The following is a 144,179-nucleotide window of genomic DNA, read 5'->3' on the forward strand; positions in this document are numbered from 1 at the left end:
TATCTGTGGCGAAGGAAGGAAGAAACAGCTCTCCTGGTACCTTCATAGGCCTCACCGGCAACCTGTGAATCTAGAACAAGTGACTGAGATTGTGGTTTTGTCAGCACCTGAGCCAACCTCATGGCTCCGTCTTTCCTTCTGTCCTTCCTCCTGCTCCCCACGGCGTGATGGCTCTCCCTCCTTTCCTCCTGGCTCCAGACTCTTTGGTTCTTCCTGCAAGACATTTCCAAAGTATCCACTTGTTTCTGGTGGATTAGTGAGCTAAACTGGCTCAGAAGAGTGTTGCTACAGTTGGTATCAGCATCAGGAACACCACTGAGAGCAGAAGTGGGGATTGGCAAAGGGGAGTGATGCACCATGCCTGCTCTGCAGCAGTGAGCTGTTACATTGACTCAGTTGCTGTGTGAAACCCCACCAAGGATCAACATCTAATCTCAGTAGTATGAACGCGACCCTGTGTGTTTTCCTTAGCACCTAGGACATGACTAGCCGAGTGCTAGATCAGCCATAAACCCTAAAAAACAAAATTAAAAAATCCTAACAGATGGTGATGCCTGTTATTGTGTCCCTCTGACACAACCTGTTTTTAAGCAAGATGGAGAGCAGTTTCTGTTTGGAAAAACCCAAATTAACCTTCATGATGTAAGACATTCATCTTGCCAAGAGATCAAGCTTTTCTTCTCCATTTGCTCCTCAGCACAACCCTTCATCAACACTCAAACATAAATTGCAACTCTACTGAACTGAGTAGCAAAATGACTGCATAGGCAATGTACTGCATAGTGAGCCAGATCGCCTCTTTTTGTGTTAATTTTGTTAATTGCAGCAGTTCGTTTATCCTCTTGTGTGAGGAGTATGTGAAACAGGTTGACTTTTGCAGAACTCTGCAGCACAGTGAAGCATTTTTTTATATGAAAGCTGAAATGATCGGCTAGTTAACACCCTCTGTATTTGGTCGGCAGCTTGATGTTTGGTTACTTTAATTAGGCTAAGTAAGACATCGCCTAAAATATGCCTATGCTTTGTCCCAAAGTTTACATCTATATTGCTCCAAGAACTAATGGAAATGTTGCATTTGTTCTATCACTGTGACACTGCAGAGCATCATTTGCTGTATGAATAATTTGAAAAAAATATACTATGCTTGCAAATGTCCCAGGGAAATAAGGAACTGGGATCATTCCCATACTGCAGCTGCATAAGCTGCATTTCAGAGAGGATGCGTGACTTGTGCGGTCACAGTAATATCAACATTGCTACAGGGAGCAGATTTCATCCTCAACCCATGCTGTAAATCTTCAAATACCTGCACACACCGTTACCAGTATCAGGATGTATCATTGTAGGATAGGATTGCGGGAGAAATGAGGTTGTAAGGGCTGTTGGGAGGTCTTTAGTTGAACCTCTTGCTCAGAGCAGGGTCAGCCATGAGCACAGACCAAGTTGCTCAGGGCTTTGTCCAAGCAGGTATTGAAAACCTGCAAAGACGGAGACTGCACAGCCTCACTGAGCAGCTTGTTCTCATGCTGGACTGTCCTCATAATGAAAATATTTTTTTTTTTTATATCCAGGACATATAGGAAGCAGTATCTCTGAACCCTGGAGGGAACTAAACTCCCAGGCTTTTTCTGGTGCCTATCCACTCCATGAGTTTCTAATATCTTGGCCAAATTCCCATTGATTTAATTGGGATATTTGTACACTGGGGAGAGTAGTCTGGAGTGGCAAGTCTGGAGAGGGTCTGTGCATGTGTAGAAGAAGCAGAAATTGTATTAGCGCAGCAAATACCTGAACGGCATGGAACCCTGTGAAAGGATCCATAATAACATCCCAGCACATCAGGCTATTGTGTTTCTGGAGCTGTTTTATTAGCCAAAATGCTGACTGAGTCATAAGCTGGTTCCACCTGACTGCAGCAGCAGCAGCAGAGAGAACCCACACATGGCAGGAGGAGGAAAAATTATCTCTGAAAAGGAGCAGGATGAGCCAAAACCACAGAGTTTTGCAAGGCTTCACTAAGCAGCTAACTACACTTGTAGACTTCAGTACTTTGGGAAACCTTATCTAAATAAGAGTCATGAATATAATTAAGTGTTTAAACAGCCTCACCCTACTGTGGCGGATATCTCGGTGGGTTAATCATAAACACAAGCAGAATTCCTATGGCAGCCAAGGGGAGAAGAGTGGTGTGTCTTGCGGGTGCTGGATGAGTTGCTGAAGGCCATTTTGATATTGGACAACAAGAAAGCATAGAGATGGAGGGAAAAAAGCCAAGGTAGTGTCTCTTATATTTTTCCATTATTTTTGGTGGTGAAAATGTAAGACATCATGCAGCAAGAAAAATGAGGCTTTGAAATACTTAAAGACATAGAATTTTAACATTAAGGTGCTTGTTTGAGGGTTTCATGTATGTCAGCAAGTTTTGTATTGGGACAGGTTTATCCTTTAAAAGTCTTAAGGAAAGAGCATGAATTCCTTTGAACTGCAAATGGGTGATATGAATGCTGTGTCTTCAGGGTTTTCTCTTCCTGTTCACCATGTTTTGGAAGTGTAGTGTCTTCAGGATTACCCTGGTTTGCACTTGGTGTGCATCAACTCAGCAGTGCAAGTAGAACAGAAATCACCCGGAGTGCCCTGGTCTGGGGCTTTGGGGCTCGAATGTACGAGAGTAGTTTCTGAAGCCACATCAATTGGTCTAACATGACTGGTATCTCTCTCTGTAGTTTTGTGATTCTGCCTTGAAGAAGTATGTAGAAAGAACATGCCGTGTTTCTTAGGTGGATGCAAGTATGCTAGACTCTACCCAGTGAGAACTTCTTATGATTTTAATATGATGCATCTAAGGGCAAAATTTGACATTTCAGTCTTTCAGTGTTTAGGTGCAGCAGCTGGAAATAATCTTATTTTCTTGAAATCAATCCAATTCATGATCTGAGGATTAGCTCTAATTTGTGAAGTGCTTGTTTTTCATATGGAAAGGATATTGGCTTTTTGCTGTAAGAGAACAGAGAAATGTGTGGGTGTTTGTGCCTAGGAGTGTATATGTATGCATATAATCATGTTTATTTGTATATTTCTGTATTTCTGTTTACAGTAAGATTATTTAATTAGGATGATGTCCTGCTTATAGTGAATTTTTTGTTATTATTATTTTTTATTATTATTATTTCTATCTTCTTTTGCAGTAGAGTGGAATGTGGTAGTAACAAAAAAATTTTGCCCTGCCTAAAGTAGACCAAACCCAGAACTTTTCCACAGATTATGCAGTCTTTACTGATCCAGAGGTCTGGAACTGAGATCAAGGCTTGGCCAAAGTGCTTAGAGGATTTGCCTGAGAACTTACCATAAATTAATTTATATAAATAGTAAATGAATGGTAGCAGTTAAGTAACTTTAACACAGTGATAGATTTTAATTTGTGCCTGCCTTAAATTCTACATCAACTGCACAAGGTTTTGTGTGTGAAGAGAAAGCCGTGTTTTATTTCACTTGTTTGCTTTCTTCATTGAAACAGTCTAAGAAAATTTACCTGACACTAATCTAGCATTACCTCTGATAAGATTTAGATCAACTTTTCTATTCCTTCTGCTGAAATGGAATTGTTCTACTGGGAGAGCTGCATACTTTTGGAGCCCAAGTCATTTGCTGTTCTGTGGGTCTGATCCTGCAGAAATCTTCGCTGTCAGATTAGTTGCTGCACCAGAGAGTTCTCAGGCTTGGGACTTTTAAAGTTGGTTCTAAATGGTTTATTATCTTTGGAAAGTGGTAATGGTTTGTTTTTCATGGATTAGATACATCTCATTTCAGTTGATGTAGTTTATTTTTAAGAAACCATAGTTGTAACAATGCAGAGTGTTGTAAACCAGCACTGCTAAAGCACTTGGAAATTTGAATAGTTCACAGGAAAATGTAAAATAGCACAGTGATACAAATCCAATCTAAAAAATATTAATACCAATTTTTTTTGTGGTCCTTTGCTTTGATTGCTCTTTCTACCATCAATAGATTTTTAGTCTGAGGATGCTGAAGTATTTGGTATTTCATTCAGTTCATGGTCTCATTTTCTTATGTACTGACACTGCAACTGCAGAAGTGAATTTGGTTTCTATGGATAGTACGGAAATATGCATATTATCGGAGCTGACATTCTACTTAGTGATTCAGATTTTATCTCAGATACAGTTCTGGAACAGCTTCAGAGAAATAAGTAATTGCCTCAGAGTTTATATCAGCATACCTGACGGAAGGATTTGATCCACAAAAATATATGATGCGACTTCAGTTATATAGTAAGGTGTAAATGACTGATTTAAAAAAAATGCAGTTATTATAATGAGATCAAAAATCATTTTACAATGTTTTGAAAACAAAGCACAGTTGTTCCCACTTGTGTATCTCTCTTTGCCACTCCACAGTCTGCGTACTTTGAGACTGCTGACATGCGGCTGTGTTGTGTGCAGCACTGGAAGGAAACCCCATCACAAAGCAGCTTTGGGCTGGAGTAGGTATGGGGAGCTTGTCAGAAAAGCCACACAACATGCAGCAAGGAAGGAGCTGGGCCACCCCTTGGCAAGTTCTGGGTGGCTGCAAGAAGTGTCTGACTATGCTTGCACTGCTTTGGGGGAGGATCATCTGTACCACTGCTGAGGGAGACAGGGGGACAATCCCCTCACAGGCTCCCTGGGGAGCATTTTGCTCTCGTCAGCTCTGTGTGTCATGGCACAATAAAGGCCTTGTGCGTGAGCATGAAATGAACATCTACTGGGGCACCGGGGTGCTGGCTTCTTTAGCTGGATCATGATGGTGTTTGGCATCTTGGGGCTCCATTGCTCAGTGTTGCAGGTTGACCTCTCCTGACTTGGTTGGCTGTGTCCAAGCATGGGATTTGCATGTGCTCACTGCCTGCAGTTTGGCCCAAGCCAGCATGTCCCCATCTCCCATGTGTAAAAGTCTCTGGCACAAGAAAAACTTGTTCATATTTAGAGCTCTGAGTATTGGGCCATTGCTCAAGATGCCCTTGATTCATAGCAAGCCGTGAGCTATGGATACAAGTTTTGCTTGCAGGGAAAGGCAGAATCCAGTTTGAGGGTTGTATGACCTGTCTGTGTGAAGTAGCTCCTGGTGTTAAGCCTGTAAACACAGGAGGAAATTTCCTACTGCCAGTTTTGCACTTAGCTAAAATGTGGTGGCTTAGGAGGCTCAGAAAGCACTCTCCACCAAGAAACAACCAAAAAAAAAAATCAATGGTACTTTTAATTATTTTGAGCAAGTACCTCCAGAACACTTTTGGCCACAAAGATGAGTAAAACGCAGCCGTCTTCCTCTTTCCTCGTTACATGCCTTGATTCCTTTTTCCTGGCATTTTCGTGGGTCAGGGTGATGTAGAGGCACTGGAGAGCAGGCCCGTGCCTCCAACAGGTGACCTGGGAAGTCCAGGGCAGCAAGGTCCTGGTTTCACCCTCTGCAGATGGAGAAAGCTGCCCTGGGAGAAGGGATCTCCTCCAGTCCCCTGTCCCCTGGGGAATGCAGGAAATCATCTGGGATCTGCTGTGACAACCAGCAACTTGCTGCACAGGCAGTGGCAGTGAAGCACTGGGACATCCCCTGCCAGCACTGAAACCACTGCTCTTTGAATAAAGTCATTCCTCTTCTTCCTGACTCCTTGTTACTTCTTTATTGCTATTTTTTTTTTCATTTTATTGCCATTTTTTTTTCATTTTATTGCCTTTTTATTTTTTATTACGGAGCTACTGTAAAAGGTCTGGAAGGCTGGCATACAAAAGTCTTGCTCCTAAAGCTGCTAACAGTACGACTGCATAACTTCACCTGGCTAAAATGCACTGCATGGATGTAAAAGGTGGCTGATGGTGAGGTCTTTGGATGGGACTTGGAAAACACGCGTTGACTCCTGTGTGTAACACCAGCCTTGGGTCCTGCCTGCAATGCACATGTGCTGCACACACCTCAGGGAAGTTTTGCTGAATTGATTCTGATGCAGCTTTTCCCCATTGTCTCTTTCTGTTATATTTTATGTTGCTTGTACCAATGTTTACTTCTGCCTTAAAAATCTTTATTACAAGCCCATCAAATAAATACGTTCAATGGGGACCAGACTTGCAGGCATCTTAATTCCTGCAGAAAGCTTGCTACTCACAGGACACAACTCAGCCCTTTTTGTCCTCAAAGGATGCCCATAATGACCCAACAGGGCTCCGAAGAGGCACCACCAGGTGTCATTTGAGGACCAAAGCGCGGGTGGCACAGGCAGGCTTTGCAATGTCACTTACTCCTCCATCAGACAAGGTGATGGATAGTCTCACTTCAGAGCAGGGAGATTTGCTGACTCTGACCATGAGCGGGCAAGAACTGATGCCGTTGTCTCCCCTTCACCAACCCAGAGAAATGCTGACATCAAGTTACTTGTGTAGAGCCCTGAAGTAGAGCTAAACAGATCATGTTCATAGAAAGATGAACTGTGCTCATGTGGAGGTCAGTGCAAGGGCAAGGAAACACTTACATTTGGGCTTCTCAAGGGAGATCTCCCAGATTTTATAAAAATGTCTTTCTTTTTGCCTCAACACACTCTACACCATCTCTCTGTGTTTGAAATCTCTCTCTGTCACATTAAGAAAGTTTGATATGTGTTTTTGTTTTTGTTTTTATACCCTCTTGCTCAAGATTGCCACAAGGGGGTGGGATTAATCTGGACAAATGTAGATGCCTCAGGTGTCTAGACTCCCTTCTCAGTTTATGGGGAGAAATAACACTTTTGGTGCCTGATTCATTGGGATGCGTTTCTGCTGCCTACTTGATACGGATAACTTGGGATGACTGGCTGGGTTGTAGCAGCCTACCGTTAGATGTCTGAAGTTAGGCAAGATAAATCTGTCACTAAAGTCTAGATGCGTGGCCACAGATTACATTCAGATAAACCTTATTTTGTGACTTTAATGGAGTATTTATGTCTTTTTTTCCTCTTGTGTTTTCTGGTGGAAGTGCTGGCCAGGTAGCCGAGCTGGATCCAGCTGGTGTAAATGGGAAAACTGTCAGAGGGACAGCCAACTGAGAATCTGGCCCAAATTTATTTTTCAATGTTGATCCATATTTCCTATTTTATTTATGTGTAAATCACTCTGGAAATCTTGTTTCCTGGTATTGTTTTCTTTTTTTAAGCTGTACCTTTGCAAATGTCAAAATTGAAGTGAAGTGTATTTTTTTCTGCTAGCTCTTTACTCTCACTGCCTTCTGAGGAGATGAGGTGGATTTTCAGGGCATTTTGTAAAATTTATGAAATACACAATCTTTTCAATGACAATGGATATCTTACAATTTTTTTTTTTTGTTTCTGGCTGTGCAGGCTGGAGCCATGCAAAAAGCCTGCACATGCAGATTGAGGCTAACATGCACGCTTTTCCTGATTGGCAGTAACTCTGGGCTTCTATACTCTTAGAAAATAAGAGATAATTTTTTAGCCTGCAACAACAGGCATTTATATTAAGTGAAATTCCTTGGCATTTCCTGCAGTTAATGGTCTGTACTGACACAAGGCAACCTGGTTGTGTCTGAATCTGAACCCTGTTCTCATCAGCTGTGTCTCTTTCAAGCTGTAGCTCAGCGCTTTGTCTAACTCTAAACCCATGGTTTTAGCCAGCACCAGAAGTGCTGCCCTGATATAAGTGGTTGAAAAAGGTACGTCCCTTACAACGGACTCTACAGATTGAAAACTACTAGGCTTTGGTGTGTCCCTGCTGAAGACAAGGGGATCCAAAAGTCTGCTCCGCACTGTGGCTTCCTCTAAGACAGAGATGTGGTAGGATGGTCTCTCCACCAAGAGCAAATGGCTGTATTGCCTCTCCCAGAGTGTCTCGCATTGCTCCAGCTAACGTTTGTTCCTACTAGGGATTTGTCGGTGGTAGGGAATTACAGAAGATAAAACAGAGACTTGCTATAATGCACTTCTTGCGACAAAAATAAGTAATCCTTTGTAAAGCCAAAATCAGCTTTCACTTATCACCTTTTTCACATGCTTTAAATAAGTCCCAAATAATCTTGCCTTTTGGGCAAGCAGGTAGGAACTATGAACTATGACATACAGCGTAGCTTCTGTAGGACTGTTAACTTCCCTTTCCCTTGATTTTGCCATCTTTAAAAATGAGTCTATGCTTGCCCTTGCAAAACTCTCTGAAATCCTCAGAAGAAAACATTTCTAGTTATTATCAGATAGATATTTCTACTGCGTTACTGAGGAATGCATTTAAAATAAACAAAAGGAAAAGTCTTCTGAAAAGGGCTTATCACAGTAGAAAAGGAATAGGAGGTTGGGTAGGATTATCCTGATTAATATTAGGTATTATATAGGATCCAGGCTGCTTGTTGTCACCGAGGGAAGTATTCCTCCTGAAAACAATTGACATAATACCAGATAAGCTGTTAAATGCTGTCTGGGAGAGCCTATCTGTCTCCACCGATCTGCTAGGTGGGGATCCTGCAAGCTAATATGCAGTGGGACCCTCCCTTCTTCAACCCCAGCAATGGTGAACTTAGTGGGTGACCGTTGAAAGAAGTGGGCTACATTGAAAGAAGTGTGGCCAGCAGGTTGAGGGAGGTGATTCTGCCCCTCTACTCCACTCTGGTGAGACCCCACCTGGATCTCCTGCCACCACTGCATCTAGTATTGGGGTCCCCAGCACAAGAGAGACATGGACCTGTTGGAGTATGTCCAGAGTAAGATCACAAGTATGATCAGAGGGCTGGAGCACCTCTCCTACAAAGAAAAGCTGAGAGACTTGAGGTTGTTCAGCCTGGAGAAGAAAAGGCTCCAGGGAGACCTTATTGCAGCCTTTCAGTATATAAAGGGCACTTATAAGAAAGATGAAGAAAGACTTTTTACCAGGGCCTGTAGTGACAGGACAAGGGGCAACAGTTTTAAACTGAAAGAGATTGGATGTAAGGAAGAATTTTTTTTTTTTTTTTTTAAGGATGAGGGTGGTGAGGCACTGGAACAGGTTTCCCAGAGAAGTTGTGGATGCCTTATCATTTGAAGTGTTCACAATCAGGTTCGATTGGGCTTTGAGCAACCTAATGTAGGGAAAGATGCCCCTGCCCATGGCAGAGGGGTTGGGCTAGAAGATTTTCCCTTCCAACTCAAACCAGTTTATGATTCTGTGATTCTATGAATAAAGATTAATTATTTCTCTGTATATTTATACGGAAGGGGGTACATTAGTCATTCCTCCAACAATCTTTCGTCATATAATAATCTGTATCTTATTTCATGTTTGTTTGCTTTTCTTCTTTATTAAATAGTCCCAGGAAAATGTGAATGAAATTGGAAGAACCATGCTTGCAGACCTGATCCTTCACAAGGAGATTCATTCCAAATTTTTATTTGGAGACAGGATTCTTGCCAGACTACGCAGACAGCTATTTTTGATCAGCCATTTCTATCTCTGATACTAACAATGCTTGTGGCAATTGCTGGAGTTAGGCTGCTTCCAAACACCTTGAGAAATACTGCCATAACCGAAAGTGCTTAGTTCAACCAAATGTGCTTATTGTTGACAAAGTGTGAGTCATACCCCGGAAGAGAAACCTCCTGTGAGTTGCACCCTGTGAAGGCAGGATGCTCTCAGGGACATTGATGAGAAGCAAATATTGAGACATAAAGATGTTTATCTTAGACACTAATAGCGCAATAACCTAATGCTCTGCAAATAATTGTTTAAGGTGATGCTATTTTTTGCTCTCTGTCATGACTAGTTCAGCAATGCAGAAGGAAGGAGTTTATTTGGCCTGGCAGGGCACAGGCTATCCAGAGTGAAAATCAAATCACTCTGCAATGATTGCTGTCTGAACTTGGACACAATAATTGTACCAGCTATTTTATAAAATGTTCAGTTTAAACTTGATACCCATAGAAAGACTGAAGGCAGCATCTGCTCTTCTGGCTTTCAAAAGATACGTCTGTTGTGAAGATAATCCTCTAAAATCAGACTGAAGATTGATTTGAAAGTTTTGCAGAACAGGAGGTTATTCCAGAATATACGGCTGTTAAGCTCTAGCATTTCACAGCCCCACTGAGCCAGAAATAAAGGAATTCTTAGCACTTTAAGAGAAGTGGGATATTCATCCTGTTTCAAGAAATTTCAGAAACACCTGCTACTAGCCTCTTCATCTGGGAGCATCTTTTACATTGGTCAATGACTGTCTTGTTACTTATTTGAACTGGGACTGAGGTAGGCACAATAAGAACAGATTTGTGATGGAAGGATAGATTTAAAAAGGAAGGAGATCCAATGTTGTTAATGTAGGGTCACAGGGAATTAGGAAGTGAAAAAGTGTCGTTAGCACATGGGCAATGCAAAAATGATTATTTTAATTGCACACATAGGCAGCTGTAAATAAAGAATTATAACATATGCTCAAGAATTTGCACTAGCTTTTGGTAAACATCTGGGAGGGCAACCTGCATCCCCTATCCTCCACATCTGCTCCTCAGGGTCCTTGCACGTGCCCAAAGGTCTCTTGCTACTGGACCTCTGTATTTGTCTTGGTAAGGTGAGCCACAACCCTGGAATAATAAAAAAAAGGCTCTCTGCCAGGTGGAGTGACTTCTGAGATGCTTGGTGCTCAGACACCTTTTTTTGTTTATGGAAACCAACCTATTTGGCCTCCTGAACAATGTTTAAAATTCATGTCTACTTGGCAGAGAATCTCACCATATATGTGACGAGCTCAGATGCTGAGCACTTCGCACAGCAAACAGTCTGGTTTTGTTCCTATGCCAGAAAGGATTCATTTGGGATTAATACTTCCCTGCTGAACAATCGACAGTTAGGTTCCAGTGCAAACAATGTGCTGATAAAACAGAAGCACCTTTGCAAATGGCAGAGCTTAATTGGCATTCACAGAATATTTTATGTCGTCACTGGAGAGTGTTGAGTCAGCCAGCAGTTTGGTGGTTGTATTGGTGGGCTGGAGGTTTGGAATGTGAGTCCTGTTAGCTGTACTGAGCTGAAGGCAGAGCCTTGTTTCTCCACCAGAGCATGGGAGAGCTCGCAGCTCTGCCTTTGGGATCGACAGGGTTTGGTACCAAATAGGGCAGCCCTAAGGATGTTTCATATCTACGGCCCAGGCAACCTGCGATGACTGAGAACACATGTATGGGGAAGGGAGGGAGAAGAGTTAAATCACTGTGGCTTAATTCGTACCTTGACTTGGGACTGATCCTACAACCATGTACAACCTACAACCATGTGCGCTAAGTCCACCCAGATGGGACTTATTATTCCTCTCCTTTTTTAGCTCCACAGTAATTTACTGACAAATTTTGCCAAGAGTCTTTGGAAAGTCAAAGATTAAGTATGCTGGGAGTACTGTAAAATAACGAGTCCCTCGGGGAGAAGTGTGATGCAGAGCTGAGCTGCCAAACATGGACTTGAATGCTGAGGCCCAGCACTGCCTGTGAAGTGTTGAACCACTGCCTGTGAGAAATGGCTCTCTCAGGGATACTTGTCTGCTTGACTTCACGGGAACAAAGCTTGGTCAGGACCAGTTCCTGTCCAGGACCGAGACTCAGGCTTGTTTTCACATGCACGGGGCACTAAGTGAGGTATCAGCACTGATTATAGGCTGATTACAGACCTTTCCTGGCTGATCTGGCAGTGAGGCTTTTCTCTGCCATGCTGGCCAAGAGGTTTTCTTTCGCAGCCCAGCACAGACCCAAGCCTGTCGCTGATGCTTCATTACTCCTATAGATATAGCTGGTTCTTATGACATTGCAAAAGTAGAACCAAAGGTGTTAGGGGGGGTCAGAGCCACTTTACACTGCCTGAGCCACCTGAGCTACCTAAGCCACCATCTATCAAACCTCTTTACTTATTTTCATCTAGATCATTAGATAGATTCCTCTGCATAGTTTTTAACACATGGATTATTCCCGTAAAAATTAGAGTGATCCCATTTCTAGGGCCATCCAGTCAGTGAGAGAACATACCAATTTATACCTGCTGAGGAGACAACCTATTTAAGCTTCTCAGTTTTTCTAGCCAAGTATAACTTTCTCTCAAATAAGGTTGTCCCAGTGCTTTGAGGACTCCTCAGCAGCAGACCATTCATAGTTCATGTTCTCTGACATACCACAGCAAGAGTTAACTCCTGCTTATAGCTGCTTGCATTTGTCAGCAACATGCCCAATTTAGGACAATTTAGAATCCTAGAATCATATAATGGTTTGGGTTGCAAGGGACCTTCAAAGATCATCTAGTCCAACCCCTCTGCAAGGAGTAGGGATATCCCCAACTCGATCAGGTTGCTCAAGAGCTCCATCCAACCCGGCCTTGAATGTTTCCAGGGACGGGGCATCCACCACCTCTCTGGGCAACCTGTTCCAGTGTTCCACCACCCTCATTGTAAAAAAAAATTTCCTTAAGACTTAAGGAAAATCTTTAAGACTTTCTTTTTATCCCTTCCTCTGGAGACCTGGCTTAGCCCAGGATTGGTCCATTTTGTTATGAGAGAAGAGGGACTGAGTCACTTTTTTAACGTATTGACTATTGAAAACCTCCCCTTATGTAAGCTTTCTATTCCTTTACACTCTTAAGTATCCTATGACTTGGTGCTGGGCACAGCCCCCACTTCAGTTTATCAAGCAGCTCAGAGAAACACCCCATTTGTAAATACAAGGGAGTTTTCTGTTTGGCCTCAGATTCATAAAATGAAAACCCCAGCACTTTCTGTTCAGCTCTTCCTGTGGCACAGAGCAATTCCTCGGGCAGAGGGGTTACTGCCCTGTGCAGCCTTGCACAGCAGGCACGAAGGCATCGGAGCTTTGGCCGGTGGGTGATGCTCACAGCCGGTGCAGGGGCTGTTTCTGCTGGACTGCAATGGGAGATGAAAAGCACAGCCGGCCTCTGAGCATGGTGGGAAAAAAATGAGTTCAACAAATATAACTGGGGATGGTTTTACTAGGTGAGGAGAGAAAAGAGGCAAGGCCCAGGGAAATGTAGCTCCCCAGGCAGCGATTTGTGATGTGAGTGTTTTGTGATCTATGATGGATGGTTGGTGAAGGCAGGGTGCCCTTGGGGCTGCTTGCTGCCACTTTCCTCTGTTCACACCACAGCTACAACCAGCCTGCTTTATTCTACACCAATTTCAATAAAATGCTGTTAACTGCCCGCAGAAGACTACTCCAGTTTAGCTACCACCCCTCTGAAGGCTGTTATCCCAACCCTGGATGGACACTGCACCTCTCAGAGGACGTTTACTGTGTGCCACAGCGATAGCCAGAATTATTCTGGTGACATTTTTCACTGTCGTTGATATGATGGCAGATAGAGGCCAGGACCCCACTGTGTTTGGGCCAGGATACGTGCACAGACAGTCTCTGTCCTGAAGAGCTTTTAGTTTCTCTACCCAAGACAGGTGAAGGGTGGAAGTAAAGGAGTTAATGGGTACAATGGTCATACAAACAGGAAACACCACATACAGTGATTTCAGTAGCTCAGCACGTATCTTCTATATAGCAGCCATGGCTTTTTTAGTGATTAGTAATAAATGGAAAGTGTAGTACCTGGGACAAGACTCTCCATTGCACCAGGTGCTCTGCAAACATGGATTGGTTTCCGTGCATGTATAGGCACATACATGGAGCCTGCTTCTGCCCTGCTTGTTGCACGGCAGCTCTGGAAATGTAAACATTGGGAAACGTGAGCAGAAGTCGCAGCTGGAACGTAGTCCTTCCCAGCGATAAGAGCAAGCAACACTACCCTCGCAGTATTCCCTTGCTGTTACAACACTTAGTTATAAAACAGTCAGTGGGACTTTTTCCTCCGTGCCACGTCTTGCCAGTCTGGAGGCACATGTGCTGAGGAGCGCTGTACATGTTTACATCCATGTCCTTCAGCGTTAAACCTCCTCTTAAAAAAAACCTGTAGGCAGCTCAAGGCAAGCATCCCATGTGGTCTGAGGGCTAATTTACACCTCTTTGCACACTGAACCTTGACTGTTAAAGTCCGTAAGTCTGAAAACATTTCCTGTACAAAATGAAGCAGTCAAGACACACATACTCTGTACTTTCTCCTTCTTCCCAAAAAAGTGTCTCCTCTTTAGACCTTTCAATCAAGACCTGGTTTTGTTACTGTCTCAAAAACAAAACAAAACAAAAAAAAAAGAAAATGAAAAAGAAGAAACAAAAGAAAAAAGTCCTGATTAGATCAGAGCAGCTGCTCAAAGGCTGCCTCAACTTTTGCTACTCATTACTAATTGAGTGTAGAGCCACTGTTTCCAGCTGAGGAAAGGGGATTCTTGCTGGCTTGTTTCAGGTCTTACGGGAAGTTTTGGGCACTTAGGAAAGAAACTGTTTGGGACCAGGATGGTGTAGGTGGCTTGCAGACTGGCAGGCAGGCTCTCAGCCTTTACAAAGACAGTTTGGTTGCCTGCCAAGCTGCTGGTGAGCAAAACCGATCTGCCACTGGTGGGTGCTCAGGGTGCCCAGGAACGTCTTTCCCCGACAGCCTTTTTCCTGCAGAGCTGCCTGTTCAGCTTATGCAGTTGCAAATTTTAGGGCAAGGGAGTGAAACCATTCTGTATGGGTAACAAATCATTTCTGAATTCAGCTCTGCAAGAGTGACGTGGTTGTCATGAAATGAAAAGTTTGGTGTTTTCTTTTTTTTTTCTTTTCTTTTTTTCTTTTTTTTTTTTTTTTTTAAGTTACCAGACTGTGAGCAACCCTCACAGGGCTGAGAGGGCTCACTGGCTGATCATGGTGTTTAGGATTTCATCTAGAAATAGAGTGTGTTAGAATCTGGCTTTGTTTTGAAGTGGCAGTGTTGCGTGGCATATCTTGGGGGACCACGCTGTTCTGCTGTCAGCCAAGTATGCCTGGACCAGATGTGCCATTTTACACTATTATACATGCTGCTATACCCTTCCTTAGTGTAGCTCATGCTTTTCACTGAAAAAGTTATTAAGCCCTGTAGAGAATTAGAAAGCTAAACAAATAGTAACCGCCTGGGGCATAGGCACATCATCACCCAAACCTAAGGCATGTGCTGCTGCTGATTTCTGTTATTATTTTTTATGGTAGCTTGTTTGTGGCAGAAACAGAAGGAAAACGAGAGAAAGTAAAAAAGAAATTTAAGAAAAGCCGCCCTATAAAAAGCCAGAATAAGAGTTTGGGGTTAACTGCAAACTTCAGAGGGGTGAATGAAAAAAACGCAATTTATTTTCTGCTCCACTGGAGAAAAGGGGATTTTGCACATGCTTTTTAAAGATATAGGATTGTACCTCTAAAGATAGAGGTACCTGATTCAATTACCATTTTTCCTCCTAGCAGAGCTTTGCCCAGCTGCTCAAGTGAAACAAGAGTATGATTGGGGCTGACGAAGGACAGGTGTCATAGTTTAGCCCTGATCTGGACCAGACTATGCAGTCTCTCTCTCCCCCCGCCCCCCACCCTCCGAGAGAATAGGGAGAGATAATATAAGAAAAAGGCTCGAGGTTTGAGATAAGGACAGGGAGAAATCCTTAAAGTTACTGTTACAGGCAAAACAGACTCGACTTGGGGAAAACTATTCATTTATTATTAAAACCAGCAGGATAATGAGACAGAGAACAAGATAACCTCCCCCCCCTCCCCTTCCTCTTCCTGGGCTTAACAGCATCTCTACTACCTCCCCACCCCGAGTGGCACAGGGGGGAAGAGGGAATGGGGGTTATGATCAGTCCATCACACATTGTTTTATGCTGCTGCTTCCTCCTCGGGGAAAGAACTCATCACGAACTGCTCCAGCGTGGGGTCCCTCCCACAGGCTACAGTCCTTCGTGAAACTGCTCTGGCGTGGGTCATCTCTTCCACAGGGTGCAGTCCCTCCAGAATGGCTGCCCCAGTGCGGGCCCTCCATGGGCCACAGCCTCCTTCAGACATCCACCTGCCCCGGCATGGGGTCCTCCGTGGACCTCCATGGGCTGCAGGTGGACAGCCCGCTCCACCATGGGCTGCAGGGGAATTCTGGCCAGGAGCCACATTACTCCTCCCCCTCCTTCTTCACTGACCTTGGCATCACTGACCTTTCCCGCATGACATCCTTCTCTCTAAACTAAAGAGACATGGGTTTGATGGATGGACCACTCGGTGGATAAGGAGTTGGCTGGATGGCCGCACTCAGAGAGTGGTGGTTAACAGCTCAATGTCCATGTGGAGACTGGTCACGAGCCGCATCCCTAAGGGTCCGTGTTGGGCCTGGCCCTGTTCAACATCTTTGTCGGCGACATGGACAGTGGGATAGAGTGCACCCTCAGCAAGTTCACTGACGACACCAAGTTGTGTGGTGCCGTCGACACGCTGGAAGGGAGGGATGCCATCCAGAGGGACCTTGACAGGCTGGAGAGGTGGGCCCGTGCCAACCTCATGAAGTTCAACCAGGCCAAGTGCAAGGTCCTGCACGTGGGTCGTGGCAATCCCAGGCACAAATACAGGCTGGGCGGGGAATGGATTGAGAGCAGCCCTGAGGAGAAGGACTTGGGAGAGCTGGTGGACGAGAAGCTCAACATGAGCAGGCAATGCGCCGTTGCGGCCCAGAAGGCCAACCGCATCCTGGGCTGCATCAAGAGGAGCGTGGCCAGCAGGTCGAGGGAGGTGATTCTCACCCTCTACTCTGCCCTGGTGAGACCCCACCTGGAGTACTGCGTCCAGTTCTGGAGCCCCCAACACAAGAAGGACATGGACCAGCTGGAGAAGGTCTGGAGAAGGGCCACAAAGATAAAAGATAAAAGGGCTGGAGCACCTCTCCTATGAGGACAGGCTGAGAGAGTTGGGGCTGTTCAGCCTGGAGAAGAGGAGGCTCCGGGGAGACCTGATAGCGGTCTTCCAGTACCTCAAGGGGGCCTACCAGAAAGATGGGGAGAGGCTGTTCAGTAGGGCCTGCTGTGATAGGACAAGGGGTAATGGTTTTAAAATAGAGGGGGTTAGATTTAGATTAGATATTAGGAAAAAATTTTTTACAATGAGGGTTGTAGAACACTGGAACACGTTTCCCAGAGAGGTGGTGGAAGCCCCATCCCTGGAAACGTTCAAGGCCAGGTTGGATGAGGCTCTGAGCAACCTGATCTAGTCGGGGATGTCCCTGCTCCTTGCAGGGGGGTTGGACTAGATGACCTTTGAAGGTCCCTTCCAACCCTAACCATTCTATGATTCTATGATCTGCAGCCATTCCTCTCACAATAAATTCCTAACAACCGGCTCAGGCAGACACCTCTCAGGTTCTCTTCACATCTCATCTCCTCTCCACTTCTTGCAGCCAGGCCGGGCCGAGTTGGGCCCAGTCAGTCGCCCAGCAGGAGGCCAGAGGGTGAGGCCTGCAAGGCCCACAAGGCTCGTGCCTCCCCCTCTCTGCCCATGCTTCAGCTTCTTCACATCTTCACTTCTTTTTTTTTTTCCTGTTTTTCCCCTTCTTAAATATGTTATCGCAGAGGCGTTATCAGGAAACATTCTGCTACCAATTGGCTCGGCCTTGGCCAGCAGTGGGTCCGCCCTAGGCCTGGCCAAGTCCACTGGACAAAGGGGGACAACTTCTAGCGTTTCTTACAGAAGCTACCACCGTAGCCCGCCCTCACTAAATAAAACCAGAACAACAGGGCAGCCTCTGGACAGCCAGGCTGGAAGCTTGTAGTTTGTTGAACTGAGGCAGGGTAAATAACCCTGATTTGCAGGGATAGCCATTTCCCAGAAGTCACTCAAAAGAAATGAAAGAACGCAGAATTTTTAATCTGACTGATCACTTGGGTTAAGCTGCCTAATGCCATTTCATTTATTGTCTGCGCTTCTCACTCCAGTAAAACTACTGATGCCTCACATGCTATGGGTATTTCATCACAGCAGGGTACCTAATTTTGTGTCTTGGGATGAATGAATCCCCCCACTCTGCTGGGATTCAAATACATCATTCCAGAGGTGTCATTAAAGAGACGTTCAGCCTCACGGTAACAGACTATCCTCTCTGTAGGTCAGTTCCCATCAGATAAGGTTAAGAACAGTGTGAAAATGGCCTTTTGGGAAGTGCAGAACAGAAGAGGTCTCGTGTCTCTGTAATCTGTTCTGAGCAAGGATTGGAGTATGTCCAAGAGGAAATGTTGAGGAAGTAGCTGTACATACAAGACTGGAGGCAAGAGCTGTGAATAATGTGAAAGTCTACTAACTAAAAATAACACATATTAAGCCTTTTAACTGGGGAGATGGGAGGAGTAGAAGGGGAACCACAATCCAGAGTCCTGCATGTTGGGCTGCAATAAAGAGAAGTCAGGCAAGTTATGGGTGAAAAATGTCACAAAATAGAGAAAAAGTAATGATGTTATTATTAAATAATAACTGGACATAAATATATGAATACTTAAAATAGGCTTAATTTTCCAGGCAGTGGTTGGTCAGTCTGTTTGAAATCTAAACCTTTTCAAGGTGTCTTGGTGGGTGTGAAAATCTTGGTGTCATTTTAGCTGGGAGCTGTTGTTTGAGGGCAGCGTGTGGCTCGCTGGCTTGCTCCCAAAGGTCTCTGCAGAGCAAGAGGAGTTAATGTTTGCACAGGGATTAGGCTCTGTTCGTGTTCAGTGTTTACCAACTTGACTAACCAGGCATCATATTTGCTACCAGCAAGTAGCAAACTTAAATGCAGTCTTAAATGCAAATATGAGCTTGGAGAGCCTGGTTGAAATAGAAAAGGTAACGACTCGAAGAAAAGCAGCGGGATGGAGCCCTCAGCAGTGGCACCTCAGGCACACAGGTATGTTTAATACCCTCAGGGAATGCTTCCAAGGTTTGAGTTAAATTCAACTAATTATATTCAAAGACTTCTTCTTGAAGGAAAAGAAAATAAAAAGTCCTTTAATGCTTGTTTAACTGCTCCTGACAGACATGATTATTGTAGCTGGTATTTATGTATTCCATACTGTCTTGTGTTTTATTTAATCATTTCTACCTGTGCAAAGTCCAGGGAAGACTTTCTGAGATGAGCAGGTGATGGCTCAGGCTCCCTGTGGAGGGAGGAAAGGACTCTAAGAGGTGCAGGAACAGGAGAAAAGAACCCCCTGTGTGTAATAACTGCATTCTTGATTTTGTACCCATATGTTAGTATTTAGTGGATCTGTTACCCACTTCTTGTGCATTGACATAAGAAAAGTCATTGAATATGACCACTAATTTGCACCTGTTCAGGATGTGGCTTCTTTGCTGTCATGACTCATGGTGTATAAGTATGTCAAATGTGTCAATAAAAAGTCATTGCTTTTCTGCAAAAGGGACAGGATTTGAAAGAGGCAAGGCTGTATGTGCTTGGGTAAATGGCCAGTGTTTTCAGAGATCCTGTGCTGTGGCACTGCCATCTCTGAAGCCTTCTGAGAGCTTTGGAGTTTAAGATCTTTTGTGGCAGAACTGTGCACAATTCAAAACTTAAAATTATAGTTATTCAGGGTGTGTTTGAATATATCTGGTATATCTGCTTCCAGATCATCTTTTACTCATTCTGCACATAACAGCATCTAGGGAAATAATATTTTTTTTTTAATTAGAATGCTGAAAACATGGAAGCAACAGAGTCAAACGATAAGGTCTCCTTCACCTCAGTTTCTGCCTCCCAAGAGGGACCAAGGGTGGATACTTGGGAAAAGAGTCTGGGAAACAGGTGTGAGCAAGTGATCCTGTCCTTAGCAGTTTCATGCAGTTAGGATGTTATGAGCTGGATGGATATCAGACCCTGTGGCCACAAACTCAATGAATTTACCTGAAGTATCTTTGAATTCTTTGGTCTCGACAACCTTCTTTGCAACCCGTCTTATGATTTACATGTCTCATTGAAGAACACTTCTGCTCATTTGTTTTAAACTTATTGCTTAATATTGTCATTGAGTGCTCCTGTTTTGGGGTCTAGGGACTGAAACTGAGAAACTTCTCAATGTATCTCTCCATGTCACTTCTTATTTTATAGCTCATTTCCAACACCATTTCAGCTGCAGTTAGACGATACAGTAAATCCAGGTACCTCTCAAGAACGTGGTAGTCGTATGAGGCCATGCTTACTGGGGATAAACTCGTCTTCCTGTTCAAGTGTGTTCCAAGAAGGGACTAGGTTTTTCACTATCAGGCTTTATGCTGAGTTAGGTATAATTCTGGCAAAAGCTTGTGTTTTTTCCATTCTGACAGAAATGTGATAATGATCCCATACCTGATTCAAATCCAGCATGACTGCCAGGTGACTCAGCCATGCACAGATCTGGTATTTATGACCAGAGAACCACCAGAACATGAGAAATACCCTATGACATCAGATCCAGTGTCCATCTGGCACAGTGCTCTGTCTCCAGAAGTGACAAAAGGATGTGATATTCAGGGAGACCATATGAGCCTGGCTACTTTCTGTGCTCCATTCCCCCTAGCATCCAGAACATTTTTATCATGAATCTTAATGGATACATCCCTGTCTGGTTCTTTCAGTATTTTAGTATTTTTAGACCTGTTTCATCAAGTGCACCCTCATTCTAGTGTTGTGGGTTTTGCTGTGTAACAAGCAGCTCTGCTTTCACCTTATTCACAAGCTTAAATTTATAAACTTTGATCCTGTTCCCACTTAGTCATCTCTTCTCCAAATGAAGAGTCTAAGCTGTTTCAGTATCTCATCAGGTGGCTTCTCCCACCCTTTTCTGTGCCTCCTCTAACCCCATTATCTTTCTTGAGCTGTGGAGACCAGAACTGCACAGAGTATTTGAGATGTCAACTTGAATTACTTTGTGATCCTGTCTCTATGTGGGTTCACCAATGCTTTAGAGGCAAAATGACACCCTCTGGCTTCTTCCCAGTATCCGTTCTAGTGATACCTAGCACCGTCTTGACTTTTTTGACTGAAGCTGCACTGAGCTGCTGACTTCAGAGACCACCAGTGGTGACTCCAGGACCATCTCCTTGAGTTTGATTGGCAGTTCTGTGCTCAGCACTTCTCAGGCATGCTTGATTATTTTTACCTCAGTGCACCACCTTAAAAGCACAGTCTATCATCTCTTTTCCAGGCTGAATGGACTCTGCCAGGAGCCATTATCCTCCTCTGATCACACTTACCAGTGTTTTTTGCACATTGCTGAGTTTTGTGCTCTTTTCAAGAAGAGCCAATTGGAGCAGCAAGTAGTAGCCAAAATGCGGTAATTTAGTGGCATATGTTGTTCCCTGTCATAATTTTATCTCATTTCTTACACTTCCTAATGGTTGATTTCAGTTTTTGACTGCTGCTGAGCAGTAAACTGAAGTTTTATAGAGAATTATCCACAAAGACAGCAGAGTTTCTTTCTGGAGTTGTAATAACTAATTTAGAGTCTATTATTGAACACACAGGCTGAGCGTGTAATGAATGTTGACACTATATTGTCACCTTGCAAATTTGTTTTCCTATTGCTGATGAGACATTAACCATTGAGACAAGACATGGAAGGTGTCACACCGATGTGAGAAACCCCAAGCTTCAGAGCCGATACCTGTGTGTGTGCCACGGCTGGCTCATAAATAGCAGCTTGTCGTATGGGACTGTGTGTTCACCTTCCTGAGAAGCTGAAGCTTCTCCATTGCAAATCTTTGGACCTGTCAGAACAGCAGCACCAGTGGGAAATCAGGAAAAATGAGAACTCCAGGCTGTGAAAGAACCGCAGTGGAAATAATGGATTTTAGGACAAAGGGTGTCTCATTACTGAATCAGGATGAAATATCTGACAATATACTGTAAGAAGCAGCTCTGCAGTGGCAAGAGAGATAACAAATTAATAAACAGGCAAAATCTTCTCTTAACTTCTGTAATCCTGAGAAGAAGGCATGAAATGAGTACATCATTAACCATTCATTAAGATGTTTTTTGTTTTCTATATGTCCAAATACATGGAAGCCATTTTATTCAGCCCTCTTTGACAATTAAATATAATGCAGTAGACTTCATTTATTATCACAGATGACACACTATCTTAATAAAAATTTTTCTGCATTAACCAAACTAACCATTAGTTTTAAATTGATTAGGCTTTTTATTTTGAAGCTCCATCTTTGTATTGTAATTATGTTTTATTCTTTGAGATGAGTGGTTTAAATTCTGAGGTAATTTATTTTTCATTCCAATTTCCTTGACTAGCAAGTGTTGTGGAAGTCACAAAATGAACCAAGAGTCTTTCTTATATTTTTGCATTTAAAAAGGAAAGAGAAAACATTTTTTTTTATCACCTAGAGAATTAGGCTTTTTTTTTCCCTTGTGTTTATTTTATGAAAATTAGAACTAATTGTGTGGAGATAATTATTCACCTGGTGCAACAGTAGTTGATCTATTGCAAAACTCTTTGGAAAATTAACTTTTGTTGAAATAGGAAGAATTTCAATGAGCTGCAAAAAATACAAACCACCTTACAAAATACACATAACAAAAGGCAAAGATACAGACCCACCTGACAGATTTTACATTCATGTGCGAGAAGGCTGAAGGCTGTTTTTCCTCTTTCTTCACTTTCTAACACTTTCTTGGTAAAGGCAGTCACTGTACCCATAGGTTTACAATCCTTAGGCACTGGAGCTGGCTCAGATCTGCATGGCACAAATCTTTATCACCCCTGAACTAAATCATTTTGATGATGCCAAAATTTTGCTGAGACTGCTGCCTCCAGAGAGGAAGAGACTTGAGGGGAAAAGTAGGGCAACTGCTCCAATAAGGGTTTTCTGCTGCCAGGAGCACACTGGCAACTCGTTCATCCTGTCCCCATGAGGACTTCGGGATGATCTCAGGAGATGTACCAGATAAAACAGGGTTTGTTTCTGTGTCTGCCCTCCTTGTTTCCAAGAATCCTAAACTCCCACCTCCCTGGTTTTGTTTCTCTGTTTCCGCCAGGAGCGGTTCACGCATCAGCACGAGATAAAGGATCCCAAGGCCCATGGCTATGGAAGTAGACCTTGACAAACAGCCTGGTCTAATGCAGGTTAAGACCAAGACTGGGTTTTGTTTGAACAGGAGGTAGAAAGCTGCAAAGAGAGGGGGCCTTGTGGAAGTAGGCAGAAGGTCCCTCCTTGAGCTACACATCCCTGCATTTAGGTGGCTCAGATTGTTCTTAGGACTTTCTAACCAATGGAGAAGTGAGTGATTTCTGCCATTCTACAGTAAATGTCTAGAGTGAGTCAGGTAACCTGCACCCTAGAAGTGTCCATTTGTCTCTGGATGGTGTGTGACCATTCCTGCAGCAAGAAGCTATTCTCTTCATATGTATATATATATATATATATATATTCTCCTCATATGCCAATTCACTGAACACATGAACTTTTGGAAGGATTTTGCTGGAATAAAAAACTAAGTTTAAACAATGGAAAAACTCCAACATTTAACATTTAGCAAGGTCACTTGTTCTCTGACAACTCCGAAGTACTTTTTTTTTTTACCAACTTTCCTTTAAATTAGACCGCAGATTGCAATTATCAGATATCTGAGAGAGCATTATGCAGTGCAAGAAGTGATCATGAAGCCTCTGTGATGACAGGACAGCTTAAATGAAAAAGAAAGGGCATGAAAGGATTTTTTTTGAAAGCTAACAAGCTGGAAAGCTGGAAGCTGCCATGGATGAATCTTGAAGAGAGTAGAATAAAGTTTGTGAGTCTTTTTCAAATAGCATGAAAATTAATTCAGAGACCCAGTGGACCTGCAGCACTGATAATGGGAAATGAACCCTTGTATTTACAGATTTCTGGTGCAAATCTGACACAGTCTGGGTATAGTCAAATGTTGTGGTATGGTTGGTGTCCCATTCTTATTTAGTGTTTATATTGGGGAAAACTCAATGAAACTAGGAGCAACATTGTCACCGTATGCATACAGAAGAGTAAAAATTTTTTTTTAGAACCTCCATGTGGAAGGAGCTGTGAGACTCAGTCCTCTTTGAACTAAGCAACGTTCTTGATTAGCTGAGATGACTGATTTTTAATTGCTTCTAATCAAGGCCCTTACAACAAGAAACCTGTTGGTAGTATGTAGGAGCTCTTTCCTCCACCTTCTCTTTGGATATGAATTCATTTTATTACATCTTAAATTAGCTTGTTGGTCCGGAAGGAACAAAATCCTTATGTGCATTTGTGTATCACATAGCATATGGAGGCTAAATCTTCACTGAAGTTTGTCAGTACTACCACAGTACTAACAACTTCCAACCTCACCACGGATCAAAGAAAGATGAAAGACTTTTTCTGTACCCTAAGTGTCTCATGATTTCCCAGATTATTGCAGTGCCATGTTTATGCCTTGCCTCCACAGGTCCTGTGGAGAATATGGGAGACATTTCCTCACAACACCTTTGGGATCTATCTAGAGGTGGCACACACAGTTTTATGCTTGGCTTGGGGATAACAAATGGGGATAACAATGGGGATAACTTTGGGGACATAGTAAAATCTGGTGAAACTGTATGGAAGCCTGAAACATTCGCTTCTTGGCAACATTTACCTGTGAGCATTTTTGCAAAGGGAAAGGAGTAATTTTCAGCAGCTGATTGAATTTATGTCTTGAAGCTGCCGTGAAAAGAAGCATTCTTTGTGGAACTTTGAAGAAAGCTTACTTTGATTTTTTCTTTGCAAGAGAACAGTCCTTTTGTTACAAAAAGAGTACCCACAGAACGTTTTTAAGAAGACTAAATGATTTTATTAATCATTATAGATATTACCCATGTGCATGGTATTTGAAGCACATAGACTGTCACTAGATGATAAGCAGTTCCTCTGTTGTGAGGAACTGATACCTTCAGTTTCCTGAAAACTTCATTTACTTAGCTTAGATCTTCACAGAGAAGATTGTCTCTGGCAAATCCCATATGTAACGAATGCTGCCCTACCATCTTGGCAAGCAACCCTGTGCTCTTCTCCTTTCCCGTAGCTGAGCCTTCAAGTTGCTTGTGCTTTCTGCCTCTCTGCTGCTGTTGATGGAAACTTCTCTGTGTGGCCACAGCTGCCTTTTTTTGATGTAACCAGTGGGGCCAAGAGTGCAAGAGAGCTCAGATGCACCCTGATGTCCCTCTCTGCCTGAACCTCTGGCAGACTAAAAAGCTAAGATTGAAATCTGGTTTACTTCAAAGACAGGTTTTGCTGTTGGCATCTGTGGAATTATCTTAAGCTTGGCTCTTTCTGTCACTACATGGCACGTTCTGCAGTTCTGTCTTTAAGCAATTTTGGTGTTACGTAAACATAAAAATCATGGAAGACGTCCCAGTTTCTACATCAGGCTTTATTACTGGCCATTTCCTCCAGTTGCCTCCTGACTCCTGCTTTGCTTGAGCCATTTCTTGATTTGGTACTACATTTCTACTCGTACTGGTCAGGTTTTGGTGTTCTTTGGCACGTGGAATTGTGCAGTTTCTGGGATCGTGCCCAGCATTGCTGACGTTCCATTTGGGCCTGGCCAGTAAAGTTAATTTCCTTGCTCTGAGTACAGCTTTTAAACATTATCAGCTCCCTTTCCTAGATTGCAGTAACTTTTCCTCCATAGCTGAACCCACCTCGAGTTTGCAGGTGATTTCAGATGTTTGAGCATTGATTGCTATTGCTACTGCAAACAAGTCCTCTGATGACAGGGGAAAGAAGGTGCCGATTGTTTTTCACTGTGTGCTTATGGCCAGCAGAAAACCTGAAAAATGTTGCCCCTGTGCTAAATCCTTTGTGCTTCCACTTTCACCACCTGGTTAGTTTGTCAGTAGAGTTACTAGCACAAAATTCTCGAGCAGCATACATTGTTTCTCCCTCTGAAATACATGGCATATTTGTTTCTGCGGGAACACTGCAGTATGAAATCATGCCTGCAGAGAGCTCCTCTTGAATCAATGTGACCAGTAATTGGGAAAATAGTACAGAACAATATAATAATAATAGTGAAATTCCAGGTGGGTTGAAATCCACTGCTGCTTACAAATCTGTGTGGGATTTAGTGAATGTTTCAACTCTCAAAATGAGGTGTAAAGATGTATATTTTCAAGATACAAAAGCATATAATTTCAACATTTCAAAATGAAGTGTTTCAGATATGCTGAAATGTTTTTCTTGACGTTTCAAATGGAAAAGGACTAAATTCTGCAAACAAAACCATTTATTTCAGTACTATATAATATGAAATTGGAACTCTGTTGATTTCAGCAAGCAGGTAAGAGCTGCAACAATGAGATTTACGTTTTCACCATCAAATAAAGCTAAGTTAATAATTTGCAGCCATGCAACTTAAAAGCACACACTTTGTAAAAGGAAGAAAACATGAGAAAACCATGAAGATAAACAAAACCAACCAGTTGTTTCCCAAAGCACAGGGCAATTGCAGGACAGATACCTGCTTCCCTCTGCTTCTCCGAAATCTTGGCTTGAAAGGGGCTCTCTGGTCACAACTTTATCACAGAAAATGGTGTTTCTTTTCCATGTTGCTGAGAATGGATGCTGTGCTGAGCCCTGCTTAGGGGCAAGGGGCAGAAGTCTCATCTCCTTCCCACGGCTTTCTTTCTCTGCAGTATCAGCTCCTGCCTCAGCTCTAGGGTGTGAAGTTGGAGCAGTAGGTCAGCTGTGAATTTGAGACTGTTGAAGTTATTAGCCTTGTAGTCATATACTGTTCTGTACTTGCAAAATACCAGAACAGCATCAGTGTCCTGTTCCAGGATTGATCCTCCTGGAGGATCAATCTGCCCAACATAGGGCAGATGAAGAGTTTGGTGGGATGAGGTTGACTGGTGACCAAGAAAGAGAGACTGGTGTCTGTGGGAGAAAAAAGGAGACCCTTTGTTGAGGGGAAAATACTGTATGACATTTGTAGATATATCTCCTTTCGCCCCCCTCTTTAAAACCAACTCTACAAAACAAAACTGCTCCTTCCCTCTAGTCTCTCTACTCACTGAAGAGCTGAAGAACCAATGGAAGAGTAAAATAGGAAAAGGACAATCAACACAGACCTCTGAACAGCCAAGCTGGGCCTGTGTTTTCGCTGGGAGAGGTGCTTTGTCTTAGCTCTGCAGCTGTACTGGCTGCTGCCTCAGGGCCATGGGGACTTCTGTCATCAGTTTCCCAGGAAGCAGGACTGCATGGTGGGGCCTTGCTAAATGTCTTGACATGTTTTATCTGTAATGGCAACCAGAACGGGGTCATGCTTCCCTGCCTGCGTCTCACCCCACAAATGCACCTTGCTCCTACATGACTATTGTAGGGTCCTGACAAGGAGTTGTGGCTAAAACTGAGTTGAACACAAGGAATAACGAAGCCCTAATGAGGCTATAGAGCCACTTTAGCCAGGCATGATCTGAAAAAAAGCCTCACCAAGATTTAACTGGGTTGATAAGCTCTAAGCTGTATCAATTCTCTAGTCCAGTATAGGGAGAAGTGGGAGGCAGAAAAGTCCCCTGCAGTGGTAGCTTGGGTGAATGCTGGGCTGAAGCATCTCTGTAATACAGCTTGAGGATAAATCCTTGTCTAGTCCTGTTCATGGCTTTGCTGCTGGAAGGAAGTGAGAACTAACTAAACAAATGGCAAAAGCTGTTGTGTTGCACTGATACAGTACAGAAATGCTTACATGTTTATCTTAGTTCACTAGAAAACTGCTTTTGATCTGGAACCTGTAATTTGTGGTATCTTATCTCAGGTATAAGAATTACATGTATAGGAAGTCAGTAGATCAGAAAATTTTCTTGGATTTCCTTTCTTTGCCTCTTGATGTCTTGGTTCAAAAATAAGTTTTGGCTCTTCTCTCAGTATGCTTGCCTGTACATGGCCAAATTTTTTAAATAAACAAACTTAGATGAAGCGTAAAACCAGAGCTTTCTCTTATTTGCTTTCATTAAAAGCAAAATCAGAACATAATTATCTCACTTGGAAATCAAAACTCCCTCTTAACAGCTCCTTGAGTTAAATTAGAGTCCAGCACAGAAAAGGGCTTGGACATATTGCACTGATGGATTTTCTTTATTTTTTCAGAAAGGGGCTGTTTGCTGGCATGAAGCTGAAGAAGAAGAAAAAAGGCGAGAAAGGGTTGACTATTGCAAACAAAGATGCACTGGGTAAGGCCTCATAAATCAATATTGCAACTGGGAAGAGCAGGTGGAGGATTATATTAAATCTAATTTCATGTGAACTCATTTGAATTGTTTAGTATTAATAAAACCGGCAGTAAACTCCTTATCACTCCCAAGTAAACAGTGAGCTTATTATTTTTGTACTGACTGTTTCATTAAGTCCACCTTCAGATTCTGTGAGTTCATACTGATGTATCTTGTAGAGTAAACAAAAATTTCAGCCTGACTCTTGCCATAGAGAGACGACACCGTTTTGAAAGTTTTTTCTCTACTGTAGAGACAAATAATTCATTGCAGGCATGTTATTCCTCAAGAAGATCTGCTGCTGCTAGAAAAATATAAGAACACAACCTGAGTAGGCTCTGATGGCTGGATGAACTGGCCCGATAAAGCTGGGAGCTTTACTGGTTAACAATTATCCTGTTAAACATATGACAGTTACTTTATTTTATTTTTATTTTTAACAGATGTGGGTACATCCACAAGACATGTATAGTCTCCTATTTCTTTCCCCTAAGACACCATTGATTTCCAAGCTAAGGACACGTTCTCCTCCACATCCTACCACTCTCATTTTTCTCCTATCACCACAGTCCTCCCATTCACCAAAACCTGTAGTTCATCCACAGCAAAGTCTTCACCTTCTGTAGTTTTATTTTGCAGTCTCATACCTCAGATTTCATGGAATTTTTAAAACATGCACTACTGTGTATTTAGTGCAGCTGTCAAATTACTGTGTTGTAATAAACCAGCCATGTGTATCTTGACTCACTGTTGGGCAGAAACAGAAACATGTATTTTGTGTCGTAAAGATTATTTAGCTAAAGGGCACTACTTTTTAAATGATTCTCCTCTGGTCCTTACAGTAAGGGCTTTAGACTTTTGGAGCCAAGAAAACTAAAGACCATTAATCATCTTACTAATTACAGATATGTTGGAGTTTATTTATCTTACACTCCATGAAATCTGCCATGCTCTACAAGATACACTATACTGTAGTTTGCTTCAGTCTTCCATGTGAGCATTCAAATCGCTGTTTATTTCAAATGATTGTATTTGAATCATTGGACAAATTTGGGTCCTTATACTACATCTTCATCTGTTTTGTTAGTGTTTTTGCTGCTGCAGAGTCTGAACTAGCAAAGATACAGCAATCACCAGTTCTCTCTTGTCTTGATCAGGACTTGGGCTTAGGAGATCTGTTGGGGAAGTGTGTAGTGGGGGAACACTGTCACTCACTGAACCATCTGCATCTTCTGTCCCTGGATCCATACAGCAGAGTAATTCCTGCTGGTTGGTTATGTAGATGGTTATTTGGGGGGAAAAATGATAGTGATTCAGATATTAAAATGTCCAGAAATTGGAGCTGTAAAGGGAAAGAAGCATTACAAAGAGTTCCCATGTCAACAAAACCAGCATGGAACTCACAAAAAGTGGCCTAGGCAGGGCATCATGCTGACACGCACCTCTCCCTCAGCTGGGGAGAAGTTTTATCTGTCTTATCCTCAGAGCAAACAATACAGAGTACTACAAGCCCATAATCAAGCAGCATGCTCTAGAGTAAATAGGATACGGAGGGTAGTCATGGGAACTTGGTGCTACAGGTGCAAAACTATGGGCAGATGCCTTTGCCTGAAGGGCTGGAAATCAGGCTATGCTTACATGGATACAGAGAGAAGTTCTGTGTTCCAGGGAGGTTGGACAAGGCCAGAGGGGCAGTCAGGGAGCACATATATTACATGAGATTGCTAGTGGAGGAACCTTCATGGATCTGGCTCGTGGCTAGCTGCCTTGCCACACAAGCAAAATTTGTGTCTGTCTGTACCTGTCTAGTGGTTTGCCTCAGAGTAGCGGCTGGTGGAAGCCAGCCAAAAAAGGAACATTCAGACCTTATGAGAGCTATCCAAGTGAATTTTACTATACAATGGGTGGTCCTTTGCTACCATCACCAGTTCCTGCCACCACCAGTGACCGTACCTTTACAAAGAGACAAGGAAGCACTATTACAACCATCTGTCTGGTTTTGTAGTGGGAGCACAGTGCTGTAGAGCACTTGCAGAAAATGCACTTGGATATGTTTCCTTTCTTATGCAAGGTCATCCATAAGGTCACCTAAGCCCCTTGGTACTGCTGGACAAGTCATCTTTACCGTTGCAGGTACCACTTGACAGCTTCCAGACCAGAAGTAACACTCATTCAGAGTCACTGAACATTTCTTGCTTATAAATGTCATTATTGGAATGAACTGCAAGCACCCAAATTTTAAACTTTCACCTAAAACACATGGCTCCCTTCCCAAGGCAGGTGTTGAACACAGGCATGCTCAGCAAGGGGTAGAGATGTTGGTGGGACTTTTGTTAGACCAGGAGGACAAAGCAGAGCAGTGTGGGAAGAGCTTCTCTGGCCAAATTTAGATGTGTACATCTGAGTTGCTGAGATTCTCTTTATGGTCAGGAAGAAAAATAAGCACTTCTGGAAGCAATATATCTCATCTGAGTATAACTCTCTACAAGAGATCCTATGAATCATGCTCTTCAACTCCCTTTTTCTGTCCTTGATGTTCCAGTTCATCATCTCTGCAAAGAGGAAAGGTGAGAAATTATTTCTAAACTAGGCTCCACTTTGGTCGCTTGGAAGGGACCGAAGTGTGTCAGACTGTTACAACAAAGCCTGGATGGCAGATTCACTGCTGCAAAGTAATATGTGCAAAACCCAGTAATAATCTGTTCCACTGCCTTTCTAGCAGATGAGATATGGGGCAGTCAGATGTGACGAGTGTGCATGTGCTTGCTGTGGGTGCATATGGGGCGAAGAGAGTGGCTACAGCCATCATTTATGTAGTATATGATTTTGCACAGGAGAGGAGCTGCTGCTGTAATGAATGCTGCTCAATACTGTACTACTACTGTATCTCTAATTGTGATACCCCAATAAATAAGATATTCAGTTCATGCTGATGAATTCACTACACTGCTCCAAGTTAGCTTTTTGCTAGTAGAAATCAGAGGTGAGTTTTACTTTCTTGATTGTTTTCTTTATCAGGTGATCATGATGAAAGTGCAAAACTTCACCACGACGCTCTCGGAAGAAAAGAAGAGGTAGAGGAAGACGTGATGGACAGCGATGCACTGTCCAATATTTTTGGATCCTTAAGCCCAAAGAGGAAAAGGTGCTCCTTGGCATACCTTACCTAACATCCTCCAAAACACCTTTTCCATCCTTCTCAGGGATGGTGTTGCCCTAGGACAATATATCTGCTGACAGAAAAATAAATTTGCTGGTAGCAGTGATCCCTTCATTCCGACTCTCCCACACGCCAGAGTGGCATGTACTTGTCAGCAAAATATTATCAGCTCAGGACAGATTGTCACCAGATGCGATCCTGTGCAGGGAGATATTGAAATGGATGCTGAGAGTGCCTCGACTGTGCTGCTCATAAAAATGAGCCAAAGTGGACAGCAATCTCTATACCCAAGAGCTTGTGTAGGAGGTTTTTTTTCATATGGGGAAGGAATGGAGTCAGGTTTGATTGGATCAACAAGTGAAATCATTCCCATGCGTGGCAGGTAGCTGCACTGGTCTGTGCAGATGCAAAACATTTCCTTATTGCTAAGTATATGAGAAAGACAGAGATGATCTCTGCTAATGAAATCAACCCTAACAGTTCACAAAAAAGCTACCTGCCATAAACGATGCTTGCTTAGTGAAGAGAAGTCTTTCGAACATGTGTCCAAGTACCAGCTCTTGCCTAGAGATGCCTAATGACCTGGTTTGTCATTTACACAGGGCAAAGCTGGTGACCAGAATTCATGAAGAGGAGATGAAATCCCAGAACTATCAGGTGAGCAGGGGGTGACAGCCCTTATGAGCCTGTGAAATCCCCAGATAGACTGGAACTAAGTCCAGGAGTCTGCGTGGTGTCCTTGTGCCCCACAGATTGCCATCACCATCATTGAGGCCAGGCAGCTGGTGGGTGAGAACATTGACCCCGTGGTGATCATTGAGATAGGTGACGAGAAGAAGCAAACAACAGTAAAGGAAGGCACAAATGCCCCTTTCTACAATGAGGTAGGTGCTTTCTCTTGAAGAAGACACTTTCTTCAATAGTTCTGGGTGGCCTCTGCCATTTGGTAGCTCAAAAGTTTGTAGCACCTGCATGTCTGATCAGGGAGGTCTGTCCAGGAGCTGTTTGAGTTTCAATCTTGGCCAATCACCACCAATAGCTCCCTTGGGTTTAGCTCTGTTTGCTCTTTCTGTTCTTAAGCTCTGTCCATCCCGTTCCCCATCCCCTCCACTGCATCTTGCCCTACGACCACTGCTTCTGCTTTTTTTTCAAATGATCCATTGGGAACTTTGTCTAAACTGCCCCCCAACCTCCCTTCTCTACCATTTCATTGTTTCAGCCTTTCCTTGACATGTGTTTGTCCCAGCTGATGAAAAATGAGACCAAAACAACTCCCCAAACCAACCTATCCTTTGGGTTTCCTTGTGCCTCCTGTCCTTTTTGACAATACCCTCTGATCCAGACTGACGGCTACTGGCATTTGCGATGGGCAGCACTGTGCGGCCATGCAAGAAGGAGAGTACAACACAAGCCAGGGAGCAAGGAAAGGGTTTTGCTGTGTCCACCGCTGCCTCCCCAGCACCCTCAGTGTCTCACCAGGTTTCTGTACGATAAGCCAAGAAACTAAACCATACTGCTGACAACACTGGCTACTAGTGCAAGGATGATTCTGATCTGCTGTCCCCTTTTCCCACAGTACTTTGTGTTTGATTTCATTGGACCACAGGTGTTCCTGTTCGACAAAATAATCAACATTTCTGTAAGTACCTAGGAACACTTAGCACAATAAGTAAAACTCATTGTTGTTTGTGTCACTTCGGCTCTAGGTGATTCTTCTTAATGTAGTTAAAAAGGGAAATAATTTTAGTTTCCACTTGTTTCAAATGACTGAGTTGAACCTCTGGCCTATCTCAGTTCCTCAGATACAACTGTTTTTAGTTGAATTATCCAGGTACCTTACCCTCAGCGGCAGCTCTTGGGCTGTCTGGGAGCATCTGTGGCTGGTTGCTATTAGCATGGGAGTAGGGTCCAGGCATTCAGTGCTGCTCCCACTGCTTGCTGCAAGTAAAGTCCCAGCGAAGCTACGTGACATCCCAGGACAGCCCTGATGGTTGACACACACGATCTTGGACTTGGGGCCTTAGATAATGATTTGCAGTTTGGAAGGCCAAGTCTATGGAGCTGTGCTAATTATCTTACCTGGGGCTCCTGAGGTTCATCACCACATTTAGCAAAGTTGTTAACAAATTAAGGAAGATTTCATGAGACTCTGGACAGAGCTGTATTTGTATTACTTAGAAATATCACAAGTTGTACCCTTCATGAGCTGTTTTTTGCATTTCTACTGCCAAAAGTCCCACCACTTGGCCAGATAAATGAGTAGTGAGTTGTTGCCCTGGGAAAGGTTATTTTTCTCTGAAGTGCTTTGTCCATTTCAAAAAGTATACCAGGTCTGTGCTGATTGTGCTTGACAGAGACAGGTAGTGATCAGGAGCTGTAGGAAACATCTTTGCAAAACCTCTTAGAGATGTTCACTGTGCACTTGCATTGTTGAGCTGCTAATAGAGTGACTTTCCCCAGCCTCAGAAATAAAAAGTGTTCATTTACACATGGCTAACTGGAGCTTGACAGTCTGAATCCTAAGCTTCAGTTCAAATCCACTATATCACATGCACAGCTCAAATGTATGAAATTCATACCTACATAGGATCTCTGCAGATCTGACCTTCACTTTTCCCTGAGGACAGAGTTTACTACAGGCTGACAATGGCTCATCTTTCACATGACAGTAGATATTGTCTCACTGTTATGACATATCACAGTGTATGGCCCATATATGTGTTTCTGACATGGTTAGTATCAGCACAGTACCGAGGCATCAACTCTTGTGAGCTACTAATGCTTTGGGATGTGTAGTTATTTTTCTCTAAGATATGGCCAGTCTTTCCAATCTCACATTCTTTTGATAAGGATTCCCTACATCCAGTGGTGGAGGGGAGGGTGCCAGCTTTCTGAGTGTGCTGGGAGTCTGGGGAAATGTGTCAGCATTACCTGCTGTAGGTCTGCGTAATATCATCAGGCTCAGCAAAATTATTTGATTTGTAGCTGATGAAGGTGCAACACTCAGAAAGTAAGGATCTTCTAGATAAAAATGACTTGTTTTTTTTTTTTTAAAGACCCAACAAACTAACCCAGTGCAATGCTCATGTATGCTACCGAAGGCAGAGAATCATTATCTTGCAACATAGTTTTGAAGAATGCAATATATCAGAGGAATAGAAATAAAAAGAGGTAATATGTGTGCTGGGAGTGAAGGAAACCCTGTGGGATGGAAAGTTTCACAGCACCTGCTTAGCATGAATCTCACTTAAGTAGAAAAAAAGATTGGCAGCCTCCATTACCAAAAATCAATCATCCATGCACTGAATTTGCTTAATCTGTGAAAACAAACTCATCTGCACAGGGGAGCTCAGGGAAAACTAAAAAGTTTAGTGCTGTTGCCCATCAGTTCAGCAGTTAGTCTAGCTGTATGCAAACTCTGCATTTTAGGGGAAAATGAGATTTTCCATTTCTCAGCACCTGCTAATGAATAGATTTTTTTTCTTCATTAATATCTTCCAGTGCGTTCCAGCAACCTTGTCATAATGCCGTAGTAAAACTGAGATGCCCCTTTCACGCTAAACCTGTATCTCTGGTACTGAAATACTCCCCAGCTTAACACTGTTTATGCTTGTCCTCATTCAGAACATCTGAAGAATATTGTTCAGTCATCTATAGAGTAAATCAAGTGTGGAAAGACATAAACCTTTAATTAAGTACAATGTGATGCTCCCTCTCAGAGAAGACAAGAGGCATTTGTTGTAAGCTTCATGCTCACCTGCTTTGTTACATTAGAAAAAGTACATTTGAAAAAAAAAGTACCAGGAAAGATGCAGAGCATTTAAGAGAAGCAGTGGGTTACTTCCTCAGCAGTTAAGAGCACTATGTGTACTACAGGGAGTAGAAACCCCCATCATTTCAGTGGGAACAGGAGACGTTTACCCAAGGGTAACACATTTCAGGCAGCAAATCTCAAGGACGGAGAAGTGAGGGTTATGCATCGAACACTCTCTGAATATGCTGTCATGCTGTGGAGGGAAAATGCAAAGAGCAATGAGACAACACTCACCCCATATCCTCCTCTTGTTTCTGGATCTTAAGCAAACTCTTGTTTTTTGGCTACAGAAAGTCTACAGCCTTCTTCCCCCTTTAATCCATCCCATGATGGATCAATTGATTTGGGCAAGCTCCTATTTCCATGTAGTTCCTCCAAAGCCCAATTTTGCTTGGCTTCAGGGTGAAACACACCAGTTCTCATGGCTTCTTCCCCACCCTGACATGCCCTAGTCCAACATCATAGGAATGAGAGTCCAGTGCTATGATGGGACCTGGCAGCATCAGGGATTGAGGAAAAGCAGCACCAGTGCACGAAGCATTGGCTTCACACTGACTCCCACATGAAGGTTGTTTATTTTTTAAGCTTTAATTGTAGAGTAAAAGAAAACTGCTCCTTTGTCTGCTCTTGATTTTTCAGCTCTAGAAACTCCTTCTATGTTGAAGTACAACTGAGTGTGTTCCCTAAATCACAGCAGCACAGTGGCCTCAAGTCTTTAACAAGGAATGATATTATGTGGCAACTAGAAACCTCCTGAATTTTCTGTTAGATCTTGATGAAGGTGTCCATGGTCTTTACTTTGGAACATATGTCTCCTGATTTTGAAGAAAAATGCACGAAATGAAATCACATGACAAATCCAGTGCAAAATCACAGAAGTCTTGTATCTCTATCTAGCATATGTAGGTCCAAAGCCAGAGTATGATGGACTGCAGATTCCTAAAATGCTCAGAGGCGTGACTGTTTAGCTCCAACATTTAGATTTAACTTCTGTGGACTTGAATCCCATGGTCTTTGTTTCTATTTGCTGTTTGGCTGAAGTGTTCCAGACAATTCAGCCTGTATTCAGAAGCTTTTCCATAACCAAGGAATATGTTTCAACCTTTTAAGCTATTCTGAAACCAGGTGAGATACATTTTTTGAGAAATACAGTTCTAGAGCCAGTCTTCCCTTAGAAGATGTTGCTAGCCACTGCCCTTTCTATAAAGTGAAGCGCATGGATGTATATGAAAACCAGACACAGAAGTACATAGATCCAGGAATCATGGGAAAGCAAAATTATTAATTAATTTGAATGAAATTAAATGAAATACATTACTTGGCAGGAAGGATAAGGAGATAGACTCGCTGGGGCCTGCTTGCCATCTCATTTACATCGATATCACTTCCGTGATTTCAGTAATGTTGTGGGGGGTAAATCAGAATTGATTCTCTTCTTGGTTTATGTGCACACTGAAATGTTGCAAAGGAACACTTTAATTCTTTCTCCTCTGGGTGTACTCAGTTTTCATGGCAATTCAGCTATTGTGCAGAAAGTGTTGTGATATGTGCAGCCTAATGTGAATGTCATTATGCCCCAGATGTTTATATTCATTATGATTTATTTAAAACTGCCAGGATAAGTAATACAACTGCATTTGCTCTGAAGACACATCCATCTGATTCCCATTCTATATAATCCTGCAACCTGGAATGAACCTCTGTGATTCCACTTGGATGCAACTGTATTGGTTTCTACATTGGCACAATGCTGAGTGAAGAACAGATTTCAAATGCTTGCTGTGGCAATGTACACCCAGTTTTGGGTGGCGCTGGGTGCCGCTGCTTATTACCTCTGAACCAAATGTGATCTTTGGGTTGGTCTTTCTTATGCTGACTGGGAAGAGAGAGAGTGACATTATTTAACCTACCTTTTTCTAACAGGTTATGCACAATAAACTGATCGGGAGTGTGCTGATAGGTTCCTTTAAAGTAGATCTGGGGACTGTGTACAGTCAGCCAGGTAAGTGATGCATTTTCTGCCTTTTTTGTCTGTTGAATGAGATGGGATGCAGGGGATGAGAGGAGAGGGAGGGATACTGCTTTTCCACTTAGATGCTTGTTTATGTTAGGGGATTAACTTAATGAGATTTTTGAAAGTATTGTTTTCCTCTCTGGATACCGGAGGACCAGCCAAATTTTTGGAAAAATGTTCAACACTTAAAACACCTTGAGACTCTACCCATCGGTGGGAAGCACTTACAAAGGCTGGCTTTTCTTTTGGGGGACACAGTGAGCAGCTGAATGCTTACAAATGCTTACAAAACCTCTCATTCATTACAGAGCACCCAAAGCTCTACTGCGTGTGTTGGGATAGATGGGGTGCAGGGAGGGAGGGTGGGATGGACAGATTGTAAAGGGAGAGAGGAGAAAGAGGTGACAAAAAGGCAACCATGGATCCATTTGATCTGCCAGCTTAAGAGCTGCCCAGTGCTTTCTGAAATCTGAAGCCAAGAAAAGATCACCTACCTCTTTTTTTTGGCCTGTTTTTACAATTACCCACAAAACATGTGTCTTTCTCTCTTCCATAATTACCTAAGGACCTGGTCTCTTCTCAGTCTTTAGGAAAGGACATATTTAGGCCACTTGCTATAGGTGGCCCAGTTACTGCAAAAGGGCAGGCTCATTCAGGCCACCCTCTAATCAGGACTCCTGTAACAGTCAGTAGAGAGAAATGGCGTGACGGAAGTGAGCAGTCTACGTCTGTACTCTGTGCCCTGTATCTCCTGCTCACACTTTTACAGAAGGGCAGTGTCTGAAAGTTGATCTTGAGCTCATATCCCTGGTACACTCTGGTCTCTCCCTTTACATGCCCAAGGTGATAGCCAAGGACTTAACATAAGGTTTAAGGACCTTGCTTGAGGAGGGTTGCTCAAACAGGGCTGCAGCAAGGGCTGTCATGGTTGAATTGTCTTGTGCGTTTTCCCACTGGAAAGATGGAGCTGAACTTACTTCTGGCTGCTTCTCCTTCCTCTGATGGCTGTCCACCCTCCCTCCTCCCCTTCTCAGCTGGCTGCCAGTGTTACACCTGGCCACAGCTCCCAGCGAGGATTTTGCTGCAGGATACGACTGAGATATTGAAAAAGCTCTCATCAAAAAAGGTGGCCTTTCCTCATAAAGTTGCAGCCTTAAGTCATCTGCTGAATCTCAACTGACCTTCCACTGGTTTTTAGTCATTGGTCTCAGTAACCACTGATGCAAAAGAGCTTGTTCCTGACGAGCTCTAGATCAATCCTCATTTGCCTTTTGGGTCACACCACATTTTGGGCTCTCCAGATGTGTGTGGTAAATAAATGTACTTCAGCACAATCATCCAGAAAGTCGAAATGTTATTTGCAGTGCCCTTTCTGGGAATGGAGAGGAGAAATATTTACTTTTTTTTTGGCATCCACTATTTGGATGTTTGTTCTGGTTTTGTTTAGTGAGGGGGGGCCTAAGGTGGTAGCTTCTGTAGGAAACTGCTAGAAGTTGTTCCCCTTTGTTCAGTGGACTTGGCTGGGTCTAGGGCAGACCCGCTGCTGGCCAAGGCCGAGCCAATTGGTAGCAGAATGTTCCGTGATAAGGCCTCTGCAATAACGTATTTAAGAATACTCCCTGGTGAGACCCCACCTGGAGTACTGTGTCCAGTTCTGGAGTCCCCAATATGAGAAGGACATGGACCAGCTGGAGAAGGTCCAGAGGAGGGCCATGAAGATGATGAAAGGGCTGGAGCACATCTCCTATGAGGACAGGCTGAGAGAGTTGGGGCTGTTCAGCCTGGAGAAGAGGAGGCTCCGGGGAGACCTGATAGCGGTCTTCCAGTACCTCAAGGGGGCCTACAAGAAATATGGGGAGAGGCTGTTCAGTAGGGCCTGTTGTGATAGGACAAGGGGTAATGATTTTAAAATAGACGGAAGTAGATTTAGATTGGATATTAGGAAAAAATTTTGTACAATGCGAGTTGTAGAACACTGGAACAGGTTGCCCAGAGAGGTGATGGATGCCCCATCCCTGGAATTGTTCAAGGCCAGGCTGGATGAGGCTCTGAGCAACCTGATCGAGTTGGGGATGTCCCTGCTCCTTGCAGGGGGGTTGGACTAGATGACCTTTGAAGGTCCCTTCCAACCCTAACCATTCTATGATTCTATGATTCTATGAAACAGAAAAAAAGGGGAGATGTGAAGCAGCTGAGCGCGGGCAGAGAGGGGGAGGCGTGAGCCTTGCGGGCCTTGCAGGCCTCACCCTCTGGCCTCCTGCTGGGCAGCCAACTGGGATCAACTTGGCTTCGCCTGGTTCCAGGAAGTGGAGAGGAGATGAGATGTGAATGAGATGTAAAAAGATCCTGAGAGGCGTCTGCCAGCCTGTTGTGAAGAATTTTTCTTGTGAGAGGAACGGCTGCAGACGCCAAGGTCAGTGAAGAAGGAGGGGGAGGAGTAATGCGGCTCCTGGACAGAATTCCCCTGCAGCCCCTGGTGCAGCCCATGGTGGAGCAGGTTGTCCCCCTGCAGCCCATGGAGGTCCATGGAGGGGCAGAAATCCACCTGCAGCCCGTGGAGGTCCCCACACCGGAGCAGGTGAAGGCCTGAAGGAGGCTGTGGCCCATGGAGGGCCTGCTGGGGCAGCTGTTCTGGAGAGACTGCACCCCGTGGAAGAGATGACCCACGCCGGAGCAGTTTCACGAAGGACTGTGGCCTGTGGGAGGAACCCCACGAAGGAGAAATGCGAGAAGTTCTTCCCCTGAGGACAAAGCAGTGGCATGAAACAACTTGTGATGAACTGACCGCGACCCCAATTCCCTCTTCCCCCCTGTGCCGCTCGGGGGGGGGAGGTAGTAGAGATAATGTTAAGCCCGGGAAGAGGGAGGGGTGTGGGGGGAAGGTTATCTTGTTCTCTGTCTCATTCTTCTGCTAGTTTTAGAAATAAGTGAATACTTTTCCCCAAGTCGAGTCTGTTTTGCCCATAACGGTAACTTTAAGGATTTCTCCCTGTCCTTATCTCAAACCTCAAGCTGTTTTTCTTATATCATCTCCCCCTATTCTCTTGGAGGGTTGGGGGACTGAGAGGGAGACTGCGTAGTCTGGTCCCGATCGGGGCTGAACTACGACAATGTTAAAGCCTGTCCGTCTTACAGGTCATCAGTTTTGTGACAAGTGGGCACTTCTCACAGACCCTGCTGACATTAGAACGGGAGCCAAGGGATACCTGAAGTGTGATATCAGTGTGACTGGGAAAGGTGATGCAGTGCAAGCTACACAGAAAACAGCTGATACTGAGGAGCAGATTGAAAAGTACTGCAATAATTTCTTTTTTACTGCTTCCTTTTTTAACAAGTACCTCAAAAGTTCTCTGCTTTCCTTTCCATTTTTTCCTTGCTAACTCAGGGTTAATAGGAGGATAGTATCGTACATCTGTCTGTTCTGAAGTTCTCAAAGAGAGTTTTTACAATCCTCTTAAATAAATTGAAGGGCATGTTATGGTCACTTCTCTGCAGTTGATAGAGTTGACCATGCCCTGTGGCTAAGTACCAGATTATCCCTGACAGAAGGTTCATTCATCTGAACCCAGTTAAATATTTCTGAAAAGCAGTGAAGACAAAAAAAAATATGAGGAAAAATTATTCCTTCTCCTTTGTCAGATGTGTGTGCATGCATATTTTTCATATCCTTAAATAAACTCAAGTGCCTTAGCATCCTCCTTGTAAAATACAGGAGTTCAGGGTGGTAAAGAATGCTGCCAGCATGCTTTAAATTTTACAGGAGCAGCGTTTCTGGTCAGTACTGACTTACTGGACTGAGTCCATGGACAGCCACCAAGATGATGGAGGGCTGGAACACATGTTATGCAGAGAAAGGCAGGTGTGTGTGTGTGAGGGTGGTTGCTTGAGCCTTAAGAATAGCAGATTAAGGGGGACCTTACATGAAGAGAGCAGAGCCAGACTCTTTTCAGAGGATTACAGAAGAATGAGAGGTTTGGGATGCAGGTTAGAACAAGGGAATTTCAGAACAGATACAAGAGAATTTTTATCATGAAGATGATAAAATGTAGCAGGGGCCCAGAGAGAGTGGGGAATCCTTGGAGATATTCAGAGTTTGCTGGACAAGGTCCTGAGCAACCTGATTTAACTGGAACTGCTTTAAGCAGGGGGTTAGAGCACATGACCTTCAGAGGTCATCTTTATCCTACACGTTCTGTGCTTTTCTGGTTCTATATCACATGGAAATGTTTGCTGAGTAATGCTGTGTCATTTTCTCACGGTAATCAAAAAAAGTTTTGGTTTAGATGCAGAAGCAAATTCATATGCCCTTTTTTGTTTTTTCAGGACACAAGCTAACTTGAGATAACAATTTTATTGGAAAAAAAATATTACTTCATTTTCTGAGTTTTCATTTTTTAAGGAAATGGCCTCTTTTTTCTTTCAGGAACCTCTTGATTCCCAAAGGCTTTCCATCTGAAAGACCATGGGCCAGATTTTATGTGAGAATTTACAAAGCAGAAGGACTTCCAAAGATGAACTCTAGCATCATGGCCAATGTCACCAAAGCATTCATAGGCGACAGTAAGGACCTTGTGGATCCCTATGTGGTGGTCATGTTTGCAGGTCAAATGGTAATTGGGATCCTCTTGATCACGAATGTAGACTTTCTTTCCTATTTCCTACAGGCAGGTGGTTATGCTGATGTCCTTTAACTTATAGTTACATAAATTAAGCAAAACATGTATTTCTTTCATCAGAAAGAAAATTTTCAGTTGTTAAATTATGCAGGGACAAAGTGATGGAAACACTTAATGCCAGCAGATCTAACACCAGCCTCGCAGCAGTAGGTCAGGCAGCAGGAGGGGAAAGAGAAGTCTGTAGATTTGTTACTAAAACATCAAGTTACAAGACAATGAATTACCCAGTGTGGTATTAGGTAAGTGCTATGTTCTTGTCTCCCTAGAGCAAAAAAAGGAAGCAGGACTGCAATCAGTAAAGATGCTTAAATCTGTATTTTAGGGCTGTGTATTGACTTCTGAATTACTCTGTTGTAATTCAAGACCCTTGCAGCTTTTCTGTGGGTAGCAGAAGAGGAAGCATTTGAGTAGACTCTGTCTCAGTGTTACCTGACTTTGTTGCTCCCAGAGCTCTTGCACCATCAAATATGCTGCTACAGAGAACTGCTGAGAGAGACCTTCTGACTTTGGTGTAAGAGGAGTGCAGAGGAGGTCCAGGGGCCTGGTTCCTCTGGGGTACACCCATAAAGCACCATGTCAGGGAGCTTGTCTTGATTATTGGTGTAAATAAGGAAAGAATCAAACTGGAAACAATTTTAAGCCAGCAATGCTTTCTGTGTGCAAGGAAGCCTTAGGGAGAACTCCAGTTATAGATGTTTCAGGCATGAGAATGAGGCCTTGGTGCTGGTTTCATGTTTTGTTGTGAATCCGAATTGCAAAGTATTACATCTGAAAGTAGTATGGGTTAAAATGGTCAAATGTGTGCAGCTACTTCAGGTTTAATAGAAGGCTGAATAAGATACAAGAATGGGTCACTGACGTGAGTTTGCATGCCAGCATGTAAAATATAGGTGTAGAGGTATTGGTGGTGGGTTTCCTGACTCGATCCTCCCCAACAAATGTGAAAGTAGAGGGCCTGCCACAGCGTGTGGCTGCACGGACTGTGATACAGTCCTGCCATCTCCTTCAGACTAGGAGGAAGAGCTCTGGTCTCTACGTCCCTAGCACATAGGCACATGACCAGAACCCGAGCCACAGTAATAATATTTTATGCTAGATAAATTGCCTCATTTAAGGTAATTCCATTGGTACATGCAGCCTGGCAGCTATAATGAATTTCATCTTTTATGAAACAAATTGCACGGCATTATGACTACCCAGGTATTTCAAGAGCCATTTGAAGATGTGCAGTTTGCAGCAGAAATGCCAAAGTCTGACTTCACAGATGTGTTTTGTGCATAAGGGGCCTGAAAAATTAGATCTTATTCCAGGCTCTGCTGTGTGCAGGTGAGAATTCTTTAGCCATAATGTGGTCTTTTATTAGATATGCAGAGGAAAATAAGCAGGGTAATAGAAAAGCCAAAGTACTTTCAAGATAGGATATTAGTGCTTTAAAAATGACCAAAGGGATGTTGCTAAGTGCAATTTCTGCTATACTCGTTGCCATTCTCCAGAGTCTGTCCCCTCTCCTGTTAAATTTGCTGGACTTTAATTTCAGGGTCGGACAACAGTGCAAAAGAACTGTGCAGATCCAGTATGGCATGAACAGATTATCTTCAAGGAAATGTTCCCTCCACTCTGCCGAAGAGTCAAAATCCAGGTCTGGGATGAAGGCAGCATGAACGATGTCGCCTTAGCCACCCACTTCATTGACTTGAAGAAAATATCAAATGAACAAGATGGTGACAAAGGTAAAGGGGAAAGTGTTTATTCCAGAATATGCCCTTAAAGTAAAATCTACTTGCTTGGGATCTTGGGCACTGGCTAATCCCATTTTAGGCATGCCCAAAGCTCAAGTGAGCATCCATACTTTTTGTTGGTTCTGATAGTTCTTCTTTTATTTAATTTGAAGTTATATTACATCATGCTTGGTGCATGGTGGTCTGACATAGCCTTTCTTGTTAGAGGGCTGCTACATAATTTGGTACCTTCTTTCTGACTGTGGCAATAGTCTGCTCTAGTCTGCTAGGGATGACTGATGTAAATTTATAGTTTGTGCTAGTTTCTGTCTGGTAATGAAAGCACAAAGTGCAAATTGGGGGTAGAGCAGGTTTGTGATTTTTATCTACTCAGTAAGAGCAGATTTCCTAGGTAGGGCTCAGCTGGGTGCTATGACAGCTCAAGGAGGTACCATCAACTAATGTGTTTGTCCTCATGTATGTAAAGTTGAGTTCACTATCTGGAGTCTTTTCTCTGATGTTTGAGCCTACGTGTACAGCCTTATTTATGCTGTGTGATTCAAATATGAAACACATTTAGTTATCACAGCTGAGCAAAGGCACTGTAACTCCTTAAACTTTGCAATTCAGATGTGGATCTGAGTCATTACTCAAAAAATAAAAGATAAATTGTATTAGGTGAGTAGTGGCATGGGCTTGGGAACAGTTTGGGCAAGATGACAAGGCCTCCATTTCTCTCCCACCATGTCCCAGCTCTCAATCTGTGGCAGCAGGCTCTTTCTAAGAGGTGCAACAGGCCTCACGCCCTAGCACGTGTGGTATGAATACCTTCTGAAAAAGAGCTTCATAACAACAGAGTCCCTAGTTGGGTATTGGCAGAGGCTCCTTGGCACCTAAGAGTTGCCCTGCAAAATAGTGCTTTATATGAAGTGATCCCTAACTGCATAGAAATGGGTCCAGGCTTGGCTTTTGGTGTGCAAAAGGGAAGATTTATTGGAGCAGAGAGTGAGGAGAGCATGCTAATGCCTAGTGGAAATGCCGTAAAATGCACTTTATCTCCAGGGTTTTTGCCTACCTTTGGGCCTGCCTGGATCAATCTCTATGGCTCACCCAGGAACAGCAGCCTCATAGATGACTACCAGGAGCTTAATGAAGGTTTTGGAGAAGGAGTCTCCTTCAGGGGACGTCTCTTCATTGAAATTGCTGTGGAGATACTTTCAGGAGGAGCCCGTGAGTCGAAGTTTTCAAGTTTTATCAAGGATATCAAATTGTCATCTAAAGATAAAGACTTCAAAGCACTCAAAGGAAAAGACAAAACTGAGAAAGCAGGAGAGGATCGAAAGTCATTTTCTCCTTCAGATAAGATGAACTCAACCGAAGTGGAAGTCGAGCCATTCGATGTGCCTTCAGAGGTTGGTATGATCATAGAATCATAGAATGGTTAGAGTTGGAAGGGACCTCCAAAGGCCATCTAGTCCAACCCCCGTGCAAGGAGCAGGGACATCCCCGACTAGATCAGGTTGCTCAGAGCCTCATCTAGCCTGGCCTTGAACAATTCCAGGGATGGAGCATCCATCACCTCTCTGGGCAACCTGTTCCAGTGTTCTACAACTCGCATTGTACAAAATTTTTTCCTAATATCCAATCTAAATCTACCTCACTCTATTTTAAAACCATTACCCCTCGTCCTATCACAACAAGCCCTAGTGAACTGTCTCTCCCCATCTTTCTTGTAGGCCCCCTTGAGGTACTGGAAGACCGCTATCAGGTCTCCCCGGAGCCTCCTCTTCTCCAGGCTGAACAGCCCCAACTCTCTCAGCCTGACCTCATAGGAGACGTGCTCCAGCCCTCTGATCATCTTCGTGGCCCTCCTCTGGACCCTCTCCAACTGGTCGATGTCCTTCTTATGTTGGGGGCTCCAGATCTGGACACAGTACTCCAGGTGGGGTCTCATGAGGGCAGAGTAGAGGGGGAGAATCACCTCTCTCAACCTGCTGGCCACGCTCCTCTTGATGCAGCCCAGGATGCGGTTGGCCTTCTGGGCTGCAAGGGCGCATTGCCGGCTCATGTTAAGCTTCTCATCCACCAGCACTCCCAAGTCCCTCTCCTCAGGGCTGCTCTCGATCCATTCTCTGCCCAGCCTGTATTTGTGCCTGGGATTGCCACGACCCAGGTGCATGATATTAAGAGATTGATTGATATGTGAAATTGATTGACATGTGTCCCTAAACCTCCAGCAATGGCACCAATGTGTGTATTTGGAATGTGTATCAGGCCACGTAATACTGCTTTTATGTGCTCCCTACAGCTTCTCCATGCCTTCACAGTCTTGGGACCTTCCCATAATAATGCAGCACAAATGGAGCGTAACTGTGTACCTGTAACTCATAAAAAATCACAAATAGGACTCTATTTCCATAAAACTTAGTCTTCTGTCCTATTATACCTTCTGGCTAGATGCATCCATATGTTCCTATTAGAAACGTATATGTTGTAATATCTGCTAATTTATACACAGCTGATGGGGGTCGATGGTAATTATAAAGTCTGATATCCTGCACTAATTTGAGAAAATTGGTAGTTGTCAATTGAAGTTAGGAGGGAATCACTGATGCAGAATTTGTGCAAGTGCAGAGGGATACAGCCTAGCCTGTTTTACTCTCCTCCTTTAACTCTGCATTATAAATCTCATTTTAGTTTGCTGATCTCTTTAGGAGTGGGGCTGCGAATCATTCTCAGACTCAGTTGGTGTTAACTGATGTTACTGTCCTAACTCCGCCTATTGTACTGAGTTACATCATGGGAAGATCTGTGCGACAATGCTTTGAGAAGGCTGTGCAGTTGTGGCAGGGCATGTGGGCTCAGGTGCTGAGCCAATACTTGAGTTTTAATTCTCTGCTCCATCACATCACCGTCTGGGAGCAATAGCACATTGGTGCATATGCAAGCTCTACTTTTTTTACCCAATAAATAGGAAGAAAAAGAGTTTCATAACCAATTTTCTTCCCACTTCGGTATGACACTGACCAAAATTTTGTCTATTGTAGTAGGAGTCTAACCTCAGTGCTTAAGCTACTCATGTCCTTTATTAGATCTGATTCTTGGTCTTTTGACTCCATCTTTACAAGTAAACAGGAGAGGAGAAATTGTTCTTTGGTCTTGAGACCTAGCCTTGACAAATGCTCTTCCTTGGTCTGTAGCCTGGCATTGCTGGCATGAGTGCTGGAGCAGGACTAAGAGTGTGTTAGCAGAGAAATGGCATGGGTAATTGCAAGCCAGTTGTGCAAACCTGTGGCCTGGTCTTGCTTTATGTATTCATATAGTTGTAAATTGCCTCTGTCCCTCAGTTATTCTCTGAAGATTGTAGTAGAAGTGACATGAGAAGTTTATTTCCATATAGATTTTCCTTTATATGGAAGAAATCCATTATTGTGAGCAGCTCAAACACTATGGTCTTAGGGGCTAGCTAAATACTCCAGGTAAAGAAACAAACCCTGCTGTAACACCAATAAATATTAATAGTAGTAATCTGTTGGAGCAAGTCCAGAGGAGGCCACAAAGATGATTCAAGGGCTGGAGCACCTCTTCTATGAGGACAGGCTGAGACAGCTGGGACTGTTCAGCCTGGAGAAAAGAAGGCTCTGGGGAGACCTTATAGCGGTCTTCCAGTACCTAAAGGGGGCCTGCAGAAAAACTGAGGAGGGACTTTTGACAAGGGTATGTAGTGATAGGACAAGGGATAAAGGCTTTAATTGGGAAAAGGGTAGGTTTAGAGTAGATATAAGGAAGAAATTCTTCATTGTGAGTGTGATGAGGCACTGGAACAGGCTGCCCGGAGAAGTTGTGGATGTCCCATCCCTGGAGGTGTTCAAGACCAGGTTGGATGGGGCTTTGAGCAACTTGGTCTAATGGAAGGTGTCCCTGCCCAGGGCAGGGAGATTGGAACTAGATGATCTTTAAGGTCCTTTCCAAACCAAACCATTCTTTGATGTATTTCTGGCTACTGTGCCTCAGTTTCGAATACAGAATGAGTAAAAGGCAACAATATAACACAGTGATGCTTTGTATTCTTTTGGTTTTGATATTCAGTAATATTTCATGCTACAGTAGACACAGTAGTTGTATTACAACTCTTTGAAAAGAAAAGCAGGAACTGGAGACATTACAAATAAAGTGAAAAATGTCTCATGGAGCCTCTGCAACAGGAGAGGCAAATTACCAAGCCCCACAGCACAACTTTATTCTAGCAGCAAGAAGACATTAAACATTTGCAATTTGCTTTCTTTATAATAGGAGATAGATGTGTGTGTCATAACCTCTGAGCCTCAGCTTGATTAGGCACCCTGTGTTCTGGATTCATGCTGAAAATAGTGAAGGTGCAGGGAAGCTAAAGCTACTCTGGAGCTGCAATCTATTTATGGTTTTAGCTTTGATACGTGATGCTGCTAATCCTTTCACTGAATACCTATGCCCTTTTACTGCATGCAGCAGAGGTTTTTCAAAATGAAGAGAATCATGAGCTCTGTCAAAAGTTATTTCCACTTGGCAAAAGTCAGGGAAACAAATATTCATACACAGCTGAGGTTTTATTCATTCCCTCACTCTGTTGCAAAAGAAACCAGTACTGATCTTGCCTAATGGGCTTCATTCAGTACACTAGTGTCTGTGCTGTGAAATTAGTAGCATTTGCGTTTGGTAGTCAGAGTCTAAATCTGGGGAGAACTCAAACCACAAAATTTATCTCCTTTGGGCTTAGTCTTGGTTTGGGGCTAATAGCTTGTTTTGTTAATGACCCAAGAGCGCTAGCAGTGTTAGCTAGCCTTCCTTGAGCGAGAGCATGTGCCAAGGACAAGCAGATGCTGGGGATCCAATAGGTTTAAACAGAGCCAAGCAGTGCCTTAAAATTCCACAAAAGATTGTTACACTTTTCAGGGTGTGCTGTTGCACCAAGACTCTTTGGCTTCTGTGCTTCCAAAATCTGTGAAAAGCTGAAAACAGGGTTACTGGTTTCTGTGCTGTGACACCAGGGAAGGGAAAGAGCTGAGGCCTGGACCCTGCCCCCTCCTGCACTGAGACCCACCTTTGGGCCTGTAGTTTAAAGCCCAGTAGGACAAAAAAAAGTTAAGTACTGCTTGGTTTCAATAGTCTCTTGCACATGGCTGCCGTCAAATAAAATGTGGATGTCAGAAATTTTAAGCCTTACTGGCAGCGCCAAGAGCTGAGTGTCACTGAGTAAGGTCAAAGCCTTGACAGTACAAACACATGGGCAGTAGGTTAAAGTCATCCCCAGGGAAAGCAGAGCTGGACAAGCGCTCCCCTGCCTGGATGTGTTAGGATGGCAGCATTTACTATTGCAATGCAAAGGAAGACTACTGCTGTATTTACTGCTAAATGACTTCTATCAGGATGGTCATATTTTGTTGCTGTTGTACTATAAGGGCCCTTGAACGTCCATAGATAATTTGAATGATGGTGTAAGAGTATGTGAAGATACTGAAACCATTTAACAGCAACTACTGATGAGGCAGAGTATGAAGTGAGGGGTAATGACTTCTATGTAATCAGTTATGATATAACTGGATGATAATATTGACAAGACCACAGTCACACAGGTTTTATCTCTTTTTCCAATTCTATCAGTTTCTTAGAGAATTGATGTTACTTCTTCCTACAAATTGTGTCTCACTGGTCACCTCAGATTGATAGATGTACAACAGTAAGAGAGCTACCAGAGATTTTTGAAGGCTATTCTGTGCTGTAAAAAAAAAAAGAGTAGAAGGTAAAAAAAAAGTAATTTTCTTCTAAAAAAATATCTTCTCCAATAGATCTACGAAGAGAAATTTGAGGAATTCCTCCTCTTTGGGACATTTTTTGAAGCCACAATGATTGATAGGAAGGTTGGGGACAAGCCAATAACCTTTGAGGTTTCCATTGGTAAGTATGTTAAGCTCTTCTCCAAACCAGAGAGGGAGTCTCCGGAGCAAGGGCATGCTGCGTTTTATTAACAGCTGTGTCTCAGGGCTCAGCAGTCAGCTTCAGAGCAGAGCCTACATATTTGAATTAAATCCTGATCATCATTTCTTTGGGTAGCAGTCATTGTGATGCCTAGCTGTCTCTACTCCCAGATACCCTGTATTAATACAAATCCTCTCACCCAATCTATATAGTGACTCACCCAGTATTTAGCCTTGTCATCTCCTGGGTCACCCAACTCAAATTATTTACCTCAGGGCAGTCCATTCTGTGGTGCCCATTGCAATTAGTCCCTGGCTGTGAGTGAGCCTCTTTCCAAGGAGGATGCATGTGGACCCTCGTGGCCAGCTCCATTGAGCTACATGTGGATCTGTGAGTCTGGCATGGGGGTGATGTACAGCCAAACCTCAAAATGCATGCACCAGCTTGTCCTCTAAGATCCTACTGATAAGTCCTATCATCTTTCTGAATAAAGTGGGACTCTGTTGTGTGAGGGGCCTCCTCGTGGTGGAGATGAATTGTCCCTGGGAGTAGACTAAAGAGACAATTTCATTAACATTGAGCAGATATTCTCAAAGGAGAAGAAATTTCCCTTCAGAGAGAAGTTTGAATTGGTCTCATTTCCCTTGTGAGGGTTTGCTTATCTCTGTATTAGTCCCACTTAGAGTCCAAGTGCACAGTAGCACCCTGGCACTTCCCATATTTTTGCTTGTGTACCTGGGTTTGCTCAACTGTAAGGCTATGTGTGCAGGGAGGCATGTCTGTGACAAACAGGGCAATCAAAGAGTGGTGTTGACTCCTGCTGAAACTTCACAGGAAGCAGAACTGAGAATGACAAGAAACTAATTTGTATAGTTGGGCAAGAAATGATACTGATTCTTGTCAGAATTTATGCTGAAGATGAATCTGACTCTGAATTATGGACCTGAACATCTACCAGCTACCTGCGCAGTTGAAATTTGGATCCAAATTTGACAAATGGCCACTATTTACATGTAAGGCTGAAGCAAAAGTCCAGATCAGGATGTTATATGGGGTGATTCAGCACTTCCTTCTCCTGCAGGGAATGTTTTCTGCCTGTCTCTAATAAAATCTGTAATTACCAGTCTTATGGATGCACCTCTTTCCCAGTGCTGATAATTGCCCTTTAAGGCAAAATCCTATTGTTAGCAGAGTTATCTGACATTAGGCTTGAAGCTGGGGCCTCAAAGCATTGTTATTACTAAGTCTGCAACCCTGCTATGCAAAAATTGCTTGTCTGAAAGCGAGCTTTAGCAGTTTTGACATCAGACTTAGAAATGATATGTTTTAAAGAAGACATACATTTGCTACATAAACCAAATACATACTGGAGCTCCTGGGTCTAGAAATATCAACAGCAGTATTGTTTTTCTTCTGAATTTCTTTAGCAAAAAGCAGAAGGTCCTGGGGGACAGGGACCAGAGGATCACATCACTTAGTGATAGGGGTAGTGTATTAGGTATATATCACATAGGGCAGGTAAGGAAGCACTGTCCTGGAGTCTGAAAAGTCATTGGGACCTACATACCCTGTCAGGACCTTTATAAACTGTGGTATGGCCGTAACAGCTAATGAGCAGAAGGGACCAATGATTTTTCCACTGGTATGACTGGTCTTTCTCTTCTTCTAAACCATATTGAGGTTTGCGATCTCTAAGCTAGTCATCTCTTCACTTGTAACCCTATGTCTCTAGGTAACTTTGGAAATATTACTGATGGGGTGTCAGCAGGAGCTGCAGGGAAAAAGAAGTCACGTGATGGAGAAGCAGAAGATAATCTGCTGCATGAGGGGGAGGATGAAATTTCTCATGACCTTGGAGTATCCCTGATATCCACTACACCCCCTGAGAAGCCACTGATCACAGGTGGGAACAGGTGAGGATCTGTGTTTCAAAACCTCATCATGCAGGACTCTGGTTCCTATGTTATAATCCTGCGGGACTCATTAATGAACCCTGGCAGCATTAAAAGGTTGTGCGGAACTGAGGTGTTCAAATCCTCAATTACAGCTTTCACAAAAATAAAATTTCCAGGCTCCACTGAAGTGAATGGGCTCTGAACCATTTTACACTCTTCTTCTGATCTTGGCCTCGTGGGCTCTTGAACTTCTGGTGCTTCGAAAAGGGCTGCATTATACAAACTATACATTGGAAAGCTATAGGAAAGTGCAACTCCTTCAGTGTTATCCCATACTCTGATCACAAGTAACATCCACTCAGTGACCAGCTCCAGAAGCAGAATAACATATCAAAAATATTGAAATCTGTTCAAGACAAAGTCAGCTTCCTAGAACACTTTTCAGAGCTAATAATTATAGATGTAGACTTGAATGACAAGTAGTAACAGAAGTAGGAGGAAATAGTCCTTGAGAAAAAGGATGCAGAACAATTCTTCTAAATGGCCATATTTATAAACAGAAGTGAGAAGGTTTAATTAATTTTAAAGATTATAATAAAAATAAATATTTTCTTTGTTGCTTTGGTAGGTAGAATGATCCCCGATATTGCTGAATGCCATGACTTGATGGTGCCTCCTTCTTTAGAGTGTCAGGCACTGTGAAGCACTTTTCAGATATAAGGACCAGGTGGGAAATACCAACCTGGATCTGTTTGGTTTTTGAACCTCCCTAAAGTTAAAAAGTACTTTCATCCTTTCTTGCAAAATCTGACTCCATCAGATTAAATAAGGGCTAGTGGAAGAAAACAAGAATGAAAATACCATGGCAGAAATTCTTGTTTCTCCAGCAAATAAATAAAGAGAAGAGGGAAAAAAATCAATGTCTGACAGAAAGATAATTGCCTCTCCTCATTAACAGGACTGTAGATCTGAGTAGATGCTGTGTTATTATCCTCCCCGAGAGACTGTAGGATTTTTAGTTTTTCCCTTAACAAGAATTTAGATTAAAAGAACCTTTGTAAAAGAATGAATCATTCTTCAAATCTGCTATTTGCTTCTTGACTCACTCCGATCCTGAAGTTTTCTCTCATTAAGATAACTTTTCCTCAAATTTATGTAAAATGCTGCATCTTTTTTTCCCTCTTGTGCTGTCTAAAACAGTTTGGCCAACTACAGATACCAGCTAATGACTTTATGACTGTCATCTCATATTGACATCTTACTGGTCTCATTAGTGGATATTTTTAGTATTAATCAGCACTTAATGAGATATCTAATAGTTTAGATAAACTCTGCATTTTAGAATCATAAATGAATAATAGAAAACAATAACAAGAGTCCATTTTGGAGATTAAAGCCACCAATAAATTAAAGGAGCAGGCAGAGCAATAAGACTTCTAAAGCAAACATGATGAAATTGCCAGGAATTTTCCACATTTATGTCAAAACATATAGGAAGGGTAAGCCAACACTGAAAAAATTGTTCCCCTAAATTCTCATAGAGGGAATAATAGACATGAAAGTTCAGTCTTCCATGTGAGTTACTTCATGGCTATATAATTTTCTTAGTAAATCCCATTGAAAGACTCATAACCTCTTTGAATTTCAGGTTAAGATCCACTGGGAGACAGTTGAATTGTTTTTCCCTCTTATAAAACCACCAAAATTAATGATTGCCGAAGACCTGTGTAGCTTTGCTATGCACCGAGCTTAAATGGGTAATGGTCACCTTAGAATCATAGAATTATTAGGGTTGGAAGGGACCTTTAAAGGTCATCCAGTCCAACCTCCCTGCAAGGAGCAGGGACATCTTCAGCTCAATCAGGTTGCTCAGAGCCTCATCCAACCTGGCCTTGAATGTTTCCAGGGATGGGGCATCCACCACCTCTCTGGGCAACCTGTTCCTGTGGTTCACCACCCTTGTTGTAAACATTTTTTTCCTTATGTCCAGTCTGTTTCTACCTCCTTCTATTTTAAAACCATTACCCCTTGTCCTATCACAACAGGCCCTGCTAAAGAGTTTCTCCCCATCTTTCTTACAAGCCCCCTTTAGGTACTGGAAGGCCCATAAGGTCTCCTTGGAGCCTTCTCTTCTCCAGACTGAACAGCCCCAACTCTCTCAGCCTGTCCTCATAGCAGACGCGCTCCAGTCCCCTTACCATCTTCGTGGTCCTCCTCTGGACTTGCTCCAACAGGTCTTCATGTCCTTATTTTGGTGACTCCAGAGCTGGACGCAGTACTCCAGGTGGGTTCTCACGAGAGCGGAGCAGAGGGACAGAATCACCTCCCTAGACCTGCTGGCTGCGCTTCTTTTGATGCAGCCCAGGATGCGGCTGGCTTTCTGGGCTGCGAGCACACATTGCCAGCTCGTGTTGAGCTTCTTATCCACCAGCACTCCCAGGTCCTCCTCCTCAGGGCTGCTCCCTATCCATTCTCTGCCCAGCCTGTATTTGTGCTTGGAATTGCCCTGACTTATACGCAGGACCTTGCACTTGGCCATGTTAAACTTTATGAGGTTTGCATGGGCCCACCTCTCCAGCCTGTCAAGGTCCCTCTGGATGGCATCCCTTCCCTCCAGTGTGTTGACCGCACCACACAGCTTGGTGTCGTCAGCAAACTTGCTGGACTCTATTCCACTGTCCATGTCACCGACAAAGATGTTAAACAGGGTCAATCCCAATACTAACCCGTGAGGAACGCCACTCATCACCGGTCTCCAATTGGACGTTGAGCCGTTGACCACAACTTTTTGAGTGCATCCATCCAGTCAATTCCTTATCCACTAAGTGGTGCATCCATGAAATCCATGTCTCTCCAGTGTAGAGAGAAGAATGTTGTACAGGACAGTGTCAAATGCTTTGCGCTAGTCCGGGTAGATATCCATTAAAAAGCTCTCCACTGTCCCACCATTAGTAAGGAAAAATATGAGACCTCTAGTGTTAAATCCAGTATGGCTGAGCATGATGTTCCATAGTGCTATAGTGTTTATATATAGGTGTGTTGGTTTTATTTGAGGGGGCTATGAGAGGGGGCTACGGTGGTAGCTTCTGCAAGAAGCTGCTAGAAGTTGTTCCCCTTTGTTCAGTGGACTCAGACGGGTCTAGGGCAGACCTGCTGCTGGCCAGGGCTGAACCAACTGGTAGCAGAATGTTCCTTAATAACAGCTCTACAATAATGTATTTAAGAAGAGGAAAAACAGAAAGAAAAAAGAAAAACGAAGACCTGAACAAGATGGAAGAAGCTGGAGCAGCGGAAGAGAGGCGGAGGCATGAGCCTTGTGGGCCTTGTGGCCCTCACCCTCTGGCCTCCCTTTGGCAACCGACTGGGTCCAACTCGGCCCAGCCCGGCTGCAAGAAGTGGAGAGCAGATGAGATGTGAAGAGAACCTGAGAGGCGTCTGCCTGAGCCGGTTGTGAAGAATTTATTGTGAGAGGAACAGCTGCAGAAGCCGAGGTCAGTGAAGGAGGGGGAGGAGTAATGCGGCTCCTGGCTGAGATTCCCCTGCAGCCTGTGGTGACGACCATGGTGGAGCAGGCTGTCCCCCTGCAGCCCATGGAGGCCCACGGAGGGGCAGAGATCCACCTGCAGCCTGTGGAAGACCCCACGCTGGAGCAGGTGGATGCCTGAAGGAGGCTGTGGCCCGTGGAGGGCCCGCTGGGGCAGCTGTTCCAGAGAGACTGCACCCCGTGGAAAAACAACCCACACTGGAGCAGTTTCATGAAGGTCTGTGGCCTGTGGGAGGGACCCCACGCTGGAGCAGGGGAGGAATGTGAGGAGTTCTTCCCCCAGTGAGGAAGGAATGGTGTAGTGACGTGTGATGTGCGACCCCCATTCCCTCTTCCCCTGTGCCGCTTGGCGGAGGGGAAGGGTGGTAGAGATAACGTTAAGCCCAGGAAGAGGGAGGGGTGGGGGGAAGTTACTTTGTTCTCTTTCTCATTATCCTGCTTTGGTTTTAGTAATAAATTAATAATTTTCCCCAAGTCGAGTCTGTTTTATTATCTTTCCCTATTCTCTCGGAGGGTGGGGGGAGTGAGAGAGAGACTGCGTGGTGTGGTCCCGAGCAGGGCTGAACTATGACAATAGGAAAGACAACGTGCTTATCAGGTGCATGGTTTTGACATACTGCCTCCCACAACTCTAATCAAAACATCGGGCTTTGTGACAGGTGTGCGTTAAAGTCTGCAGAGCCTTTGGTTATGCTGGTGTCTTGCTCATTTTTTTTTCAGTACGAAACTCTCATAAAACACTCAAAGAAAGCAGCATGACAGAAAGAGTCAATATGACAACTCAGACCTAAGATAAAAACTGAGAAAAGAGAGAGCATCAGATGCATTTTATCTTATGTCTTATGAGTTCGGTATCACTTTTACTAAGCAAGGTCCTGCAGATCAGCTTCTGCCAAGGAATGTCAATCGCCACTATCTATTGCTTCTGGAAAAAAGTATCTTGTAAAAGATGTGTCAGTGAGACTCTGCCATGCCTCTCCCATTGTGCAGGGTGTGAAACCATTACACTTGAAAAGGTGATCAGATTTTAATCTTTGCTCCTTTTTCCTTTGTTGCTTCCAACCATTTAACAGTATTTCAGAGCTTCTCTGCATACCTCTTCTATCTTTTCTCTGACCCTGGAAAGCACTGAAATTAGATCCATTGACTTCAAGCTTTTTCTCTTCAGGGATCACACAGGTAGCATAAGTGATGCTTGTGTTTGTTCTTCCCAGTATTGAACTGTTTAGCACACGTGAACACATCCTGTCCTGTGTTTGGTTTCTGTGCTGTGAGAGAACACAAGCAGTTTTTCTTTCCCATGCCTCCCCCTGAACTCTTCTCTCACTTTAATGGTCTGTTCTATATTTTCACAGGAACTACCAGTACCTGCCTTATGACGAGAGGAAGCCCTGTATCTGTGTCAAGAGCTACTGGGGCGACCAGACCTTTCGTCTGTACTCTTCCAATACTCTTGAAAAAATGGCAGATCACCTGGTAAGTGGCAACTGTCCTCATAGACTCATGTATTCAGCAGAGTACAGCAGTGAGAGGTCATATTCCCCAAAACAGGCCTTCAAAATTTCCCCCAACTGCATTCCTTGCTGTTCATTTTTTGAGAATATCTAGTGTCAGCCTTTCTCTTTTTTTTCCCCCTAATTTACTTTGATCTGTAAGAGCTTGTCAAGCATTCCTGTACATGATTTTTTTTTTTTTTTTGGCCATAGGGCTATCTTCTTTCCTCAGAAGTGTTTTATTCTTTGTAAGAACAGTTAAACAATTAAAATACGGAGTCTTCTCACTGCACACTTCAAGCATAGTAGCAGGTCCTGTTCAGTCGGGTTACAAAGTCGCCTCCCTCGTTCTTGCTATTCATATAGTGAATACTGCTGTTATAATATTGGCAGAACAACAAAGTGCCCTCCTTTACATAACAGCTTTTTAATGTGGTTTTTTTCATAGGAGGAATCATTAGAACAAGTAAAGGATTTGATCAAAGTTTCAGAGATTGCATCTGAGGAGAAAATGAGGACAACCCTAAATGATTTTATAAATCAAAGCAGGTAACTACATTTACTAGAGGCATACAGAAAATCAACTTTATATATTTGCTACAAATTTGAGGCCTGACAAGGAAACTGATGATAATATTTAAAAGTACAGTAAGCCTACTGAAATATATATTTTATTTATTCTGCTATAAAAGCAAAAACCTTCCCAAACTGGAGTTTCTATTTACACAAAGAAAATATTTTATTGTTATTTTCAACATTCAGTATTGACAGTAGACTACTGCTAGTCATTGTCATATTATTTTGTCTTTCTGGACTCTAAGAACAGAACGTATATAGGGTAAGTAGGGTTTAATAAAGTGTGTGACAGACATATTGTAAAAAAGGACAAGGTTAAGATAAAAACAAAGGATTCCACATGCTGGGAGAAATCACCTGGTGGGCTCTGTGTCAGATTACATGATTGGGCTCAAAATAGATATAAACCCTAATTTCTGTGTATTAACCCTGCTTCTGTGAAATGTGGTGCAGAGTTTTTGGACTCTGTCCTTTGAATTTTTTAAGTGTTCAGTATTTATTTTAGAGAATGTCAGCTGGTTCATGTACTGCAGCAGACAGAGAACATTGCATTCCTAAGTGTTTTAGCAGCTTACATTAAAAAAATAACAAATTTAAAGAACCTTTTATTCCTGTGTCTTAGGGCCTTCATTACCATCACTGAAAAGAAGCCCAAAGGGTTGAACTATACTGCTTTGGACAAAAAGAGACTCATGCTGTTCAGGCAAGAGCTGGTATGTGTGTTTTTGCTTTAAGCATTGATGCAATAATGTTAACTGAAAGCATGCTGGTTGTGTACATATTAATTTCTATTTAACTTCAACATATAATATGAATATAGTACCCAAGAGCATTTTTTTTAATAAACCCTGCTGTACTTAATAAAGAGTTTTAAGATACCCTAAAATAATTCAGAACATGTTGGGTTTAGATACAAATAAGACATTATAATAATGAGCTGATGTTTCTTTTCAATGCATCTTAAAATGGCATGATGCTGAGTTCAGTGGAAAAACACCAAATTTAACACTGCTATTAGTGATTTAATTACTGTGATGGGCTTGAACTTCAAGAGAGTCTGGCATTTGGTATTCCTGGACCTAGTCACTTCCTCCAGGGAACCAGTGAGAAGAAACTAAACTGAGTGGAGATTGTCTCAAGGTTTATTAGCTTTATTTACTATTTGTAGTGCAGAATTTGGTTGTGATTTCTGTCAAAACCAAGGCTGAATAGTTCTAGGTGGTAATCATGTGTCTCCTAGGACTTCCATACATGCAGTATACATGTAGACAAAGAGAAAATGGAGGACATTCACATTTTGTGTATTCACCTCCAAAGAGTTTATAACTTTCTGTTATGACAAAGAGGGTAATTGTTGCTTTGAACCAAGTGTCCCCATCTTCTCTTTTCGACTTGAATCAAAGACTGTTTTCTCCTTTAGTGTCTAGTTCAAGCTACTTGATAATGCATTAAAAGAACATATTGTCTTTCCTGAGTGCAGGAAGCAATGTCCAGTGATGCCAAGGGAATTGTTCAGCAGCAGAAAAAGAAGATGCCGCTGGATGAAATGATACGTGAGACTCAGAGCTTTGTAGATAAAATCCGATTCTTGGTGGATGAGGTAATCCATGCAGAAATTCAGATAAGTTTAAAATCCAGGGCTTGAGTTTGATTTTCATAATCTCATGTGAATAGTAGGTTCTGGCCTGGTGATCCAAAGAGCTTTCCTTTGGATATCTAGACCAAATCCTGTTTTGCATTAAATGGAGCTGTTATCAGATTGGGGTAGGAAACACTGGGCTGTGTGATACAGAGAGAATGCAATACAGAGAGATTTTTATTTTTATTTTGTTTTCCTTTAAGTAAGGTCATCCTATATGTGCCCTGGTGATTTGCAGGCAGCCTACTTTCTGATCTGAATTCATGTCTCCACTTGTTTGTACTAGTGTGAGCTCAGGAGTCTCTGTACTGTACTTCGCTGTGGAGACACAGCTTAGACATTCTAAGTCTGAGAATAACAGAAGAATGGACATATTTAGTTAGGCTAAAATCCACCCAGTTGAGTGCTGTCTCTCAGAGAGCTGTCTATGCTAGCAAACTGGAAAGGGCCATGGCTATTCCCTGGCTCAGAGAGCAAGTGGCAAAGCCTGGAGTGGTTTACATCCTATGCCCAAATTCTCTTCCTTCCCAAAACAGAGTGACCTTGCTCGCAGTGCCTCCTGGGAACAGTCCCTGGGATGGTCTTTGCTTTGAACCACATTCAGACTTTGCTTGGAGAAATGCTATTTCAGGCAGGGCAAGGCCATGCTATGGAACATCCTCACAAGCAGAACAGTGCTTGAGTTTGGCCCTGGTCCTTTTTGTTTCGCTGATATAAAGTTGATGGTGTTTCCATCGTAGGTGATTTCAGCTTATGCAGTATGTGGGTAAGTTATTTCCTAAGACAGAGTCCTACTCAGATTTTTAGTTTTAGTTTCTCCTGAATTGATTTACAGAGTGGGTGCTGCTTAATCACTCTACAATGTTCTTTATCTTCAACTGTGCTTAGGAATGGAGGTTTGAACTGCAAAGCATGAAGTGACAGCCTCTTTTATTCTGGGTGCACATCTGCCACTCCACAGGAGCCGTGAGGGAATTGGCTCTTGGCAGAGAGTATTTTAACAAAAAATAATAGTCGTGGCTCATAGAAAGAATTCAGCTTTTTTTTTTTCAGTATCCCTTTTCGTTTAACAGCCGCAAAATACAGTGCCTGATGTGTTCATCTGGATGCTCAGCAGCAACAAGAGAGTTGCATATGCGAGAGTCCCAGCAAAAAACATACTCTATTCACCAGCGACAGAGCAGAGAGGAAAGGACTGTGGGAAGATTAAAACCCATTTCCTGAAAGTAAGTCCGGGGTGCTCTGCAAACACAAGTAATGCCTGAGGAGCATTTGATATTCAAATTTATTCCAGGGATTGTATTTTACAGGACACCTTTGTAATATATTTAAAATGTGTATGCTTTTATATCTGTGATCTATTAATTTTTACTTCTTATGTTTATGCTTACCCTTCTTTAAGCACTAAATCATTGCCAGGCTTTTGGTGTCTGAATAATTAATTCTCTCACTACTTGTTATAGCAAGTTTATAGCTTTGTTTATCTATAGCTATACACATAAACTGATAGAACAGGTACAGCCTTTTTGCTGGCAAAGACATCAGAATGCAGCACATGAAAGACTGGAAGATTGGTAAGAGATCAGCATGCATGCAACTCGGGTAGCAATTATTTATGCTTGCTCTTTAAAATGTGCCTATGTTTATGTCCAAAATATTGTTTTAGAATTACTCATTTTGACAGAAAGCCTTAGTGGATATACACCTACAAAGGCAGCATGACTGCTAGTACCCAGCAATGGAATATTACACAATGTAATTGTTACTATGGCCAGCAGGAAAAGCCCAAACACATGAGACAATAGTGACTTCATATAATGCCTTTTTAGTGTTTTTTCACCTGGAGCTGCTGAGAGCACTTCCATAAAGCACAACTAAAGAGCAGATAGAAATATCTAAGGTCCTGATAGTTGCCATAGGTACTTGTTAAGCACAATTTGCCTGTATGAACAAAAAAATACCGTAATTAACTCTCCAGCCCCTTCAATATCAAGAATTACCTTAGAAATAGATAATACTAAACACTGAGCTTAGAAGAACTAGATGAAGTGAGAAGGGAGAAGAAGGAAATAATAATATTTTTTTGTCAAGACTAGTAACATTTTATACTGGAATATGTTTTCAGACCTGCCCAATGGAGTAATATTTTTAGTAATACGTGGCACTAACTGTTGGAGACCAGCAAAACTGCATGAAATGGAAAGTGGGCTGAAGTCTGGGAAATGTAGGGTATCAGCTAGCACTGGTACAGAATCATAGAATCATAGCAGGGTTTGGGTTGGAAGGGACCTTTAAAGGTCATCTAGTCCAACCTCACTGCAAAAAGCAGGGACATTTTCAACTCCATCAGGTTGCTCAGAGCCTCGTCCAACCTGGCCTTGAATGTTTCCAGGGATGGGGCATCCACCACCTCTCTGGGCAACCTGTTCCCATGGTTCATCACCCTCATTGTAAATTTTTTTTTTCCTTATGTCCAGTCTGTTTCTACCTCCTTCTATTTTTAAACCATTACCCCTTGTCCTATCACAACAGGCTCTGCTGAAGAGTTTCTCCCCATCTTTCAAAAGCCCCCTTTAGGTACTGGAAGGCCACTAAAAGGTCTCCTTGGAGCCTTCTCTTCTCCAGACTGAACAGCCCCAACTCTCTCAGCCTGTCCTCATAGGAGAGGTGCTCCAGCCCTCTGATCATCTTTGTGCTTGTAGCTACCAGGCAGCCTGCACAAACCTCTGCTTATTAGGTACTATGCCATTTACATAAACTTTCAACCAAGCAAACTACTCATTTCTTCCCTAAGAATCACAGAAGTTCCTTGTGCTAAATGCGCCTCAGGGCATATATCAGTATTTATTAAATGCAATTTATCAGTTTATCAACCAGTGAATGCTCCTTTATTTCACTCCAGCTTGATAGGACTCAGCATCCAGCCATCTCTCTTTCTTGACCTTATTGGTGATGGGTGGATTTTTTTTCTTCAGTTACCAGGCAAGCGCCCCCTGGGCTGGACTGTGCAGGCAAAGGTGGATGTGTACTTATGGCTTGGACCTGCCAGCTATGCCCACAACATCATGGAGAATTTGCCTGTAGGATATGAGACTGAAGTACCATCTAACACCAGCTCAGGGCACAGTGTGGTGCCCTCATCTGCCTGCCTGCTGTATAAAAGTAAGGCACTACTTCTTATCCATATTAGCAGTTAAGAGACATGCCCCCAAAAGCTCTAATTTGAAGGGCAGCACAACCTCTGTTTAAGATACCTGTTGTAAGATGACCACGGCTTAGCATCTTTGAATCAGGAAAGGCTGGTTTCATTGACAAGATATCAGTCCTGCACTGACACTTTGCAGATGTCAGGGAAAGAAAGGACCTGTTCGCTTGCAGTTTCTCTTCCCTGTCCCATGGGTCTGTCTCCTCGTAATGAGGAAGTATCCTTCAGTTCTGGTGAAGCTACTGTGTTGAACTCCTAGTAGACAATCAGTGATGGGAGATTAAAACTGGCAGTTAACTAGCACTAGAGACACATATCAGACATTGATTGTAAGTTAACACAGAAGTCTTACACAACATCTGAGTGTCTCAGGTGTTTCATTAGTGAGACAGTGCTAGCAACAGTTCCCCTTGTCAGATCCTGGTTGGATGGTGGATGGTGACTCTTCCCTTCCTACCTGTGTGCTGCATCATTTCCTTGAAGCTGACATGAATGTTTTCTTTGCAATGACATAGCCCTGCACCTCTTCCAGCTGAGAGCCCACATGTACCAGGCGAGGGGGCTCATTGCTGCTGACAGCACTGGACTTTCTGATCCTTTTGCAAAAGTTACTTTCACATCACACTGCCAGACCACGAAGGTAAGTTCCAAAGTCTCTTTCAGTAAATGAAGGCACATTTTTTTTCCAATTAAATAATTAAAATTAAAAATCTTGGTTTTGCAAGGAGGTACCTGGCAGGAAAAGTTACATGCCTGCTGTTAAAGGGGAACTCCTGACCGTCCACTGCAAGTAAGGCAAAAGTTTAGGTGTAATGCGCTGCTTTAACATGAGGTGCAATAGTACTAGTTTATTTTAGCTCAAATGTCAGATTCTCTGGGGCTACTGGGACTTTGTAGCAAGCAAATTACTTTTTCTATATGCTTTAAGTTTGGGCTGCTGTCATTCCTTGGTATGAGGATGAACCCCCCACAGTTCTCTTTTCCTAGTTTATGTGTGCAATGATTGAGCAGAGTGAAGAGCTTTATATGGCTTCAGTAGCCGTGCGAGTCAGCATGGCTCTTTGCAATGGAATTTGGCAAAGCACACTGGTGGATTTAGAGTGGCAAAGTTGAAAAGAGCTGAAAACAGAGAGATGTGAGACTTTCTGCATCACCGAAATACTGCAAAAATGTACCTACAGGGAGTGGTCTCACGTCTCCCTCAGGCATCTCCAGGGGCCAATGGGCTCCTGTGGACATTCGATGGAGCCTCTAGAGAGAAGGAAGAACTTCTAGAGAGCTGCAGCAAAAAGGGAGCTGGCAAATGAGCAGGAGAGTGGTCCCTTACAGAATATGAAGACTGACTTTCAGAGGTCCTGAGCCCTCCACAACTACCCTGGAGTTAGAATGGGAGTTTTGAAACCTGTGCCACAAGCAGAATTTGCTGGGCCAAACATGGTCTTGCCTCAGAAAAAGTATTTAAACCCCCTATCCAGCCTCTTTCCCCAAAATCTCCACAGAAGACAGTTTTAATTTAATTAATTCTGAAATTCCTCTGACATCTTATTCTCTTACAACTGTTCTAAGTTGTAGGTGTCTGTTTGTGCTGCTTTTACCTCAAGGATATGAATTGATTTTTTCTTATAATGTGATTTTAACTTCTAAGGGAAGTTAGTGAATTAGTTAGCATCTCGGCCAGGATTTTACAGGCACAGAAGTGTTAAGTTTATTCACTGCCTGAATAAAATATTGCAGCTGATAACTTGCATGCTTTTGGAAGACTGTCAACCAAGTGCCAATAAACTGTAGTCAAAAGCCTTATTTCCATTCAAAAGAATGATAGCAAGTTATGAGTCATTTTGCAGTTGGCATATTTTTCGTCTTTAAATGTTATCTTTGGTAAATATATTTCCTGCCAAGACAGTTAAGACATTGTCTATGATGAAATGCCATAAGCATCCACATAAGCCAAATCACAACAAATTAAAAACTATTGATTTATTACGAGTGATTCATTAAAATATCTCTTTTTTTTTCCCCTAAGTGTTACATGTCATTACGTTGAAGCAAAAACAAGATTGAAAAAATGTAGCCTGGAGAAGTAAAAACTGGCCTCAGTTTAGGGCAGAGGCTTTCTTTTAATAGCATTGGGCATGAGCCTGCTTTCCTAAATCAACAGCTTTGCTCTAAATTGAATACTTAGTTTTGCTTGCACAGGCTGGTGGTCATATATTGATGTCTGTGAGGGCTCTGTGAGGCAAATACAGAAATGGAGAAACTGGAGATATTGGCCTCAAGGCGAAAGAATCATATTCTTCTGTTTGGAACAGCTGCTGAAAAAAAACCAGTGTCTCAGACAAGGAATTGTGCAGGTTGTGGGAAAGGATGTCACTAGCAGATGAGCAGGTCCTGCTGAAGGACTCCCAGCCAAGCAGTTCATAGCTCATTGAACATTTCCTCTCTTCCATTAGATCATTTCTCAGACGTTATCCCCCACCTGGAACCAGATGCTGCTTTTTAACAGCATTGTGCTTCATGGCGACAGAGAGGAGATCGCTCAGTTCCCACCAGAGATTGTTATTGAGCTGTACGATGACGATGCAGTGGTAAACTCGAAATCTTTCTTAGTAAAAAAACTGGGCTCTTACATCTAACTGCCAGTGTGAAAACAAAGCTATGTCACTGAATAGGCATTAAATGGATTACCTTGCTGAATAGAGCTCATTGTTAATGGTTTGCGGTTTAACATGTGAAAACAGCCCTGAGACTCACTTTATGTCCTTGCAAAGCTGTGGTCTTGTTTTTTCCTAAGTGAGTATTGCTCCCAAAGACTGGCTTAGAGAAATCAGAAGCATCTTGCCGCTACCTCCCTTGCACACAACTGTAAATATTGAACCTAGGTCTGGGGAGACATGAATTTATCTGACACAATCTCACTGGTTGAGTATAGAGCTCCGAAACTTTGGATCCTCTGAAGAGGTAATGAGTACTCAGCTCCTCCATTTCATAGCTGCCTTGCATTTTGCCTTGGTTTTTGCTTCAGGAGAGGGGTTTTCTTCACAAATGTTTGGCTCCTGTGACAGCTGTGAAATTCTAAAGCATTTGACACCTATATTCTCCTTTATTTAGGGTAAAGCAGAATATATTGGCTCTACAGTGGCTGCCCCTGTGGTGAGACTTGCTGATCAAACCTATGAACCACCTAAACTTGCTTACCACCCAGTGTATTGTGGAAATCTTTCTGGAGGAGACCTTCTAGCTACATTTGAGCTTCTGGAGGTAAATTAGACTTTCTGGACCATTAAACTTCTGCACCCTTGGCTCACAAAAGCAGCCGTGGTATTGAGGACTGCTGCTCTCTTGGATTAGTGGGAATTGCAACTGGAGCAGGATGATTCTGCTGTTGGATCTCATAGTCCCCCTGCAATATATCACTCCCTCCACCCTGCCAGGGGCCACCATCCATGCACACACCACCGCCAGCCCCTCACATGCTCTGAGCTTCATTTGCCCCTCACTTGCCTTGCCCTAAATTGGACTCTGGCCTGAGAAACAACTGTGCAAATCTGTCCTCCGTTGCATTGACCTGCTCTTTGGAGTAGTGCATGGCACTGACTTCAGCAACCACAAAGCTCTCAATACTACTTTCCCTCTTAGGAAAAGGAGATGTTGAATAATAAAGATTGGATTAAGGAGACTGAGTTTTCACATACCTCTAGCATAATAAGAGAAATGTTACCCTAGTTTCCAGCTGCGAGACAAAAGGCAAACTCAGCATACCTCTGGGGCTAGCTCGGCAGATGCATCAGTGTATCACGTCTGGGATTTCAGGGAATTTCAGTGGCATTTGCAGACCCACCATTTAGAGGAAACTCCTCTCTGCTGAAAATCTACAGCAGTTTATTCTGAAATCTGAAATGGGAAAACGTGGAACTCCATGACACATTTTGGAGATATTCCCAAGATAAAACAGACTTTTAAGCATGATGGGCTAATTATGTTCTTGGTGAAAGCCTGAAATATAACACCGTGTGGAACATTTCCTTATTATGGCGGGTAACTAAGGATAGAGCTAGCTCCTTAGCCATACTTTTCCCACTTTTTTTTTCTTGAAATCCACTTTTTGGTGAATAAAGAGAGCGTTGTATTTTGTTTCATCATCTTTTGGGACACAGGAAACAGCATGGCTTCTGGGATAGATCTAAATATACCCCTAAGACTTCTTTAGAGAGCTGACAAGAACTCTAAGTAAAGACCCTGCAGTCCTTATTTTCATGCTCTGTGTGATTGTTCTCATTGACAACGCTCTAGAGCATCTCACATGGCAGATAATAGCAATATGGACATTAAAGAATTTTTCAGGAAGAAAAAGGAAGAGATATATAAATATCTGCCAGTCTTAAAAGCACTCACTCCCAGAGCTGATGCCTTCCAACATCTGGGGCTTCCTGATGATGCTCTGTGTGAAGACAGAAAAAAAAAAATCTCTCATCACTAGTTTATTCTCATTCTGAGCCCATAACCTTTCCCATGACATACCGTACTTGATAACTCTGATCTGCAGGTGCCATTTGGTTCAGCTGAAGAAGTGCTGTGTAAGAACTGAATGCTTCTTTCTCAAAACAGATGCTATTTTGCTGGATCTTTCTGAAAGGATAAAATTATTCTTAAAACAAAGCACCCTGGCATTTAGAAAACATTAGACTGAAAAAACACAGACTGATGAATACTAGGAGTCTTGATTTTGCTGAAAGTGGGCTCAGGATTTACTTTTTGTTTTTTTTTTTTTAATTAAAAGAGCAAAATCCCCTTGTAAACACACCTTGTAGGTATTTTCCTCTACTGTCTTTCAAGTGCTAGATCATTCTTCACCTCTTGTTCTCTGCAGTTTCACTGTGGCCATGAAGCAAAGTCCGTTCTGAGTTATACCAAGGTAGTTTCACTGAAGTTAACAGAGTTTCACTGTGTAATACAGAAACATTCTCAACTGCACTAGTGGTTGTTAGATCTTGGAAAACTGGGGACCTTGCAATATATTGGGGAATTGTTCAGTTAACTGCAATACTTAACAAGAACAAAAGTGAAGATCCAGGAGTCTTAGGTTTTGCAGTCCTGGGTTTAATAAAACTCTTTATGGGGCAGTTTTGTCCTCAAATTTGAGATATCGCCAGCCTTCCTGTCCTAAGCCATGTCCGTTGGAACTAATTCCTTCTCACAGCTATAAGAAGAGACAAAAATAGCTATGTATGTTGTAGTTTAGAAAAAAAAAGGTGCAATTTAGAAATTACATATGTGTAAGTCACTGTATCATGCTGATTGATATATTTTTCTTTACCACCTGTCACCATACCCAAGTCAGATAATGTAAAGAAAGTGGGTACCCTGGGATGTGAATTGTATGCAGGGACATGACACCTGGTATCTGATCTTGTTCAGGTAGTCTTTGCTGCTTGTTTTATTTAAAGTACTAGTTAATCTATTATGGGGTAAATTTGGGGAACGTTTCACGTCAGTTAATATAAAGTTGGAAGCTCTGAGTATAATTAAAGCTAAACAGATGGATTTCTAGATAGGCAGGTATTGTTCACAAAATTGTGTGGTTTTGTTTGACTTTTTAAACTGCATCATAGAAGTGGCTGATAGAAACCGTTGGGGAACAACAAAACTAGACCTGGATATCTGGCCTCAAGTTCCACGAAATCTATTAAATGAATTGCTTTGGATTTTTACTGATCAGAGGTGGTAAATATGTGCATGTGAATTATTGCTATTACTTATATGAATACTCACATATGCTGCAGGTGCTATGCTAGAAATATGTTTTCCATCCCTCTCCTTCACCTACAAGGTACTAGGGAACACATCCTTTCTCCCTTATGCTAATTAAACTCCCACACAACTGACATAGCTGCAGACAACAGACAGATGGCCTAGTTAAAAGAAGCAGAAGACTTCAACTTTACAGGTCCTTTGAGAGCTGTATCTCAGCTGCTTCACCTTTCAACCTGTTAACATAGGGACGATGAAGCACTCCGGAAGTTGTGTTTCTTTTTCCCACAAGCCATACGTACGGTACGCTTTAGCTACCATACTTTGCAAGAAAGCCAAGGAGAGCTCTGCCTGTAGGGTGTTGGCTCACCTGTGAAACCTGTGTTCATACTCTTCTCTGCTATCACAGCCTGACCTTCTTGTAGAAGTCATCATCAAGTCCTGGCTTCAACTGTTTTATGTAGAAATTTGCTAAATCAGGCCAGGCTTCAGATCTGCCCCGCATAGACTCAGAAGGCTGTAAATACACTGTTGAAAATTAGGAAGGGATTGGGAAATGAAGCCAGGGAGCTTTTCTACAGAAGGCAAACCAAACAGGCAGCAGAGCCTGGAGCATGGCAAAAGACAAAGAGATGGTCAAGCCTCAGAGCTGCAGTGGAGTGTGCTCTCTTCCCACCCAGCTGGCACAGGGCAGTGGTGCACACACAGGCTTATGTGCAATCATACACAAAGAACAGAAGTGCCATCTGCCACAAGATTTTAGTAGTTGCACAGGGAAGACGCAACCCTAATGCTGGAGATGCGATTTGCAAGTTCTCAAATGCTGACAGCATGCAATAATGCGGGACTGCTATTCTATGGTGGTTGAAGAGCATTATGTCTGTCTGGGATGTGTACTGTCTGTTCACCAGCCTTTTATAAACTAAAATTGGATCTAGAATTTTCCTGTGAAAATCTTCTAAACAGTTTTACACAGGATTTTTGTTAAATAGAATTACCATGCTTTCCGTTTTTAATAAATAGAATTACCATGCTTCAGTACATGCATGTCTTTAGGTCAGATTCTGTCCTGCTGGGACAGAGGAGACTTTTTTTTTCCAGAAAGATACATAAACCCAGCCTATTGAATACTCTTCCTGCCAAGTGTTTTAGCATCACAGCATGACAGATAGCAATCCAGGTCACATTCCTCTCACAGCACAACCTGTCTGCTCTACAGTGTGTCATGTAAAACTGCATTAAATTGATGTGTTCTATGTGCCATTCACAGATACTGCTGATACTGTATATATTTATTATTTTAAAAAATCAGTCTAAGTTACAACTGTTTAATTTTTCAGATTCCTGAGTCAGATCCAGATAGACTTCCCCCGCTGGATCCACCAGACATTGGCCAGGTTTACCCAGTCCCAGCTAACATCCGACCTGTTTTAAGCAAGTACAGAGTGGAGGTGTGTTACTTAGAATATTTCCATTTCCAAATTTAATGATTATTTTAAAATTCTGATCAATATGAATCATGTAAAAATAGCATATGGATACCAAAATATATGTGGTAAGCTTAGAATCATAGAACCTTCAGGTTGGAAAAGACCTCTAAGATCACCAAGTCTAACCAACAACCCAACACCACCATGCCTACTAAACCATATCCTGAAGTGCCACATCTACACGTTTTTTGAAGACCTCTAGGAACGACTCTACTACTTTCCTGGGCAGCCTGTTCCAATGCCTGACCACTCTTTCAGTAGAGAAATTTTTCCTAATATTGAACCTAAACCTCGGCTGCCACAACTTGAGGCCATTTCCTCTCATCCTATCATCTGTTACTTGGGAGAAGAGACCAACACCCACCTCCATACAACCCCCTTTCAGGTAGTTCTACAGAGCAATAAGATCTCCCTTCTTCTCCAAACTAAACAATCCCAGTTCCCTCAGCTGCTCCTCATAGGACTTGCTCTCCAGACCCTTCACAAGCTTGGTTGCCCTTCTCTGGACGCACTCCAACAACTCAACATCCTTCTTGTAGTGAGGGGCCCAAAACTGAACACAGTATTCGAGGTACAGCCTCACCAGTGCCAAGTACAGGGGCACAATCACTTCCCTGCTCCTGCTGGCCACACTATTCCTGATACAAGCCAGGATGCTGTTGGCCTTCTTGTCTACCTGGGCACACTGCTGGCTCATGTTCAGCTGGCTGCCAACCAGCACCTCCAGGACCTTTTCCACTGGGCAGCTTCCCTGCCACTCTTCCCCAAGCTTCTAGTGTTGCATGGGGTTATTGTGACCAAAATGCAGGGCCCAGCACTTGGTCTTGTTAAACCTCATACAACTGACCTCGGCCCATCGGTCCAGCCTGTCCAGATCCCTCTGCACAGCCTTCCTGCTCTGGAGCAGATTGACACTCCCGCCCAAATTTAGGTCAAATTGATTCTCCAAGGCTGAGCATGCAAGGCAGTGCTTCCATCTGAGGCCAGCAAGGGCTACATCTCAGTCCTGACCTGCTGGAAAGGGACTGCTCCTGTGGCAGAGCGTGGCTGATGGACTTGTGCTCTGTGTAGCCCAGGGAAGTGTCTGCAGAAGATGAAGATGCATATAGTGAAATATGAACTCTGGAGGGTATCCAGCAAGGAAGTCACACAGCATGAATATAACACAACTATTTTTGTTAAGATGTTTTAAACTGTATCTCATACTGGTGGAAAAGGCCATGGAGCCATTGTAATTACAGAAGTGTGCCTCAATTTTAGCCTGTAACCTCCAGCAAAAGAGGATGACCTCACCGATCCTTGTGCCCTTCCAGTGCCCCTGACTCACACAAATCCTCAGTCCTGCCAACAGTCAATCTGTCCACAAAGCCCTCCATGGTCCCTTTTTGTTCCAGTTTCATTTTGAGTTCATGAGACTTACAGCTTCTCTCACCAACCATAGCATAACCATCTCTTGCTGCCCCAGCCCCCTCCTTCGGGGTCCCCCAGTGCGTGCTACATAAAGTCCCTTTTTTTTCCTGCAGATCCGTATTTTACAGACCCAGTTTCCTTCTTGTCCTCCAGATGGGAGCACAGTCCTTTGAGAGAAAGCTGCTTGGAGACCTTCTGCCATCCATTGCAGACCTGAGGGCTGTCTCAGCTGGCAAACCTCTGTTAATCACTTTTGCTTGTGTGGGATTTGTTTGCTCCTTCAACAGCTCTGACACTTCAAACAAACCGAACCACCACTGTTCAGACGAGTAGTCCCCTTGCCCTGCTTAAAAGACGACTTTTGCAAATGTGATTATTATGGCTCACTTGGCAATAACTCCTTGACAACAGTTTGATGTTATTAATTACTTAATTACTTTAACTTCTACCATGATCCTGATGGTTATTGGATATCAGATTTAAGTTGTTTGGTTTTTTTCTGGTAGTCCTGCATTCCCAAAGGGATACGAGGTGATGGGATCTCAGCAGTGGCTTTCCCCAGCCTGAGGGTCTCTGCAGGCTACCAATGTTTCTCTCTGCCCACCACAGGTCCTGTTCTGGGGTGTTCGAGAATTGAAGAAAGTCCAGCTCCTCTCTGTAGATCGCCCCCAGGTTCTCATCGAATGTGCAGGGAAAGGAGTGAAATCCTCTGTCATCCAGAGCTACAAGAAAAATCCCAATTTCAGTGGTCTTGCAGACTGGTTTGAAGTGGTGCGTACAGCATGCTGCTCCTTGCCTGTCTGTTCTCTGGTTCAGAAAGGTGTTAATTGCTAATTTCCTTCCTTTCTCATAAAAAAAAAATTCCTCTGTGTCTTGATTAAATACTGAGGGACATCAATTCTTATGCAAAAGCCACTGGTTTGAAGATGCTTTTAAAGACTTCAGCTACAAATGTGTGATAAAAGAAGACGATATTCCTCGTATTATGTCCCGAGTAGGCAAGGAAATATGTTGCAATCCGATTTTTACTGATAGGTTGGAACTTGTTGGCGGATAGCAGGGATATTTTTAGTACTTTTTCCTCCTTTCCCATTTTGTACAGTAGTGCTCAGTTTCCTTTGTTTTCATTTCTTTTAATTTTCCTTCTTGTTTTACTGAGCTATTACAGGAATTGATAATTTCTGACCCATGAGCTCTGGACCTTTTCATATTGTAACACTTGCTGTTATGGACTGGGAATTTAATTATCGCCTGTTGGCTGGGTTATAGGAGCTGGTACTTTCAGTCGACAAAAGCCAGCATCAGAAAAAAAAAAAAAATCTGTTTGATTTGATGTAGTTGCTAGCATCAAAGGAGAAAAAAAAAATATATAAGACAAAAGGATATCAAAACACTAACCTGGATACTGAAGTACAATTGCTACAGTATATTTAGCTTCCATGGTATGTCACACGTCCAAAGAGCTGTTTTCTCTTTTGTAATTCATCCTATAAAGCATGTAACTACCTAGTGTGGACAAACTGAGGCAAATAGGGTTAACAGAAAAGCAGCAGTGGCATTAAGATTCACAGCTTCCAACACAGCGTTCATTCCTTCTGAACATTCCTGATTCTCCCAGTTCACTCTAACAGGAGATGCTTGTATATGACAACATGGAACTCAGCTCAGTTGCACAGTCCATACAGTCCACTCTGTATTCTCAAGGACAAGGCTTTCTCCAGGCTTTTCAGAAAACTGTGGACAGAACTATACTGCCTATGCTGTATGCATTTCGTGTTTTGAGTACGGGGAGAAGGGAGGGAAGAGTAACAGTTTTATTGCTGTGCACGTCAAATATTCTATATGCATTCTATTGTTCTGTGTTCTCTAGTAATTCTCAGGCTACTGTCTGTCCTTCTCCACTAGGAGCTGCCTGAAAATGAACTCTTGCATCCACCACTAAGCATTTGTGTGGTCGACTGGAGAGCATTTGGGAGGAGTACTCTTGTTGGAACACACACCATCAATTGCCTTAAGCAATTCCTATGTAAGACCCACTTGGGTCCTCAAGCTACAACAAACAGACTAGACGTTGTAGAAATTGAGAAAGGTAAATGTCCAATCCTGACCCCGAATAAAAAGACAAAGGGTCTACTCAGAGGCTTAGCATGAGGCACGTACTTTGAAGATATGCTTTACTGTGTTGAGTTTAGGGTCAAACTCTTAATGAGTTTGATGGTCACCAAATGTGATGATAGCATTTCTGGCAAAATCTTACCCAACTTCCTGAATTTCAATTTCAGCTTCATCTGAGTCATCCCAGCCTGCTGAGTTATCCCGAGAAGAACCATTTTTAGCTGATCACGTCTATGCTGAGGTGGAGCAGGGTAAATGTACAGTGGCAGAGCCAGATCCATCTCTTGCAACACTTCGTGCCACTGAACCAGAGCACTCTGCCTCTGAAACACGGAAAGAGAGGAAACAGAAGGTGGGTATAGCTGAAGCTGCTAGCTAACTTCCTGTTGCAGTCTTGTAGACTTTAACCCTTCCTTATAAAATGATAATCTCTTATTTAACTCATTATTAGAGATTCTGGGTACTGATGTTAAAACCCACTATCTTGCTGGCCCTTGAGAGAACTAGTTAGCAATGGCGCTTTGACCCCATGTAATTTCATTACTTCCATTGATAGATACTGCCTTTCTTTCCTTTTGCCCTAGTTGTTCATCCCATGGGCAAGCATTACTGGAGTAGTAGGGTTTTTGTTTTTTTCTGGCCTTGCATGATCTACTTGATTGCAAAACTCTCACTGCAAATGGTTGTTTCTGTGTGCATGGTGTTTAGGGATAAAAGTCCTCGTGTGTTAAATGCTGTACAAACATGGAGTAGAAAGTCTGTCTCCAAAAGACCTAACAGTCGAAGTACAAAACTGGTATCAGTCTGTGGGTAGATGCAGATAGGAAAGTACAGGAAAACAAGGCAATTCTGGTCTGGTAGATTGTGCACATTATTTTTTTCATGCTCCTCTTTTCTCTATGGTTTCTCCCATCACAATCATCCTTTTATTAACAACAATAATAGCAGAGATGTAGGACTGAATTTCATTTTAGAAGCTGTTTCTGGAGCTACATAAAGCATGTTTCAGTGGTCAGATGTTTCCAGCATCCTTCATAATTATATGAATCCTTCATAACCTGGTCAGCCTCACCTCTGTGCCTCGCAAGGTCATGGAGCAGATTCTCCTGGAAACAATGCTGAGGCACATGGAGAGCAAGGAGGTGGTTGATGACAGCCAACATGGGCAGATCGTGCCTGACCAATTTGGTGGCCTTCTATGATGGGGTGACAGCATCAGTGGACAAGGGACGAGCAACTGACATCATCTACCTGGACTTGTGCAAAGCTTTTGACACTGTCCCGCATGACATTCTTCTCTCTAAACTAGAGAGACATGGCTTTGATGGACGGACCACTCAGTGGATAAGGAGTTGGCTGGATGGCTGCACTCAGAGAGTGGTGGTCAACGGCTCAATGTCCCTGTGGAGACCGGTCACGAGTGGCATCCCTCAAGGGTCTGTGTTGGACCCGGCCCTGTTCAACATCTTTGTCAGCAACATGGACAGTGGGACAGAGTGCACCCTCAGCAAGTTCGCTGATGACACTAAGCTGTGTGGTGCCGTCGACACGCTGGAAGGGAGGGATGCCATCCAGGGTGGGCCTGTGCCAACCTCATGAAGTTTAACCAGGCCAAGTGCAAGGTCCTGCACCTGGGTCGTGGCAATCCCAGGCACAAATACAGGCTGGGCAGAGAATGGATTGAGAGCAGCCCTGAGGAGAAGGACTTGGGAGTGCTGGTGGATGAGAAGCTTAACATGAGCTGGCAATGCACCCTTGCGGCCCAGAAGGCCAACCGCATCCTGGGCTGCATCAAGAGGAGCATGGCCAGCAGGTCGAGGGAGGTGATTGTCCCCCTCTACTCTGCCCTGGTGAGACCCCACCTGGAGTACTGTGTCCAGTTCTGGAGCCCCTAACACAAGAAGGACATGGACCAGCTGGAGAAGGTCCAGAGGAGGGCCACAAAGCTGATCAGAGGGCTGGAGCACCTCTCCTATGAGGACAGGCTGAGAGAGTTGGGGCTGTTCAGCCTGGAGAAGAGTAGGCTCTGGGGAGACCTGATAGCAGTCTTCCAGTACCTGTAGGGGGCCTACAGGAAAGGTGGGGAGAGGCTGTTCAGTAGGGCTTGTTGTGATAGGGCGACGGGTAATGGTTTTAAAATAGAGGGAGGTAGATTTAGATTGGATATTAGGAAAACATTTTTTACAATGCGAGTTCCAGTGTAGAACACTGGAACAGGTTTCCCAGAGAGGTGATCGATGCCCCATCCCTGGAATTCTTCAAGGCCAGGTTGGATGAGGCTCTGAGCAACCTGATCTAGTCAGGGATGTCCCTGCTTCTTGCACGGGGGTTGGACTAGATGGCCTTTGAAGGTCCCTTCCAACCCTAACCATTCTATGATTCTATAATTAGGAGATCAAAGGAATTGCGGGGATGTCTTGCTCCCTAGATGTACACAGCAGTCTGGATCTTTCTTCTGGTACAGAGAGGTCTGGTACAACAGCAAAGTATAGTAAGAAAAAAGTCCTAGAGGGAACCCCATAATTTAACCATCTGTGTTTTATTAATTATTACTCCCACTTCCCTGTCATTCCCAGTTATCTATCTTTGTTCTGGCCTCCCCAGCCAAGCTGACAACTTTCTCTAAGGGTGTAGGGTGAAACACTACAACTAACAAGGGCCAATCTTTAGGCAAGAATGAAGTTAGTAAGATTTGCCACATGAGCAGGTGGTCTTCAGGATCTGATGTTAGGTTGTTTTTTTTTTGTAGGAAGAAAACAGCTGAAGTGCAGTAAAAACTTAAAAAAACCCCAAACTTAAAACCTCATTATCTATTTCTCTATGTAGACTATTTCTCTGTGTAGCCTGTTGCCTGAGTAGCTCCTATGGCAATGTCTCAAATGTTCAAAGTTTTGGCATCATCAGTAGCAAATATAGAGTTAGATGATCTAGAGTTAGATCATCCTATGATGATCATGAAGAAGTGTCTTGGAAAGACAGAGATGTTAACTCATATTGCATTTTATTTAGCTCTTGGAAGTTGACATTTTCTTCATATATGACTGTTTGTGCTTGATGTCATGAGTTAGGTGATTAGTTTTAATCAGTTCTAGAGTTCAACACTGTTTTCCCCATGCTTCGGTAGGATATGAAAAAGTCCATCCGGTCAACAAAGAGGAGAAAAAGAACAATTGCAGATGAATCAGCTGAAAATTTTATTGACTGGTGGTCAAAATACTATGCTTCTCTGCTCAAAATGCAGAAGGTAGGTCACCCAGCATGCCCAAAAAAAGTGTTGTAAAAGTAGATTTACTGATGAATGATTGCTTTTTAGTATTACATTCATAATGAGGAATTTGTCCATTGTCTTTTTCTTTTGAAAGGCAAAAGGAATTTTTTCTAGTGATGGAAAACCTGAAGACAGTAAGTAAATTATTTGCATTTTTTTTTATTACTTTGTACTACTAATACGTTGCTTCTCTACTATTTTATCATCAACAATTAATGTCTGGTAACAAACTACTGCCAGTATAAGGGATTCTTTCCTCTACAGATGATCAGATGGTGGGTAGGTTAAAACTTCACAGGCAGTGTTGGGTTAACATGAGTTTCCTGTTATTCAAATCTCACACACAAAGGTTTGTAAAGTCAAAGTCCTAAATGATAGAAGGTGGAGATTATCTCTATCTTATTTGTAACAGGTTCAGAAAAAGAAGCTTCTGTCAATCTGCTAGGAGACTCCATAGTCATGTGTGCTACTTTAATAGCTGAAAAGCTTTGTGTCTAGCTCAGGTTCTAGTAGAATTTTTTTTTTTGCACAAGAATCTGAAAGAATTGTCCAGAGATAGGCTCTGTCTACGTGTATGTATATATGTCTCCACATAGGTGTGCTTCGTGGCTTAACAGGTGCCCCCACAGACAAACAGAGCTCTAGAAAAATATATATATATATATATGTTTGGGTTTTTTTTACAAATGTGACTGCTTGAGCAGACTGGGAAAGAAAACAAATGTTTACTGTTTACACAGAGCTGCTGTTCAGAAGTAAACTATAGCATCTTCCCATGCCAGAGCTGACTGCACTTCACCAGTGACTCAGGTGATTTCTGTTTTAAAGGAGACATTGAGATTGCTCTGGGTGGAAACACAACCTAAATGTCAGATGGTATCATTCTGGAAATAGCAGCTGACAGTGTTTCAGTGATCGTCAGGGTTGCTGAGAGATGAGGCGGAGATCAGTTTCTGAGTGAAAGTCACTTGTCCACATGGAGGAAATATTTAGATAGAAAATGTTCTACAAAGGTGTGATGTTCACTTACAATTAGAAATTTACTTGACATTGTGACATCCACCCACATGCTGTTCAGGCAGTTGTGGCATATTGGTTTTGACTGGTGACTTCAGATCTTGTAAATTCTCCTCTGGTCATTTTTGTTACATACTTTAATCTATCATGATAAGAATTATACATGCAGGACAGCGCTGATATATTTCTAAATCTTTAATGATATCAAACACACATGAACTACTTGAAAAATGAAAGTAAAGTGAACTCAAAATCCAGATTTCAACCAAAGAACTGAACCATCTCAGTGCCATTTTTGAGGGCTCATCCTCTTTTTGTTGGTAAGTCCCTTTTCACTGTTTGGAGTCTGGCTTGAGGCTGGTCAGATACCTCCTCCCATTTCTCATAGTTTTAGGCTTTCACAGGGTGAGATGCACTCTATTTTGTGATACCTTGGACCAGAGAAGGACTTCGATCACCTGAGATGACCCTATGCTTGGCAGTAGAAGAATGAATGGAGAAAGAGTGAGGGACACTCTTTAAAATATATTTTACATCCTTATCTGAAGCATTTAATTTACTCTGCTCACTAAAACCTACATGATATCATGAAATTTCCACAGATAAGCAGACTTCTGACCACATTGCATTGATCATAGAAGAGGAGCCAGACAAAAAGAAAAAGGATAAGGCATTGAAAAGGAAACAGAACGAAACTCCAAACCTAGCAACGCTGCAGGTAAGAGAAAAGTAAGGCTGAGAGGTTAGACTGCTATTCACTCTCTCCCCAAAGCTTGGCATCAGCAGCTGAATTTAGAAAACCCTCCTTACACTTATTTCAGACATTTTAACATTAATAAAATGCAAAAAAATGATAGTGATAATGCAGATCAGCACATGGGACCCAGAGGAAACCAAGGTCTCGTAGGGTAGATGGACCCTACCTTGGCCTTAGACCTTCAATTTACCAGTATGGACACACTCAGAGCAACTGAAGTGAAAATTGAGTTGTCCTTTTTGAATTTGGAAATTCCAAATTTCAAGTTGGAAATATTACAGCCTATTAAGAATGACTTAAAAATGATGGGGAGGTAATATTCAGCTTGCATTAGGTTTGAGCAGGTAATGATAGAAGGAATTCAAAGAAAACTTTATGGGTCATGCAGAGTGACTGGAGAGATGAGGAGGTTTGAAAAGATTGAGACTGCTTGGATTAGATTGTAGCTGAACAAAAGGGAATTGGAAACTGCTATTTCCATTTTTAAGAGATGGCACTAGTCTAAGCCCTTCTATTTCACACTGAATAACACTTCATGAATTACAGGGGGAGATTGTTGAAAAAACCCTTGTCCTTTTAAAAACGTCTTTTTACCTATCCTAAAGCTGTGTCCCCACAGCACTTTATTATTGTCTACTTTGCTCTCATATTCTGACACATTAACATAACAGAATGGGTCAGTACATCAAAGGCACATTGCAGACAGGAAGCAAAGAGCAGCACATCCACCCTGTTTTTCATCCACATCAGTGCTTACAAATGTTCGTTGTGGCCATTCTAGAGTCACTTCTGCCTGCTACATTAACATGCTATTCCAGTAGTTGGGAAGTTTAGTTAAGGACAAAACTGCTCCTCTTTTAAGTGGGGAATTAACTTTTTTCCTCAAGGACTTTTGCAAAACCTCGGTTTTATTAAGATCCGTATTTTGAGTCAAAGTGGATTTCTAGTCATCCTGTAATAAAAAAGTTGCTATAAATATATTCACTGCACCACAAAAAAATAAGCATTCTCATATTTTCAAAGATTTATGAAGGAGATTTGGAAAGTGAATTTAATAACTTTGAGGACTGGGTGAAAACTTTCCAGCTCTTAAGAGGAAAATCTAATGACGAAGTTCATGCTGACTCTGAAGACAGAATAATAGGAAAATTTAAGGTGAGCTTTAATGTTGATTAAATGGGTAATAATTTAGAGACTTTATGTTTTCATGCATATTTCAGGTATACCAAAGGTGAAAGAAAAAGGCATTGACAGTCTGTTGTAAATAGAATTATCTCTTTTATTGGATCTAGAGTCATATTTTTCCTTTCCCATTTTCTGATAGCTGAAAGCAACATCCAGCACCAAGTGTTCACTGTTGTTTTGAAATAAGGAGTTAGAAAAAAACTTTTAAATCACGGAAGTGGAAGAAGAAATATAGTATGTAGTCCAGATTCTGCTGATGCAACTTTATTACTGCACTATCTGTTACAGCACCTTATATGTAATTTAAATTGAGGCCCTTACAGCTACTCCAGTTGGAAACAATTGCACAGCCTGAGCCAGGGCACCGTTAGGCAATCTGAAAACGTACTTCAAAGCATGAATAATGTTAGTAGAATTTTAAGCACTTCGTAGTTTAGAGGAACTGATTAAAATCATTGATACCTCAATTAGTTTGCAATGCAAATTTGTGTTTAAATGACTTGCTAGTTGCTTCAGGCAGTGCAAGCTACTCAGCAGCGTGAGTCAATATTGATTTATATGAATTGTATGGTGTCTGCAAAAATACAGTTGGATTCCAGTCACACTGTTGTAAAACTAACCCAGTGGCATTATCAATTTGCAAATACACAGTTAAGGGAATTATTTTTAGAATATTAATACTAAGAAAACTAGATTTAGAACACCTGCAGGTGTTTATTAAATAATAAAATAGAGAGCTAAGAGCATGCAATTACTTCTTGCAATCATCTAGATGTGATGATAGTACCATGCTACAGAGGAGAGACATTTTAAAAGATGATGTTTAGTGCACTGAAGCCTATGTTCCCTTTGAGAGGTATCACAAAATGTATTGTGTGTATACATGTACTGCAGCACAGGCTGCATAAATGATGTTTTGTTTGCATTCAAAGGGTTGGGTTTGTATTGCACTTGATCTATTTTTGAGGAGGATAAAAGACTCTGTGTTACCAGGGCTCCTTCTGCATATACCCAAGTTCTGAGGACAGCAGCTTGCTGGAAGGAGGGCAGCCCCACATCTTGCAAGGGATACCACCAAACCACTCAGTTGAAGTCCTCATCAGGGTTTATGTTGTGGCAGTAAGTAGACAAATGTTCTTTTAACTTTGAAATAACTTGGATGTTTCTTTTCAACTCAGTTTACCTCCAATGTCTTTGCAGTGAAGCTTCTGAAAATCCTTATCCATGTGGCAGAATTTTTTTTGTCATATTTCAGACAATGTTTTATGTTGTAGGAATGGGCATTCTTAGTAGAAAATGTTACATGTTCCTCATGATAAATCACAAGACTACAGAATCATTGTACTTGTTCAAACTGGAAGGGCTAGAGACATAACTCACATAGTATGGGCAACCTGTTCCAGCCACATTATGCAAATGCAGTCAATTTTAATCAGTAGAGTTGTTTCAAAATGATGAACATTTAAACAACACCTCAGGAAGGGGGAAATGGGAGCATATTTTTTGAGGGCTCTGGATTGTGTATAATCATAGTGGTAGATGTTGTGAATAAGTTATGGGGTGGAGAGAGGTAGAAATATAGAGGACACGATGAGAGAGCATGACGTGAGAAGTGAAAGGGTAGAAGGAGCTGATATTTCAGAGAAACGAGAGAGTTGCAATTGATTAAGAGGGGAAGAATGGCACACAAAGAGACAATGGCCAACAAAACAGAAAAGCAGAATAGGAAGAGATTGCTTTATTTCCTGAATATAAAGACTTCCAAGCCATCTCGTAAGTACAGTCTGAAGAGTTGTTTTGCACTGTTCAAAGATCTGGACCAATGTATTTGGGAAACCTTTCCTAAATGCTACATGCACTTGTGCAGCCAGCTTCTTCCTCAGCATTCCCTCTCCTGGTTATCTCTCTTTTGCATCCTAGTGTCAGGACAGTACTACATCTGCTCCACCTTCACAAACTCACTTCTCCTCCAGATCATCTTTCCCCAGTAGCCTGCAAAGCTAAATGCTGAATTTTATATTACTTGAAGCAAGCAAAGCCCCTGTGCCTTCAGAACACTCAGGACTGGGCAGGAAACCCATGGTCCTGTGTTGTGACCATGCTGCATTTAAGCACAGTCTTTCTTCCTAACAGGCATTTAACCTCAGCCCAGCTGATCCAGATGGCAAGTCAGATCCCTACATTGTGCTGAGACTGGGCAGCACGGAAATTAAAGACAGGGAAAACTACATCCCAAAGCAGCTAAACCCAGTATTTGGAAGGTTAGTGATCACTTATTTTGTTATTCAGGAATGATTTCTGCTTTATCACTTGCCACCACTATTGCTGTTTGTTATGTGCTGATTTCTGCATGTTTGGATGTTTTGTAATTCTGATAATTTTGTAATACTAGTCAAAATGCCAAGAATTGGTATCACTCTGTATTATTATAATTATTTCATTTTCATACTAGTCAAAACACATCACAGAATGCAATCTGTGAGAGGTTTTGTAAAATGATGCACGGGAGGAAATGAGGCAACAAATGATCTCGTCTGTGCAAATTAATGCAATTGTTAAGTTTAAAGTTAAATAAATATCAGCACAGTAAATTGTGCTTTCACAATCTTTCTTGTTATTTCAGGATGAATAGAGGGCCAAATAAATCTCACAATTTTAGAACTATAACAAAAAGCCTAGTTTTTTGAGCTCATGCAGCCTTCTGAATGGGGGAGCCAGGGGCAAGCTGTCAGTAAACATCAACTTTCTATTATCAATGCTTTATGCTTATTTATATTGTTAATGCTAATAGCTGTGATTTTATTTTTTTTTTGCCAGTAAGTCACTCTGTTTTAAGAAGATTGAAAATGTTTTGAATTGGGATGGAGTTATTCTGTAAGAACATTACGACAAATAAACTGTACTCTGTTGGACTGAAAGTCTCCTGGGCTAGGGTCCTGTACACAAAAGCAGAGCTGTAAAGAAAGAAGCGTAAGGAGAAAAGACAAGAACACAGTGGTCCCTCCATAGCATGCCATCTCAGTTTCTGCAATTTAAGCTCTTCCTGAGTAGAGATTGCAACTGAACCATCATTATGATAAACTGTAAAGCACAGCCATTATAGATACGCGTAGATGGAATGGGAAACTGCCACTGTGTTTGTTGTAGACAAGATTAGGAATAGGCTGTTCATTTGGATTGTCCTTGCTGCTGCTGCCAGAGGCAAAACTGGGGTGACTGGCCAGCAACCCCCTTTGCAGCAGTAGCGTCAGTCATACTAACCACCTCTTATCATCCTAGAAGCCCTTGTCAGCATGGCACCACTGACCTCTAGCAATCTCAGACTGTTCCCAAACCTCTCTCTCCAAAAACTGCTCGGCTATTGCTACAAAATTGACTTGGGCCACTTTGAGAAAAAGAATGACACTCGTCCTTCAGGAGACAAAGCTAAGCTTTGCTTGTGCTTTGTAAAAATCTGGAGCCAGTGTGGTGCTGATGAGGACGTCCTGCCTTCTGCTAATTTGTGAAATCCCTTTAAAAATGACTTTTATGTTTTCAGCTTCCCTAAACATCTCAACGATGATTCCTATCCCTGAAAAGTGCACTGACTGAAAAAGAAGTTCTCATCTTAGCTTTTCTTGAGACTTATTTAAAGCTTTTGCCTCATCAATTTATTGGTTTCCCCCAGATCCCTATATTCAATATTTAACCTGGAGTTTTCGGAAGAAAACAGAAAAGACTCAGATGTCTCTTTTGGGGGTTCTGAAAAGCATGTGAGAACTCTTACATGCAGCTTTGTTAGCTTTGTAATTTCCATACTTCCATCTCTATTGGATTCAGGATAAATCATTGCAGCTGACCAGCTCCATCCCAGTGCTCTGTCTACTGTAGGTAGAAACAATCTTAGAATTCTACAAGGGGTGGTAGGGAAGCAGGAGAAACAAAATACTTTTGCACTGTGTGTTTCCAGTACGTTCAGGTATTTCATTGAAACAGAAAACACTACCAAAAAAAACCCCCACTGCTTATTAGATACACTGTCCACATGTTGTTTACATAGTATTCATTAACTTAGTCTTTTAGGCTTCAAAACTGATTTGACTGCATGTAGGTCTCAATTTTTGCTGCAGATCATTTGAAATCCAAGCCACGTTCCCCAAGGATTCCTTGCTCACAGTCCTGATCTACGACCATGACTTCGTGGGAACAGATGATCTCATTGGAGAGACTAAAATTGATTTGGAAAATCGGTTCTATAGCAGACATCGCGCTACCTGTGGGTTGCAAAGTCAATATGAAGTGTAAGTTCCTGTTCAGACAGCAACAGAGCACACAGTGAATGACTTGACTCAAGGAGAAGTTCCAGATGTGGCTAAATGTTTTGCTTTCTCCAGCACAAAGGTGTCACAGGAGGTATTTTAATTAAAATTCACCAAAGAGCTTAGCAGTGGCTCTGGGTAGCTGCCAGCCTCAGTAGGAAGTGAATATTTTAAAATTAACAACACTGTTTGCTCACCAAATATTTTTGGTAGTAAACAGCCTATCTATAAGATACCTACTTTTATAAACTGCCTTTGGACAGGCAAAAATGGCAAATGGAATGAAATCTGCCAGAGAAGTTACAACAGGGCTCTCTACTCTGCTCTCCATTACTGGGCTGCAACTGGAGTGATTGTAGCAAGGTCAATGGGACTGGCATGGAACTGGGGAGAGTGGGAGTGGAGCCGGGCTGCTGGCATGGCCCCTGTGACAGAGGTGAGTTGCAGGGCAGTGATGTTGAGCTCCTGGTCCCTGTCATAAGGCTGCACTCTCAAGGACTTTGTGCACAAAGATTAATTAATGCAGAGAAAGTCAAACTAAAATAACTCCATTGCCTTGGGGTGTGGCACTAACCTGGGACATGTGGGCTTAGGGTTCATCTCCTATGATTGTTTCTCTATTTTATCTACAAACAAAGTGTGGACAATGTAAAAAAGCAGTACAGGAGCACAGACCAAACCCCAAGATTTCCCTTGCCAGCTCAGTCTCCAGTGTGACGTGTTTCTTTATGTGCTTGTTCCAAGTCCTAGATAATTTTGACTTCTCGTCTGCATGTGGGAGTCGCAGAACACTTCTCCTTAAATGGAGGCAGAACGTGTAGGCTTGGATCCTTTAGGTAGAACAGAGAATGAGCTCTGGTCCTTTTCCTCTTAGGGAGCATGCCAATGCCTGGGCTACTTTATCTAAGCTGTGGGTAAGGCTGCCTCAACTTCTTCTGTGTTTTAAGAGGAAAGAGTGGTTGGCTTCAGGACCTGAGCAGACAGAGGGAGTGTCTCAAGTAGGAAATAGTGTTGGACAATTCAAAGAAAAAGTTTGGCTGAGTAGATGTCAGCGCCACTGACCATGAAGCAAATGTCTACACGGGAAGTCCTGATTTGCCAGTGCACTTTGCTGAAGGAAAACCTCACCCATTTCTCTTCACTTTCTGTTCCTTTCTTGCAGAGAAGGGTACAATGCATGGCGAGATGCAACCAAGCCAAGTGAAATCCTCACTAAGCTGTGTAAGGACTACAGAATAAGTGGACCCTTCATGCGACCAGGGGAGATACAAGTAGGAACAAAAGTCTTTAAGGGGCAGACAGTCTTCACAGAAGATGAGAATGGTAATGAAGTAGTTCATCATTCTTCAACTGCATTGTAGCCCTACCAAGAGGCTGCCCAAGCTATAGCTAAGGACCTGTTGTGCTGTGCAGTCTAAAGTCAGATTACTGGAACCTGTCTCTGCTTTGAAATACTGATACAAGTGTGGTGAGGAAGGCTATGTTTGTATTAGGTATTGTTGTTGTAGCTTAATTGTAAAGAATATGTAAGGTGAGACAATTATTGCTAATGATCTGATGTCCCCATAGTATTTGTTGGGGGATACTTTGGACTAGCTCCTGCCTGATCCCAAGGATAAGGTGCCCAGGATTGGTTGGAGTGCAGGGGACCTTCTTGTAACACGTCTTCTGGCTTAGTTTAATCTGAAAGGAGTACAGCTTGCATGCTTTGACATCCTTCCACACAGCAAATCAAAGCATGGGAAGTCAGGCAGAGTCTTTTAAAAAATGCATTCCCTGTCTCAATTAACACACTAGTCTAGACAGACCTAAGAAGTGATAAGAATGGGGAAGGGAAGTATAAAGTGTTACTCAAGGTCAAATATCTCTTTGACCACAGTTAGATTCTAGGCCACTACTGGCCAGTCCTACCTTACCGACTTGGCTTTCCTCTGTGTTGTTTTTTTTTTTCCTTTTCTTGATTATTTTCCTCCTCCTGTGTAAATGCAGGTATCTGTGGGGTCCATGAATCCAGAGGGCAGGACAGAACTTGCTTTCAGAGCTCACAGATTAAAAAGAGGTCAAAGCTACCAGGAAGTTGGGTATCCATCTCACATAGGGGTGGAGTGGAACAGAGCTGTCTGTGAAAGATGTCCCTGCCCATGGAAAGGGGGTTGGATGAGATGATTAAGGTCCCTTCCAACTTTGAAGGTCCCTTGCAACCCAAACCATTCTATGATTCAGTTTCGTACTTAAGGTAAGGAAAAGAAATGTGAGAATGGAGACTTTCAAGGGGGAAGAAAAGGAGCTGGTCTTGTAGATAGTAGTGGACACTGTGGCAGTGTAGGGAAACCTCTGCTCCATTACCTGTGTTTATTCAACATTGAGCAATTCCCCTTGGCAGCTACAAAATATAGCTCACACCTTGGGTGGAAGGCTGCTAAGGTAGCACTGTTAAAGGGAGAAGAGTTGATCCATTTTTGGTTTCTTGACCTGAGAGATATTTATGACTCCAGTATTGCTGTTTGCTTTTCTCAGTAGCAGGCAACTGATTGTGGCTACCAGCAACAGGATCTCTCATTCAAAATTCTGATTCACTACAATGAGCTTCAGGTAAATCAGCATCAGACAAGAGGATGGAAACCAGAAGCAAGGAAATATGGAACCAGATGGCAAAGTCCAAAGTACTCAAGTTTTTCAACATGTTGTAAAGAAATAATTTACAGCATACAATCTTCTGCATAATTCTTATTCAGATTGCTGTTCTGATAAGTACATCTGGGTCCTTACTTCCTGCTGGTTTGCTGTGCTGGTCTTCATTTGAATCTGTAGAGCTAACAAAGACCACGTATTTGAGCTCTAGAGGAGTACTGAAAAGGGGAAGCAGTACCATTTCCACTTCACAGGTGGATAAAATGGTACTTATGGGCCTTACATCCAGTTTTAAATTGCAAGGGAAAGAATAATTTAAGGTTACTCTAGGAGCATAGAAGTTAGATAAAACAGAGTAGAGTAGAGTAGCGTAGCGTAGAGTGGAGTAGAATACTTCAGTTGGAAGGGACCTACAACAATAATCTAGTCCAACTACCTGACCAATACTCCTAGGTAGTCTAGGACTACCTGTAGCCAATGGGCAGAAATAGGCATCTTCAGAGGGGGAAAAAAGTATTTAGAAAGGCGTCTTAGAAAGTTGTCTTAGAAAGGATATGGGTTATCATGGCGAAATCTATGTTCTTGCTGTTGAGGCTGCCTGACTGAGTAGCTCAGGCTAAAGACCTTGCTTTTAGTTGACTAAAATTAGATTAAATGCATCACATCTCAAACACATGTCAGTGTATGAGAGGGAACCAGGGCTCATAATGACAGGGTCATCCTTCCTCACTCTCTGAGCCATTAAAAAGGGTTTAATATCTACTGTTTAAATCCCAAACAAATGTTTTGTCACCTACCAGTAACTCAGAGATAGCAATACCTGTAGAAAAAGTAATAACAGTTTGCTGACACAAGAAGGTCTTAACTTTCTTCTCACTTGGGTACTTCTCTACTAATTTAGGAGATATCCCTGTTCAAAAGTCTGGGTTTCTTTTGTGTGCAGCCCACACAAAAAGGGAGGAAAAATAATCTCAAGAGTTCAAAAGGCTCTCTCTGCTTTCTGATGTCCACTCTACTTTCACTGTTAGCACTGGTCCTTGAGGTGGCATTCTCTGGGTCTCTCCTTTCCTCCAGTGGCCCAGGCTGAGCTGGTCAAGAGGTGTGATATTCTTGCTTGTGGACGTCAACCCTCTTCCCTTGAGATGTGCTTCAGTTCTCCAGGAGGGTGTTTGCTGTTGTTATCACAAGGCAAAATTAGGTATAGATACTAGTGCCTATTTACTGTCAGCTCCATCAAAATCCAAATCTCCTTGTCTTTCATGAGCAGTAAAAAAGCCTCACATTTGCAATTTTCTGTAAAAAGAGCAGTTCACAGGTTTCTTCCATCTTCCTGTTAGAAACTGCTACTGTAATTGTGAAATTATTTGCTGTGTTTTACAGATAAACTGCTGCCTAAGTGCTAATCTTCCAGTTACCTGGGTGGGTAGCCTTATTTACAAGAATTAAACGCATTCCAAGTCCCTTCGTTACTTAGCTGGGATACATAAAACCTTCCTTTTAACTCAGTCAAGTTTTTAATGACCATCTTTAATAATTAATGGAACATATTACCAAGGAGTTCAACATTATAGTTCAGCTCTCTTTGTTCTTTTTGGTTTACTCTTTCCTATAGATGAGCCAGTTGACTCGTATGAACATCTCTCATTAAAGGTTTTACGTGCTTGGGAAGAAATCCCTGGAGCTGGGTACAAACTGGTCCCAGAGCACATTGAGACTCGACCTCTCTACCATAAGGATAAGCCAGGCATGGAACAGGTATGGCAGCTCAGAGATGGTGGTGATGGTAGACCCAGGAGCAGTTTTCCTTTTCTCCAGTTATTGTGGTTTCTATTTGTACCTGCAAAATTACAGAGACAGCATCCAAGTGTGGTACCGTACATGAGATTTTGTACAGATCAACCTAGAAATTGTCACACATATATGTATACAGCCAGTTACCTAAGTACACAGTAATCACAAGAAGTGTAACTGCATATTTTCATTCTTTTAAATGCTTTAGTTTACTAAGTTAACACAAACTCTGCTTGTATTTAGACTTTCGTTCTTTTTTCTGTTCATCACGTACTGTTTTTACTGATTTTACCTTGAAGTTTCCAATGTCTGAGCTCAACTACAACTTCATTAAATTCCTAAGGGATTGATAGAATGTGTATTAAAAAATATATAGTAAATTTATAGATTAAATCATAGTTACAGGATAGTGAGCTGGTTGGTGTTTATACATGAAGCAGTGATTTTGGACAATAGAATTGCATTTAAAGACTTTTAAAGGCTCCCTAAAATAGGGTTACAGAGATGTTTATCTCTTTGTTTTCTAGGGTCGTGTACAGATGTGGGTTGACATGTTTCCTAAAGATATGCCTCTGCCAGGACCCCCAGTGGACATTTCACCAAGAAAACCCAAAGGGTAATACTCTATGCTTTCTTCCCAGCACAGTGGCATAAGTCTTCAAAGACTGATTCTTTCTCAAGTGTCTGGAAAAAACTATAAAAAGAACTATCACAACAAACTTCTGTGATCCTGAGAAAAGTTTTCTTAGGTTCACATGACTTCAAGTCAAACAAGAGCATCTAGTTTGGTCTCCTCCAGTAAACAACTCAGAGAACTGTTGGTGATTTTTTTCATTGAGGGCTATCACACATCTCTTTTAGAAATACATCCCTTTTTCATACAGATGTTGCAGATAGCTAAAGGCAAGAGTCCCTTAATAATGCTGATGTTATCATTCATGTATTGAGCTGAAAGAAGTAATTCTAGTTTCATTACCTCTTTCAGCTTGATAACTTACTTGACCCTGGTTGAGATATTTAATCTGATGCAATAGTATTACACCTAGTTGATTTCCAGCACTTCATTCAAAAATCAAGAAAAACGTAAAGCAGCAACAGACAGAAGACATAAGTTTGGAATAAGCTTCTCTCAAATTTCACACAGATACTTATCATAGAATCATCGAATCATAGAATGGTTTGGGTTGGAAGGGACCTTAAAGATCATCTAGTTCCAATGCCCCTGCCCTGGGCAGGGACACCTCCATTGGACCAAGTTGCTCAAAGCCCCATCCAACCCTGCCTTGAACACTTCCAGGGGTGGGGCATCCACAGCCTCTCTGGGCAACCTGTTCCAGTGCCTCACAGCTGTCACAGTAAAGAATTTCTTCTTTATATCTGATCTAAATGTACCCTTTTTCAGTTTAAAGTCATTACGCCCTGTCCTGCCACTACGTGTCCTTGCCAAAAGTCCTTCTCCAGCTTTCTTGTAAGTCCCCTTGAGGTACTGGAAGGCCACTATCATGTCTCCCCAGAGCTTTCTCTTCTCCAGGCTGAACAGCCCCAACTCTCTCAGCCTGTGCTCATAGCAGATGTGCTCCAGCCCTCTGCTCATCTTCCTGGTCCTCTGCTGGACTCACTCCAACAGGTCCATGTCCTTTTTATGTTGGGAGCTGGACCCAATACTCCAAGTGGGGTCTCACCAGAGCAGAACAGAGGGGCAGGATCATCTCCCTTGACCTTCTGGCTACTCTTCTTTTGATGCAGCCCAGACGAGGTTGGCTTTCTGGGCTGCAAGCGCACACTGCCGGCTTATGTTGAGCTTCTGGTCCACCAGCACTCCCAAGTCCTTCTCCTCAGGACTGCTCTCCATCCATTCTCCGCCCAGCCTGTATTTGTGCCTGGGATTGCCCAAACCCATGTGCAGGACCTTGCACTCAGCCTTGTTGAATTTTATGAGGTTGGCACAGGCCCACCTCTCCAGTCTGTCAAGATCCCTCTAGATGGCATCCCTTCCCTCCAGTGTGTCAACTGCACCACACAACTTGGTGTAATCTGTGAACTTGCTGAGAGTGCACTCTATCCCACTGTCCATGTCGCTGACAAAAATGTTAAACAGCGCTGGTCCCAATACCGTCCTCTGAGGAATGCCACTTGTCACTGGTTTCCACCTGACATTGAGCTGTTGACTGCAGTGCTTTGAGTGCAACCATGCAGCCATTTACAACACCCAGTGTAGCGTTGCAACAACATCCAGTGTAGTGTTGCTTTATATGCATTCTTGAAGCTCATTGAATGTTTGTAAATGAAACACAAAAATGAGCAACAGAGTTCTCAGTCCATCCTATATCAGCTTTATACCAATATTTTATCAAGGCCTTTCCTGAGCATTTTATGTCTGAAGCAGCATCAGGTAGTCATCCCATATTATTTATGTTTGAACAAGAAACAATGTAATAAAAGCTTCTTTCTTTTCCTTTCCTTTTACAAAAGCCAAGATTTGACAAAAATAAGAGTCTATGTAACAATGACTTTCTTCAGATCAGCACTTTCTATAAAGCTCCTTAAGAACAAGCTTTTTCCAATCTAAAAAGATTTAAAACTAATCACACCCGCAAAACCAAATTTTTTCTGTAGTCTGCAAAAGCAGGAAAAAAATGTTGTCAAACCATTAATTATGAGAAGGAAAGAAACATGCAAACATGAGTTACACTTTTTGCTAAGAAATGCATATTTGCTGCAGCAAAATAGGCTCCAGGCTCCATAAGACTTCAAACACTTTGTGGAAGTGTTTCCTGTTGACTGTCATCTTCAACTGAACAAGGCTCCGACGGAGCATTGCAAGTGAAAGTTTCTTTGGCTAGTGCAGAGGCTTCGTTTTCATGGTCGACATCTCCTTAAGAGGTCTATGACATAGGGTATCTGGTAACTTCTGGGGCAAACTCTTTCACATCTGAGATTGAGGCTCTTTCCAAGACAACACGTCATATCAGAAAAATCATATATTGGTGTTCTCAAACGTAGTTTGGTTTTTTTAAATTATTTTGCAGTTCACACAGTGACTCAAGACATACCTAAATTTTTGAGTATCGATTTTTTATGTCACCTGCAACATCTTCATTTCAGTTCAAGCTTATAGAGCTTTGGATGGCCACCATAAATGTCTGTATATAGGGAGTGGAAAGAGTGGGAAAGCTTTAATTGCTTTTACTGTTGCTTCTAAAGATGATTGCACTTGCTTAAATGAAAATATCTCTAAACAGTGCTTCTCTTCCCTTTTAATGCATTGAATTGCACTGAATATAATGTTTTTGAGCATTTCTTCTGAAAAGCACTTCCCAGGGAGCTCTAATTTTTATTAGCAAGCTTCTCAGTGTTTTCGAGACTGCTCTGATAATGTGGTTCAGATCAACTTTGTCTTGTTTCACTGCAGCGTTTTTGTGAAAAGAATTGAAAAGGAACAGACACATAAAAAGCAAGAAATTTTCCATCCCTCCAAAGCTGGCAGTGACCCCACTGTCTACAGGCATGCTCCAAGAACAGAGAGAATCCACCATCCCCAGTCTATCACTAGAGTCTTGTAAACAGAAGAGGCGAGAGAATGATGCTATTTTAAGAGTTTTGCACAAATACAACATTTCTCACTTTATAAAGGCATGATTTGATAGAGGTTTATGTTAGTGTCTGACCAGAGCTTGAGTACACACAGGCCTAGTTTCTTTTCTTTTTCAGCTATGAACTGAGAGTAATAATCTGGAATACAGAGGATGTAATTCTGGAAGATGAAAATATCTTTACAGGGCAAAAATCAAGTGACATCTATGTAAAAGGGTAAGTTCTTCAGGACTTCTTTTCAAAAGAACATGTAATATGTCATTCAAAAATCAGGTGAAAATGTGATGTTGTGTGATTATCCAACCAGCTATTTCTGTGACCTTGGTACTTTGCTCTGAATGCCTGCCCAAATTACTTATCTGTCTTACATACTGCTTCCTTTTTTTCTTCTTTTTTTCTTCTTAAAATCAAGTAACTGTAAAATGACAGTAATCATTACTTCCCACTCAGGCAGAGATCACACAAGAAGAGAACCAAGCCCACAATTTAGCAAACAGAGATCAAACACTTACAGAATTTGAACTGTAAGAGCTTACAGAGAAGTTTGACATAATGCAGAGAGGTCTGACATCGTCAAAGAAGAGGGAATTATGACCACATTGGAAACAAGAAAGCAGGTGTTTGCCAGGCTATTTCTATTGGAAATATTTTCTAACCTCATGTGGGGAGCATGTGTGAGTGAATGACCATGGCCATCCTGGGGAGAACATCGTAAGGGCACTTTCTGCTCTCCATCTCCTTCCTGCTGCGGACAAAATATCTGTCACAGCTTCACAGATGTTACTGGGATAATCAGCAAACCATATCACATAAGTAAAATGAAAAGAGAGAGAGTGAAAGGGGAGCCTGACACTCAAACAAGCTCTTTCCTGAGATTGTAGCAGGTTGCCTCTTAAAATTACTTGTCTGTTTCAGAGTACTGCTTTGCACTTTCTGCTTTGAGCAGGATTTGAATGCAGGCACCAGAAAGGGTTGGAGGGAAATTATGGCATAAGTGGCAGTAGGAAGTACTGGAAATCTCAAGTGTGATCTTAGATTTCTTGCTGTGTTTCCACTACTAGAGAGTGAGATTAATATGCCAATATGAATTGCGTCATTGTGGAGTCCTGGGAAAATCTGATTTTGTAGAGCACTAGGCATATTGAAAAATGAATTTCCGTAAAAACCTGTTTCAGTATTGCCAATGACCAACTGCAAAGAGCTGGAAGAGGGATCAATGGGAATGATGGAGCAGGGAAGGAAGAATATTTTCCACTTTGCAGGTTCTGAAAATCATGTGAACAGAATGCAAGTTCTGAAAATCACATGAACATAATAAGAAATCCAAAGTAAGCATAAGGACAGGGCAATCTGGTAGCAGCCCTCACTCCTGCGTAGGGTATATCTACATGCATTTTACCAGGGAAACTTGCATTAGTCTGACCAAGCTGCGTGGGGCACCAGGAGTGGTACCGCTCCTTTGGAGCAGGTGATATTAGCCCAGGTGAAGCACACACTAATGCAACCACATGGCCCCCAGTATCCTAGGGTTGTCCTGGGGGCAAGTGTGCTTATTGCACGCGCTGGCTGAGGCAACCTCCCCTTGCAGTCCCCTGAGAGGAGCTACTCTGAAATCACCGGTGTTCACACAGATACATCCAATAAACTATTGTGTTCAGGGCAGCCGTAGTAGAGTAGCTCTGAGAATACCAAATTAAGGAAATAAATATGAAGCCAGCCTTTGTGTTCATCTGTGCGATAACATGAGGACATCACGATGAATGCTGGAGCAATCTGATGGGGAAAGCCAGGAGTGAATAACTTTTTGCTTTTGTGCCTTAATGATGAAGACATAAATCTCATTATATTCAAAGAGTGCACATGGCACTGAGTCTGACACCAGGCATAGATTTGCACTGAGGGCAGTGCCATGCTTGGGATTGTTCCTGTTTTTTCCCAGTTCCTTTTTGAAATAATGAGGCTTGCAGGGGGAAAGCCAGTCTTTGGATGCAGCGCAAAAATGCTAATCTTTACTCAAGCTGTGATAAATTATCTTCAGAACTAAAACATACCTAGCTGGATCAGTTATCTCAGTGGAGCTCTTCAGAAAAGAAGATTATGTTTAGGGAAGTGTTGTCAGGTGTTGTGCACACTGTATCAGAAACTAAGAGGAAATCATAAGAAGAAAACAGAGAAACTTCTCCAGCCATACTTATGCCATGTTTATGCCTCTAAACAGCAACTGCAATTCAGGCTGTAATACTGAGCACTGAAATCAGTCTCGGGACATTGACACAGAATTTATTAGTGTGACATAACATGAATATGGGGTGATTAGTAGTGGATAAATGACTGATGCTGCCTTTGCCTGTCCCAAAGAAGACAGACTTCTTAGCCAGTAGCAAATGGTCAACTGATATTTTGGGGTCTAATCAAAATAGAAATCCTGGTCTCACTCTCAGCTTTTAATCATCGTCACTGGCCATTGCTGCAGCCTGTGTCATGGCTGAGAGGTGGCTAGGCCTTTTGCTGTGTGTCACAGTCCTGAACAACATGTTACCTCCTACCAATTAGGTATAACCAAATAACAACAACCACAATTCAAGCTCCTCTGGTGACAGTAGTGCTTTCCACTATGTGCTTGCCATAGGTGGATAAAGGGTCTGGAAGAGGACAAGCAGGAGACAGATGTACATTACAACTCTCTGACAGGAGAGGGCAACTTCAACTGGCGCTTTGTGTTCCCGTTCCACTATCTCCCAGCAGAGAAACAAATGGTGGTTAGTAAAAGAGAAAACATATTTTCCTTGGAAAAGACAGAGCGCAAAATACCTGCTGAGCTGGTGCTTCAGGTGTGGGACTTTGAAAGACTCTCTTCAGATGATTTCTTGGGTAAGTATGCAATGTATCTGCCTGAACTTCACCTGAGGTCTTGCCAGGTAGAGGTATATACAAACCAATGTCTGAGACCCAACTTTTGCTTGTCATTCTCTGAAGCACCATATTGCAAACTTACACATTTATTGGAGAGGGAATAGTTAAGAACTCAGATGAGATGATGCCAGGGCAAAACAAATGAATGACAGAGAGATGCTCAGCTCAGAAGCTTGGGCCCAAGCTGCTGTGTTGCTCCATATGTCTCATTTGGAAGCTGCTGTTTGAATGTCTTCATGCCTATCTGGTCTCTGAGTGTTGTCACATTACTTCTCTCTCCAGGCAGTCTTGAACTGAACCTGAATGGATTCCCTCGAGCATCAAAAACAGCCAAGAGCTGCAACCTAGGCATGGTTGTGGCAGCAAGTGAAGAAAACAAGATCTCCATATTTCAGCAGAAGCGCGTCAGAGGCTGGTGGCCTTTCATCAAGGCTGGGGAGCTCACGGTAGGCAGCTCACTACAGCTTACTACAGCTTTTCTCTGGGACTGATACTCTTTGCTGAGATCCTGAGACAGACAGATGCTAATTTTGGATATGGCATCTGAAGAACAACCACCACTGACAATCCATAGGACTCATCCAAATGCTTTAGTGGTTCCCTGTAGAATTGGTTCAGAAAATCCAAGGCAACCAGAGCACTTTGTACTTTTTCTTTGCTTTCTTCCACTGTTCATGTCCCAGTACACTGGATAGCTAGGTGTTTACAGCCAGCTTTATGTCAGCTGAGGAAATCCTGGGAGGAATTTTACCTGCTTATTTACTTCTTTACTATTTATTTCTCACTTCAACCAGGGCAAAGGAACTCATTTTGGAGTCTACCAATATTCTCCTTGTTAGTGACACATCTCAAGTAGAAAGAGCACAATCCCCTCTTCTTGTTGAAGTGTGCTCAATAAGCCAATATTTATTTTTTTAGTGGCAGGATACAATTGGTATAAAGTAATGCAAAGGACAATGATGGCTTCCCCCAAACTCTACAAGACTTGTTATGTTAGAAGTTTCCTTCTAAGAAGAATATAGTTGGTGCCACACAAATTTTCATTTACCTGAAGCCTCTAGCATAACAAGGCTTGCAGCAGGGTGTAAGTCTGACTCAGCTTTACCTAGCTATTTATTTCAGAGTTTTCTGCTGCAGCTTCTCTTCATAATGCTGTAGCGCTTTCTGTGTATAATCTGGAGCTACACTGAAATTCTCAGTGTTTAACACAACTTCTCAATTTTCCCTGTATTTAAGGCTCTTTTGTACTGTTACAGCAGTATAGAGAGCCTCGGGGTAAATGAAAAACAGCTCTGATTCTCTGTTTTCTAGGTAGAGTGCATGTACCTAGGCATGCATCTATCTTTTTGATATCCACAAAGCTGTGGGGTAGAAAAATAATGAATACATGAAATGCTATTTCTCTGTTTTCATCCGTCACAGATTTTATGAAGCTTTTTGATTTACCTGCTCTTAATTGTTACTGGAATCTTTAAATCTCTGAAATCTTCATTTTAATTTCCTTTGGCCTAAATAAATCTATAGTGGAGGTAGTACTGAATAATGTACATGGATGAACAGGGAAAAGAAAGAACCTCTGTTACCCAACACAGACAGAAGTATTGACAGAATTATTGCTGTGAGTGCAAAGGAAAAACAAATATTTAACCCATATTTAGGAAGCTCTAACTTTCATATCAGAAGTTACAGTTGATATTAAGAGTCCAAGTAGCTCAGATTATGTATTTCTACTGCAAGATGTATCAGGCATGATCTTTTATAAGCGCTAATATTTTATTGGTCACTCAACAAGTTTAATGACTTGTCACAATGAAAGCAACCAGTAAACTAGCAGTTATATTCTGTTACAACTTTTCTGAACTCTAGAAGAATGGATGCTTACGTATGATCTCTCCGATCCAGGGCAAGGTGGAAGCTGAGTTTCACTTAGTCACAGCAGAAGAAGCTGAGAAGAATCCGGTAGGCAAAGCTCGAAAGGAGCCTGAGCCCTTGGAAAAACCTAAGTGAGTAGGAACATACTAATTAAATAAGTTGGGGCAGGGGTGTTCAGCAGGAGATGGGGAAGAAGAGATCTTGCTCCCTTCCTGGCTTTTCTCCTCTTTTCTGCTGTAACCTTGAGAAGCCATTTGTCCAACTTGTGCATTGTTTGGCTGCCAGCACTTGTAGCTGGCAGCACCTTCTAGGTTAGCTGAAATGCATTCCTCTGGAAGCCCTAATAAATTGCATTGCTGCACGTTTGTCCTCAGCTAGAGTTCACACACAGGCTCATTGCATAGCTGAGCTGGCACATGATAACCTTTTACACCATCATAACTTATGCATACACCCAACACCTCAATTTGGTCACGTATAAAGATCAGATGGATTGTATTTTTTATATTAAGAGAGTAACTATAAACCATTAGTTTGTAAGTACTTTAAAGTGACTGTATGAAATCTTTCCTATGTCCAGTTTTTTTTTTTTTTAATATGACCATTAGGAGACAGAGTCTTAGTATTAAGAAAGAAGAATTTTGGATGTTAGGAAAAATTTCTTCACTGAAAGTGTTATCAAGCATTGGAACAGGCTGCCCAGGGAAGTGATTGAGTCACCATCCCTGGAGGAATTTAAAAGACATATGGATGTGGTCCTTAGGGACATGGTTTAGTGGTGGACTTGACACTGTTAGGTTAATGGTTGGACCTCATGATCTTAAGGGGGTCCTTTTCAACCTAAACGATTCTGTGACTTTAAGAATTATCTGCACACATTTAAAGATGTCTCAGTCGCTATATATCAGAGAAAAACTGACCTCTGCATACATCTAGTTATTTTTGCATAAATTAATCCCTTGCAGATAAAGCTGCATAAAACATGAAAATCAGATCATACAGGAATTATATGACTTTAACAAATTTATCTCTATTTTTTGTACTTCATAATCAGAGAGTGAAGATGCTTATTTTTCATCATAAGACTTCTTAATGAGGACATTTTAAGTGGTTTAACAAAGGCAGATGATCTAGAAGGAGCATTTTGTCTTTCAGAATTTGTCACATTAAAAAAAAATACTATCAGTGGAGACTTTTGCATTCAGAAAAAGTGTATTTCTAATCTATTTTGGCTCAAGTACTTTGTTCTGCTAAAGTAATGAGCTAAATAAAAAAAAAAAAAAGAAATTTATGTTATATTTCCTGCTACCAAAGCTTCTAAAAATCAATTGCTAATCATAATGGCAATCATTGCACATTCTGTTTAATTTTACTGGTTTTATATATAACTCAGGATAAACATGAAGAAGCAGAAACCAGCATAAATGTGGAATTGTCAATATCCCTACAAAGGCTATAAATTTAGCCTGAAAATTAGAGGCATCAGATGTTTCTTGAAAATTAGCCTTGAAAAGACTTTCATCAATCATTTCACCCAATATCTTTACCCAAGGGTGGGATGAGCTATGCCTGACAGATGTCTGTCTGAAAGATTCCCAGTAATGGAAACAAAAGCACTGTCTTACAGAGGAGAGAGGACTGGGATAGCTCTGAAACAAATGTGATAGGAAGCAATCAGCCTAGGAAGTTTTTAGAAGGAGTGTAGTGTGTAGTAGAAGGATTACATGTCCAGAAAGTTGTCAATAGGATGCACAAAGGCACTGTCTTCTTTTCCTCTCAGTTTTTTTCAGGCTCAGCCCATGCACCCCATGCAGCCTGGGGCTCCAGGCTCCCTGTGTTTTCACCTCAGGGGTATTTTATCTGCAAATGTGCTGTTGGCACAAAAGGTTGTCATTAGCCTGGCGGCCCCTTCTCTGCTGCACAGCCAGCCTCAAGGTATTTTGACTCAGGAGACACAAAACCAGAGCCTTCCTCCAGATCCTGCACGGAGTAATCAGAGAGGCTCCACATTTAGGTTTTTGTGATGAAATACACAGCCAATACATGGCTCAACACAGCTCTACTCTTAATTGAGATGTATGCCTCAATTATATTAAAATTAGAGTGGTCCTAGTCTCACTTGACATTACCTATCGCAGAAGCAAGCTATTCAGGCTCCTTTTCTAGTTGCTCCTGTACAGATGGGGTAGTCATCCCATTTACCTCACACACATATCTTAAGATGAGATTTGGGGAAAGAGGTGAATTGTCCTCCAGAAGGTCCTTCCTCTCCACACACAGACAGCCCTGGGCTGTCTTAGGTGGGCACCTAAGTTTTAAAGTTGAGAAAAATAAATCCTAAGGTTACTAAAGCAATACCAGCATGTGGATAGTAAATGCTATTTCAGCTAGACCCTCACTTACTGGAAAAAAAAATAAACTAATAGCTGAAGACATTGCATGCCTCGGTTCCATAAAGCTGGTGTTAAAGTTTACCAGTTCCGTGTCCCCAAGTGATGAAATATGTGGTTCATACATGCAGAGTAGTCAAAATCAACTGAGAGATAACAGGTGACTGTTTCTGCACTTCCAATGAGTTCTCTTCAGGAAGAAGTGGATCTCAAGGAGCTTTGTGTCAGGACCTCCATATCTTTATGCCAGCACTGTAGGTTCACTTTTTTTTTTGCTAATCATGTAGGCTCACACAGAGAGGCAGAGAAATTTTCAGATTGCTTTGCCTAATTAAGTTTTTAAATTAAGAAACAAAATAATTTCAGAACCAAAATTATTTTCGAGGAGCTACTAGACAGTAGCAGGCTCTTTAATTTACCAGAGCAAAGTGGACAAAGATTAAATGCCTGAGAACTAAAGGGACACATGCAAATGAGAAATAAGGTGCAGAGAGTATAATTTCCCTCTGGCCAAAGCACCATGAGGTTATCCATCTCTTCATCTCTGCTGATCAAGATAGGATGCAGTCTATTATAACAAATACACTGCTATAACTGGTACTGAATTCTATTGCCTACATTGCAAATAAAACAAATTAAATGAGCAAGAGTCACTTTTGCCCCCTGTCTTTAAAGGTTATGAAAAGCCTGGAAGTAGTTGGAACGTGCAGACTAATGGTTTTATTGCTCAAGTCTGTGACTCAGTAAGTTTTAATCTTTAGAGTATCAATTTTTTAATGATTCCTTTTAACCTGGAGGGCATACTTGTTGTTTTATTTCTGAGTCACTTCCAGCTCAGTATAAAACAGTCTTTAATTAAAAGATATTCAGTTGGCCTTTTAGATTTACAGACTTTCTGTCACATTTCCATTCACTTCTACATGCTGAATGCTGAATTCTCCAGATGACTAAGACATTGCTTAAATTCCTTAAACAGCTTTCTGCAGCGAGACATGGCTGTTGCTTTTTGTGACCCTCAGTCGTAATTTCATTCTCCTTACCACCTGCACAATTACAGTGGTATCGGATAAGAAAGACAACCTGCACCCAGTTTTGCAGGTGTTAATGTTGCTCCACACTACCGTACTCGTCTGATCATCCCATCGTACAAAGCTGACAGGTGAGCTGCCCAGCTCATCTCAGGGGCTGGGCTGTCAAAGTCAGAGGCGTAGTGACCTCCCAAGCTGGGCAGCATACCAGAGGAGAGACTGCACCAACATTTTTCCTAAGGAGAACATTGTTCTCCTCTCTGTGTGCAGCCAGCTTTGCTGTACAGTGTGAATAAACTCCTGTTTATGGAGAATATGACATGGGGCAACATTTAGAAAAAAACTTAAGACTGTGGAGTGCATATTCTCCACCAGAAGAAGAAGGCTTTTCTTTACATACCCAGGAAAACTACCTAGATTTTGGGCTTTATCTCATCTCCTGTTTTCAGGAGGTCTGTTTTAAATTTCCTTCTGAAAATATGCCACTTTGGGCTGTATGCCAGGCCTGAGCTGGCTCTGTTATGGCACCGTGACTATCACTGTGCAATCATATTTTTTTTTGTAGTGGCTCATTACTTCTTTTGCAAGGCTAAATTCCTTGCAATGATTAGAAAGCTTTTGTACTCATGTTCAAGATGTCTGCATTTCTTCTATAGAATTTACCATGATCTTGTCGGTAATTTTAAACCCTGTATCTTTCCTTAAATTAGATTAGAAATGAAGTGTGAACTGGAATTTTGTTCCCAGTGGTGCGTGGAGCTTGGGCTTTGGGGTGTATGGAAAAAGAGTGACCCAATAGTATGTGAAACTCATGGAAGTTCCCTCTAGACTCTTTAGTGGGTTCCCAGGAGTTAAGGTCCTTTTTAGATTCAAACATATATGTTGCAGTGTGGTAGCTTTGGAAATAGCTGGATCTGCCTTTACAAAAGTTTTTATCTTTTTCTTTCTTCTCCTTTAGCCGACCAGACACATCCTTCTCTTGGTTTGTAAATCCTTTCAAGTGCTTATATCACCTGATCTGGAGAAATTACAAGAAGTACATCATCATTGGCATAATTCTGCTTATTCTCGTTATCTTCCTGGTGCTCTTCATCTACACGCTGCCAGGTGCGATCAGTAATAGGATAGTGGTAGGATGAGTGTAGGTTATGGCTTTCATTGTAACCAATCATATACAAACACTTCAGTTAAAAATAAAAGCCAGACATACAGAATTAATCAACCTGAAACACATCTCATTCCTTGAAAAAAAAACAAACCCCATAACTATTCATATCAGAAACTGAAGCTCTCTCGGAATATTTTAGCATTTTCTTTGGCTCCTCATTCAGACCCAACCTTAGTGAACATTGCAATTAACATACTGCTGCAGCTTTATTGACAATGAAGGTTTGATTCCACACCTAAAATTCTTAATGCTGTGCAGAAACTGATTTATCAGTCAAGTATTATCACAGACAAATGATTGCATATTAAGAGTAAAATCTGTACACAAAGATAAATGTATTGTCCAGACTTCACATAGTTTTGTAATTATTTGAACTGTTTTTCAATGACCTTATAATGGCATGATTATTTTGACGTAAAAAGTTTATTAAATAAATAAAAGGCTTATTAAAAAAATATTCTATGTTAATTTGTCTCATTTGGTGTCATGTGCAGAATTCATCCTGCACCTCTCAGTAGGAGCTCTGTGGTCTATAAGGCATCTCACACACTTCTAAATGAGGTAAGTTTTGGTGGCAGGGACACGTAGAAGCAGAGATGGAAAAAACTTTTTCTAGCTGCAGTTTGAAAGTGCTGGAGGTGACTGGAGGAGAAGGATCAGGAAGATGAAGCCACAGGCACTGCAGTAGCACATGATCCTTGTAAAGGAGAGGGAACAGGGAGAATCCTGCTGCTTGACAGGCAGAGGAAAAGAGGAATGGAAAAGAGAAGGGCTGCAGAGTGGGACAAATCATAGAGGATTAAAGAAAACAAGGTATAAAACCTTACACAGTTGTCAATGTGAAAATCCTCATCCTACTTAAGAATACAGAAATGCTGCAGCCTGTGTCATGTGCAAGGCAAGGCTTGATAATGGCTCTACTTGGCCTTAAAATGAGCGATTATGAATTTGAAGTAGCCATAGAAATCTCCTCTAGTTTCATCCACAGTTAGACAGGTTGTAAAGATGACTTTTGAGAAAATGCTTTCCATCATGCTCCACTCTACAAAGTGTGAGTGCACTTTGCAAATTTTAAAGTATCAAAAGGCAAGAAAAAGAAACCCTAGAAATGCTGATAATTCTGCCAAGCTACAGAGACATGTAGGCATCTGCATCTTTCTCAGAGGCCACTTCTATGGGAAGCTTGTGTATAACTGCTTGTACCTGGTCTGCTAAGGCTGTGCAGGGAGCCTCTGTGTTCCTCTCTGGCCCAAACACAGATAATTGCATCATTCTGAAAAAAAATGGATGTCAGTGAAACTTCCACAGAGGAACAATTTTACATTTAAAAAGCATTTTAGAGGCTTATTTTGGATGGGTGGGATGGATTGCTCTAAAAGTGCCTCTTCCTCGTTCCACTGAGGACAGAGGCAGATGGCTAAAGGCAGGCTGAAACCATCCCATCCCCACTCCATCCAGAAGATTACGACTCAGTATTTCCTCTAAATTTCATGTTCTAAGTATACAATAAATACAACTAAATTATTTAGGTGTATGAGTAATTACATGACAACTAGAAATGTGGCAAAGGACCACACTGGATGAGTTTTACTGCTGAGCTATTTTCCTTTAGAAGTTTATTTAATGTGACCAGGAAATTACAACACAATGGCACGGTCAAGTCTGCACTAGCTGAACGTAGTGATACAAGACAGTAATGTGGAAAGGTGCTGATCACCTGCTGGTGCCTCTCTGTCTCATCTCCCTCTGCCCTGGGTCCTTGCCTGCTACAGTCTCTGCTTATACAGCATGTGTGGCACGTTCCTCTGAATCTGCTTCTGCTATTTTGCAATGGAACCTGAATGAAACAGAAAAGGAAATGCTATTTCTCCTGATATATCTCACCATACCACGAATTTTGGAAATGCAATTTAAAAGCTCCAATAAAAGCAAATAAAATTATTTCAGTGCAAAAGGTGTGAGATTAATCATGACAACCAGGGTATGTTGTGACAGCCGTAAAGGGAATGGTTCTGATATTTTTTCCAGTGTGTCAGGACAGCAGGCCTGATCCTGCACAGCAGATGCTGTGTCCGTCTGTCCTTACTCTGCCTGTTTGCCCTTGCTGCCATGGACTGTGTGAAGCACTGGACTGTGGCTTGAGGGCCCTGCCCTTGCCACAGGGTCCTCCTGCACAGCTCCAGGACCAAGCCTTGGAGCAAGCACACAGTAGCAGCAGCACTGTTAGGACAAGGTGGCTGAAATGACATCCCCCTCCAAGCCCTGACCTGAGTCTGGATGAGCAGGAACCACACAAAGACCCTGTCCCCCTTCATCCCTTGCAGTCCAGTGCAAATGTCCATCTCCTTCACCCCTGCCACCCCTGAGGTCTTCAATCCCATGCAGCACAACCGTTCCTCAACACATATAGGCTGAGCTGGATAGCACTGTCTTATGGGACAAAACTAAATCAAATACCTTGTTGTGGTCTTCCAGATGGCTGCAAAGTAGCTGGAAAGGCAAAGCTGTCAGTAAGTACTAAAGAGCCAAAATACAACACCACTCAATGCTGGACTACTCATATATATCCCAGACACTACGGGTTTGCATCTTAAGTGAATTTATGGTGGCATGGGCTTTGTGGTTAATAGGGAGTGAGGTTTATACTGGGAATTGTTGTCATTGTCAAGGGCTCCTATTTATTTCATAGAAAAAGAAGAGATCCTTATCCCGAGCAGTTATCTCAACATTTGTCTGCAATTACGCTGGCTCAATTTTGAGGCCAGCTGGTACAACTCGGAATTTTATCAACTGATTTCTGACCACAAATAGCTCATTAAGTAGCTGAGTGTTACCACTGGCAAATCCAAGATCTATGGATATAAGATTGTGCTCTTGGAATAGATTCCTGATGGAATAGAATCTGGCCAGGGATATAAAAAGTAACAAGAAAAGCTTTTACAGGTATGTAGGGGACAAAAGAAAATCCAAGGAGAATGTAGGCCCCCTCCGGAAGGTAACGGGTGTCGTGGTTACCCGGGATGTGGAGAAGGCTGAGGTACTCAATGACTTTTTTGCCTCAGTCTTCACTGATAAGAACTCTTGTCTCCCCACCCAAGCTGTGGAAGGCACAGGCAGGGACTGCAAGGATGAAGAACCGCCCACAGTGCTCGAAGAGCAGGTTCGAGATCATTTAAGGAACTTGAAGGTGCACAAGTCCATGGGGCCTGATGAGATCCATCCGCGCGTCCTGAGGGAACTGGCGGATGAAGTTGCCAAGCCACTGGCCATCATATTTGAGAAGTCGTGGCGGTCTGGTGAGGTCCCCGATGACTGGAAGAGAGGGAACATAACCCCCATTTTTTAAAAAGGGGAACAAGGAAGACCCGGGCAACTACAGGCTGGTCAGCCTCACCTCCGTGCCTGGCAAGGTCATGGAGCAGATTCTCCTGGAAACCATGCTAAGGCACATGGTGAGCAAGGAGGTGGTTGGTGACAGCCAACATGGCTTCACGAAGGGCAGATCGTGCCTGACCAATTTGGTGGCCTTTTATGACGGGGTAACAGCATCGGTGGACAAGGGACGGGCAACGGATATCATCTACCTGGACTTGTGCAAGGCATTTGACACTGTCCCGCACGACATCCTTCTCTCTAAACTAGAGAGGCATGGGTTTGATGGATGGACCACTTGGTGGATAAGGAGTTGGCTGGATGGCCGCACTCAGAGAGTGGTGGTCAACGGCTCAATGTCCAAGTGGAGACCGGTCACCAGTGGCGTCCCTCAGGGGTCCGTGTTGGGCCCGGCCCTGTTCAACATCTTTGTCGGCGACATGGACAGTGGGATAGAGTGCACCCTCAGCAAGTTCGCCGATGACACCAAGCTGTGTGGTGCCGTCGACTCGCTGGAAGGGAGGGATGCCATCCAGAGGGACCTTGACAGGCTGGAGAGGTGGGCCCGTGCCAACCTCATGAAGTTCAACCAGGCCAAGTGCAAGGTCCTGCATCTGGGTCGTGGCAATCCCAAGCACAAATACAGGCTGAGCGGAGAATGGATCGAGAGCAGCCCTGAGGAGAAAGACCTGGGAGTGTTGGTAGACGAGAGGTTCAACATGAGTGGGCAATGCGCCCTTGCAGCCCAGAAGGCCAACCGCATCCTGGGCTGCATCAAGAGGAGCGTGGCCAGCAGGTCGAGGGAGGTGATTCTGCCCCTCTACTCTGCCCTGGTGAGACCCCACCTGGAGTACTGCGTCCAGTTCTGGAGTCCCCAACACAAGAAAGACATGGACCAGTTGGAAAGGGTCCAGAGGAGGGCCACAAAGATGATCAGAGGGCTGGAGCACCTCTCCTATGAGGACAGGCTGAGAGAGTTGGGGCTGTTCAGCCTGGAGAAGAGGAGGCTCCGGGGAGACGTGATAGCGGTCTTCCAATACCTCAAGGGGGCCTACAGGAAAGATGGGGAGAAGCTGTTCAGTAGGGCCTGTTGTGATAGAACAAGGGGTAATGGGTTTAAATTAGAAGGAGGTAGGTTTAGATTAGATATGAGAAAAAATTTTTTTACAATGAGAGTTGTAGAGCACTGGAACAGGTTGCCCAGAGAGGTGGTGGATGCCCCATCCCTGGAATCGTTCAAGGCCAGGCTGGATGAGGCTCTGAGCAACCTGATCTAGTCAGGGATGTCCCTGCTTCTTGCAGGGGGGTTGGACTAGATGACCATTGAAGGTCCCTTCCTACTCTAACTATTCTATGATTCTATGATTCTATGAATAGGAAGGCTAGCCAGAAATCCAAAAAATACTTGCAAATAATAGCCTACCACTGCTGATCTAAAAAGACACCTCCTGCTTTGAGCCATTTGGCTTGCAACAGTAAACACTGCTTTTTGTATAGAAAAATTTTCTCAGGTAGGAGAGATGGTATTCTTCTAGGGGGAAAACCTGAAAGATGGAGAGGCCTATGCCTGAACTGTTGAAGACAGACTCAAGTTTGAAGTGTAATAATTTCTGAGTGCCCAATTTCAGGTACCCCGTGTCAGATTTTTAGACACAAACTCCCCTCCTGCTGGTATTTAAGGAGCAGAGTGGGAATGGAGTCCCACAATTCAGTGTTGTGGAGCAAGCTGGGCATTGATCACCCCTTCCTGCTCTAGGCTCTGGTCACAGCTGATTCGACCTATGGGCACATCAAGATGGGTGACTGGGAACGGACATGTTGGAGGGTTGTGCTGACCAGCCTGAAGCCAGCTCTAGCCTGGAAACATGTACTGGTGCCAAAGCCTCACTGCTTTCAGCAGGACACATCAGGACACAGAGCAAATAATGGCCTGGTGTCACCCATCTGAGTGGCCATTGTTGTAGGTGGATGTGCTGCCTTTTCAATCACTAGGCAAAATTTTGCACCAAAAGACATTGTACAGATTTATGAATGTTACCAGCAGATGTCCAACAGCACAGGAGCTGAGAAACGGGGCACAGGGGAAGATGGACCTCTGCCTTGTTTGGGGGATACAGTTGAAGAACATCCAAGGAAAGGAAATGGAGAGTCTACTTTCAAGGAGGAAAAACAAAGTAGAATCTAATAAAAATACAATGTGAACCACTAGAAAAGGAGTGGTCTCTGTGGAAAAAAAAATCTCAGCTCCAGGCATATTCGCGAGCACACTAAAATGAAATAATTATTAAAAATTATTATTACATGAGTCAGAAGGAAGAAGCATTACTGCCATTGAAGAGCAGAGATGTAAAACCACTCACTTCAACAGAGCAAGAGGACAGCGGTAGAAAATCACTGCCAGATCCTTGCTGTCAGAACCTTCTGTAAAAGGGAACAATACTGAAAAAACCCACCAACAGGTCACTGAATTGTGAGTCCTTGAGCAAAATACCACTTCATTATACCTCTGTCCTTTCTACTGGCTCAATTCGGGAACATACAGTGGCACGGTACTATAAACAGGGAAGCAAGAGCATGAAATGCTTAAGAAGTGGCAGAAGTTTTGAGCTCAGCTGGTAAAAGCAGACAGTTACCGGTAGCCAGTACTCCCCACACTGGAGTTTGCTGCAGTCTTGCCTGATTTCCTACGGCAAAAACAAAAAAAAAAGCTGTTGTCACTGATTTGGCTACATGATGACTAGGTACACAACAGTAAAAGGTGAGTCTTATGGATATTTACCTCTTTTGACAATTTTGCATTCCCGTATAGCTAACTAGAACAGCAACAAATCTTGTCTCGCACTGCACAGTGTAGCAGCTCCCAAAGAATACGCTTGCTCTTCCTGACTCCTGCTATGGATGTCTGCAACCAAACAACATCTACCTGTGCAAGCAAAAGTCATGGTTGCACAACTGTGGTTGCACAGCTGTGGCTGCAGCGTAGCAGTCGGCACCTCCATTCCCGCTCCAAAATGCCAGAAATGTCACAAGAGAGCTCAGCAGGCCAATCTGGGAAAATTTTTACTGATTGAAAGCAAACTACTCTATTACCCTGTATCACTGAAATGTTTAAAGGAGACTAAAGCTTTCAGGATAAACCAGGCTTCACCTAAGAGGCAGAGCAGTCCTTTCCTACACAGGAACATAACCACGTGTCAGGCCAGGTGGTGGTGTTTGCATTCTCTCTGTAGAAAAGCACCACAAACAGAGAGGTCTGACACTATTTCCCGGCGATGCCATGGACTCCTCTTTGCCTTTTGACAGGGCACAGAGATGTTTTCATGTAAACTATGAAAAGCATCAATAACTGATTAAATCTGCAAAATTTCCCATTTTTACAGGTTTTTTTTTTTAAATGGATAGAGACACCTAACTATCCACCAAATTGTGATAAAAGGGAAAGGACAGCTTTTAAAAACGTATCCTCCAATTTTCAGTCTGTAGGGAAGGAATACCTTTTTTTTTTTTGAAAGCCTAGTCTTTTTACTTCTTTAGCTTCTTGTAAACATTTTTAAAAAGGAAAGACAGCAGCGTGACTGGCAGATACTGTGGCTAGCATACTCAATTAGCTTTGGTGGGATTACCATATCGAGAGTGGCCATTCATAGCTAGACTGAATTAATGGTGTACTGAATATTGAATTTGTGGATTAGCAGAACAATTCATCCTACAAAGGAAAGCAAGGGGGAAAATCTAAGCTCCAAAACAGACTATTTACATCTTTATCCCGCAGTTATCATTCTTCTGAGATAACAAATTAAACAACTCTGTGCCTCTTGGCAGACTTAATTCTTTATGTTCTTTAAGTCCAATGTGAAATAGTCTGGATCTCCTGGATCTGGGGAGTTGGGTATTTTTTGTTTAGTTTGGGATTTTGTTTTGTTGGTTTGGAGTTTGTTTTTTTTTTTCCAAAAACTTTCTTGAAAGTTAAGATTCTGGACAAATCAAAGAGATTTTACCTGTAAAGAGATTTCTTTCCTGCTCAGAGAAGTTTTGAAGGCACTATGGTTGATGTTCATGTAATCGTAGCTCCAGAAGTTAGTTTATCTGAAGGTTCAACACCCGAGGGTCTCCCCGCCATTACACCTACCTCCTTGAGGTCTCTCTTTTTACGCCGCCTGTATGAGACCATCTCAAGCCAGTCCTGGCACCTTGCGGTAAGTGCAGTGTGTCTGCCACTTCCACTCTGATTTAACACATGAAAAGGTGGTCAACACCGCCCAGGATACATTAAGGACATATCAGAAAAAGGAAGGCATTACCCAGACCTTTGAATTTCATTCCTCACCTAAAGGTACCCTAGAGCCTTTCGTGTTTAACTATCACCACTCTGCTGTCCATTTAGGTAAGAGACAGCTGTATGCACCCAACATGGAATATTATAAATCAGATTTACATCTCAGTGCACCGAATTGTTCCACAAAGCACAGAAGTATTTTGTAACATTGCAATTGCTTTGCAGTTGCTGCTGCTTCTGAGGTGTTTGTTGGGATGGTGCTTCAGCTGGGGTTGTGAAGCCAGCGGGGTCGGGGCGGGGAGGGGGTGGTCTGGAGGAGGTCTGCCCTGCCCTGCTTTCTGCAGAATATTCTGTGCCTTGTTCATAGCCCACGAAACGCACTGCACCCAGCACATTGGTCTCACAGTGACTGACAACTACATTAAAATGACTTTTACATTTGGAAAAGTCAAATCTCCTGATGAGGTGATATAAGAATTTGTTTCCTCCACACATTAGTCACAGAAACGGGTTTTGATTGCCAGGAGGAGCTCCTCATTGCTCTGTGTGCCAGCTCTGAGATCCAAAAGGGATATTTATCAGCTTGACTGAATGTTGACGGTTTGCCTTCAGCTCCAACGTGCAGAGTGCTGTCTCCTTCCAGACTAATTTATACATTTTCTATCAGCTACTTGTGACTGGGGAAAAGCTCAGTCCAAGATCTGGTTCCAGGCTCCCAGACATTTGGTATGTGACAATCACCTCTGCCTTACACTTTCTAATTAAGTTCTCATCTCAAAAGCAGACAAATCTTATTTCTCATTGAGAAAAGATGATTTATAAAAATCTTCCAGACTGCATCTCTTTTAATCACTTCTGCAAGCAGGTATGGAGATTAATCAGAGCCACATTAATTAGCAGAAACTATGCTGCTTCTTCCTGGATGCCTCTGCCATGGCTCCAGGACTCCACTGCAGTATCGGAGCACATCAATAAGAGCAAGCTGGAAAGATCTCTGGCTGTTCCCTCTCTCCCAGTGACCGAAGAGTGGCCCCGGCTGAACTCTCTCTGATAACACTGACAGCTAATTAACAGGCTAACTCCAGCACCCTACTCTTTCAGAGTTAATTGCTCTTCACACCATAAAATATTTTTCATATTGCAGGTCCTCGAAAGAGCCATGCATGACCTGCCGGTGCAGTAGGACACCGTCACCAGCAATGCCTCTCCATTTTGCTGCGCTGGTGGCTGGTACTTTTTTTTTGTAAGCAGCTAGCTTCTGCCACCGAGCACAGTGGAAATCAGCAAATCTGCTGCATGCAACTGCTGGATCAGAAGCTGGAGTTAAGGGGAGCCTGGCAGAGGCGAAGGAAACCAGTTGCAATTTCCACATCCAGCCCCAGTCTGCAATTTCCCTTGCCATTCAGCCACTGCAAACAGGGCAGACCTGCAGGTGGTATCCGCGGGTGCTATAAGAATTCTTCCCCAATGTCTTTTAAGAAAGGTACATACAGAAATCTGGCACTCATTAGCAGGCAAAATTCAGAGATTGGGAAATAGCTGTGCATTGCAACTTATATGCCAGATTTCAGGAAATATTAGAAAAAGAGCCAAATGCAAAAGCAACTCCAAAGGTTGTTCACGTCATGAAAGACAAAGATTCATTTTTTTGTTTACTTATTTGTTAGTGATGTTTCTTTTTTTTTTCTGACAGATAAGCAATAGTTAATCCGCTCCAGAAAAATGCACAAAATTCTGACATACTAACAAAGCATTGGCCTGTCAATACAACTGTACAGCAAATAAACTTTGGCTGCATTTGGTGCGTGTGATGAACTTTCAATTAACCATTAAAATGATCAACCAATAAAACCTCACCAAAACACTAAACAAAGCACTTTTCAAAAGCCTGCGGCCTCTTGTCGCTCTCTTGGGTAAAGCTATTCACACACCAAGAGCCAAGGACATAATGATGGCGACAAGATGGATGACTTTCAAATCCAGGCACTGTGATTTTCCCTCTCACAAGCATGGCAGACCCTTAACAATGTTGAATATCTGCCTTTTCCAGTGCTGTCTGTGTCATCCTGGATCAACATCTCTCACTGGCAATGCTCACTGCCCACCCGAACAGACCTTTGGAGTGTGGGGCCAACACTTGCGGTCAAGAAATAGGAACTTACTAGCTCATCCAGCTGTTGAAGTTTTGGACATGAGAGGTTTTTCAGCTTGCAAAGTGAAGCTGGGATGCTTTGTCAGCATTTTTTTCTGTAATATTTGTGATGGGGAGACGAAAGATGGAAAAGCTGAACTGTTTCTACTGACCTCACAGGCTTTGGTTAAGGCCTTTTTGGTTTGTAAAACCAAAGATTGTGCAGGCAGCTAAAAAGTGAAAGTTTGGGAACAACTATGTTTGTAGTCCAAATCCCGTTACATCCCTCTAAAACTGCAGTCCCTGTAGAGCCCCTGCAGCCCCTTCGATCAAAGGCTGAAACATCTGCATTTCTAAGAACCTCACTTTCCCCCAGATCACCTCTAATTTTGGGGCTTTAGTGTTTCCATTCCCATTCAGTAGTTAGAGAAGTAAGCTGGACTTAGACACAGGGAAGTGAAGACTGACCAGAACTTGGGGCTGCTGTATCAGGTTGTACCGTGAGCCATCAAACCCAGCTGTCCACTCAGCAGCGGCTGGCAGGGACAGTGGCAGAGCTGTGCACAAAGCTATACGAGGGGCACAGTCCAGGCTACGTTCTTGCATCAGTCCTTGGGAACCTATACCACAGACACGCTCCAGACTGTGAGATCTTGCTCTGCTGAACGCTTCCTTGCTGAAACTCTTTTTTTTTTTAGAGGTTTTTTTGGAGCCAGCAGCAGTGCTGTGCCTGGGCTAGCAGCTGGCAGCTTGTGGGAGGGCTCCTGACTCACCAGGGGCAGAGCTGACACTGCCTGCTCTTTATCTCTGGTAGTTGACCTTGACCCATTTGCTGTGTGGATAAAGAGAGACCTGGGAGGGTAGGAACTAGTTCCCTCCCACACAACGCAACACAGAAGGTGTGGAAAGCCTTTCTGAGCACCTAGGGTGGAGGCAGTCGGTATCTGAGGGGTGCCTGCACTGCCCATTCAATTAGGTGGCAGTGGGAGTGGAGGCTGTGTCTTGTATCAGCACGGGTGAGTGTTCTTGTCTTTTCTCAGGTAACTTGCTCTCCGGTTGACAGGCCCCGACACCAACACTTCAAACATGGTCCTCACCAGGAAACGGGCTTCCCACGCGAAGGCTGTGGCAACCCAGACAGAGGGTCTGCTCCATAATGTGGCAGTTCAGGTTTCTGGCTGCCGGGAGTGCCTCAGACTGCTGCTGCCAGGGGAGGATGGGAAGGATGTGACTTGCGTGCGGTGTGAGCAGCTGGACGAGCTGCTCAGCCTTGTGGTGGAGCTTAGGGAGGAGGTAGATAGACTGCGGACCATCAGAGAATGCGAGCGGGAGATTGACTGGTGGAGTGATTCTCTGCGAGAAAGGCGCAGAGATTGCACTTCCCAGACTGAGGGAGTATTGGGAGTAATGGCTCCTCTCTCTCACCATAGTCAAGCAGGGAGAGACAGCTCGAGAGGAGAGGAGGAATGGCAGCAGGTCTCAGTCCGGCGTCGCAGGCAACCCCCATCCTGACCTACCTCGGTTCCCCTGGTCCCTCTCTGTAACAGGTATGAAGCCCTGAAACCAGAGGGAGAGGTGAGTGATGATGACATGGGAGCGCTGCCGCCAAGCTTGCCCAAGGTGAGGCGGACGGCTCCACGTTTGAAGACTGCCTCCTCCAAGAAAAAAAGAAGGGTGATAGTTGTGGGCGACTCTCTTCTGAGAGGAACAGAGGGTCCAATATGTCGGCCTGACCCTACCCATAGGGAGGTGTGCTGCCTTCCTGCGGCCCGGGTCAGGGATATTTCTAGAAGACTCCCCAGCCTTATCCGCCCCTCTGATTATTACCCTTTATTGATAGTTCAGGCTGGCAGCAATGGGATTGCTGATAGAAGCCAGAGGATTATAAAACATGATTTTAGGAGGCTGGTGAAGTTAGTTGATGGAGCGGGCATACAAGTAGTGTTTGCCAGTATTCCTTTGGCGGCAGGGGCAAACACTGAGATAAGCAGAAAAAGCCATCTTATAAATGCATGGCTGAGAGGCTGGTGCAAACGCAAAAATTTTGGATTCTTTGATCACGGGGCGGTCTACTCGGCACCTGGCCTGAGGTCGGCTGATGGGAATTGCCTGTCTCCAAAAGGGAAATGGATACTTGCCCAGGAGCTGGCGGGACTTATAGAGAGAGCTTTAAACTAGATAGGAAGGGGGAAGGGGATAAAGCCAGGCCTGCTAGAGATCGGCCTGCGGAAGTGGTATTGGGATTAGGAGAGAGGCGAGGGGCTCAGCTGAGGTGCGTCTACACTAATGCATGCAGCATGGGGAACAAGCAAGAAGAGTTGGAAGCCATAGTGCGGCAGGCAAACTATGACCTAGTTGCCATAACAGAAACGTGGTGGGATTGCTCCCATGACTGGAGCGCTGCAATGGATGGCTACAAACTCTTCAGGAGGGACAGGCAAGGAAGGAGGGGTGGTGGTGTGGCTCTCTATGTTAGGGAATCCTTTTCTGCTACTGAGATTGTGACTGGGGATGATAACATTGAATCCCTATGGGTAAAGATCAGAGGAAGGGCTGACAAGGCAGACATCCTGGTGGGCATCTGTTATAGACCGCCAAACCAGGATGAAGAGACAGATGAGGTATTCTACAAGCAGCTGGCACGAGCTGCACGGTCGTCAGCCCTTGTCCTCATGGGGGACTTCAACTTCCCTGACATATGCTGGGAGTACAGCACAGCACAGAAGAAGCAGTCTAGGAGGTTTTTGGAGTGCATAGAGGATGCCTTCCTAATGCAGTTGGTCAGAGAGCCCATGAGAGGAACTGCCCCGCTAGACCTGCTGTTCGCAAACAGGGAAGGTCTCGTGGGAGATGTGGAGGTTGGGGGCTGCCTTGGACAGAGTGACCATGAAATGATAAATTTCTCAATTCATGGTGGAGCTTGGAGGGGGAATAGTAAAACTGCTACCTTGGACTTCCGGAGGGCGGACTTTGAATTGTTCAAGAGACTAGTAGGGGGAGTCCCCTGGCATTCAGTCTTAGCTAACAAAGGGGTCCAAGAGAGCTGGTTGCTCTTCAAGAAGGGAGTCTTAAGGGCGCAGGAGCAGGCAGTCCCCCTGAGCCGCAAAATGAGCCGGCGGGGAAGAAGACCGGCGTGGATGAATAGGGAGCTATTCTTGAGGCTCCGGGAGAAAAAGAGAATCTACCGCCTGTGGAAGGAGGGACGGGCAACTGAGAATGAATACAAGGAAGTCGTTAGGATGTGTAGAGGTGAAATCAGAAAGGCAAAAGCCCAGCTTGAATTTAACCTGGCCACTGGGGTGAAAAGGAATAAGAAACTCTTTTATAAATACATTAACAGTAAGAGGAGGACACAGGAGAATATCCACTCTTTGCTGGATGAGGCTGGGAATGTGACCACTGAGGATAAGGAAAAGGCGGAGGTTCTGAATGCCTTCTTTACGTCTGTCTTTAAAGGTCAGACCAGTTATCCTCAGGGTACTCCTCTCTCTGACCTGGTAGTCTCGGCTGGGGAGCACGCTAACGCCCCTGTGATTCTGGAAGAAACGGTCAGAGACTTACTACTCCAACTGGACTGCCACAAGTCCATGGGGCCGGATGAGATCCACCCAAGAGTGCTGAGGGAACTGGCGGAGGTGATAGCCGAGCCACTTTCCATCATCTATCAGCGCTCCTTGTTGACTGGTGAGGTCCCGGAAGACTGGAGGATTGCCAACGTGACTCCCATTTACAAGAAAGGTTGTAAGGAGGATCCGGGGAACTACAGGCCTGTTAGCCTGACCTCGGTTACAGGGAAGGTTATGGAACAGATAGTCTTGAGGGAGATCATGCGGCATGTGTGGGATGGCCGGGGGATCAGGCCTAGCCAGCATGGGCTCATGAAGGGCAGGTCCTGTTTGACCAACCTGATCTCCTTTTATGATCAAGTGACCCATCTGCTGGATGAGGGAAAGGCTGTTGATGTGGTCTACCTAGACTTCAGCAAAGCCTTTGACACTGTCTCCCACGGTATTCTCCTGCAGAAGCTGGCAGCCCATGGCTTGGATGGGTACACTCTTGGCTGGGTAAGGAGCTGGCTGGAGGGCCGGGCTCAGAGAGTGGTGGTGAATGGAGTTAAATCCAGCTGGCTACCGGTCACAAGTGGTGTTCCCCAGGGGTCGGTGCTGGGGCCTGTCCTCTTCAATATCTTTATTGATGATCTGGATGAGGGCATTGAGTGCACCCTCAGTAAGTTCGCAGATGACACCAAATTGGCTGGGAGTGTGGATCTGCCTGGGGGTAGCGAGGCCCTACAGAGGGATCTGGACAGGCTGGAGAGCTGGGCTGAAGCCAATGGAATGAGGTTCAACAAGACCAAATGCCGAGTCCTGCACTTCAGCCACAACAACCCCAGGCAGCGCTGCAGGCTTGGGGCGGAGTGGCTGGAGGACTGTGTGGAGGAAACGGACCTGGGGGTACTGATTGATGCTCGGCTGAGCATGAGCCGACAGTGTGCCCGGGTGGCCAAGAAGGCCAACGGCATCCTGGCTTGCATCAAAAACAGTGTTACTAGCAGGAACAGGGAGGTAATTGTCCCCCTGTACTTGGCACTGGTGAGGCCGCACCTTGAGTACTGTGTTTAGTTTTGGGTCCCTGACTGCAAGAAAGACATTGAGGCCCTGGAACGCGTTCAGAGGAGGGCTACGAAGCTGGTGAGGGGTCTGGAGCACAGGCCTTATGAGGAGCGGCTGAGGGAGCTGGGATTGTTCAGTCTGGAGAAGAGGAGGCTCAGGGGAGACCTTATAGCTCTCTATAACTTCCTGAAGGGAGGTTGTAGTGAGCTAGGGGTCAGCCTTTTCTCTCGTGTAGACAGTGATAGAACTAGAGGCAATGGTTTCAAGCTGCGCCAGGGGAGATTCAGGCTGGACATTAGGAAATATTACTTCTCGGAAAGGGTAGTCAGGCACTGGAATGCACTGCCCAGGGAGGTGGTGGAGTCACCGACCATGGGGGTGTTCAAGAAACGTTTGGATGTTGTGTTGAGGGATATGATTTAGCTGAGAAGTATTGGTGATGGTTGGACTGGATGATATTTTAGGTCTTTTCCAATCTTGATAATAATTCTGTGAATTCTGAATTCTGTGAATTTGCATTTCTTACAACATCAGGCAAATTCTTTCCCAGCAGGTGTTAGGTTATCCATTGGACCCAAAAAAGGAAGTTGCACCTGTAAATCACTTGCACCTGTAGTCTCTGGGGTGCTGACTGAATTCCCCGTGGCATCCAGGTGTGTGTCAGACCCCAGACACTTCTCCGCTTATGCCAGAGACAAAACCTTTTTTAAGGACAGAAAAAAAAAAAAAAGTCTAACATCTGCCTGAAAGGTTGTTCCACTTGGTTAGTATTCAAATATGCTGATTTATTCATGGCAAGAAAATTACCTTGCTGCACACAAAACTAAACACTGACTGCTGCTGTCAATTACAGTTCAGTAGCTTCACAAAAAGTGATGGGCTTGGCTCTCAGTTTACTCCCATTCCTTTTGCCCCCCTGCAAGGAAGTTCCCCCTGAGTCACTGGGAGCATCCCGAGGACCTCACAGACAGGCTGGGGGACTGGCACTTGGGGGGAGAAACACCGATTCACTGTTTGAGTCCGGTCATGGAAAAGCTGTAATATTTGACGAGCTGCTCATGCCTTGCTTTGTTAACTGATCCCATCTGCCAAGGGCAAAGGACAACCAGAGCTGTTCATACGAACCCCACCCGTTAATTACCTTCGGGTCACCCCCTGCTTTCAGATCTCTCCTCTGCGTGCTTCCAAAGCACGAGGCTTTCTCTGCAGTCCTTGATCACAGGACAACAAGGTTTCCAAGTCAGCTTTCACTCACTGCTAAATTTAAACATTTGCCATTGCCAAGTGGCCCACTAAAACCATCCTTTCTTTTGCCCTGGGCCACCAGTTCTCAGTAGTGCAAAAGAAGACAAATAATTCCCTCTTTGGAAGAAAGCAGCCTCATGGGTTCTTCTTTCATTATAAATACTGATGCAGCATGCTCATCTTCCACCAGCAGTAGAGTCATACTTGATTTAACAGGGCTTGTCATTGCATTGTGTGGCGCAAAGTACCCACAGCACGTTATTTACTGAGCCTCTGTCATGGACTTTCTTCAGTTATTGGCTGTAAGTTAAAGAATAAAAGCAGATGCATCACATCTCTGCAGTCATTGGGACTAGGAAACATCAGCCTGCTTGGGAATAAGTGAAAATGAGCTACAGAAAGTGTATTTTACAAGAAGGTTTGGAAGCACATATCAGACGCAGAACTGGAACCCAGCTCCTGCACATCCCAGCCCACAGCAGGAGCACAGAGCAGGAACCAGCTTCACATTTCACAGCTGGTCCTGCTGCTGCCAGGTCTCAGAGCAGCTTGAGCGCAACAGGAGCAGACTTAGCAGCTGGACTGTGGTGCCCTGTGGGATGCATGACAGAGGATGGGCTCTGATGCTGCCGAGGCTCCTCAGCGTTGATCAGGATCAGCCGTTGACAGCACTAGCCCATTCTGGTCTTCTTTCAGTGCTGTGGGTCCGATGGCATTTCAGTAACTTTGCAGGTCTCTATGCAAGTTTCTCACAGGCTACAGTTGATTCAGAACCACTGGCAGTTTCTCTTGGAACTGAGTTAAATAAATGATGATCCCTGCCTCAGAAAAACAGGCAGTATTGTTTTGTTGGTGCTTTTGAGGGGACAAGCAAAATTTGTCAGTAAAAAATGTTATTTTAACCTGGGGCAGCTTGCAAGTACTTCATACCTGAGAGCTGTTTGATTGCACTGCTTATAATTACATTAATTCAGAGTGTTCACCAGGCTCTTGACTTATCAATATGCGTGAACGTGCACTCTTTTTTAATCCATCAAAATGCCTTTCATCCCAGGGTTGTAAGGTCTTTTACACAGGAATTCTCGTGAGGCAGTTTTACTTGCTACCACACACCTCGCTGAAAGGGCAGCAACCTGAGCGCGGCTCCGAGCAGTGCCTGTGCAGTTGTGAATCATTTGCTGAGCTGCATGCAGCCGGCTCACGTCCTGCTCGCACCTCGCAAAGCTCTCACGGTGAGACCCGCGATCAGAGCAGAGCTCCTGAAACACGGTTATGCCAGAGCGTTCATGCTCAACTAATTACCGAACAGACAATATGGTTTGTGTGGTCAATCATCTCCGGCACAACTTAAACATTAATCTGAAATGACTCTCTGCCAGCGTTCAGCCCCTGGTGTAGCAAAGCATCACGTAGGGAAGTTATTCTGCTCTCACTGAACACAGCGAGGGTTTTGTTCCTAATGTGTGCGGGGCCTGAGATTGCCAGAGGTTCTGGTTTTGTTTAGTGAGGGGGGCCTAACGTGGTAGCTTCTGTAGGAAACTGCTAGAAGTCGCTCCCCTTTCTTCAGTGGACTCAGCTGGGCCTAGGGCAGACCCACTGCTGGCCAGGGCCGAGCCAATTGGTAGCAGAATGTTCCGTGATAACGCCTCTGCAATAACGTATTTAAGTAGGGGAAAACAGAAAAAAAGAGGAAGAAGATGTGAAGCAGCTGAGCAGGGGCAGAGAGGGGGAGGCGCGAGCCTTGTGCGCCTTGCAGGCCTCACCCTCTGGCCTCCCGCGGGGCAGCCGACTGGGCCCAACTCTGCCCGGCCTGGCTGCAAAAAGTGGAGAGGAGATGAGATGTGAATGAGATGTAAAAAGATCCTGAGAGGCGTCTGCTAGCCTGTTGTGAAGAATTTTTCTTGTGAGAGGAACGGCTGCAGACGCCAAGGTCGGTGAAGAAGGAAGGGGAGGAGTAATGCGGCTCCTGGTCAAGATTCCCCTGCAGCCTGTGGTGACGACCATGGTGGAGCAGGTTGTCCCCCTGCAGCCCATGGAGGTCCACAGAGGGGCAGAGATCCACCTGCAGCCCATGGAGGACCCCACGCCGGGGCAGGCGGATGCCTGAAGGAGGCTGTGGCCCGTGGAGGGCCCACTGGGGCAGCTGTTCTGGAGGGACTGCACCCTGTGGAAGAGATGACCCACGCCAGAGCAGTTTCACGAAGGACTGTGGCCCGTGGAAGGGATCCCACGAAGGAGGAATGCGAGGAGTTCTTCCCCTGACGATGAAGCAGTGGCATGAAAAAACGTGTGATGAACTGACCGCGACCCCCATTCCCTCTTCCCCCCTGTGCCGCTCGGGGTGGGAAGTAGTAGAGATAATGTTAAGCCCAGGAAGAGGGAGAGGTGTGAGAGGAAGGTTATCTTGTTCCCTGTCTCATTCTCCTGCTAGTTTTAGAAATAAATTTAGAAATGAATAGTTTTCCCCAAGTCAAGTCTGTTTTGCCCATGATGGTAACTTTAAGGATTTCTCCCCATCCTTATCTCAAACCTTGAGCCGTTTTTTCTTATATTATCTCCCTTTATTCTCACAGAGGGTGGGGGGAGTGAGAGAGAGACTGCGTAATCTGGTCCGGATAGGGGCTGAACTACACCAGACTTCAAACCATCAACAGATTGAGAGTGAGTAACTGTGCTGCTGAAGGCTTTGGAAAAAACCTCTGTTGCCTCTCATCAAATATATGTGCTCCCGATAGCTTTGTATGTTGGAGGAAACTGAGCACATAGTAAATAAAGAGCCACTGTGATCAAATACTGCATTATAAAAAAGCTGCTAGTAGCTTCTAGATTTCACATTTTCAGACTTCTTTTTTTTTTTGTGCAGGAATCAAGACAATGATTGGGGAAAAAACCACAACAAACCTTTCTCTCAGAAAAAGCCTCTCTGAACTCCTGCAGTTTGGCTGCAGCCCTGGAGATCATTTTCCCTCATTAGCGATCACCAGGTGCAGCTCTGAAGCAGTGGCTGGCAAGTAGGAATATCATGCCGGAAGACATCAAGGCAGGACCAATATCAGATGCCCCATTTGCACTGCTATGGTGGCACAGGTGCTGTGGGGCAGAGGAGAAGTGGGACAGTCACCTGCTTGTCCTCACTCCACCGCTCCTCACTGCAGCACCTGATGTGAGGACTTCACCAGCCCATCCTCACCAGGAGATCTGCAGATGCTTCTCTAAGCCTGGACATGAGCTACACCTGCAAATAATGCCTCACAGGACACATCCAGATGGGGCAGGTGATGCCACAAAGCATTTTTAGCAGCAGTGGCTGCAGAATTGAACCCTCCTAGTCAAGGGCATTTAAGTGCTGGAAAAGAGGAGCGTACAGCACACACTAGGGTGATTCAGAGCGATGGTGGAGAAAGATCTCCTGAGTTCAGGTCGCTTTGCAGCTGGGACCCAGAACAAGCTGTTTCAATAGACCTGGCAATCAAGCCATCACAGTTATGAGACAGTGCTGGGCTCAACAGAGCAAGACTGGGCCACCAGACAAACCTACTGGTTTCCTATTTTGCTATTTCAGTCCTTTTACTGCAAAAGCTGGAAAGGAGTCTAATTAAATAACTCCTCAGCTGCAGTAAAAGAATGAGTAACATTTCAGTTTGAAAATGAGTAAAAATTAATAATATGATGAAATTAATGAGGTGGAGAAGAGTCTAACACGTCATTTGTGATTTTCAACCATATCTACTATTTTCACTAGATTTTTATTGGGGTGTCAATTTTTATTCACGATCTGTGCTGTGTCTCATTGACCACCTCTTATTGTTGAGTGAAATGGAGAAGACTCATGCCAGAAGTCTCTTACCTCGTCATAACTCCCTGAAAGTTTATATATTGGCTTGCCACGACCCAACTGGTAAAGCACAAAGTGACTGGTTTCATTAAAGGGCAAAAATGAGTCACCAACCCAGAGTATTACCGTCTGTTCCTTCTTCCTCATTTCCTGTTTGTAGAATAAGTAATTCATAGTTATATGCAGTTATATTTTTTGAGTAAGTCCTTTAGCAGGAAAGTTGTTGTGCCAGTGTAGTTACCAGGCTGTGGGGACCTCTAAATGCACTCTGCCTAATGAGGATGTTGGTGATGCAAATGCGTCACTCCCTACACTGACGAAAAATTGCAGCATTGAGCTCAGTCGTTCTGGCATTCTAAAGCAAACCCATATGTAAACATTTCTTTAAAAATTAAAGAATATTTAAAGAGTATTAATTCAAGACAAGGTATGTAAGTTAAGACATCATCTCTTTTTAGACCAACCAGTGCGAAAGGGAAAATTAGGAAAGTTTTTGGGCACACAAGAGCTTTCTCAGATCTGCAATAGAATCAGGAAGCTTCACAGGCATGTAACAGTAGAGAAAAGTTGTCAGTTTGATGAACTGTGTATCAGACCATCTCTGAAGCAGACGTGGTTGGTACCTCTCAAATGGAAAGATATTAACAGGATGGAGTGCAAGGTGCTAAGGTGAATAGATGCTGCCTGAGGAAAGAGAAGGCAAGATAGTGTAGAAAATGTGGAGCACAGAGAGGCCATCAGGAAGAAGAGAAATTATGTGCCATAAAAGTAATGTTCCTACAGAGACACTGATTTTGAGTATGCAATAAGGATATGAATTTTAATTCCCAGGCTCATATTTGGCAGAAGTTTATATAGTTTGTTTTTTGAGAGAAAACTGGATTTTAAGAAGAGTCTCTACACAGCAGTATACCTTAGCAGGAGGTAAGCCCTGGGAGCCTGGCCCTGGGTACAGCACCCAGACGTCTCACTGGTGCTGAACAGAGGGGAAGGATCACCTCTCTCTACCTGTTGGCAACGCTTCTCCAATACAGCTCAGGATATTTTTGGCCTCCTTATTGCTTCTACTTACAACTTTTGTTTCCGTCTGTAAAATCTGGCATGGTATCAGGGAAGTGATAAAACTCTTTAAAGAATTTGAGGCACTTGGAAAGTCTGCCAACAGAGTCCTTCATAGTTATTTAAATCAAGGAAATGTTTTACTCCCAGGTAGTGACCAAAGTAATGAAAAATCATTTGGCTGCTTCCCCCATGCCCCACAGCGCAATAAATAAATAAATAAATAATAACTTCCCCATGAGCCTGGTGTGTGGGCAAGTGTGGGAGTGAACAGTCTAGACAACTCCATCCTCTGTGTTAGTGATGTAGCTCTTGATCCCTGCGGAGAGATAAAGCTCAGTAGGACCATGGGTTGCCTGCAGTGTGTGTACAATAAATGCATCTTACGATGTGTGGTTCATTACAGCAGAAAGAAGGTCCCAGCCAAAGAAGACTCCAGAGCTGAGGGGCCACCTGGGAGGACAAAAGAGCTCCTGTTACTTTTACAAGTTATACCTCCAAGCCTGTCTCCAAAAGGCGTGACAGGGGAAGATGTTAGAGCGTATGGTCCCATATAACAACAGTCTGGGACACCAAGGCTGCCTTCCCATCACAGGGAAGACCCAGCAAATGAAATTCAAATACAGGTGTGAAAGAAGATCCATCACATATAAAAGGAGTAAGAAGAGCTCAGCCACAGCTGCCCTGGGAGTGATGGGCAAGATGTCTGGTCAGGGCTAAGGCCTCAGGGGTTGAAGCCCTTTAGGGGTTCGACACTGAATAGCAGCATGCAGGGAGGTGAGTAGCGATGCCTGAACTCCTTTCTGCTCTCCAGCAGCTTAGAAAAGCCTTAGGGCATCTCAGCGACTACCAGGGAGGAATGTCTCTGCACAGGTGGGATCTGAGGTTCGGTTCCTTTATTCTGCCTTTCTCTTCTGTAATCTTTTCCCCTACTTGAAATGCAGCTACCTATCCTTTGGCTTGGCTGAGATAAACCTGTCACGCTGTCATCCCTGCCTTGCCTGGTGTTAGAAGTCTTGGGGAAGTGAGAAGACTCTTCAGCAGTAACAAGGTGAATGCACAGGCAGCACCACTGGGACCTGCCACCCCACCCAGGATGAGTGACGGCATTTCTCCTGCAGAGCTTTAAAGGTGGTTCATAAGGTGATTTTCCCTGGTGCCAACTCCGAGGCAGAAGTCCCTCTCCAGCAGCTGAGGGACAATTCCAGCTCCAAGCGCCCTTCTCTCTTTGTCTGCTCTTGTCACATACCTCACTTGTTTGAGGAAATGGAAGGTTTTATGCAAGGCAGTCTCCAAAAACACCTGTGTCCTTCCTGCCTCACAGATTGTTTTCTGTGTTTTGATCCTGCTGAGAACACAGCATATGCCCAGCACAACTGTACCAGCAGCTATCTCTGTCTCCTCACACGGACTGCATTGCCTCATCTCAGCCAACATAGGGGCATGACTCTATCTGAGATAACCATGAAGAAAGGAGGAATTATCTCCTCTTTCCATGTTCGATCAAGTGAAAATACCATTATCCTTCTATCATCATGGCATTTATCCATTGACCTCTTTTGAGGAATATGAGGTATGTGTTTATTTTTCTTCAAATGGTAATGTCATTGCCGCATTTTCATAACTGTTCTGATACAGAAGTTTCTTGTACTCCTGCCTGGGGTTCAGGGCATTGCTATTCTCCAAGTAATCAGCAGGAAAATCATTGCACAGACTTCAGAAATCAAGTGTGCTCTTCCAATCTGCTAATTACTATTATTAAAGCTAGCTAGCTGAGGAATTAAACTGTACTGCAAATAGAGGTTTGATTGAAAAAAAAAAAAAAAGTCCATTTCATCATGAAACCAATCCAGAAGCTGGATGCTGGTTCCATGAATGGCAGCAGGTAGCAGATCCTGCTAACAGGATCAGAATGGCCTTGAAAGTATCAGCAGGATGAAAATTAAGGTGCGGGAGCTTTGTACAGTACTGCAGCAACAAAAGTAGCTGATCTGGTGACACTGGGACACTCACATCAAATAGATGGCAGAGGCTTGTGCTTCATCTCAGTTTCTAAATTCAAGGAGAGTGTTTAAAGTCAGCAGAGATAAGGGACTGAGACTGGTCCTCCAGTTCTTGGAGAGGTAGCCACAGTTGCATCCCTTTTTCATTTAGTTTACAAGGGAAAAAAGCTGCATGTGAGCCATTAAAGGCATCCTATGAGACTTCCACATACTGTGAAAAGTAGCAATAGAAGGAACTTCTCCAACACCTGATCAAACACCATTTATTTCCATATAGATTGGAAAGAGCCATTAGGGGCTGAGCTTGATTCCCTGAATGCAGAGTCTTTCTGTTTGATAACCACAAAATACCAATGTCTCTATTGGATATGTACAAACAGAGGTTTTGGAATTTTCAAAGTAATCCCTCCAGTTTGGATTGGATGATTGAGACCAGCAGAGACTGCAGTTTTCCCAAACCCAGTCCTTCCAGTCCAAGTCAGCAATGGAGCCATGAGAAGTGTGGAAACTGAAACTTTGTCACTGGCTGGGCTGAAAGTTTCACTAAACTTCAAGTTCAGGGACATTTCCTAGGCTGGGAAATTTCAGCTCAAACAGATACAACTGAGCAAAATTATAAGTGACAGGATACCTGCTTATAAAGCAAATAGTAGTATTGGAAGGATCCTGCCTTCAGAGCAGCCAAGTAGGTCATTCCTTGTCCATTGATCTCACAGAAAGTGTTTTCTGCTCTCCAATCTGTACCTTCTTCCATGTTTGCTTGATTACCTCTTATCCTGCCCATCATGGGATGGAAATGGGGATTGCTCCTTTCTCCCTCACAGGAACCTGATGTGTATTTCAAGACCTTTTAATGTTTCTGCATCACTGCCTCTGAATGGACCCAAGTTCTCCAGCTGAGATCTCATCAGTGCTGAACAGGCAGCAGGGAAACCTCGAGAGCCTTGTAGCCTAATTGCAAAAGTCACCTTAGTAATTAGCCTGGTGTGACCAGCCAAGCTGTATTGTTTGGGGAAGGGTGGGGGAATCAGGCAGGTTCAGCCACTTACTCTGTCATCTGTGTTTCATAGCAGCCAGCCCAGGAGAAGGAAGAAAATGGTCACATAAAACTGTTTATTTTCTCCATCATTAATCTCAGTAGATCTATAAAATTGATATTAAAACTTTTCAGTTGAAAGGTGCTAGAGGAGCATACGAGCACAGATGTGCATGATACATTGAATTGTGGAGGATACCATTGTATCAGACCATTTCTATATCTTTTGTACACCAACGTATCATATGCGGAGCCACCTTACTGAGTATTATATGCAGAATCTGAGCAGAAGAGATAGTAAGAGAGAACCTGTTCCAGAGATTCAGAGAGAATATGGGCACTTCAAAAACCAAGTAAAGGGCAGACACATGGCTCATGTTCATGTGGTCTAAATTCTACAGCTTACCCTGACCTCAGATCAGATTACAATTAATAACTGAACTTTGTAGCTCAGACAAAAAATGTACCACATAACAGTATCCCCCAAAGACTATCTATCTCCAATGCAAACTCAGCCTCTGACTTCCATTAATAATGGACTGCTTGTGACAGGCTAGGCAGAAGATTGATTATTGTTATAAATTGTTTTATGATCCCTCTTCTGGTGCAATAAGATGCAGTGATTCAGCTATCTAAAGACCTGTGAATGAAAAGAAATGAAGTACTTAGTTAAGAGTAATGCTAGATCAGAAATTGGTCAACAGAAAATTTTTGAATCCATTTAAAATTCCGCTCAGTTATTTTTATTTCTGTAACATAACTCCATCCAAATTAAATCAGTTACAAAACCAGTAGAACTACTCCAGCATTCTACTGTGTGAGGCTATACCTCAAATAACCACAGACAGTGAAGCTTTTTTGAACAGTCTATTTCTATTTTAATGTATTCTTTTTTTTTTTTTTAGTAAGATTGACATTTTTGCAAGTATTTTACAGAGTACTGCAGTTTCTTTATCTGTGTCAATGCAGCATAAAAATATTCGAGACTGGAAGAGAGGAAACACGTAACTGGTTTCTACTAGAGCACTGGTTGTAAAATGGATGCTAGAGTTTCTAGAAGGAAATTTAAAGTAGGTATTGAAAGGATACAGCTACATATCAATTCAGGTTTAAAAAGTTGGACACAGAGGATTTTTAAGAAATATATGCGATATTGCATCAAGGAAGCCCTGGGAGTGACCCAACATGGAAGAGTCTCAAAGAAGAGTGAGTGAGGTCCATGAACAGGACCAGCAGCATGCAGCATCCCAGCACCAGGACTCAAGCCGCTTGCCCCTTCACTGAGTCCCTAGTCCTCAGCTCAATATCTAGACCCTCAGTGTCATGCATGCGTCGTATTACAGAAATGCCACAGTGGTAGCTAAGAGTGGTACAGTCCCCAAGCCACAGCAGGGCATCTGACAGGGAGGAGGAGACAGGTTAAATGCTCCTTTCTCTGTAAAACTTTCCCTGGAGATAATGCTTCCGTCAGGGCTGTCCTTTCTCATGGAAAACAGTGAAAGGAGTTGTTTGTGTACCATCACTCAATAAACGGAGCAACAATCCCATGATGGCAACACTCCAGTTGGGGAAGGCTGAGGTATAAATCCTATTTCTTTCTTTTCTGTAGTTGAAAATCAAATCTGAATTTTTCCTTTCTCAATCACAAAGTAATGTCTTGTTCAGTTTATAAGAAAAAGCCACTTCTGTGGGCTTGAATATAGCTAAAATAATGCCATTTTGGGTAGGCAGAGTCCATGTTGCTTAAATGAGCAGGTGAAATATTATCTTGTCTTACCACTGTTCATGTTCTCCCCATGGCAATATAAAATGATGTAAATTCAGTCAGACCTCTGATTGCTGTTGCTGGGATACTGTAAGCAAACAAGTGCAAGACAAGGCAAAATAAAAAATGTGATACTGCAACTAACAAGTGAGAAAGCATCACAGACGCAAAATTTCTCAGTAAAAGACCTAAACGGTAGACAGAAATCACTTTATTTAGGATTCATCTATATCAACACACTTAAAGATAACCAACTGGATGTTAACTATATTTTAAATTGAAAGGAAAATACAGTAAAAAAGAGAGGCTGGGATCTGAAGACTAAAGGACGGTCAGGCATGTTAGAGGAATTGCCCTCATGTTGTGGCTGGAGGCTTGATCAGTGAGGTCCTGAGCAAGAAGGGATGTCCCCAATGTACAATAATTTTTTTTTTCTACTTTATCTAATCTGTCAATAAATTAATGTAACCTGTATGACAAGGTTCTAGGGTTTTCTTTGTTATCTATGCCTGTCCATTTAAAACAATGATGTAACAGGTTAAGTGATTACTTACATGTGTAAAAGAAACCCTTTCAATTGGGGATTGAGAGATGGGATATATATAATATCTAGGAATAAGAACATTCCACTGGGAATCAGCCTGCTTTTGTCAGATAAAAAGGGTATTTGAGTAATGGTTGTCATATTCAAAAGAGTGATGTTCTTAAGTAAGGCTTCAAGTGGATTTGTAATGTCATTTGGTGGTATGGAACCTGATATTATTGGATTTGCTTTTATTGAATATCAAAGTCACAACCTGAAAGCACTTTCAGTAAGTATTCTCTATAGAGCTGTATCTCAGGTAGCAGGTATGAGAATTAAGTATCTCCAGGTGTTGTAAAACCAATGCCAAGACCATTGCTTCTGGCACTCTCTGCCAAGGACTGCCGTGGTGGCAGCCTCTTTGAGCTGCTTTTCTCAAGCTGTCCAAGAATTGGTTGTTATATAAAATTATACACGTCTTTCTCATTAAAAAAATATGATCTGTCTTCACTAAAGGGATCATAATTAATTGGATTTAGGGTATTACATCTGTCTGAGAGTGACTCCAAAAATTACAATGTGGAATTGAATGTAATTACTATAGACTCAGTGATGTGAACTATTTTAATAATGAGAGAAGCCAGGTGGTCTCATAGCCTGGGCAGATTTGCACCTGCACACTTCCTCCAAAAAGCACGGTGAGGAGGTATGACTGAGGGGGGCTTTTCCCAGAGCTTTCATTCAGAAGAGGGTGAGCACGCTGTCTCCAGGAAAGGGAGCAGCTTTCCAGACCTGGAAACTGCTCTCTTTCACATATCAGTCAAGGGTCATTCCATGGTTAATCATACAGCTGAGATTTCCACCTACCCATCCATCACGGAACTGTAACATTGACTTTGAAGGTTCATTCCTAGGTTGAAGAAGGCATCACTTCACTCACTGGGCTTTGTGCCTCACAGAGCAGTGTTGTGAACCCTTGACAACTAGCTAAAGGACTTGAACTGCCATTTGATATTCACTGCTAAAGAAGGATCAGACCCCACTGCTGGAGTTACCTGGAGGTTTCATGTGCCCAGGGAACATGGCATGGAGCATATCCTCAGATACGGAGGACTTTTCAGATGAATATGATTTTTTGTATAAAACTGAGACTATACACTAAGAAACAAATGTAGCCAAGAGTTCCCAGACTCAAACATTTGCTCTCCAATTATTCTGCCATCATGAATCTCTTGCAAAGCTGCAAAGGCAGCCTTAGAAATAATTTCTTGAACAGCACTGAAATATGCCAAGGAATCTCTGCAACTTCCCCAAGTCATCCCAGCACAGTACTTTTTTAGGTCTTATTTAGTGCTCAATGGGTTTGTGGTATAGTCCGGGGTCATCAGTACTCCAGATTATAGCGTAATGCTCTTTAAGAATGCACAGTGTGGAGGATACAAAGTTGAAATCCATTTTTCAGGCCCTTGAAACTGGGATAGAAAGCTGGGCCACACTTTAAAGTAACAATGGGTTTTTCAGGGAAGGGCTTCATCCTCTAAGCATGGGTTTCCATAGCCAGGGAGCACAGCTCCCTGCCACGTATATGACAATGGCATGCAGTGGAAAGTTTGTCTTGGTGGTGTCCCAAGGACAGGTTGGTGCCTGACCATCCAATCTGTCTGCCCCCAAGTCTCTCTCCACCCCAGTCCCCTTGAGATCTTGACTTGCGCCTTCCACAAGACCATCACGCCTATCTCCACTGCTCAAGGTGCCTTTGTGTTTTCTCAGGCACTACTTGCCCCAGGCTTGGGGAACTGCTCAAGTCTAGAGCTAACTCTTTTTCCTCCTTCATCTTCCTTCTTGCTCTTGTGTTACAGCACATTTGATGTAGTTTACAATGCTGATATCCTTGTGCCCTTGGCACATAAGCTCGTGGAAAAAGGAGAAGGCTATAGTCCTTCCCTGCAAATGCTCATTGCACAGACCAGGCCTCTGAGATGGGTAATTGCATGCATCTCAGAGTTCCTATCTCAACAAAACTCTGTACTTCAGTCTGTGTCATGTAACATCCACTGTACGTGACATTATAAAGTAACAAGAAAGACCAAATTAATCTCTTATGTATCCCCAAGGACACAAGAGCTCATAATTTTCCAGCTCTGAGAATTTGGTGGGGACAGAACAGTAATAAAATCTCCTTCATAGCACTGAGCTTCTTACTTCATTTCTTTCAGTCAGCAGTGTCTGGCATTCATTGAGATGCTGAAATACATGAAGTTTACTTTTTCTCTGAGTTTGCAGCCTTGTGTTCTTCGGCAAGAAAATTCAGCTATTAAAAATGTCTACCTCTTTGTTGTTTTGTTTTTTTTTTTTTGCTTGCTTTTTAGGGTAGAAGGTAGAAAATCAGTGAAAGTTAAAGTGAAAGGCAATGAAATGCTCAGAAAGAAAGAGAGGGGTCATCCTAGGAAAAAGAAGAGGTGCATGTCTGGAAAATGTGCATTGTGAAAGCAAGTCTGCACAAGCAGCTCTCCTCCTGGTACAGAGGCATAAAACACATATTTTCTCATTTATAGCTCATACATAATTCTGAAAAGTGACATGGCAGGTGAAAAGTTCTCTAGGAACTAATAACCAAATATAATGTTTTTGATCCAGGGAGGAGAACTGCGGAATGAGAGGTGCGTGGGAAACAGAATGGGTGGGTGTGGGAGGCCCACTGCCCAGTCCCAGCTGTGCCACTGATCTGGTGATTTAGGTGAACCGCCTGCCTCTGCCCCAGCAAAAGTTGTTTTCACTTGGAGGTTTGTGACTTGCTCTTCCTTGCATCTAACTTTTCTCTATGGAAAATAAAATTAAATAATTTTTTGGACTTGATTCCTAAATTTTTCTTTCCTGGAACATTTTCCTTTCCTCTGTAGTCAAGTTTGCACTCTTTTACACATTGGACTAAAATAGGAAATGTGTGCTTAGTGGAGTTTCCATCTCTGTTTCCATCTCCTGTGCACAAAAGTCTTGGAATTTGATGGAAATTATGTGATCCATGCTCCCACCTGAATTTGCTTTTCTTTTTTTTCCTACTGTTGTGGCTGCAATAATGTCTTTATTTTCATAGCCATGAAATTAAATATATATACATATATATACCTCAATAACAAAATTCAATGTGAAATTAAGCCTCCTTTTCTATTTTCTCAATGTGTTTTGAGAGTGGCTTATAGAAAATGCTGCACAGAAGGAGCTGTTTGCAGGGCAAGAAATTCTCCCCAGCCTCAGCCACCCTGGGACTGCTCTGCATGTTCCCGAGTGCCGTCTGCTGGCGCCTCCACCGTGGAGCTCCAGTGCACAGACATCAGAAAATGCTTCTCAATCCTGAGCAGTCCCTAAGGGTTTGCACAGAACCCTTATGGACAGAAACACCACAGTCCAGAGTGACCTGGTCATTCCATCACCAGGTCAGACTCAGTCCAGCCAGAAAGTGTGTAAATCACAGAAGGCCAAATCTTCAAACATATTTAAATGTGATCATGCTCAGCTTTGCCGTTCTGCTCATCTAGTAGAAAGTTTCAGCCTTGAATCGAAATCTTTCCTTATAGGGAGGGTGATTTATGAATATAATTGGCTGATGAGCCATGGACAGGTCCCAGCTAGGACTTTACCTTCTATTTCCCTCCAGGTCACCTACTTAGGTGTCCTGTCTCCTTTCTGTGAAACGGTCACAGTGTCCTCCTCCACACTCCCACCCCTTCTTTCTGCTCATATTCCTCCACCTCACCACTTTTATATAACCAAGTGCCTGGAACTTTTTGGAGAAAGTGCTTTGTTGCCTCTTTTCTTGCCTGGTAGTTCAATAGCAAGCAGAAGGCACCAGCAAGATTTTCTGAAGCTTTCTGTTCAAGGCAAACACAAGGTCTGAGGCTCTTACCTGCAGCTTTGTGGGTCTTTAAACCTAGATAGGTTGCTATGGGGCACTGTCTGTGGATTTGTAAAAGCTCAATGGAAGAGAAATATAACATCTGAGAGACTGGAGTAGTAGGCTGAACTGAGGAAGAACCAGCAACAGCTGGTAGCCTGCCTTGCCTAAAGTGGCAGATGGGTACCAGATATAGCTGAGAATTTGGATCTGGTTATACAGGAAAAAGTCAACCCATGGAATTATTGCATTAAGGATTAAAATCCATGAACCTCAGTACTGTAGAGTGTGGTAACAGATGCAACTTCTTGCAGCATGTTTTCTTCTGGTAATGAACAGTTAGTACGAAAATGTAGAACAGTGGGACAGAAATCAAGAGGTAAAAAAGGAAACTATAAAACTGCTAAAAGGAAAACTACTTCTCTACCATAGCAGTAGGACACAATACAAGAAGAAAAGACAACTAATTTAAGTTATTGTCTTGGGCCTACGTACCATGGCAATTAAATAATTTGAAAGAAAGATGGTAGGTTTGTAGGGCTGCGTTTCTTTTTTTAACTTTCCTCTCTCTAATCCTTCTCAGACCATCAGTTGGCAGGTTTCTTCTATTCTTACTGCAATTTCTAACATCTCAACAGCTTTATCTAGTCTCTTGAATTGGGTACTTTTAGGTTGGAAGAGACCTCTGAAGGTCATCTAGTCCAACTTCTCACTCAAAGCATGGCTAACTTCAAACTTAGATTAGGATGCCCAGGGTGTTGTGCAGCTGAGTTTTGGAGATCTCCAAGGACAGAGATTCTTCCACCTCTGTGGGCACCTGTGCTAAACCGATCATCGTGCTCCCACATACTGCTTTGTCTAGGCAGTCTTCCCTCTGTACAGGGACACAGAGACTGAATGTACCAGCACAGGAGATCCCCCTTTTCCTTCATATTCTCATCATGTTCATTTTTAAATGGTGTCCTGGTTTCAGGAGGGATGGAGTTAATTTTCTTCTCAGTAGCCGGTGTGTTTTGGATTTCGTGTGTGAAGAATGTTGATAAAAACATTCTGATGATACGAGTTGTTGTTAATGAGACCAAGGACACTGTCTGGCTTTCTAAGTGTCGTTAACGTGCAGATGCAGGAAGCTGGGCGAAAGACAGACAGAATAATTGATCCAAACTGGCCAAAGAGAGTATTCCATGCCATAAACGTCATGCTCAGTATATAAGTGGGGGTTGCCCATGGGAGGGGGCATCATTTTCAGTTATTCCTTTTCTTGTCGGGTATCCGTTCAGGCACCCTTGGCATTCTTTTCTTCTCTCTTGCTTGCTGGCATCGTTCCCTCTACCTTGCTAGCTTGCTCTCCCCCCTTTGCTTGCTGCTCGGTGTTGTTCCTGTGATCGCTGCTCGGGACGGGCTGCGTCGGTCATTCGGACATCGGGTGGTGAGAAATTGTACATTGTTCATTTTGTATATTTTGTAGATATTAATGTCCTTATATCCTGTTAGCTTTGTAGTTTTTAGTATTTTTAGTAAACTGTTTTTATCTCAACCCACGAGTTTTCCTTTCTTCCCAATTTCTCTCCCCTGTCCCACTGGGTAGGGGGAGGGTGAATAAGAAACTGTGTGGTGATCCGGGCTAAACCACCACAAATGGTTGCCAACCTGAATTAAGAAATAAAGTCACATATGTAAGTAAACGAGCATCATGAAGAAATCTTATCCTGTCTATCTCAGCACTGGCTGTTTCTATATATTTTCAAAGCAGGTACAGCATAATGCTTCCTATCTAAGGAAGTTCAAGGAGTATTTCAAAGGCACTGTTAAAAAGGCAGCTTCAGGAAAAGAAAACATAAAATTTCCACTTATAGATTACAGTAGTCAACCACTTAGTGCATTAGAGGAACTTACCTAGGAATATTTTATATCACTAATGGCCTGTGCCTGTGTAAAGGGATCCAGCATTTATGATGCAGATGATAAACAGTATATATAAAATCCATCAGTAGCCAGTATGGATCCTCCACCATAATTCCACGGGGAGATGAGTCACAATTGAGCTGCCACTGAAGTAAACACATCTCCCCAAAGACTCCTCAGTAGAACTGGACTGAATACCAGGGACTTAAAGACATGTCCATTTTTTTCAGAAACCTGTTTCTGAACATAGCCAATACAGGTATTTCAATTACTTCCAGACTCATGGTCCATCTTTCCTTACACTTGTGGTCAGCAGGTACGGTCTAGAGCAGTCGTCTCTCTGGATAACAAAGGAATGCATGCAATCAACCAGCTTGCAGACATTTAGACAATAAGCATAGCTTGAAGTCTGAAATTGCTTATGCTGCTCTTGCTGTTATGTAAAGCAAACATGGTCCTGTATTAAAGACAGCTATGTCAGTTAACGAGCACTGTGAGATGAGAGAGCAGGCAGTAGGTCAATTTTGAGCTACTCCTGCTAAACAAGGTGTATGTTACTTGTAAGAAATTGTCAGTCCACTGGGACATTCAGCACACAACTTTCAGACTTGGCTGAACAGGCAACTTAAAAGTTATTTTCTTCTGGGCTTTTTACTTTCTCTCAACATTTTTTTTGGTTGAGTTTTTGTTGGTTTATTTTCTTGTTCAGCTATGAGTTTAATCAGCTCAACTTAAGCAAAAAAGATGGCATTGGAACCAGAAAATGTGCTTATACAAAAATTCTCCTGGAAGTGGATAGGATTTGAAGTCACTGATTAGCCACTTGCATTGGTGACCATCAAGTACAGTATCACATTTTATCTCCCTGTTTCCTCTAGTTAAAGCAAAATGGCCCTTTGAGGCATGGCTAGATGGTTCCTGTGGCAATAAGACTATCAGGAGGGACTCAAATGGGATTCAAGAATAACTGCCTCAAGAAGTTGTGTATCCCAGTTGCTGTACAGGCAAAGCTGGAATAACTGTAATTTGTCCCAGCCAAAGGCAGTTGACTGTGCTGAGACGAAGTGTCTCTCAGAGTTATGAGGCACTTTCTACACTGCTTACTCAGGAGATATGGCTTGGGTCTTCTTTACTGGAATATATAATGAGTGAAAAGTACTTTGTTTTAAGTTTTTCATACAAGATCGTAAAACTGAAAATAAAGAGAAAAGGAATATTATGTTTTCATACTACCTAGAGATCTTGGATCTACATAGTGCCAGTCTCTCAAATGCTATTTTCCAAAACAGCCAGCAGGACTAAAGGCAGATTGTGGTGAAGCAGCTGACACTGAGTAAACTTGATAACCTGCAGTAATTCGAGCAGAATTTTTCTTACCTGGGACTGGCAATGTCCCAAACTTTGAAAAACCTGGATCTCTTCAGAGATGTACACCAGATTGTGGTGGGTGGGAAGGACATGGCTTTCAGAAGTTACAGCAGTCTACAAAGCAATTTCTTGTCCATTTGTTCTTTTTTCCTGTAGTTTATCCTTCTCAGTCAAGGCTAATTGGTTCTAAAACTCTCTATAATGCTGACTAATGCCAGGACCACAAAAATGGTCCTTTTATCTTGTTTTCCCACCCTTTTACACAAGTTCTGGCTGACAAGTAGCCTTTGTAGTCAACTACTTTGTAGAACTTTTTAGTTACTAAGTTTTCTGAATCCATGAGATACAAACTACAAGCTACACCCAAGACCAAGCAACATCAGTCTCATTTGTACCTTGGAGTTGAGTCTGAACATGATGTACATCGCACAGCAGCAAGTAGTCTTGGTGGTGTATCAAAAGTAATCTCAGAGGACCATGACATTTATCACAATGGATGAAACGCGACTCACTAAACATCAGCTTCTAAAACATAGACATCTGTTGCCAAGCTAGTCATCACCAAATTACCTTTGTGGTCAATGGAGAGGAACAGGTGTAGTCCACCTCATCCTATCATAGACATGACGAATCATAATCTACTTCTATCCACTGACTGGAAAGGAAACCTAAGGTGACTAGTTCAAATGGAGATGTCTAAAGTTGGATGAAATTATTCCTATCCCAATCTTCCATAAGAATTGTTCTGTTGGGTGACTCATAGCTATAAAGTAGGTATGTGCAACCAGTTAAAACTAAATATGCAGACTTTTAGATATCTAAAGACTGGCACAGATACTTCCCTACAGTCCTTATATTCCCTTCCTGCCTCATAGACCTCTGCCTCAGAAGAATGAGATGCCAACTTACAGACATTGTTCAATGATTTTGAGAAACATGAAAGGTAAGAGATATAAGGTATTAGTTACTTATTTCACTTACAGATATCAGAAAGACAATTATCTTCCCTGAGGACTGATGGTACAGGGAGCAGATGGGGAAAGAAAGGAAGAGAGGAGAAGGAGAGTTTGAAGGTGTTTTGCCAGTGAGATCCATCTACAGGATGCTGGTGGGAAGAAGATGCCAGTCAAGCCTTAGCCTGAGCAGATGCGCAGCCTTGGCCTTACCCTGATGTGCAGATGTTGCTCACAGAGGAAATTTTAGAAGGCTAGGACAGAGGTGAACTGAGGTGTTGGCTGCACAGTCTCCATGAGACTGGTTTACCAGTGCTCCACTGGTTTTAGATAAAACCCAGAAGGTGCTGAAGAAGTTCACGTTTGAGTGCCCACAATATAAAATCCTCTCCCTCTTGTATCCTAGGCATGCAAATATACGCACTCATATTACTTTCTCTAGTATATGCACAGAGCCAAATCCCTTTATATCCTGTTGTGCTCTTTCTGATCCTTCATATCCATACTTTCTAGCAGCTGGAGAAAAGCTCTTCAGATTCACTTAATCGTATCTGTCGCTTTATTAGGTGCATTGGTTTACAGCAGAAATACATTTGCCGCAGAAAAGGCAATAACAAGAACAAAGACACTTCATTTGCATAAGAGGGAATACAGGGAAAATGGTTATCACCTGAATGTGCACATAAGGTCATTACTGGCATTACAACACGACTTTTTAAGACTGATCATTTATTTTTAATTGCACAAACACAGAAGGTGATTCCATCTTTTACAACATAGCTTATGACCAGAAGCCATTTACCAAACAGACATCACAGTAGCAAATAAACTTAAACTTGCTTTGAAATGGGAAAGGTAGCCGCAATATTTATGTTACTGTTTATACCAACTGCCCATGGGCTATCTAGGGAAAAGTTATTTGAGTAAAATTAGCAAACATTACAGAAAAGCATGCTGGTATAATAATTTCTCTTAAGCCAGTATCCTGCCAAGTGAATTTAGTGAAGAAAATCAGAACCGAATCAGAACTGAATAAGGAGATAGATCTAATTAAATTGCTCCTAAAAATATCCTGACTAACAATGTTCCTTTGAAAAATACTTGTTTAGTGGAGTTCAAACTTTATTCCTTAATTCCCCAGCACATAGCCACAGCTGAAAATGTCTGTATTGGTATAAAATTTCAGATTTCCTTCCCCCCAACCTCAGTTTAGAATGAGATGTCGGAAATGCTAGACTTTCCCAGTGGTGGAAACTGCCATTCCTGAGGAGCTCAAGGGACAGAAATGAATCCAGAATGACCTCCTCAGGATCCAATTTCAGACCTACTGCATGACTTTCAGATCCCCTTGAACAAATATGAGTTTGTAAAATGAACAAATTCTGCAGGGAAAAAAAAAGAAAAAACAAACAAACAAACAAACAAATGGCAAGAAGCTTCAGGAGAAAGACAAGGAGAACAGGATCTATCTACAGCAGAATCCAAGTGGAAATTAGTTACCTAAATACTAGAGTATACCAGAGTGTGCTACTGAAGACCAAAGGATTTGGGGAGACCTTATGTATGCCTCAGATCTTTTCAGGCTGATATACTGCTATCAACACCTGTTTGAGCAGAGTGAGAAAATACTAGACTGCCTGTCCTCCTGGTAATATGCTGTAACATACTCTGTGAAGTACAACTCTTGCAGTCCTTATCACTGCTATGAAGTGAAATGGGTAGTGCTCAGGCATCCCTGAAGATCATAGAGTCATAGAATCATAGAATAGTTTGGGTTGGAAGGGTCCTTTACAGGTCATCTAGTCCAACCTCACTGCAAGGAGCAGGGACATCTCCAACTCGATCAAGTTGCTCAGAGCCCCGTCCAGCCTGGCCTTGAATGTTTCCAGGGATGGGGCATCCACCACCTCTCTGGGCAACCTGTTCCAGTCTCTCATCACCTTCATTGTAAAAAATATCTTCCTTATATCTAGTCTGAATCTACTCTCCTTTAGTTTAAAACCATTACCTCTTGTCTTATCACTATAGGCTCTATTAAAAAGTCTCTCCTCATCTTTCTTATAAGCCCCTTTAGATACACAAGAGGGTCTCCCTGGAGCCTCCTCTTCTCCAGGCTGAACAGCCCTAACTCTCTCAGCCTGTCCTCATAGGAAAGGCGCTCCAGCCCTCTGATCATCTTTGTGTCCCTCCTCTGGACTCACTCCAACAGGTCCATGTCTTTCTTACGTTGGGGGCTCCAGAACTGGACACAGCACTCCAGGTGGGGTCTCACCAGAGCAGAGCACAGGGGAAGAATCACCTCCCTTGACCTGCTGGGCACACTTCTTTTGATGCACCCTAGGATTTAAAAGATACTAAAACAAAGTCCAGAGAAGAGACCTGCTTCAGATAGTGCTGCCCTAAAGGCATAGGTCTGTTCCTAGCCATAGTCTTCCCAATAGGTGTTGCTCTCCCTCAGGCTACCAAGACAATGGTCAGACTCTAGCAGCTCTAGCAGATCAGTGAGGTTGTCCCAGATGACCTTCAAGCACTATAGATTAAGATACACCAGTATTCTCAAATTGGCCAGAGGGTTACAGTTACTGGGCAAGTACTGGGAGTCTACATAAGCCAAGCTGTCTTAGGATGAACTTCTTTGGTGGGATTCATGTGATCAAGAAACATTCATTTGGCTTTGCTTAATAGTGGTTACAACTAGGATTATCAGTGTCCTTTATCTCACTCTAAAGTCCATCTAAAATACACTATATAAATCATATTTTAAATTGCCTACTTTTTTTTTTCCATTGACAGTGGCAGGAACTTAGGATGTGAAGCTCAGATGGAGATATGTGCACTACAGCCATCCAAACTTAGGTATGACGTGTCTTTCCCTATCTAACCATGGCAGAGATATTTTTGACACAAAAGTCTATGCTTAGTCTGTTTTAAATGAATTATCTGAAAAAACATGTACTTTGATGACTTGTTTATTGGCTTGCATGTAGCATATAATCGATGAAAATGCTTTCAATGCATCAAGCTTTATTTGGTTACAGTACCAGTAAATTCCTGTACTGAGAGTGCGTCAAGGCTGTTTGCTAAGAGCCCCTTGGGAACAACTGATGGATTGCTCTGGCTGTTGTTTGTCTGCTTCTGCCTATTCCCATTTCTGACATAATCTGGTTACTTTAGGAATAGTTCTCTTCCTTCCTTGCCAGAGGCAACTACTCCAAGCATTAGAAGAGATGCAGATAAGTGTTTCAGAGTAGAGCCCTGGAGAAACTAAAAAAAAAGGAAAAAAAATAAATCTGCTTTGACATAGGCAGTAAATTACATTTGTAAGAGTATCTGGCCTCCAAATAACCTCTCAAACTGTGGGAGCAAAGAGAACATCAATACACTAATTAGAGAAGAGGCAATAGTTCACATTGCATGTTATCTTTATTTTCCCATTAAAGGTGATGCTCAGTGGGAAGACTAGAGATTTTCATGAGTTTTCCTGGCTTCTTCTGAATCTCAGGAAGCAGAAAGGCAGGATGAAGATGATAATTTTACTCCACCTTAACATTTCAAACAAAAATCTGCTGCAGTCACCTGCTCATCTCCAGGACTTTCTGTTTTGCCTGACAACTTCTATTTTTAAACCGACTGAATTCCTCTCTGTAAGGAATTTCCACAGCTACCATTCCCCTCCGAGTCCTACCCTGCTCTGGGCTCTGGATTACATTTCCTCATATGTTGTGGTCTTGTTGCTTTTTTATGACTTTTGATGGGGTGTTTCTCCCGTTCCTTCACAACACATGCTGCATGGAAGTGACTGGCATAAGGGAACAAAAGGCCCAGTTCTTTGTGTATGTCTGCAGGCTGCAGAGCACACTGAGTTTTGCTGCTTGCTTTTTTTTTCTTTTTCCCATTTCTTACCTCTGTCCTTACTTTAAGTATGATCTTCATATTTGATTACTGTGGTTTGTAATTGCCCTTGCCTTAATAGAGGAAAAAACACAGCTATTCAGCGTGTTAGCTTGCAAATTTTGGTAGCTTTTGCAGTCATTTATACCTCAAGCAATAATCCCTTAATACACTGTAAAAAGGTAATTTGAATATTATTGCTCATTCATTTACATGACATTAGGCCCTGTGTGCCACACGCGTGACCCAGGATCTCATGGTCCTTTTTGTTAACCATGAATTAATGTGAGTATTTTTAGCACAAGTGAACAATTCATTTGCTTCTCATCCAAAATTTGTTAGTAATTTGCTTTTTCTCTGATTACTATGCGTGAATATGTATTTTTCTTCTGAGTGACTGAGGGGAGCATGGAGCCAGGACAGGCCACTGGTCACAGGACCATGCTCTGTTGCGGATCTCCTCAGTCACACTCTGCATCACGTACCACACAAAACAGCTCATGGAGCTTAACAGGATTTGGAAGTGCTGTGTATAATTTCCTATTACAAGGAATCTTCCTTGAAATGCTACCTCCTTTGTTTGTTCAAGACATTTTAAACCTGGTTTTAATGTAATTCCTTTCTAATTAATCCCGCACAACCACACAATTGTGTCCCAGTTTTCAGAATTAGGCCTCCCTGCCACTAAATTATTCTATGGTTCTATAAACATGGTGAGAGCCAATAGTTTTGTAAATCTAAGTCAAAACCTGAGCGTAGATAGGTCAGGACCAAAACCTCAGCTCTGAACATGGGCATGAGAGAGCCTGGATGCAGCCTTTGCTTGGTCTCATTTACCTCCAGATGGTAAATTCATACAGGCAAGGATTTTGTTTCGTTTTTTCGTCCGGTGCTTAGCACAGCCTAATCCCGGTGTTTAAGACAAATAATAAATGTCGACGGGAAGTTTTTCACATGGGTTCAGGCCAAGCCAAGCCTTAATCCTTCTTTTCCTCAACCTCTGTGGTTTCTTTATCCTTACCCTTATGTCTGATTACGTGCTTTCCTATAATTTGTAACAAAGAACAGAGGAAGGAAATTAATGTTCACTACAGTGTTCAAATCCCTTTCAGTCCCTCATTACTACTCAGTTCCTGTTTAAAGGAAAATTTCCTCCACTCTCCTGAGAGCTTAGTCTATTGAACAGGCATTAATGAGGTAAAAAAGCAACTTTTATTACAAAATCTGTCCTGCACAATTCCATACCATTCTATATAAGAAGCCCACTACCCAGTGAAAAAGCAAGAATACACCTACAGATAGGAATTTAATTGGTAATAGTACTTTCTGTCCTGATCCAGCACTGAGATCACAGAATCATCAAATCATTTAGGTTGGAAAAGACCCTTCAGATCATTGTGTCCAACCATAAAACTGCCAAGTCCACCACTAAACCATGTCCTTAAGCATCACATCTACACGTCTTTTAAATACCTCCAGGGATGGTGACTCCACTGCCTCCCCGGGAAATCTGTTCCAATGCTTGATAATCCTTTCAGTGAAGAAATTTTTCCTAATATCCAACTTAAAATTCTCCTGGTGCAATTTGAGGCCGTTTCCTCTTACTCTATCACTTGTTACCTGGGAAAAGAGACTGACATTCACCTCGCTACAACCTCCTTTTAGATAGTTGCAGGAAGCGGTAAGTTCTCCCTTTGGCCTCCTTTTCTCCAGACTAAACAACCCCAGTTCTCTCAGCAACTCCTTGTAAGACTTGTGCTCCAGACCCTTCACCAGCTTCATTGCTCTTCTCTGGATGCGCTCCAGTAACAAAATGTCTTTCTTGTAGTGAGGGGCGCAAAACAGAACACTGTTCGAGGTCCAGCCTCACCAGTCCTGAGTACAGGAGGACAATCATTTCCCTAGTCCTGCTGGCCACACTATTTCTGATACAAGCCAGAATGCTATTGGCCCTCTTGGTTGCCTGGGCACACCCCTGGCTCATATTCAGTCAGCTGTCAACCAACACTCCCAGAAGCTGCATGGCCTGGTGCCACCCATCTACAGGGTCCAGTTGCTGCTGTAGGTCCATGACCATCTTGCGACACTGGTAATTTCAGCACCAAACCACTCAGACTTAGCAACACCAAAATGAGGCACCAAGTCATCTGTGTTCAGCAGGTGGCAGTGCTTCATGTCCGGGAGCACAGCCCAGAGAGCCAACAAATGTAGAAGAACTACGCAGTAGATGAACGAGGATAGTAAAGACCCTCTTGATCTCATATAAGCTGTTTTGGCTCCAGCCATGAGCTTTTGTTGGCCTTTCCTCTATGGCCTTTATGCTATTTAAATGCTTCTGCTTTAATAGCCCTTGAGAGGGGACTTCCTTACTGACTGGTCAAACCCTTCCATCATCTGAGACATTATTTACATTTTGCATGCTAAAGACTTAATATATCTCAGAAAAAGATATAATGCAGCCAATTTACATACAAAGATCTTGTCTTCACAAAGGCATTGGGCATCCTTGTCTTCACAGCAAGCCAAACCCAGCTTCAGAGCCAATACAACTCCAACTGGGGCAGCCCAGAGCAGATCCCATGTGTTCACTGCATAATCATTTGATTTGGGTTTTCTTAGCCTGGAGAGGCTAACGAACAAGAGGAACAGCCCGGCCTCTGCAACTGGACTTCTCCCTTCTCAGAGGCTTTTCTGTAGGTTGCCAGACATCAGCTGTGAAGTTCCTCTGGGTCTGTACCAAGGTGGGTGCAGAAGAACATCTCCCTTGGCATTCCACCTCACCCCACTGCTTCCAGGTAGAGAGCTCGCAGTGCTCTTTTTGACTGCAAATCAGCAGTGCTAACTGTGCCAGCGAGGGCACGTGGGCAGTATCAAGTGTTTTCCCAAGACATGTAGAGGTCACATACCTCCTGGCTCACAGTAACGTAAGGATTGCAATGTGTTGGGAGATGGTTCAAGGACACTCAGACATATGCTGCTTTCTGGTTGCACAACACGGAGAGGAATGGATAGGTCAAATCCTATGGGAGCGGCAGAAGTCGAGAAAGGTCTGTGGTACTCTGTCCTGCACTGGTATAGGGTACTTAGGTCCTTTTCTCCCATGGCAGGTGGAACATCCTCAAGCCTGGAAACACTGAGAGCCCCTCCGAATCACGCTGCCCAGGAGAGGAAGGCGCTGGTGTCTGCCAGCTCTAGCAGTCCTGGTGCCAGGCAGGGTGCAGGGTGCAGGTCTGGGTGCAAGGAGGATGGGGCATTCTTCTCTATCAAATTATTTGATGATACAAGTATCCTCAAATCTTTTAAATATCTGTCTCTTCTGTATAGAGGTTGTGAGGGGAAGGCAATAATAATTTACCAGGGCATGTCCAGACTGCCTGAATTCTCCTGACATAATTAAAAAACCTAAAACCCAGCGTGTAGTCTGCTTGCTTGCCACTTTACTCTTTTAGTGAATGCTGGAGTCACATGAAGCAATTGTTTAAAGTAATACAAGTGGAATAGCTTTACCTCTTATGGAGAGAGGAGGACATAACAAGATACAGCAAGAAAGAGAGAAAAGAGAATATTTGATCCACATGTTGAGGAAGACTTTTTTAAAAACATAACATCTTTCATGCTTCAGAAAGCTCTGGATATTCAAACACAAGATGAAGTGAAGAAGATGGTCTTGGGGCAAAATAGAGAGAGAGTGATGCTGTTGATGCAGGGGCTGTGAGAGTGTGGGGCAGCACAATACTGATCATATTTGGCAGTGAGTGATACCAAATACCTGGGGGTTGGCAATACACAGGAGGATAGATTCAAAGGACAGGTGGCCTGAACAGTAAGGTGAGACTTGACACTAAATGACTGGAATTTCTACAACGGAAAAAAAAAAAAAAGACATAGATATATCCTGCAAGTCTTAGGAGCTTGGTGATAGTGACAAGGGAAAATGCAGAAATGACAAGCCATATTCATGGATACCCATGAGTGAGATCCCGCACCACGAAAGGTAACAGGTCCTTTTATTCACATTCAGTGGTTACAAGATTAGGCCTCACTTGCACAAGAAAATTTGTGGCCTATGTATGTGACTGCATTGGTGGTGCACTTAAATCAGGGATATATTGTGCACATGTTTCCAAAAGTAAAACTAATGTGCATAATCTGGAAGAATAATCCAACCTAAAGAAAAGCTCTTAAAGTCCTTGAGTAATTGAATTTGGTTTCAGAGCATGATTACTACTGAATTACTTTTATCCTCTAGGTACTTTTCAATCTAATAAATGGTACTCCTGGAAATCAGCATGAACTTGTGGTAATAGTTTTACAGACTTAACTCTAGCATTTTGGAGGGTGTGGGAGTCCTGGTGTGAACTTGTGTTCAACTCTCCAGTCTTTGGACAGGTCTTCAAAAATCACCCAATCTTTTCTTGGTTTTGCAGATCAGCTGATTCAAAATGAAGCAGATACTCTTAAGCAACTGAAGATTCAGATATACAGTGTGTTAAGGAGCCTTAACTGGGTAGTATGGCCAGGATGCATCTGAATAAATATTGGCTTCAATGTTCCCCATGTTTCCACCTGAACTGCATCATCTAGACACCCATTGGAGTCAGTAGAGTAGACTAGGCTGATATAGTATGCAGTTTGTCTCTTTCTACAATGCTGTTTAAAATAGGCAGGATGACTTAGTCCCTACAAGTCCCCGTCTTCATTGACTATCAAGAGAGACTGAGATGCGAGGATGTTCCGTGGGCCCACAAAGTTAAATGACTTCAATCAACATTAATAAACTTGACTGTTAATAACACCCCGTGGGCAAGCTACTAGCTCTTACCAGTCAAAAAGTAATGTGACTTAAGTTTTTTATCCTGTGCCTAAAGTCTGTGTTGTCTTTCACTGAATTTTGACCTACTACCTCCTCTTCTTGTAGGAACTTGGGGAAGTACTGCAGTTCAGCAGACCATAGGTCACAGTCCATCTCAGTTTTTTGGTTATTGTCTGAGCCATACAGTGCTGCTGAGAAGCCCAACTTTTATCTGCAATTGTCATTTGATCATCTAGTAAATTTTTTCCAAACCTATGGACAGAAATAATTTACTCCACGTTCAGAAAATTAGGCAAAGTCTGCAAGGAAGACAGATTTCTAAACAAGCTTACACTAATTTTTCTTTTTTTCTGCCTCATCATTCCAAGCCTATTGTCATTTATACAACTTAACATAAAAGACCCATTTAAATATCCACTTCTAGCATAGGTTTTGATTGATTGCACTGTGATGTGGAGCCCTACAGGGTGGCCTGGCTAGAGACAAATACACATATTTGAAAATATACACTATTTCTGACCTTGCAAGATGTGGAGGAGGCACAGGACTGGGAGCTTGAAAATCTAATTGAATAATGAGAGGAGAATTAATTTCCCAATGAAAGTATACCTTCATCTTGTTCCCCCACACTATAGATCAGCAGAAGGAGGTTAGGGAGAGATTTTGTGGCATTGGTAAACCAAAGATCAATCAGCCACGTGGTAAAAAAACACTTCATAATCTCTGTGTGGTCTAAGTCAGACCACTAAATAGGAAGATAACAAGTAAATGTGGTCTCAATACTGGCTGAAGTGAGTTCCTCACATAGATATATTTACACTCTACAGCATTGGCCAACATGGAGCAAAATATGACAGTATTTACAACGCACTCCCCATACAGTGCTGTCTTTTCATTCTGTTTTCATGGGACCTAATGTCTGCCATGTAGCATTCTGGTCCATGCCCGAAATTAGGCACCACAGTCATGCTGTCAGCCAGTGCAGAGGGGGAAAATGTGTGGGCATGTCTTGCCTTCTCTACTCTCAAGCACTA

At 43.0% G+C, this 144,179-nt stretch overlaps 1 protein-coding gene across 2 annotated transcripts; it reads left to right on the plus strand.

Moving 5' to 3' along the window:
• Positions 1 to 23,853: 23,853 nt before the first annotated feature.
• On the plus strand, positions 23,854 to 100,436 carry FER1L6 (fer-1 like family member 6). Of its 2 annotated transcripts, XM_086741239.1 has the most exons (41): positions 23,854 to 23,874; positions 27,984 to 28,062; positions 31,120 to 31,246; positions 31,864 to 31,918; positions 32,014 to 32,145; positions 32,838 to 32,900; positions 36,999 to 37,077; positions 40,225 to 40,381; positions 41,513 to 41,699; positions 43,303 to 43,495; positions 44,546 to 44,895; positions 49,309 to 49,417; positions 51,171 to 51,351; positions 56,233 to 56,353; positions 56,819 to 56,919; positions 57,569 to 57,659; positions 58,427 to 58,546; positions 59,659 to 59,811; positions 61,561 to 61,747; positions 62,306 to 62,430; positions 64,241 to 64,375; positions 64,899 to 65,048; positions 68,879 to 68,989; positions 71,048 to 71,209; positions 72,344 to 72,527; positions 72,721 to 72,905; positions 75,678 to 75,797; positions 75,916 to 75,955; positions 77,441 to 77,556; positions 78,619 to 78,750; positions 79,774 to 79,899; positions 80,914 to 81,041; positions 82,890 to 83,060; positions 84,241 to 84,401; positions 87,322 to 87,464; positions 88,028 to 88,116; positions 91,212 to 91,310; positions 93,724 to 93,965; positions 94,290 to 94,453; positions 95,910 to 96,010; positions 100,256 to 100,436. In XM_086741239.1, the coding sequence occupies exons 2-41, from the start codon at positions 27,999 to 28,001 to the stop codon at positions 100,434 to 100,436; spliced, it is 5,535 nt and encodes a 1,844-aa protein (XP_086597365.1). In that variant the 5' UTR covers positions 23,854 to 23,874; positions 27,984 to 27,998. The 2 variants fall into 2 exon arrangements, with proteins under 2 accessions (XP_086597365.1, XP_086597364.1); XM_086741238.1 differs by lacking the exon at positions 23,854 to 23,874 and having other exon boundaries at positions 27,987 to 28,062; positions 72,344 to 72,533.
• The last annotated feature ends 43,743 nt before the right edge of the window (positions 100,437 to 144,179 follow it).

This window comes from Chlamydotis macqueenii, chromosome 2 (genome assembly GCF_036417535.1).
Source record: "Chlamydotis macqueenii isolate bChlMac1 chromosome 2, bChlMac1.mat, whole genome shotgun sequence".
NCBI lineage: Eukaryota > Metazoa > Chordata > Aves > Otidiformes > Otididae > Chlamydotis > Chlamydotis macqueenii.

Coding starts and splice junctions, on each gene's coding strand:
- FER1L6 (XM_086741238.1), top strand. CDS start 27,999: ATGAAGCTGAAGAAGAAGAAAAAAGGCGAGAAAGGGTTGACTATTGCA. Junction 31,919..32,013: donor TGAAATCCCAGAACTATCAG/GTGAGCAGGGGG, acceptor TGTGCCCCACAG/ATTGCCATCACCATCATTGA. Junction 65,049..68,878: donor CTACATTTGAGCTTCTGGAG/GTAAATTAGACT, acceptor TTAATTTTTCAG/ATTCCTGAGTCAGATCCAGA.